Source organism: Ixodes scapularis, unplaced genomic scaffold, assembly GCF_016920785.2.
Source record: "Ixodes scapularis isolate PalLabHiFi unplaced genomic scaffold, ASM1692078v2 ptg001568l_1__unscaffolded, whole genome shotgun sequence".
NCBI classification, from domain to species: domain Eukaryota; kingdom Metazoa; phylum Arthropoda; class Arachnida; order Ixodida; family Ixodidae; genus Ixodes; species Ixodes scapularis.
In genome coordinates, this window is record NW_024610167.1 from 1,867,349 (window position 1) to 2,011,527 (window position 144,179).

At 43.8% G+C, this 144,179-nt stretch overlaps 1 protein-coding gene across 1 annotated transcript; it reads right to left on the reverse strand.

Moving 5' to 3' along the window:
* Nucleotides 1–32,455: 32,455 nt before the first annotated feature.
* On the reverse strand, nt 32,456–87,186 carry LOC120843315. The gene is made up of 3 exons (XM_042288284.1): nt 86,575–87,186; nt 82,202–82,694; nt 32,456–37,130 (listed from the first exon to the last, which is right to left on the reverse strand). The coding sequence occupies exons 1-3, from the start codon at nt 87,184–87,186 to the stop codon at nt 35,881–35,883; spliced, it is 2,355 nt and encodes a 784-aa protein (XP_042144218.1). The 3' UTR covers nt 32,456–35,880.
* Between the last annotated feature and the right edge of the window lie 56,993 nt (nt 87,187–144,179).

The following is a 144,179-nucleotide window of genomic DNA, read 5'->3' on the forward strand; positions in this document are numbered from 1 at the left end:
TTTGGAAACGACCGCAATGACAGACCAATCAGAGGTCGAGGAGAGCTTGTTCGGGCGCGTTGCATGCCGGTCGCGCCGTGATTCTTCTTTCTGCATACATGGCGTCGGTGGGGATCGTCGACGTGGACGGCGTGGTTGAAGCTCATCGTTCCCCGTAAAAGCGCTATCCTTGACTGTGAATTTTCGTCGTGTGTCGTTATGATAACTGAGAACGTACTGTTCTCTGTAATCCCCCTACTCCTGCGGCGATCTCGTGGCGGCGATCTTGTGGCGGCGCTCTCAAGACAGCAGAAACGCCTGTGCCGTCGTGTTTGTTTACTTCGACTACAGTGATGCTTTCTTAGCATCTGTGTCCTCGAACATCGCCAGGGTTTCTTTTTTGGCGCATTCCATGCGTCTGCTCAAGTAGAATATATTACTGGTGCTTAGCCTATGATGGATGCGAATTTTCACGCGTTTTCATAACCCGAGAAAGGTGATTAGTGTTAGCAATCCGGAACACTCGCAGCGTCTATCTGATCACGAAATTATATTTGTACGGTGCTGTATCGCTGCTAAGATTACATTGTCTTTTATAATCATAGAAAAAACTTGTGGCGAGATTGGTACTGTTGGCAAAGTTGTGTATTATAGTCGTGAACGTGCAAGACAGCGTATTGCATCTTTTTCTTTTTTTTTATGCGCTATGCTGTGAACGTATTTTGAAAAAAAAATAAATAAATAAAGCTTGAGGTAATAAAAGACTGTTTGTCTATTTCTTTTTTTTTGTTACGCAAGTGATTGGCAGCGCGTCCCCTTCTTTTTAGGGGCATCCCTGAAACAGCTGACAGCGGCGGAGAGCCGGTCGCCGTGCTGCCGACCCGCTGCAATTGTTGCAGTGGTTGCAGGAGTGTGCTCGCGGCGAAGAGTGGTCTTTCCGGTCACAACAGACGCAGTCGTGGGTAACCGATTCGTCTTATATGTCTGAACCAGCCTTTACACAGCTATTTCAGCTATTGTAGGCGCACAGCAGATCTTCGAGACTGTATGCCGTAACCGAAACCTCTGGTTGCTCCGTTGAGGACCTCGAGTCGGGCATGAAACCGTTCGCCATGTTTGTAAGCGTGGCTGGGTCGCTTACTATTAGCTAGGAGCAAGAGCTGAAGCTCATTTCCCATTGGCTATTGATTCGTGTGGTACATGCGGTTGCATCTGTGTACACGTCGCGCACAGTTGTCGTTGAAGTCGCAGCGGTTGCTGTCGTTCGTAGCCTCCGAACGCAGGTGTGTGAGCGGGCCTTTATTCTGAAGGCTGCATTTGAAACTAATTGGGGACATAAGAGGGCGGGAAGATACGTCCTTTTTTAGTTGTTGGCCGGTTTACAGCTTACCGCGCACAACAGCTCATCAGCACTGATCAGCGGTGGCTTATAATCAACCTCATTAATTTCGTCTGACGTTCGAGCGCTGCTCGCCTAATTGGGATTGGTTAACAGATGGCGCACGACCACATGGGCTGTGCTTCAAAATTTTTATTCTCGCCGTCTTGTACTTTTGCCTTCGGAAACCCTCGTTGCTATAAAACGTCCCTCTATTTGTGCTGCCATGTGATATATTAGAGTAGATTTGGAATAGAGCCATGATTAATAGTGCATAAGTGCAACCGTACAGATTGCTTTTCCCATTTATTGATAGCAACACCCTTAATATCTGGATGACCCAGAACTTTGCGGCGGATATATGATGCAAAAACATTTATGCGCGACACACCTTCAGAAGTTTGCCGCGGCGCCAATTCTTGATCGGTATCCAAGCGTGCGAAGGCACAGAGACTCAGCGCTTCGGCATGGAAGGAAGCTTTGATCACGCCGCAAGACCGGCGAAGCTTGTTTCGACGAGTTGTGCCTTTTTCCTTAGGCACTGCGCTTCTGTAAACATTTACAGGTGTTCTCAACAGCAAGTATCACGGCTTACACAGGGTTTTAAAGAACTTCTTTGGCGAATGACAAAGAACGAGTACAAAACGTGTCTTCAGCATGCTGCCGCCAGCCTCCACAGCGCTCCGAAAACGCGATTTTTCAGCATGCAAGATGACCGTCCGGTGGCCGCACTTGCGGTGTGGAGATGTGCGATCCAACAATCGCCATAGCGATCAGTGAGTTTATATTTAACAAAAAGTTTTTTTTTTTTATGGCAGTATGTTTCGAATTAGGCCACTGATCTCCGCTAGGGTTCTGGATGGCGCATTGAGCAAACAGGTATGAAGCCACCGGAAGTAAGCGGCTTGTCCCGGAAGTGAGCGTTTGACAGGCTTTCCCAATCTTACGAGTGGTGCTCCACACAGCGTCCAAGGCGCTTTATTTACTTTTGTTATATCAAGAGAGCCTGCTTGTTGCGCAATAACAGTTCATACAAGCCCGATAAGTCTTCTTGGAAGCCGTTTGATGAGTGAGAATTTCGAGATTCTATTTGATTAATTGTACATGCCTCAAGGTCAAATGCTTCATTCTCAAGATTCACTACTAAAGTGATTACTTAAACCCACGTAAAAAGGCAAGAAAGCGTGAATTAAAACATTAACTACACGGGCCAAGCATCGAACTTGCAGTGGCTTCACTCGCGCCCGACTTGGAGCGAAGCTCAGCGCCTTCCAGCTTCCTATAGTAGAGATCAGTGAGGTAGGCCTACACTCTAAGAAAAAATGGAGAAAAAAATGTAGCAACGGCGCTTCTTCCTCCCTTCAACTGACGCGCCCCCAAGCGGACACGAGGAAAAGAGAGGAACGAAACGTTTTTCCCCTTCTACAGGCAGACGGGAGAAAGCTTTCGCCCTCCCGACTCCTCTTCTTTTGGTTTCGTTTTCCGAGCAGGTCGCTCACGTTTTTAATAAATGCTGTTGAGTTGATTGAGCTTCAGAGGCAGCGAAGGCCGCCTGTAATTGCGTCTTCTAGTCCAAACGTGCAGAACATTTCGGTTGCATTAACGTTTGTATCACTAATGTTATCAAACGAGCAAACGAAGCCGCAAAAAAAGAGCGAAGTACCGGAGCACTGCCAGCAGCGCCACGTAGACTGGGTAAGATGGCTGTCTCCGGATTGCGGGACTCACCTGGAACTACAGTAGCGAAACCACGCGGAACTGTGTCGACGTTTTCGACGTTATGGAAATCGCAGGAACTGCGTCTAAGACAGGCAGGTTTGTGTGCCGGCTGCCTGTATTCCTTCCATGCTGAGTTCGGTTGTGGTTTCCGGTGCCGAGTGCAACCGGCGTTCAACATGGTTCTGTATTTGTGCGTGTCAGCAACATAGCAGCAACATCGTGATGGCAGTGTTGTGGGTTGTGAACAGAAGACTGGAATTATCACCTATCTGACCGTGTGTTCGCGTATCAGTGGTGTAACAACAAGTTGAGATGGCCTAAACTGTCGGGCATTGATGCCGCTGGTCGGGCAGTGATCGGAAGGGGCGGGGTGTCGCATGTTGACATTCCGTTTACATTAAGAAGTTTAATACCACTTGAGGGATTAGGTGCAATCGATGGACGTGCGGGTAGTCATGTTTGACGGCTGGTCTGAACAGTAAGGTCCTATCGTACAGTGGCCAATGTGACTGTGGTTGTCTCGTCCCCGAGAGCGATTGCGCTCTGGGGAAAGGACTGAACTGTGCGAAATCGTGACGGAAAGTACGTATATTTAAAGTGTGCGATTTTAGCATTAAAAATAATAGTAGGTAAATCGAAAAACAAAGCTCTTCTTTTATTGCTGTTTAAATATACTACGGTTCCTGGAGAAACTGCTTTCCAAGTGGCGCCCTGGGATTAGCGCTAGAAGTTGAGCTCGCCACGGCGTAGCTTCGTACACTTAACACTTGCCGCAAGTCGCGGTTTTGACTGCATTCAAGTTGATCGAAAAGCGATTTCTCAGCCCGTGAAGCATCACTTCCAGATGGGTGAATATCCGCTTTACAGAGATTAATTCAGTTGCAGCCTTGCGCGAACAGCACAAATAGTAAAACAAACACTACAATAGAAATACAGGCTACGATGGGCCGTGTGGCGAAACAAACTCATGGCTTCGAACCGCTATGGAGCGGCTTGATTTATTGGATTTCAAATAATTACGGCATGATTGAGCGTTTGCTTTTTAGTAAGAGATTCATCCCCTGAGCTATTCAAAATTCTGTCAGAGGTATGACATTGCTGCAAACAAATCAACACGCTGGAAATATTTTCTATTGCTTATTCAGTTACCGAGAATTTCGGTACGTTCAAAACGACCAGTATAAAAGACGAAAACGCAGGGCTCGGGTGTAGTGTTCGGGTTAGTGTGCCGTTGTATAAATGTTTGTATGTGCCATATATGTGTATGTGCTCAATGTATGACCACCTGACGCTTGTAGTATGCCTAATATGTGTACACTAGAAGATCCTGAAGCGCAATGGTGGCCTGAGATAGTAAAAAAAAAAACGTTGTAGAACTTGAATTGGGCAGTACCTAGCGCCACCTAGCCTAGCTACTTGCAATTACTCTGCATGACCCTGCCATCTGTTGGCAAGCGATTTAACCTTATTTCACGCTACGCGATAAACAGCGGCTTCGAGTTTGTTCTTTTGAGAGCAGCTTTTGGTTTCGGGGATTGAGTTCGCCATTCCTCCGTGATGTGTGGTTGACGAAGGAATTGTGACTCGAAGAACATCAAAGGTTAGACATAAAGTGCGCGAAGTAACTGGGTATCGGTTGTCTCCGTTTAACTTGCAGTGCTGTCGACTAGAAGACTGAGTAACTGCTTTCGAAACGCAAGTTTCTGTGCCTGTGGGGAGAATCTGGCTTTGGAAATAAACACAGTTCGCGGAAAGATCGTGTTACGCTTTCATTTGCTTCTTCTTTCGTCCCGTGCAAGAGGCGTAGCGTCCTCGTTAAGCCTTATTGAGCTCGATTTGCTCGATTCAGAGCCGCCATATTGAAATGCAGGCGACGGAGAAACTAGTTGCTCCCTTACTTCAGGGATGAAAGTTTCTCCATTTCTAAAGGAACATAGGTTTCAAGACCGATCCACCCCTAAGGTAGGACTATCGATACCATTTTTTCTAACAATGTACCGGGCGAACGACGGCCGTGCGTGCATAACATACCACGGGATGGCCCCACCGACTTCATTAGACGCTAGAGAGCCTCAAGTAAGAGTGCGTTCAACTCGAACCATCGAGAGCGTTTGCAAGCTAATGGCAGCGTTAGAGATGGCGGATTATACATGCTGTCGCGTGTAAAAGATGCCTATCCTGTCGGAACAAAAATGATACCTAAAGAAAACTGTTTAATCATCATTCGCGTAAAATCTTCAAGCATCTGTTTATAACCGGATATACTTTGAAAAACTACCCATTGCCCCATAGACACACAGCAAAATGTTGCAATTATATGGCGCCCATAATCACACGCTCCGATCTAGCAGTTGAACACACTCTTACCTGAGGCTCTTATTACATGATGGCTGGAAGCAGGCAACGAAAGGCTACCTGCTTTTGCCGCTACAAATTTTTAAATACTTTCAGCAGATATGTGTTAGAGCTCGGTAATAAATGAGGCTGATATACACAGACCACTTCCGTCCCACGGTGAGCTTCCACAGAAGTAAACAATGTTTTTCATTCATAAAAATTAGGAACCCCGAGTTAAGCGCCGTTCACTTATATGCGACCGAGTAGGACCGAGAGAGACCAGACCCATTTTTAAGCCTCTTGCGACGTCTTAGGACCGGATGCGCTGCAGCGGAGATGGTCTTAAGACGTCGTAAGAGGCTTAAAAACCGGTATGGTCTCTCTCGGTCTTGCTCAGTCGCAAAAGTGTGAACGGGTCTTTACTCGCTTATATTTCCCTACGTAAATACGACTATTAAAACATGTGCTCGACCAAAAAAGGGCCACTTTCCAAGAAGAGTATCGAACCCTTAGTTTTCCTATATAGTAGCTTCTCATTGGCTGGAACGATTATCGATGCCTTGCTTGGGAGAAAGAGAGGTGTCAATTATTGTTCCGGTGGCACCGATTACTTGAGGAACACTCGCATGAATCTTCCTCCCATTATTTTCATTTTAGGGAAAATTTCATTTTGTGGCATGTGTCGTTTATTCACTATGTTCAAAAAGTTTTGCTGCTTTTGTCGAACATGGGACTGATTTAGTAGTTGCATCGAGATTTAAACGCAATAAGGTGCTTGCCAAAGTTCTGTGTTTTTACTTTCTATCACCTTTTATTACAACACTTCCAATAACAATATTTTTGTTGCAAATAATTGTATGTGATATAATTGGAGTTAAAATAGTTTTTATGTCACTTTGAGGAACTTCGGTTTTTTTTATAGTACTTGCATCGCTTATTACAAGGTGATAAACCGGAATCCCGTGCTCTAAACGATCAAAATGGGGGGAAGGGGGGGGGGGGACACGCTACCACAGCTGTGATGAAGCACTCACGCATCTTTTTGCTGCAGATCATACTTCCGAGCATCGCCAGCAATGGCGGTGACTATGTGCTGGACGGACCACGGGACGCATCTGAACCGATTGTTTTCGAGCCAACCACGGGAAAACAGTGGCTCATGGGTGGTAGATTTCGGGTTGGGAGCATTAAAAGCCTGCCAACACTGGTCTTCAGCAACGATGCCTCCACAAAAGCCACCATCAAACGCCAGCCATTCGAGGCACGCTACCAGAGCCGTGTTGAAGCGCTCGGACATCTTTTTGCTTCAGGTTCGTTATTGGAATACTTCAGCTTGCCGTTGTTCAAGCAACTATTGTCATCTAGTGGTATCACGATCAGTGATTGGTTGTGCCATTTTCGTTGCGGGTGCTCTTGGTTTCGGGACGTCATGTCCACAAATTCGCACTGTGAAACAAATTAAATTAAATGTGTACTACAAAAGCCATGTTTTTGCTAAAAAAATTGCTACAAGCAGTTCTTTTGTAAGTTTCTCCACTGATGGTTATGTTTTGTCTGTGAATGCATGGAAATATTAGCCACTTGTGCTTTCTTGCCATCGAAAGATTCTAAGATAATGATAGGGTTTGAAGTTGAACTGCATCATTGTTTACTTTTACATTACAACAGGCATCTACAATGTTCAACTCGAAGAGCTTCCCGCAACGCCCTCCTGCATCGCACTGGGTAAGCCTTTGTGCATATTTGGCATTGAGGATACAGCACTACTTCATATCAATTCTAGACTACTCCATAAGCTAAGATTTGTACTTGGAGTGTGGTTTAGTACAAGAAAAATAGTTTTTCTCAATATGATCACCAATTTGGCTTCCTCCATTTTCAATTGTACATAAGTGGCTCAGATAAGAAAGATTGCGAAAATTTTGATTTTCAAAAAAAAAAAAAAAAGACAGAGAAAACAGGCGGAAGTCACACATTATTCGTAATTTCACAGTTCACCATTTGTATCTCTGGATTATTTTCATGGTACGTACTACACAACAAGTAATCACCTGGTGCCACCTACCTTATGTGAATGCTGAGAATGCTTGCTTTTGTATATTGATTGAAGATAATGAAGAACCTTTTTTAACGCTGAGACGGACCGGATGAGGAAGCATTTGTCGTCGTCACAAGCCAAAGTCTCACCAGCTTCCACAAATCCTTGTGATCCTATCCTAAAAGCCTGCAGTTATCTGATCGTATTGAACTCTTTCATGCAACCGCATCTGGTAACTGTACAGCCAAATGTTCGCTCGATACCGAGGGCTGCCTTTGATATAGGGAGTAGCTTGACCTGCATAGGTTATGGAAAAGCGGGTCATATATTATTCCGACCGCACAATGAAACTTGAGGTTTTCCTTTTGCAATGCTTTTTTTTTTCGTTCCTTTTCTCTGGACAATACACAAACTGATACCTATGTGGTGGTGCCATATGATTTAATGTGTCTTCTATGTTTTGTGTTTTATTTTTAATTCCTGGTACCAAACCTCCACCGAGAGTTATCTTATTGTTTGTCGAGTCACTTCGATATGCACCTCTTTTTTGTGTTTCCTTTACGACGTATCAACAAGCCAAACTTCAATTTCAGTCACCATCGATTTTTGTCCTAATTATATCGGCGAGTAGGATCACTTGTGGCACTGTTTTGGTTGTTGGAGCACCATAAAAATCCACACTGTCTCATGAGAGTTATTTCAGCTGTAGAAATTATTTTAGCGTTCAAGTGGTTCTAGACTTTTCAGGAATGGAAAAAAATGAAATCTAAATATGTCACTGAAGCCCATAACCTGTTACTATAAAACTGCCAAATTTCTTTATCAACAAACACATTAGTTTCCCACGAAATTTCAATTTAGTTGCGGGAGCCTCAGATCTACCTACACAGCGAGACAGCCATGTTTGCAAGCGTCGGTGACGACACCTGCCTCGTCCCTTTAGTGTCCCTAGTGAGTGCCAAGCGGCGAGGTGGTCCCACACGTAGATCTCTTTTATGCACTTCCAGGCGTGGATCAGCAGGCGCCCAGGTGTCCTTCGCCCCAAAGGGCTCTTTTACCCCACTTTTCCCACCGAAGTTTTGGGCAGTTGGAATATCTGCCAGAGCTTGCTCCTTCGAATTCAAGATCACTTTTGAGGGGAGACGGCAGAGAAAGGAACAGGTACAGAGCCCGAGTAACGAACATGCGTGACGTCGCTAACGTGGGTAGAGAACAACAAAAGAGAGAGTGTTCAACCTCTCAATCAGAGTCACGTGGTTTATGGACGTGCCGCCGTCGCCACAGTAGGTAAACTACGTGAGAGTTGTGTCAAGGTATCCTAGTCACCAGATAAAAACCATGAACAATACAAAAATGTATTTTTGTAATTATTGGAGTTTTAAATATTCTGAAATATTTTGTGTGTGTCCAATAACCTATGGTGAGGTCATGTAACAAATACTCTAACTTGCCTCAATTCTCTGCTCATAACCCTTTCATGTATTTTCATTTGGGTTTACAGCTCTCTAATGTCACACTGGCACCTGCAGTGCACTTACGTTTAACTCGTAATTTGCAGAAGTCGGGAGGTTTAGCTTGTCATTGCATTCTGTTCAGTACCTAATCACAATCCACATTTTTTTCCAGGTTTTATAGTTCTCCATATGGGCTCAGGAAGTTAAAGATTGCCTTCCACATGAAAGCTGGATGTGGCCCACTAATTGTTTCTCAAGAATAAAAGTATGAACATGTTCCACTTCGTACTGCAGCTTAGGTGCACTTGCTTCAAATTTCTTACAAACACGGTTTTTAATTATCTCTGGGAGGCAGTAACTTCTGAAATTAACTTGTGACAACAGGTCTGAAGAAACTCATTGGTCGCGGCGATTCCGTCTTCAAAGGTATTTTTTGAACTTCCCTTGTTCAAAGGGTTTTGTGTCATTAGTCACAAGTTCGTCTCACTGTCTAGTGCCCACCAGAGTGAAGCTGGGGCTCCTGCAATGCGCTTTAGTGTAACTCATAGTTTGCAGAAATTGGGAGGTTTATTCTGTCATCACATTCTCTTCATAACCTAACCACATTCCACATATGTTTTGTTTTCTTTTCCACATTCTGTAGCTCTTCATATGGACTTGATTGCTCTGGAAATAAGATATTGCCTTCCACATGAAATCTGGACACGGCCCACTAATTATTTCTAAAGAATAAAGGTATGAACATGTTTTACTTAGTACTTTACGGTGTGTGCACCTTGAAATTTCTAACACAGTGTTTAAGCACCTGTAAATACCTGGGATGCGCAGCTGGCGTCAACTCCTGAAAGCAACTTGGGATCATGGCGTAATCACAATCCATGGGCACCAGACATTTAATTTGAGTTGTTCCCGCATCGAAAATTATTTGGCGTGTTTCCCGTAAGTTGCGACGGCAGAAAGCTGTAACTCTCAATCACTGATCTGCACGTCATGCGTGACGACGGGAATCGTTCCCACTTTAAAAATTAACTCGCATGCTTTTCGCACCTTTCTGCACCGGCCAGAGCCTGTTGAACTGCTAGGTGCAGTGATTTAACGAAACGGACATCTCATTGATCAATAAATATGGCACTAAAACCTATATTTACTGGTCACTGAGACATTCGTTTTGTTAAGTCACTGCAGCTAGTAGTTCAACGGGTTCTGGTCGTTGCTGCAAGGTGTGGACAACACGGAAGCTAATTTTTTTTTATGTCGGAATGATTCCTGTCGTCGTGCATCACGTACAACCCAGTAATTGAGATTTACGGTTTTTTACCGTTGCAAGTTACGGACAGCACGCAAGCTAATTTTTGATGCCGGAACGATTCCCGTCGTTGCAGATCACGTGCAGCTTAGTCATTAAGAGTTACGGTTTTCTACCGTCGCAAGTTACGGACAACAGGCCAGCTAATTTTTGATGTCAGAACAGTTCCCGTATCTGTGCCTTACGTGCATGCGATTTACGGTTTTCTGCCATGCTTCTACGGGTCAAGTTACGGGCAAAAACCGTAGGGCCTCATTACTGTCACGCACGTAATACCTAGTTAATGCTCTGACTGTGACGCAGGACAACTGTAATTGTACCGGCATCAAAAATTAACTGGCAATTTATAGTAATTTGACAGGATTTTTTAATACACTGTATGAAGAAGCGTTTTCATCTGAACAAGTTTATGTGGGCCAGACCGGATGATCAGTCAGTATCAGGCTCAAGGAGCATGAACTGTCTTTTATATCCTGGCCGTTTGGTCACCTAGCCTTTTAGGTGAGCGACTGTGGGTGTGCCCCGTTGTGCGCTTACGAGGCCCAGGCCTTCGCAGCAAGACCGAATCCAACATAAACGCTCAATCAGGGAACTTCTCACCCAACTAACTACAACAACTCACCCAAGGAACTACAACCAGTCATGTGGTGTATTACCACATGACTGGAAAACTGCAAATGTTGTCCCGATTCACAAGTCTGGTCCCAAAAATCTAGTCGTTAATTACAGGCCAATCTCTCTTACGGGTGAATCTTGTAAAGTCATGGAACACGTGATTTACACCAGTCTCATGAGTCACCTTGCCCAAATTATTTTTTTTACTCCAGCTCAGCATGGCTTCCGTTCTGGTTTATCCTGCACTACTCAGTTAACTGAATTCTATCATGACTTGGCATTGTCATTCGATAGGGCAAAACAGGTCGACTGCATATTTTTAGATTTTAATAAGGCCTTTGATGTGGTTCCACATGCTCTCCTCATGTTTAAGCTTCGAAAACTAAACATTGATTCCAAAATTTTTTGTTGGATAGGTGACTACTTAAGCTACAGGAAACAGTCTGTAGTAATTAATGGGATACGGTCCCCGTCAGTCCAAGTTACATCTGATGTCCCACAGGGATCGGTACTCGGACCTCTCCTGTTTTTAATTTTCATTAATGATCTGGTCGAAAAGTTTCTTCTAAAATAAGATTATATGCCGATGATTGCGTTTTGTACGCAGATGTTTCATGAAATGCTGACGCCCTTGCTCTTCAAAGTGATTTGGACAGGATTGAAGCTTGGTGTTTTCAAAGGCGTATGTCTTTAAATATATCGAAATGTGTCTATATCAGGTTCACAAGAAAAACGAATTTCTTCCCTTCTTCATACACCATTGGTGGATTGCCCCTCATCCTTTTAAATGAAACTAAAAATTTAGGAGTTATTTTTTCTTCAAATTTAAGTTGGAATAAACATGTTGACCATATAACTGCCACGGCTAGTCGATCGCTAGGTTTCATTAAACGTAATTTTAGATTGGCCTCCTCGTCACTGAAAGAAACCTTATATTTTTCACTTGTTAGATCAGTTCTTGATTATGCGTGTACAATCGGGACCCCTATAGGTTTACCTTGGAGGAGCAGATTGAAAAAATACAGAACCGTGCTGCAAGGTTTGTTACGGGAAATTATGATTTCAGGACAAGTGTAACTGAACTGAAGTCATCGCTGGACTGGAGGCCGCTGAGGCACAGACGTCAGTGCCTTCGTCTAAAACTTCTGCATAACATCTTCCACAATAACACTGGTATATGTAAATCAACACATCTTCTAGAACCTGCTTATGTGTCTTTAAGGGTTGACAATTCAAAAAAGATCCGTCCATATAAGTGCAGAACCGATGTTTTTAAATTCCCTTTTTTTCCACGGTCTGTTGAGGATTGGAATAAGCTTAATAATGACATTGTAGAAACTTTGACGCCAGAGCTGTTCTTTCAGAAAATTTAATAAATTGTTTAAATTTTCATATGATTTAGTCTTTATAAGTGTAGTAGTGTTTTCTTCTTTTTTTCGTGTATAACGATGTATATTTTGCATGTTATTTTTGTGCCCCCCCCTACTGTAATGCTTTCTAGGCGATGTAGGTACTCTAATAAATAAATAAATAAATAAATTTCCAAAACTTCGTTTACTTCTCGACCTCGTGTTTTAAAGTTGCTTTTAAATATTGTATTCTTTAATTTTTTATATATTTTTTGAATCTTATTATTATCGCAGCTCTCCTTCAAAACATTTTTTTCTATATTTGGTCTTTAATGTTTCTTTGCATTAATTCATTTTCCTCCCCTTTTGTTAAAACAGAAGTTGAAAGTCGCGTTCGTCCTGTCATGCCCTCCCTTGTCATTTGTCTTTCGCGCTAATGTGTTTACGATGCTCATCCAGCTAGGCCACTAAGCTGTTTGTTCCCAGTGGTTTGACTACAACTCCATCAACGCACTGCGCGTCTCTTTAGGAAGCGAAATTTCAGATATCATATTTATTTTTCAATAAACTAAATACCAAAGCAGGCATTTAAAAGGTCCCAAGTTTGTATGTTTTCAAATTCTCGAGAGACTTCGTGACCCCCCTTGGGGTCTTAACCCACAATTCTGTTAACACTGCCGTACTTGTATACTCTGCCGGGCGGCTTCTAGCCTAGAGGTGCGCTCTTTCCTAAAATTGCCTTTTTTTGCCATACGATCTTTATTGAACATTTGCATCTTCTACTTTCGGTTCCTTGTCAATTCCCAATTGGTATAAAGCTTCATCACTTTATTAAACAATATGAATACAGTTTCTTTTTCACTGCTGCTGCGGAGTGACCTCAGGCAGTTTTATACATGCCCTCATACCGCTTCTATGTGTTCTCAGGTTGCTAATATGAAAATTGTACTGGACTCTAAAAAAATGGAGTCCGTAAGTAATGACGTCTGAACATGGCACTGCGCTCTGCACAAACCGTTGCTAAAGTCACTGCTGTGAACAAATTCGTTGGGGTTGGACGCAAGGTTACAATATTTCAGATAAACAATTAAATATTTTTGTGAGCATTGAGTTTTCTCAATATCAAATTATGACACATTTAATGAACTTTCAGTGTGATATACCAACAACAAAATGCTCTAATTATGCTGTACAATCGCTTCTCTTTTTTTCTTTTTGCTAGCAGACGACAGGACGAATTAGTTGGTATAGTGCTTCGTCCTGATGGAGCACGTGACTGTGTTGTATTAGAGTGCCCATGTACAACCTTGATGGCCGCTTGAGGTGCGCGAGCTAGCGCGCTGACGCCTGCCAGAGTGGCTTCGATATCGCAGTGAGAAGGGTGAAGACAAAGCGTCATTAAGAAATAATTATAAGTTACGACGACGACAGGAAGTGTAGCTCCGTTGAAGTGCAGGCCAGCATGCCTGTTCAATAGTTATGACGACACAGAGTACGGCTGTTTCAGTGCACATTTGTGAAAACGGAAGAACTAGCGAATTGTTTTTCTCATTGTGGTGGCAACAACCACGTAGGAAACACGCTGCCCCAAATCACGATCGCCTGACAACAAAATTTGCGATCTTCAAATAATCATGTTAGCATTAAGTTATTTGCCCTTTCGTTGTGGAGCACTTCATTTGGCAAACTCAAAAAGAGAGCCTGAAGCTGTTTTGATATCATGCACTAAACATATTCCTATTTAGCAAATGCTTATTTTAGTTCTTTCGCCAATGCAAGGCAATAATTTTTTTTTTTGCAGACGATTTTGATATGTGTGATAACGTTCCTGAAAGAAAATCTCGCATAGCCCACAGATAAAAAATCGTTTTTAAAATTTGTATTTTTTTTCAACTTTGCTATGTTTCTGATAAAAAAAACGATAAAATCTTAATTGTATGAGAATGATTCAAGCTATTACAGATGGCATACTTCTGTCATTGCGCATGCGTCTGCCGTCTGCTACAGACATCTCTAGACGTCCTTGTGGGTCGGAAGTTGCCGTGGAAAATATTTAAATAACTAACCGGTTCTCGTCAAACGACTGTCGAGATAAGTGCAAAATCTAGGCGTCCTGTACTGATTTTTTTTACGTTTATTTTAAACGTTCGATTTCTCAACGACCGTCTTTCTCGGAACGAAATTCAATGCCATGTGTTCCTGTATAGCCACGAACCTAGCAAAGGTTTGTTTGAAGCAGTCCGGTCATACTTACGGGGTAAAATATGACTATACTTAGGTAAACAATAGCGCGGTCAAATTTGTCCACTTTCTAGGAGATATGGTTGCTTATAACACGTATAGGTATTGTCGGCGGTGTGTTCAAAACCACCGGAGAAGAAAAGGGACGTCCGGCGCAGAGCTTAGACAAAAGCATATATTCTCTTATTTCGCGCGGTTCCCGAGGCTACGCGGTAGCCTGAGCTGGCGCGCTCACCGGCACTACGCCCGGCGCAGTGGAGCCTCGGTTGTTTAATCGGGAACTGGATTCACTAGGGTGTTTTCTACAACCCGTGTGGTTGTGGCACCTGTCGGCTCTGCTACAGAATCCCCCCCCCCCCCCCCCCTAGTGCTGTGGAGCAACCCGTGTGGTTGTGGCCCACGTCATGGTTCTTCGGGGAGCCGGTGATTTGACGGAGGCTTTTGCTTGAGTAGGTGTGACGGCTGATGGATGGTGCAGGAGCACAGGGTCCACCAGAGAAGAGTCCAAATAAGCGGGTTTCACTCGATCGAGTGTGACAACATTATGACGACCTTTGATGTTGACCGTACAAGTTTCGTCGGTGCGTGAGACGACATCGAATGGTCCGTCGTACGGGGGAATGAGAGGTGCGCGTACCGTATCCCGTCTCAAGTTACATGAGTTCACGTATGCAGATCTTCACTTATAAAAATTTGTCTTTCCGTTTGTTGTATTGGTGGGACCGCCATTAAAGAAGTTAAGAATTTTCTTATGTCTTCAAGATGTGAAGGGATGTCAGGCTGTGTGGATGGTGTGCATACTGACATCCAAATCAGAGTGGGAAAGGAAGTCAGAACCTAAGAGTGGGTATGTCACATCGGCCATGACATAAATCCATCGGAAGACGCGGCGTAATCTCAAGTCTAGGGTCACCGAGCGCATTCCTTATGTTGGAATGTTGGATCCGCTTGCCGCAACGAGGTGTGATCCGGGCTGTGGGTGTCGTCTTTCCACTAGTGTTGGAAGAAGGACGGACATTTCAGCTCCTGTGTCGACCAAGAAGCGGCGGCCTGAAATACGTTCTGTGATGAAAAACAGACGGCTTGCTCTTGGGCCTTGGTGACTTGCCGCCTTTAGTTACGGGACGGAGCGTTTCCCTGCCAGTTGCATGGTTGTTCGCACTTGCGTGCCCTGCTGCCAAATGTCTGGTAGTACCAACAGGTATATCGCCTTCTCGTCGTTGTGATGAACTGCGACGTCGAGATGATCTGCGCCTTCTTGGTTCACGCGGTCTGCTTCTCGTGCTAAGGGCCGCGACGCTTCCTGTTCGAACTTCAATGCGGGCTTCGAGGGCTCGGGTGGAGGAGCACTGGTGTGAAATGTCCGCGACGCTCGACAGGCTAGGTGTAGCGCATTCGGCGACGCGATCGGCCATATCCGCGAGGTGGTGAAGACTTAAGTCTGCAGCTGGGGTGAGGGCCATGCGCATCCGTTGGGGCAAGCGATGGCGGAACAATTCCCGTAAAATGGGATTGCTTGCGTAAGACGCTTGCTCACCCAGCAGTTGCCGCATGCAGTGAAGCAGCTGGGATGGTCAACGGTCGCCCAGCTCTTCGGTGTTTGAAACCTGCTGAAGCCGCGATGTCTCCGACTCCGTCTTCCTGGCGAGGATTGTGCGCTTGAGGTGGTCGAAAGTGTCGTCAGGAGGTGGCAGCGCCAGTATGTCGTCCAACTCATCAGCCAGTTCTGGGGGGAGGGCCGACACGACATGATAGTAGCGTGATAACTGGGTGGTGATGTGCTGCAAGTGGAACCGTGCTTCCACTTGGGAAAACCAGGCCCGTGGATTTTTCGCCCAGAAGACTGGAAGGCGGAGCTGGACAGTGGTGGTCAAGCCTGCATCGTCCGTGGAGTTGCCTGCTCTCTGGTTTATTGCAGTCGGACGTCCGGGTCACCAATGGTGTGTTCGAAAGCACCGGAGAAGAAAAGGGACGTCCGGCGCAGAGCTTAGACAAAGGCATATATTATTTTATTTCGCGCGGCTCCCGAGGCCACGCGGCAGCATGAGCTGGCGCGCTCACCGGCACTACGCCCGGCGCAGTGGAGCCTAGGTTGTTTAGTGGGGAACAACATTCACTCGGGGCTCTGCTACAGTATCTTTCAAGCTTGTGGTGACATAATGATGCAGAAAATATACGAATTACCTTGGTATTTGATGACCTCTCGATAGAGGGCGCCAGTGTGTTCTTTTGTTATAAACGGTCACGAACGGTTGCAACAGCAGTCTATCACACTTAATCTGAATTCTGTGAACCGGCTTTGAGATGTTACCTAAGAGAGCAAATTGGGCAACATGATCAAAACGGTATCTTCCCGTGACGCACCACTTACTGTACGCCACGCCAAAAAGAAAGACTGTGGTATTGAACTTTATACCCGTAATGTAGAAAAATCGGGATAGATAACGATAATTTCCACAAGACCCCGCAGTCTATTTCCCTAGAGTAGTCGGCGGGTCGATGGGCAAAAGTCGCTGGTCTCTACTTAACAACTATTTCTCCCGTCGATAGCCAAGTTGATGGAATCTCTCGTTCTGTTTTAAAGGATACTTGAAACATTCAAGCAATTAAACTTAGAGAGTATTACTGAGTAAGAACGTTACATCAGATTCCGCGCAAAAAGTTCGATTTTTTGTTTCCAACCACGAAAACAGAAATAAGCAACCGAACACGAAAACTGAATATAACAGTGCTTGCGGTGTAGATGGCATAAAAGCTGGACCTGCAGGGTCTTATAGCCTTTGGCTAGACAACTTGACTAGCCAATCGCTTAACACATATTTCTCTTAGTCTTGGGCACCAGTACATTCCCAAGTAGATGAAAAATGGCTAGAGTATCAGTAATACATAAAAGAGAAAATAAAAATTACAAAATTATACCAATCTCGGTTCTACCGCTTTTTTTTTTTTCATTATAAAACAAGTTATCAATGAACGACTTCTAAACACTTAAAAAAAACAAATCTTACATTAGAAAAACAGTGCGGCTTCCACAAGCAAAGGTCGGGGGAAATGGCTTTTCTAAGTATAAGAGATAGAATAATATCTAATTTTCAACAGCATCTGTATACAGCAGGCGTATTCATTGATTAAAAAAACGTTAGATTCGATCAAGAATGATATACTGTTGAGAAAAGTTCATAAATGTAGAATCAGAGGCACTTCGCTTAGCTTAATAAATAGTTATTTAACAAACCGGTTGAAGTATACAAATGTTAACTACTTGAAGTAATGTACGGGCGATATAAAATACGGACTCCAACAGGGCTCTGTCCTCGGCCCGTTGTTATTTTAGTGTATATTAAGGGCATAACGCATGTACCGCTTTCTGGAGAAATAATTCTATAGCTGATGACACTAATATATTTTTCTGGGAAACACCTACAGTTATTGAATACCATACCAATACGTGGCTGAGAAATGTGTCGTTATGGCTCATAGCAAACAAGCTAAACTTGAATACAAGTAATATATTTTTAGACCAGGCAATAAATGTATTGAAGAAGGAGTACTCAATCAATGTCAAGGCGAAATTATTGAGCATGTTGTTTCGCACAATTTCCTTTGTGTTTTGTTTCACGAAAACTTAAGTATGCATCCTGATGTAGATAAAGTAAGAACCAAGATCTCGCACTCAATTGGTCTTATCTGGAGAGTTAGACGTTTATTGCCACGTCGAATAAAAGAAAACAGTTATACTACGCATTGGTTCCTTCTCATTTTAACAACTGCCCGTTTATGGGGAACAACAACAAAAACAAAAATAGACAGCACATAGATCACTCTGCAAAAGCAAGTCGTACGTTTAACAAAAAATGACCGTACAGGAGCCATACTGCTCCAATTTTCAGAAAGCACCAGTTGCTTACATTTCAAAATTGATATAAAAATATCTTGAGTTATCAATAATCAAATGAAGTCCGATCCAACTGCCTTCTTTCAACATTGCGTCAGGAGGCAACAATTTTGCACTCTTCGATGTACAAACTAAGCAAAAAGTAAAAGTACACACATTCCACGGGAACCAGAAACTGTCTAAGCAAATACTTGACCTTGTAAATGAGCATCGTATTATGATGGCTCTAAATGGAGACAGCGTATCACTTCAGGCTTTAAAAGAAACATACATATGCACTTTCAGTCGTACCAGGAGTGACCGCGTTCGTCTGTTTTTCCTGTTATTTTTTGTCTTCCTGGAGTGCTTTGGTGCGTGCAGTGTCATGTTTATGCTTTTTGTCATCACATGTTGTTTATCATTTCTTACCTTTCATGCTTCACTCTTTCCTTACTCTGCCTTCGGGTGTGACACGCTGAAGATACGATGGAAAGTTTGCTTGGGGGCAGGGGGGTCGATGCTTTGTCAGGCATTCGCATTGCCTTTTGTGACAGCCCCCAGACAACTCTTGTATGTATTTTGTCTGAAAAAAAAATTGAACTGAAAAAATGAAAGTCGTTTACAACTTCCTGTAACGCCGAATTAGAGCGCAGCTCTTGACGAGGAGGAAGGGAATGTACGGAGCGGAAAAAAGGCAAGGAGCGCCGGAGGGGCTATGCCCATCCGGCGCTCCTGCTCGGACCTTCCCGCTAAATTTAGCGGGAAAATTTTCCCCTAGATTAAGCGGAAAATTTTCCCCGCTAAATTTGGCGGGGAAATGTTTCCGCTAGATCCAGCAGGAAATTTTTTTCTGCTAAATTTAGCGGGGATTTTCCCTGTAAATTTAGTGGGGACTTTTTACGCTAAATTTAGCGGGATATTTTTACGTTAAATTTTAGCGGGGAATTGTCCCCGCTAAATTTAGCAGGGGATATTTTCTCGTAAATTTAACGAGGACAATTTTCCGCTACATTTGGCGGGGATTTAGCGGAGAAAACTTTTCCGCTAGATTTAGCAGGGACAATTTTCCGCCAATTTAGGGGGGAGATTTTTCCTGTAAATTTAGTGGCGAAAATTTTCCGCTAAATCTAGCGGAGAAATTTACCCATCATGCACCGCGCGGATACGCCGACGCCGACACCGCTCAAGCCGGAAACGGACGCCTAAGAGCTGCGCTCTAAAACAAAATTTGCGAAGTCTGTGTGTTTGTGGGGCTGGGGCGGGGTTATTAAATGGTAAAAACAATGAAAACCGTTTACAACTCCCTCTAACGCCGAATTAGAGCGCAGCGCTTGAGGAGGAGGAGGGAAGGACACTGGGGGTGGGTCAAGTCACCTTGGGGGGTCACGTGACCTTGTGGGGGTCACGTCACGTGACCGTGGGGTGTCACGTGACATCGGGGGGGTCACGTTACGATGCCGGTGCCGATGACGTCATCAGTGACGTTACTGATGACGTCATCAGTGATGATGACGATGACGATGAGGATGCCGGTGACGTCATCAGTGACATCACTGATGACGTCATCAGTGATGATGAGGATGACGATGCGGATGCCGGTGACGTCATTGGAGACGTCACTAATGACGTCATCAGTGATGACGACGATGACGATGCGGATGCCGGTGACGTCATCAGGGGCGTCACATATGACGTCATTAGTGGCGATGACGTCAATGGGGGTCACGTGACCTCGAGGGGAGGGGGTCACGTGACCTTGGGAGGGGGTCTTGTTACCTTGGTAACCATCGTGACCCTTGTGAGGGTAACCCTAGTAACCCTTGTGCGGGTAACTCTTGTGACCCTCGTGAGGATAACTCTCGTGACCCTCGTGAGGGTAACTCTCATAACCCTTGTGAGGGTAACTCTCATAACCCTCGTGACCCTCATGAGGGTAACCCTTTTGAGGGCAACTAACCCTCGTAATCCTCGTTAGGGTAACCCACATGGGAGTAACCCTAGTAACCCTCACGAGGGTTACGAGGGTTACTCGCGGTTACGCCACCGCCGACGGCGACGCCGACGCCGACGGGAGGAGGGAGTCACGGGACCTCGGGGGGGGGGTGTAACGTGACTTCGGGGGGAGGGGGGGGGTCACGTAACCTCGGGGAGGGGGATTCCCGTGACGTCGAGGGAGGGGAGTCACGTGACTTCGGGGGGGGTCACGTGGCCTTGGAGGTCACGTGACCTTGGGGGTCACGTGACCTCGGAGTGACCTTGGTTACGCCGACGGCGACGCCGACGGCGACGCCGCTCAGGCCGGAAACGGGCGCCTAAGAGCTGCGCTTTAAAAGAAGTGAAGACGTCCTCTGCCCAATGCATGGGTATGTCGGGCAATGGCAGTTGCATGTGCTCCTTTATCCTGTCTAACCTGATTTGAGGTCAAAGGAGCCATATGGGCCGTGAGTCTGTTTAAAAAGCTGCGAGGGTGAGCTTCTCTGAGGTCGCGTTGTCGGCCGTATGAAACTGCCTCGCAGGGCGTGATTTGCAGCTCCCTGCGCTAACTCAATAGACCGATCTTCCAACTCGAGCTCCGCAGGCGCGCGCTTTCCGCAAGTAGTGTGTCCGCCATGCTTTCTGGCGTACCGCGTTCCTTGGCGCATAGCCCTATCGAAAATAACACTTCAGCCCTAAAGTGATGGGACCCTCTCTGCGCTTCGAACTGATTCAGCCCATAAAACCCCTCTGCCCTTCACACACCTGATCCCTTGAAACCCATTGAGCCCTTCAAACCCCTTCAGGCCTTTAGACCCTTTAGTACTTTGGCCTTTCAGGCTTATCCTCGATTTAACAGCACTCCTAAAGGCCAACCGATACAAAATAGGCAAGCGGCTTCCCCGACGTACCTATCCCGAAGGGTCACGTGATTTGTCCCACATACTCATTTAAACGATTTTGATGGGTGATGTGGTTACCGTAAAAAAGGTTTTGACACACCCCAGAGTCCTCTAAAAAAACTATGACGGGTCTTCTACACACTTTAGGATTTTTCGAAGGGTATTTCTTGCCTCTTAGAAAATTTTGACGAACACCTCAATCCCCTCAAGCATTTTTGAAGGGCACGTCAAAACATTTGATTTTTTTCTGTTTGGCCTTGTGTACGGTCTGTCAGTAGAGAGGGCTACAGTGCGCATACATCATAGTATCTTAACATTTTGGACACCATGGTTTCGTTTTCAAATATCTTGTCACGTTTGTACTTCGTTCGATTGTGTTGTTTGTGATTCCTTAGTTTGTCAGCATGTGCACAAGAGTAGTTGCAGTCGTCATGTCGCTTTAGAATTGATTATTCGCCTGCTACCACATTCGAGTCGATGACGCGGTGCTCTCACTGTGGACGTGGGAAAAATACCACACCACTACTCGAGTACTCTAGCGGGTCGGACGTCGCAATGAACTTGGAAACCAGTGAACACCTAGTTTAATGACAAAAGAACACGAATTTTCGAGGGACCTTCGGATTGGTGTAGCACCGCGGAACAGCATCGAATGTGTCGGTGGGAAAGAGACCTGGTAGTGCTCAGGCTTGTGCGTAACGTTAAATTGTCAATAAATTTAGAAAAGCTAGATCATCTTTCTTAGGGAGCGATAATTCTCTAAAAGCGGTTTTGTTTTGACTCAGCCTGTGTAACAGGGTATAGATAAACTGCAGGCAGAAGCATGCACAAAAACATGAACCGATCTACAGAAACATCATACATGTCAAGCCGTGCCCAAGCAGCAAGAATTTTGGCCATGCATTAACCAATGCCTGGCGATGATTTTTTGGCCAATGACCAAGGCGTGGTTATTCATCCGCCAATGCTTGGCCAGTGGCTGCTAGCAAGTGGCTAATGGACAATGACTAAAAAAAGGCCAGTCATCGGCCAATGGCTGGCCACTGTCTGGCCACTGGCCAAAGGACCGTTGCCAGCTATTAGCCAATGATTGGCCGGATTGGTGCTGCTTGGGTAGCGCCTCCCATCTCTCAAAAAGCAGCAACCATGCTTGGCACACAAAAAACGTTACGTGGAGGATATCAATTTTTGCGTTTTTCGCAAGTTCCGAATGCTACGTCGCCCGACAGTGGATTACTCTTATGCTGTCTTGATTGGTGTTAATCCAAAACGGTTCATTAATGCCAACCAAAATGAAGTTTTGAACTATAGACCACCAGATGATGCACGAAAGTCATTTGCTGCCTTTGTGTGGTAAGTGTTGCACATCTTAGTTTTATTACGCGGCGTTTTCATGTTTTGTATGATTAATATAAAGACCTTTTTCGAAGGGGGGGGGGGGGGGTTTAATTTCATGCGATGCATATCAAGAATGCTTGTTTTTCCTGTGATTATTCTAATCATTTGGAGAAGAATTTTGCTTAAACCGTGTGTTCAAAATAATTTATAACCACCAAAACACATCTAGCACAACGTGTTTACGGCAAAAACAAAAACGCGCGGAAATACCGATTAAGATAGACCGCTACGGAGCTTATGCACAGGGAGATTCCAACGTTCGCAACGCTTCGGTACGCTCTACTAGGTCTGGTGCCTTGTAATTTTTTTTTTATCTAGGTCACGTGTGATTAGGTGCACATAAATTACAAAGCATTCTCGAAACAATTTTAATAGGCGTTCATTTTCCTGGGGTCTCTCCGGCTATGTTTCTCATTGTTCGCAACTATTTTTGAAGCTGCTTTAGTTTTCTGAAGACATTTAATCAGGCGCCTTTTTTTCTTTGTACTGTTATTGTAGCACCCTGGCACAGAACAAATAAAGTTACTTATTCATAAACACGAGTAAACGCGCGATGTAATGTATCGTGCTAACCCGAACTTTTCCAAACTCCGGGCACGCAGCGCGCACTGACGCGACAAGAAAACTGGGTAGATTCAGGTACCAGAATGCACCGCGGCAGATTTAGCGTCCCGCAGCGCCTGGTGAAATCGCTCGAATGGATGCGCTACTCTCTTATTCACGTTAACGCAGGCAACGACGACAAAGAGATTCAGTAAAGTAAAACGAGCAGTGCTTTAAGATTCTTGCAGTAATCTTTTTTACGGTCTATGCGGCAAGTTTAGAAAACAGCCGTGGTATTATTATAATTTCTTATGCGGCAGGCGCGTTAATTCCTTTAATATTTAATTTATGTTTTGATGTAATAGCGCTGTAATAGCCCTCATACAATGCCATGACGTTGCACTAGAGCTACACGAAATGTATAAGTAAATATATATATATATATCATGGAAGTACACGCTTCGTCTTAAAAAGCGGCGACTTTCTTGGAAAGAACACGACAAACAATCGAGTACTTGTTAGCCTAGATGGCACCGTGCACACTTGCAAACTTTAAAGCCTGACTGCAGTCGCTTAAGACAAAGTGAAATTTGCATTGTACCACTAACTTTCGAGAATAATCTCTCGTGGCGCATTATAGGTTTACAACGTCAAGCGCTTGGTTTTAATGACGTCAAAACGACAAACTGCCGTACGTCGGGAAAGCAGCGCCGTGAAACCTTGGGAGAGCTTTAAGAACCAGTCAACGCATTGCGGTTTGCATTTTGTCTCGGCATTATGGTAATTACACTCGCGGTGCGAGATGCTTTAGTAGACGCATCGCAGTTCAGTGCACCAGGGGGATTTACAACCGAAAATCTATTGAGCGGCATATTTCGCCCTTTTTTTTTTTCTAACGTTGCGTTATTTAAAGTGCAACTTTGGGTCTGCTCGTTCTACGTTAAGTAGTAAGTAGTTTGGAGTCTTAACTGTGTCAGTTTTCAAGCAAAAGGCAACAGAAGTGTTGGGTTCCCGCTTTTGTGATTTAGAGGAGGGGGGGGGGGTGCCAATACAAAAAAAAAAGGAAAGCTTTTAGTGGGATCCTAAAGGAGGAGGATTTCGAGGGTATGGCCAAGAACGCTATAAGTTGCAGACATTCAACTTTGAGATTAAAGTTCTTTCCGAAATATCCCAAGCACAGTCGTTAAGTGGAATGGAATGTGGCTACCCCCCCCCCCCACGTTGCATCTTAATCACTTCAACACGGGCTAGAGTACGTAAATCTGAACATTATTTCAGTAAAGGACACGAATTAATCGACAGGTATATTGGACCTGCACCATGAAAGGCACCACTCTATCCTCTCTATAAAGATCAAGGATTTAATTTATTCTTGAGAGTACCCCTTTCATTTGATAAAATGAAAGGGGTACTGATGCTCAGCTTAGTACCATTTCAATCAGGATTGGGCATATCGGTATATGCGTTTTTCAAAATGTTATAGTTTTATTTTAGATCTACAGTTATCGATTCCAACTCTTTGGAATCAGCCGTAGTTGAAAGGATGCAGGGATAACCTCTTGAGAGCTACGTGGTTAGTCTTTATGCCGACGACATTGCAGTGTGTTCTATTCGGAACGGAGTAGCGGATATGTTGAAAAGACTAGTTGGGTGGTTTTCTTTGAAATCGAGCACGCGTGTCGGGCGGCATTTTTTTTTTATTTGTTTCAAAAAATTATTGAAAACCACCACATATTCGCAATAAACATAACTGTTTTTCTTTAAGTATTAAGGCATGTTTTCCTTCACAAATATATTGAAGCGGAGTAAGGCGAAATCGTAGGTTCAGACTGCTTGATTTTTTTATCCGGTTCTCTTGGTTGTTGCAAATAGGTAAAAACGAAAACTCAGTCATTTCTATTTTAAATATATAAGAAATGGCATACTTTTTATTAAACGAACTGGCTTTTTAATATTTTTTGCCAGAATGTATTTTTTAATGTCAAACATCGCATTTTAGGCGCTTTGTTGACATACTTGGAGCCTAGTCTTTCAATTATTTACACATTTTGCATATTAATAGACATATGTATCTACGATATATATCTGCAATCAACTTATACCGTTTCAGTTTAATTTATTGCTACAAAATATTTTAGATAATTATTCATATTTATAAATTCGTAATTCTTATTAAAATGTAACCCCTTGTTATTGCCAATCATACGTAGTCCTCCTTTTTTACCCTTGTCTCTTTTGCGGTGATAATCATGGCGTAAATTTAGCCATAATTTGAACCCGCGTAATGAAAAAATAAAGAGTTTCTTTTATATTTTTTTTGTTTTTTTTTAAATATTTTTAGGAATAGTGTTAACTTTATATACGCATATTTAAATTTCCCCTTGTTGTTCTAGCGTTTGTAGAAACACCCAAACACAGGTACATGCAACCGATCTTTGTATTAGTCAGGTCGGAAGCTATTTCCTGACATAATTCGACCCTTTTTGTTTCAAATGTTTTGTTACTTAAACTGCAACTTTGGGTCACGGCGTTGCATATTAAGTACCGAGTAGTTTGCAGTCTTACTTTGGTAAGTTTTCGAGCAAAATAAAAAATAGAAATGTTACTTTCGAAAGTAGGATTACTACGAGGATTTTAAACATTGAAATGCGAAGGCCCGGGGGGTCGGAGTGTGTTTGCAAGGGGAAGGGGTGACGATAATTAGCGGCGAAAAGGGAGGATTGGAGATAGTAGTGAAGACGTGCCCCAAGTAGGGAAATATTGTCTGCCCCTGCCCTCTGTTGTTTCAACGGCATTGGAAACGCACGTTTCTTTTTAAGGGCGGAAGGAGAGAGGGGCGGGAAATTTTAGTTACGACACTTGTGTCAGGATGCATATTTTACTTTTTTTCTAAGTTAGTATATATATATGCTTATCTCTCATCTTGTCCGCAATTTTCGCTGTTTAAAAGCAGGAGAGACCTGCAACCGGAAGACTGTGTTCCAGCTGCCACTGCAGTTCTTTGCTCGAGCTTTTTGTATTGAAAGTTGCTTGTGTCCAGTTTTATCAATGGCTTTATTTCACATATTTGATAAAGTTCCCTCGCGATGGTTGACATTAAAAATGTATTGACGCGAACGTTTTCGCTTTGCGAAAAGCACCTGTACGTGGATCTGCTACGATCGACCTTGCCCCTTCACAGCGCTTCTGCGATGAGGCATACAACATGCTTTCCCACGAATGCTTCGTTGGCCTTGTTGGAAACTCTTCCAACAAGTTGAGCTTAAGTGTGTGTCCACGGTTTTGTTTACAAGCATGGCATATGCTCACGCACATTAAGGAGGAAATTCCTGGCGGCGGAATGAACACGACATCACGGATATTTCCAGCGTATAACATAAAAAAAAAAAAAAGTTAGAGCTGAAAAGAAAGTGGGACCAACTGCACTCCGTGACAACTTTTCTTGGCAATGGAGTGGAAGGTACAGGCACGTGCTTCCTCTCCCTTTTTGAGCGCTGAATAAAGCTGTGAGCGGGCTCTCCACTCTCCGGAAACGCCAAGAAAATTTTCGCGGATTACAGAAATTTTTTAGAAATTTATGTAATATAGGACATAATGTAATCAAAATAAAGTTCAAAACCTAAATATGTTTCTTTGAGGCGCCGAAGAGGCAGCGAATACGTAATTACGATATTCTAAAACGGTAGTTGACGAGAATTTTTATTGCTCGTTTCTCTGCGCCGGGCAAAGTCAGGGTGTTAGCGGCCTTAACAACGAAGTTCTTTTTTTAACATATTGCTTTTGGCGAGCTCTTGATTCGACTACCATCTTGGCTACACTCTAAAAAAGGAGGATGTAGACGTTACACCCCTTGTCACATACATGACACCCCAAAATTCCAGTTCGGCGTACAGCGCGCTAACGTCGAACTGACTCTCCCAACTTTTCCGAGGGAGTTGGTGAGGGTGCGATATAACATGTTAAACAGCTAAAGTGTGTATGAATGTCTACAAAAAAAAAAAAAAAAAGAAACAACAACACGCAGAGGTTTTGCGCTAGAGCCAAGAAAAATCCCGATAGCTTTTTTGCAGTCAGTCGCACTTACATTAGCTATTTTAGTAAGTTGTACAACTCGGCTATCAAGCCGCTCGTGAAATTCGGTAGCGTTGGTACAACGCCGGTGCTCTTTACATTTAACTGAAGTTTTAGGATTTCGTATGTGCGACGAGGGGTGTAAGATTATACCGCCTTTTCAGAGTGTAGAATGTCGTACTTAAGTGTTCAGCTGATTTGCGTGTAAAAAATTATACACGGGGCTGTTTTAAGTGATGTTAATAATATAAATGCACTCGTGTCGAAATGCCGGCCCAAATATATCTTTGATAGGGGGACAGTTGTCAAAGGTCGGACCTAAATAACACTAAAATTCCGTCGCACCAAGCAATCGTCTTTAATTCGGGGCCTAAGCAAAACTTTAATAAACACGACAAAATTAAACTCTATTGCCATTTCTGCTAAATCATTGCCGCATTCCACTTTATCGGCTACTATTACGTAAAAGGCAGACGCCAGATGAGAGTAGCGTGATGTCTTTTTGGTGGTGTACTGTAAGCGGATTTAGGCTTCCGCTAGGGAAAACCAGGCTTGCTGTGTCTTTTTGTTTTATTTGTTAAAGGGCTGGGAGACAGACGTGGACGATGTAGGACGAGACTCCGTCATCAGAGGAGTTGCCTCCACTCTTCTCCATGATGGTCGTACATCCGGGTCACCAATTTGTGGACTGTGTGTTCGAACGCACATGAGGATAATTAGACGTCCTGCTCATAGCGTAGACAGGACACATTTATTTTTGTTGACCGGCTCCTCAGGTCATGTGATAGCGCCTGCTGTAGCGCTAAACGGTCTCGTCGCTGCACAATTCGAGTTGTTATCTTTTGTTTGGAAGCACAGTGAGCTTCCTGTGTTTTACAGGGTGTGGTTGTGACACCTCTAAATCTACAGCAAACTTACGCTCCTTCCTGAATGCAATTTATTGGAGATAGTCAAAGCAGTTTCGGGAGTAATTTATTGATCTTATTTTAATATATATGCTTCCATTATCGTACGAGATAAAGACCGCAGCTTTTATTTTAAATGCTGATTTCTAGCACAAATTGGCAACGAGGTGTCAAGCCCTGGCTCAAGCTTGTGTATTGTTTCGTTTTTTTCAGAAGCTCGGATACACAGGCTGTATCCGAGCTCCGGAAATGACGCGTAAGATGGCGGTACTTTTTTAACGAAAACTTAATAACCCGGACGGAGTACCGTTGTGTCGCTTACAACTTGATGCCAACAAGTTAACGCAGTGTCTTTGATAAGGAAGTGCGATTATAGTTTGTCTCAGTCAGTGCCCCTGAAAAATGATGTTAAAACCATTTCTCGGCGGCGATGGTGCTTAGTTTTGTAGATACGAGCGAGCACGTCAACATAAAAAAAGGAATAACCTCTGGCGTTAAGGCAAAATGTAATTTTTCAATGGTACGAACGGCAGGAATATAAAAAATACTTCCGGTGAGAGTTTGACGCTAGGAAACATATACAAGTCTGGAGACTGTACGTAAGTAAGAAAAAAAGAAGAATAGCACTAGAACTAAGAAATCGAGGTACTTTATACATCCGCTATGTATTTTGCTTTGATACAGAGAGCTGGATGTGTCTGTTTTGAAGATATAAACCTCACAATCTGCAAGAATCAATTTTGTCGAGAAAAATAACTATATTTGCCATCGTGTACTTCATTGATGAAGCAATTTATGTAAATTAAAAAGCACGATACTGTTTTACGAGAAATGTTTTGCAGCGTAGAGTGGAATTTGGTGACGCATGAGGCGAGCAATGCACGCTGGAGGGGCTCCCAGAAGAAAAGGCACATGCAAAAGCGAGCAGAGCTTCTCAAATAGCCTGAAGCTAAAGATAACTCCTTCTCTTGTGAACTTTGTATTTTTATTAACATTTCAGAAAATAATAAAAAAGCGACGTGGAGAAATGCCTAACTCAATATGGGGATCAGATGAACAGCTTGAATTCATTTTTGGCCCGTTTTTTAGAGGAAAAATGAAAGGCAACAAAGCGTAACATAACACGGATGAGTTTCGACTACGTTGAATGCCAAAGTTTTATTTTTATGCATTCATGAACTTGATATTGCCACATGGACTGCGAATATAAAATAAAGATAATAAAGCGCACTTCCTCCATCATGAATTCATCCGCCCGCGTCGATGATCGCGCATGCGTCAGTGGAAATAATTCACATGACTGACGTCAGCTTGAACGTGCAATGATGCGGCCACGTCAGAGTAATTTCGACGTTTCAGAAATTTGTTCCTACTCAATGCTTTTGCGGCGATTGATACATTTTTTTTTTTCGTTTGACTCTATTGCTTCTAAGTTTGGTTGCTGTAATTTTGTTTATCTAATCTGATGTTACAGCGGCGCCCCGTCGTTCTATCGTTTCGTTGGCGGGCAAGTCGTCGTAATAATTCTGCGAAAAAAGGCGACTTCTGAATTTTTTCGTATGCAATCTTCGTCCGTTCAAAACAAGTATGTCGTGAAAGAAACTAAAGCTTCTCAGTTTTCGAAATTCGACCCCGGCATCAAGCCTGCTTCAGAAGTAATCGGTTTTAGCCAGAATAAAGTTCACAATACCGAGAAGTCTTAAAAATTCAACCACCTCCTGTATTGATATGGTTTGCTGGAATCATACGAAAGAGGTAGAAACAATATTGGACGTCGCATTTAAAGCCGCGTGCACGGTGTTCGGAACAAAGCGCCATATTGACTATCGTCGCTGATTGCTGATTTGGCATTCGCGTGCAAGTGTCAGATAGGTGCTAAAAACGCATAAAGTGTTGAAGTTTTGTTTGAGTTGCAAGCAGGTGAATGATGAGCACTATTAAATAAATACCCGACAGCAGTATACATTCAAAGCAACATATGACTCTTTCAGAAAGAAGATATATTTGTTATTATAAAGTAAAGCTATTTCCGCTGTAGGCCTTTTATACGTTGAAAAGCAAAGACGTCAATGAATCGATTAATTCCTTTTCTGGGTACCGTATTTTTCCGGGCTATTGTCCACGGACTCCAGGGCCCGTTTGTTCGAAGCGCTAACCGCGGCTAAAGTTAGCCACAGTACCTAGGAGAGGGATTTTGAAGTCACCTGACTGGCTCGGTAGGGATGCGGGGAAACATGGCGGTGCCCCAGTGAGTGAGCGCCGCTCGCTTTGGAACTAATATGTCGTTGTAGCTGCAATATCGGGCGCGTCAGTCAACAACGAATGGTGCAGGAGGTTTTCGCTTTGCCTTGCCTCACTCTAATTGAAAAGCATGGGCGATGACATCGCCACATTCTTTATATACCGGGTGATTCAAGGAGACGGCAGGCTCTTTAAATCGACCGGAAAATTCGGTTTCTTAACCTATCGCGCTACGACGTTGTGCAGCGTTGCCCACAGATGGTGCTTTTTTTTTTTTTTGCAAAATTTGCAAAGAGCGAATTTACCTGAGGAAAAAGTAAAGAATGAAAAAGGCTTAGCTCCTATGGAAACTCAGCGACGCCACCGGTCTTCAAACAACACGGCGCCGTTTCGCACAGGACAAAAGAGATGGCGCAACGAACGCCGCCAACGAACGAGCACACGGCGCCGAGAGCCAGCGTCTTTAGCAGACAATCTTTTCGACTCAAAAGCGGAGCGCGTTCCGCGGGCGGCGACAGTCGCAAAAACAAAAACAAACGCGGTAACAGCAAGGAACTGCAGTTCCTTGTCTGCTATACTCCGTTTCAAACATAGCGTGCAACGTAGTCAAAGCTAGCGCGCCGGTTCGCACAGCCGACCGCGACTACGTTCGCTCCACAAAATAGTGCGGCCCCTGAAAAAAAAAAAAAAAGTCGAAAAGTGTACATCTTTGGAGCTAGTAACTAATAGTGGCGTTATGATTTCGAGGGAACACCAATTCTTTTTGAATAAAAAAGAAAATATAATGTAAACTACTCCAAATTATTTTCCGTTTTTGTTCGTGCGGCACTCGCACTCGCTTCGGGTTTTCGGGTTGTGCGGCTGCCCTGGCTGCCCCTGCCTCGCCGGTTTCGTGAAGATGGCGTCTTACGCGGGAAGCTTTCTTTTCCTGCTGGGATATTTTCGAAGATTCGTTGTGTGAAGATCTCGCAAAAGTGCAAGCAGGTGATCGCCAACGTGTACGCGAGTTCAAGAACGTGTTTCCCGGAGACGTCGGTCCGTGAGGTCCTGGAGACGGTCAGTAACGACACCGGAGTGTCTGGCAAGGTGGCGTCCCCGAAGCGCAGACCTCGCAACGTGAAAGTTCCGAGCACGCGGACAGTGTTGTGAACTGCCACCTGTTATTTCTGGTGTTGAAGTCGGCCTTATGGCTTCAAAGTGAAACAAGCCTTAAGAAGGAACTGTGTCGGTGATGAATCGTGCCTACGGCTCCGTCTGCTTGCGGGACCTTACAGCAGGCGGTGCCCGTGATTGCATTCCGAAGTGTCTGGGTTCTTCTGCCTGCGGGACCGTAAGTTGGTCGTGACCGTAACCATGGTCGGCTCCGTCTGCCTGAGGCACCTTAACCTTGGTCGGCTAAGTAAACGACGCACATGCCCGTGCCTGTATTCCGAGGCCCCTGCTTTCCTCGAAAAGGAAACAACCCTCGATCCTGATCTCGAGTGCCATGTGTTGTGTACGCGTCTATTGTGAATCACTCCCGGTTCATGTGGGCGCCGGCACCAGAGCACCGAGATACTGCCGTCTGGATGACTTCTTTCATACACCGGCGAGTATTCTGACTCTGAAGGAAACTTCCATGAAGTCACATCACGTGAAAGAATGCCAAGCCGTCTCAACAATGGCAGTGCGGTCCCCTAATCACAATATTCGTTATATAAAGGACCGTCCACCACACTCTCAAGGTACTCTCTGATTTTCACGCTACCATGTAAATAAACGGCTTTAAATAGAGACGCCCTGGATCTCGACCGTTCTTACGTTTTGACGAGGCCGGCGCAAGTTCGAGCGGAACACCAGCCCTAGTCTACCTTCTTATAAATAAAAATCAACAAGAAAAGAGGAATTGAAATATGCACTTCCGCAATACGCACAATCTTGCACAAAAAATCGGTCGAGGAAAAAAAAAAAAAAAAAAAAACACCTTTGCGCCCTAAGTGGATTCGAACCACCGCCACCGAGATGTCGGCATCGCCGGCATCGCCGGAGCAGCGCCTCGTACCGCTCGTCCACGAAATCTTTTTTTTTTTTTTTTTTTCTTTATTTCATGGGAAACAAAAACGGAGAGTCAGAGCACACAAAAATATCGCACTACAAAAATAGGTCCCTCATTTATCACTACAGTTCTTTCATCTGTAACAATTTGTTAAACAATGGTACCCAATCGGGCTTTGTGTCGCGACCTTCGTACACGCTGGTGACTTGTGCCACCAGTTGAATGAAATAACAATGCACAGACTTCGGGGTCTGAACGGCATTTCGCACGTCCATTCGGGATTTCCACATGCTGTATAAACTAAGGAGCATAATAAGGTCATACGGAACGGTGTCCCCTGGCGTTACGGGCAGAAAACGAATGGAATGCGGTGTAATATCTAGGCTTTTGCGCAAAGTTCGCTGCAACACATCCCAAAAAAAAATTGCGTCCCAGCAGTTGATAAAAATGTGCTCAACAGTTTCGGGCTCCTTACACAATAAGCAGTTTACAGTCCATGGAACAAAGATACCCTTCTCCTGCAACCATACCTTGGTGGGTAAAATAGAACAATGTAATTTGAAGAAGAATGTTTTGATCCTAGGAGGAATTCCCATCTTTTTTACACGACACAGCACATCTTGCCCAGGGTGATTTTTGTACAAGACTCGGTATATTGGCGTTGGGAAGAGAATATCAACAAGATCCCGTGTTAGTTTTTTCCTCGAGACAGTTGCGAGGTACTCCCGAGAAAAACGGACCGCTAGAAAATTAAAGGCGTCAACAACCTCTTTCAGGTATCCCACCAGTCTTGGTGGGTGATATTCAACGGTTGACACAACAAAATTGGGGATAAAGGATGCCAGCTGGTTTTGGATGACTTCGCGAATAAAAGGGACTTCCTGGTCTCTTAAAAAAAGAAATCGTGATACCAACTGTCTAACGAATAAGTGGGGCAGGCCCACACCCCCGTCTGCGACACTACGGAAAAGGTTTTCCCGTCGCATAGGCTCCCAAGTTGAAGTCCATATGAAAACCGCAAAGACACGGTGAAACTTTTGTATATTGTTCCTTGCACAGTGTAGAACTTGTAGCACATACCAAAGCTTGGCAATCAAAAAAACGTTGCATATAGTTGCTCTCGTAAAAATCGACAGATCTCGGTGGATCCAGCGCTTGGAGCGCTTGTCGATATCTGCTGCTACAGTTGACCAATAGGTCGTGCTGTTTCTGTGGCTCTCCAGTGGCACACCGAGGTAGTTGCATGGAGTGCAGCTCCAATGGATGTCCTCGAAAACTTCGGGCGTGCTCGCCCACGTTCCGTGCCAGAAGCCCCTGCACTTTTGCAGGTTCACCGAGGCACCCGTGGCTTTGCAGAAAGTGTGCGTCAACCGCAAGGCGTGGCTTACACTCGTTTTGTCGGTGCAGAAAAACGCAACGTCATCCGCATAAGCCAAGACTTTGGTTTCAACGCTGTGCAGGATATATCCTCGGACATTTGAACTTTGGATTATGCTCTGACACAGTGGTTCGAGGTACAAAGAAAAAAGTAAGGGGGACAGCGGGCACCCTTGCCTCACAGAAGAATGGACTGGTATACTTTCCGTCACGTTATTGTTAAGCACCAAACTCGTGTAGCAGTTGGTGTACGACATCTTAACGCCTTGTAATATTATCTTCCCAACGCCTACATGCGCCAGTATCTTGAAAAGGACATCATGCTGAACGCGGTCAAACGCTTTCTCTAAATCAATTTGCAACATTGCAACTTGGTCGCCTCTTCCAGACACACAATCTAACACACTTCGGGCCACGTGAATATTGCTCTGGATTGCTCTACCCCTTATCCCACATGTTTGATGTTCCCCGACTACTTCACAAATAATAGATTGCATTCTGTTTGCCAGTACTTTTGCGAAAATCTTGTAGTCCACATTACACAATGTTATCGGGCGGTACCCTTTCACGCAGCGTCGTTGGTTGTTGTCCATTTCTTTTGGAATAAACACCGTGTGTGCCCGTAGAAACGAAGGCGGGAGCGCGTTTGCCTTGTGGGCCTCTTGAAAAACTTCATGCAGCACGAGACAAATCTCGTTCTTGTGCACTTTATAAAACTCAGCGATTATCCCGTCGGGTCCCGGTGTTTTTCCTTGTGGGAGAGCGTCCACAGCATTTACAATTTCTTGCACACTAATCGGTTCTTCAAGGGTTTCAACACAGTCTTCACTCAGTCGCGGTAGTAACGTTATCAATTTTGCAAGACCCTTGGTATCGTCTGCGAATGCGGGACAGCTTAGCAGTGCTCGATAGTGATCAAGAAAGACGCGTTCGATCTCCTCCTTATCAGTGACGATTCTGTTTCTGTGCTCTATCTCTAGTATTTCCTTACTCAGTGCGTGTCTCTTTTCGTCTTCCAACGCCTTCTTTGTGGGTTGCTCTCCCAAGAGAAACTTTTCTGCCCTCGACCGCACGACCGCGCCCGCGTACCGTTCCTGATAAAGACTGTCAAGCTGAGCTTTTATGTACTCTATGTCTTTTGTTCCGTAGCCAGGATTTTTGCATTCCAGCTCGTATAAAAGATGCAAGTCACGCTGGAGTTGCTTTTCTTTTTCGTGCTTGTAATAATTAAGCGTGCTTGCTCTTTCGATTGCCAATTGTTTTGCGTCTTGCTTAAAGGTTTCCCACCTCGCAAAAATGTTTTCCCCGTTTTGACCTACTTTTCTAAGTAATTTTCGCGTTTCGGACACGAAAAACTCATCTTTAAGTAGCTGAGAATTTAGCTTCCAAAGTTTCCAATTGATGCGCTTATGCTTCCTCCGTTTTTGTCCAATCGTTATCGCAACCATGCAGTGATCTGTGAATAACACAGGTTCCACAGTATAAGCATTTAAAAGTTGTATTAGTTCAATAGAACAATACAACCTGTCTAGTCGGGCATGCGACGCCCGTTGAAAGTGCGTGAACTGAATGAGTTTGGTTCCTGTTTGAAAGTTGGCTACGTCTAGCAAGCCTCCCTCTTCGACTACTTCGAGCAATAGTTGTTCACTTCTATCAAGATGGGGCCTGGTCGGCGTTCGGTCATTTAAGTCGCAAACACAATTGAAGTCTCCAAGGAGTACAACTAGTCTATCACACACCAAGTATGAGCGCAAGTGATTGAAAAACTGAACTCGAGAATTCACATCGTTTGGTGCATACACACAAATCACCCGCCACTTGCATTCCTGCACCCGGAAATCACACATAACAAAGCGGCCCTGCAGGTCAACCGTCAGAGCTAGTTCGCTTAACTGAACTGACTTTTTTATAAACAAGAAACACCCCCCCGAAAGACCGGCAGCATGGCTGACACATACCTCGTATTTTCTCAAAAAAAGTGGTAAAGCGCGGTCAACCTCTTCCTCATTCTCTAGCTTTGTCTCTTGTACTGCTAAAAAGTCAATCTCCTTTTCTTCGAGTATACGGTGTAGCTGATTCTGCTTTTTCCTCGAATGAAAACCGCGTACATTTAAGCTGGCGAAGCGGAAACCGCCCATCGCTGCTTAAGGGGGTGGCTTTTCCTGGGCTTGCCGCGCAAGCGGCTTCGACACGTTTATGCGCTTACTTGCGTATGTGACCCCCGGTTCCAATTTCTTTCGCTTGACGTCACTGACACCAGTTCCCAGAGCAGAGTTTGTGTCCACTCCGTTCCCTTGACCCTCGGGAAAGGGACCTGCTTGCTTGGTTTCACCTTGGTCTCGGTCGTCCAGCTCCGAAGGTGTAGCAGCACTGCCGCAGTTACTGCCTTGCTCCATGGAAGAATCATCCCCTGTCTTCGAGGACACAGGTATGACTCCTGGGTCTTGTGGCTGGTGGTCGTTGATGGCGCCGGTCTCGCCTGGTACGGAGGGAAGACTGTTTGCAGGGCCGCCCGTGGACGCCCCCACTTCGCCGTTGGCTCCCACTACTTCGGACACGTCCATGAACTGGTCGAGATTCGATTCGGCATCCTCGTCACCGCGCCTCAGCACCGTGGCATAGGTCGCGTAGCACTCGTTGTCTTCGTGACCAAATTTGTTGCACTTGGTACATTTTGGTGCGCGGCACTGTTTCCGGATATGGCCTACTTTTTTGCACCGTAGGCAAAGCGGTGGTCTTCCAGGCACAATGACAAGGGATTGCACCCCATATACCTTGATCATATGGGGCAGGTCGGAAGAGCTGACGGCGTCGTGCAGCGTCATGCTGACTTCTCTGTTCATGGTTTCCAGGTGTTCCATTCCCGGGACTCGCCATTTCTCCCTAACGATGTTACGAACTTTACCGTAAGGCTCGAGAGCTTCCACCACACGTCTGTCTTCCAGATACGTTGGGAGCCAAAGTAGCCTTACCCTAATGTCCTTTGCGTTGGGATCCAGCACCAGACACTTCCGCCCCTTGACCGTGAGCTGTCCAATCCTTTTCATCTTTTCTGTGGCAGCCATGCTTGCGAGAGTGATCATCCATATGTGGCTCATTTGGAATTGTCCAATTGAAACCACGTCCGTCATGTCCACGATGTCCTTCAGTCCGTCTCGAAAATCCACAGCACGGTACGGTCTTCCCATCAGGTCCGCGTGCAAAAACACGGAATTCAGACACATTTTTCCATCTGGGAAACGGGGCAACACCACACGATACTCATCGCTACTGCTGGCTGCAGCGTCGATGCTTCCTCGGCCCGCGTGGGCCGATAACGCGCCGTTATCGGAGCGAATCATCGTCCGTCCGCTCTCGTCGAAAGCCGGAAGCGAACTCCGCTCGTCCACGAAATCTCGCGGAGTAACACAATTTTGTGTGTTTTTTCATGCGCACTACTTCAGTAGCTTTCCCAGCGTTGCACGCGATGTTTGAAACGGAGTATAAATACGCCGGCTCTCGGCGTCGTCTGCTCGTTCGTTGGCGGCAGTTGGCGTCGCGACCGCTTGCGCCATCTCTTGTCTCCCGTGCGAAACGGCGCCGTGTTGTTTGAAGACCGGTGGCGTCGCTGCGTTTCCATAGGAGCTAAGCCTTTTTCTATTTTTCCTCAGGTAAGTTCGCTCTTTGCAAGTTTTACAAAAAAAAAATGCACCATCTGTGGGCAACGCTGCACGAAGTCGTAGTGGGATAGGTTAAGAAACCGAATTTTCCGGTCAATTTAAAGAGCCTGCCGTCTCCTTGAATCACCCGGTAGTGTTTCGATTTTGGCCATTCCTAAGCCTAAATGAACGCGATAATTGTCGGCATGGCAACGTCTTTGGAAAGCGGATTGCCTCGACTCCATCGGCTGGGTATTGATAGCACACAAAAGCAGACAGCGTCCCAACCAACGAGCTTGGTCCTAACGGACTTTTTCTTAGAACATCCAAGCATCGCGAGGAGAACGCTGGAAGTGTAATTCTACGGTCCGCGCGCGCTGGCCTTCCTCTTATAAAAGATTCAAAGTAAAAAAATCATAATAAGGCTTTAACGAACGCGCTTGCAAGGCAAACATTTTGTTTTATACTTTTTGCTTTAGAACGGTTATTACTGCAGACGCCAGCACGTGCGGCGCGTGCAACTACAGTCGTAGCATGCACCTCGGTCCTTGGATAATGTAGAAAAAAGGTGTGTTGGGACGCTGTTTGCTTTTGTGTGCTTTTAACAATCCGCTTCCCAAAGACGTTGCCATGCCGACAATTATCGCGTTCATTTAGGCTTAGGAATGCCCAGAATCGAAACACTATCTAAAAAATGCGGCGATGTCATTGCTCATGCTTTGCGGTTTAAGTGAGGTAAGGCAAAGCGAAAGCCTCCTGCACCATTCGTTGCATTTGTTGCATGGTCAACGCATGTCTTAAAAGATTTCCCTTCAGAGAAATAATTTAATGCCTATTAAAAAAAAAAAATTACGTATATTAGATGGCATTCGAACCCCTGACACTTCGGTTGCAAACCAGACACTCTAGCAGTGCTTGACAAGGAGCGGGAGTTTTTTTTATGTTCATATGTTTGTTTGTTTCGCTGATGCGTTACAATGATAAAGGTGAAGCTTAAGCGCCCTCCAAGTTTTTTCTCAATAGTTCATAAAATCATGGTGCATATTTTTCCCCCATTCGTTCATTGAAGCTGATTGTGATTTATTGTTACTTAATTTTTTCCTCTTTCATGCGTCTTAGCATAAATCACATTTGTAACAAAGCTTGAATAGAACCCTTTCGCAAGATTGCGCTCGGCTGGTAGATGTGGAACTCTTGCACAATGGAGGACGAAAACTGCAACGCCAGAGCACACTTTATGCGTGTGGTTGTATTGGAAAAAAAAAAAAAAGACCCAGAAAGAAATGCGAACTCGGTGACGTTGCCTCTCAGACGTTGTTTGATTGGGTCGTCGGGTCCTACTCCTGGCCGTGATACGACACTCGCTATCTTATGGAATGAGTTCCACGTTCAACGATGTCAGTTGTTCCACATTAGCGCAGTGGTTTCTACCTTCTAATATTCGACAAGCGACTTTGGAAAAGGGCTTATTGGCCAAATAGCATGCCTAGGCACGATTTGGATTACTTTATACCCTTACAAAAATGAACAATGAGTTTCAATTGAGCTTCTAATGTGTTTTTATTGAGTCAAATGAAACTCATAAGAAACTCACCGTTAAATGAGTTTTATCATTACCACCTCCGTATCTATTCTTTTGAATTTACTCATTACAAATTCAAGTGAGGTTTATCGTTACCCAATCACTATCAATTCTTTTGAGTTTACTCATTACAAATTCGAGTGATGTTTATCGCTACCCAATCAACAGCAATTCTTTTGAGTTTACTCATTACACATTGAAATGACTGTTATAAAAAAAATAACAAAAAAAAATCTACTCCATACGCCATTGCACCCGAAAAAAAATGGCGCGTCGGTGCCAGTTCTGATATACAGATTTATTTCCTGTGCGTAAAAAAATAACTGTATTCACCCCCTTTTACCCTAAAGGCTTATTCACACCATTCATCTTTTAAACACGCCACAGTCTAGCGAAACCAAGATTTCGCGAAATCGGCCTGTTCACACGTGGAGTTTGACGCGCGAAACCTGTGACGTATTGACTCACGAGAATTTCGCCAAACCTTGTCATCTGCATCGGAAATACCAAGCGTTTCGCATCAAAATGATATGAAGTACGCACAGTGTGAAGAGACAGCCTGTTTTATTAATGCCACTCAATGAATTTCGTCAGGTTCGGCTCACTGGGTTTGCTAGTCCTGCCAAACCCGGGAAAAACCGCGAGATGATCTCGAAGCATTTCGGACATTTTTGCAGCGCTAATAAGGAACGTTATCCCGAGTCATCATGTTTATATACGGTGCTTGCACGGCCGCGACTGTTGACGAGTCTGCACCGCGCCCCCAATCCGTACTGCAGGCGCCGTTCACACACTTGCGACCGAGTAGGACCAAGACTCGTCGCCCGTACGCACCGCTTCTCCGCGTGTCGCTCGCCATGTTTGTTTGTTTTCTTTCGGCTTCGGCTCGGATACGGGATCGGCGAAAAACCGGACTCCTCCAAAAGCTCGCTTCTCCTCGAAGGTCAGACGTCATAGCGAAGTCGAGCGGCCATTGGCAGCGTCCGTGTTTCTCCTTCGGGTGATTGACGGGCGTCGGTGAGGTTTCAGCGAAACATTGCTCCAGAAGCGAGAAACACGCGCCACTTTTTTCGTCATGGATGAAGGAGGAATAAAACAATTAAAACAGGGACAACACAACCATATATTGTTGTGTTGTCCCTGTTTTAATTGTTTTATTCTTTCTTCATCCATGAGTTAAACCAACACGCTCTTCTACCAAGCACTTTTTCCGGAGCCGCGCCACTTTTTCGGTCGCGTTCAGCTTCCCGAAACCTAGTTTCGCTACACAAGATTTCGCCACCACGATATACGGCGCCCCTCTATCGCGATTTGGTCAGTTTCGGTTTCAGTATTGTAACTTTTACTGGTTTCGGTTTCATATTTCAAGGATCGCGTCTTCGACGCCCCATCGTTAGCGACACCAGTTCTTTGTTTTTTTCTTTTTCCGGCATGGTCGCATGGTTTCGTCAGTTTTGTGACCGTTGGAATTCGCGTTTGTGGTGCGTTGGGCCGTTAGACATGGAAATGTGCTAATTTAATCAAGTTTATCTATCTGTGAAGTTTTCTCTTGTTATGATTATGTTCAAGAAGAGCGCGGAAGACCGACGACGCGACAGAAGGAGCAACTCAGCGCAGTTGGTAAGCATACTTCTTTGTTTGCATTGTACGCGTTGAACGAGAAGTAAACATTAGGGAGTTTTAGAATAACCTCGCGGCTGCTGTGCATGCGCAGACCCAAAACAAGCTTCGGGCTCGAGCTTTGGGGCCCGTTATTTTTGGATAATAGCGTAGGTACCGCAAAAGGCGGCGCCCACGACATCTCCGTTGATGGCGTCTTCGACGCCATCGCCCGCTCGGGAACTACGTGTGTCGCACTCGGCGACCACGGTCGGTATGGTCGAAGCGTATTGAAAACGCCACGGATCGCTGGATTCACAGCTCAAAGCTATCGAGGCGCGTGTACTTACGGTCGCGGCAGACATGGAAGCATGCCTGGGTAGTGGATCGTCTGGGCTTCGTAAGTACAGTGCTAATCACACTTTTCTATAACGCGCGAGCGTGCGGCTTTCTCCGGCGTGCGCTAGACTGGTGGCATTCGCAGAAACTAAGCTAGTCACGTGGCGCAAGATGGAAGAGCCCGCTCCAGGGGTGTCCTGCCCACTCTATCAGCTTGGTAAGCGATAAAAGTAAAGTGCTTTATGACATAATTTTGTTTTTTGATGATGACATTGTTGATACGCCTTCATGCTTTAGTTTGTTTATTATTCGAACAATGATGTTTGCAAAAAGCGTTTGAGCAGCTTTCCGCGTTTGCCGCCAGCTGATAGAGATGGCAGGACACCCCTCGAGCGGGCCGTTCCATGTTGCGCCACGTGACTAGCTTAGTTTGCGCGAATGCCACCAGTCTAGCGCTCCCCGGAGAAAGCCGCACGCTCGCGCGTTATAGAGAAGTGTGATTAGCACTGTACAACAGAGCAGCTTGGCAGTGACAAAAACAAAACATGCGGCATTGAGTATAAAACAACTATAAAAATGTTACTCGACAAAAAGCTTGTTTAATTTTCAAGATGAAACGTTCTAACTTCCTAATAAAAGCTGTCGCGACATCTTGGTGGCGTTTTAAGCGCGAGATGCTTGCGTTTTGGGGGGTCCCCGGCAGAGAAACGCTATTCTAAAACTCTTCGCCACTATCCTCGCTATTTTGCCGTCCGTAACGCGCGGTAAAGTAACGCCCGATATTCTAAAACTCCCTATTTTCTCGGCACACGTTTTCTCGTTAAGCTAGTATGTTAGGACAAACTTCGGTTTCCTGACTTTATAGAATTGAACTGGGTTTACATGTGTCGGTTAGAACTTTTAGTAAAGCAGTTGTTCCTTTTCGCCCTTTTTTTTTTCTCTGTCATTTTGCAGTTGTGATGTGATCAAGTCGAGGGTCGCAGTTATTCCCAAATGAAGCAGCAGCAGTGTGTTCGCAGCTTGCGTCCCTTCGATTCATTTGAAGGCATGCCACGAAATGAATGCCCCTGTTCATACACCGTTGGATTTGGGACTGACTTTAAAATGCAGTTCGACACAGAGATTATGCGGTATGAAATGTGTGTTGAATGACCTATGCGGTTGTCACAGGTTCGTGGTTGGTGAACCCGAAACGCTCCAAGTGCCACTTCCTTCTTCTTGTCTTCCTCTTCCCATTGGTTTGAAGCTCGGCCGGCATTATACTCTGTTTCATACTTAGCGTGCAACGCTGTCAAAGCTACTGGGGGAGTGCGTGACTCCATCTACTGTTTTGTTTGCGCGAGAAGGCGTGCAAATGATCAACCAGATGAAGCCCCACTCTCGCTCCAGTAGTTTTGACAGCGTTGCACCCTAAGTATGAAAGGGAGTATAGTCTCATCCGAGCTCATGCCTTTGGCGCTCAGATAGACATGTGCAAGGATTGCAATTGACCCCCCTCCCTCTCCCCCCCCCCCCCAAATCGCCCTTAAACAAAACAAGATGACAAAAAAGAAAAAAATTTGTGACTGCGGTGTTCGAGAGAAACTGCAGACTTTTAATTACCGTGCCTGAAACTTTGCAGACATTTTAGTGTGGTTGCAGCTACCAGGGCGAGGTGGATCCAATATGAAAACTGGACCCTGATGCGACGCCTTGAGGATGCCGAAAATAATTATGGTAAGTTAGAAATTAACCCACTAGTATACTTCAGAAATATTTGGGCCGGGTGTCGATTAAAAAATTTCAACCCAGTTAATTTGTCACAAATTTTCAGGCATAATAAAAGAATGCAACTCCAGATGGTCCAAACTGGCTGAGGTAAAGCAGCCTTGCAGTGCACCAAGCTTTACACTGAACATAACTTTGTGTATTGTCCACGAGGGTGTGGCTCTTGCATTGAAGTTATATGAGTTAGTTTCTTCAATGCTAGAACTTTTAGTGTGCTAGCTGGGTAGTGTGTACTTGTTTTTCTTTATAGCACAAGCAATATCTTAATCTTGGCGGCAGGAAGTTTCGGCTAGCAGTTGACATAGTTGGACAACGGTGTGCATGCTTGGTTTCTCTGAAGCGGCCAATGAATAAAAATAACAGCATGTGCGGATTGTGCATGCACTTAATTTTTTGTTTGTTGTTCGTTTTAGACTACATGTGCTCCCAGTACAAGGGGGTGGCCCTCCAGGCGCTGACGACCAGCATGTCGTTTCTGCTGTGCTGTCGAGGGAAATTTAAAGGGTAAATATTGCAGCTGCAGTTTTTTCTATTCTGTCCCTGCTACACTTCCTGCGAATTTCTCTGCATGCTTGGTCTTTTTGTTTGCATGGTACTGTAGACTTTTGTTATCGTCTGTTGCAACTATAGAATATCACAAGCCCCTCCCACAATTTCTTTGCTCGCCATGATTGGCGGTGTCCTCTCGGCTCTCCTCCTCTCTAGTGTTTGCTTATTAAAAAGAGTGATGGGCTTAGTGGGAGGGGCTTCTGCTGTTCTAGAGTGGCAACATGTATAGCGCGACCTCAGTTAATTTAATCATTTCAAAGAGTCCTAGCGGGCACCCATGCATTTTTATGGGAAGGACTCTGCATCATGATTTGAACCGAGAAAATGACCTCACAAACGGGAAAGCACGGGCCTTCTGCTACAAAATTAACCGAACCAAACTTTGTTTTCAAGATTGGGCCCGAAAAAGGCGTCTGCTGTCTTATAAACGGCGAGTAACAGAAATCCTGTGCTAGTATCGCCACGTTGAGAAGCTAATGCTCTGACCCCATCTTGATTTTTTTAATGCTTGTTATGGCTGCTTTCACATCTGGTATTTTCACTGTTCTTTGGCCAAAAGTGAGTGGCAGGTCACCGTAGGTTTCCAGAAGAAAGCGGTCGCATATGCAGAAATTTCTGGCAAGTTCGTAGCGCAGTGGCACTTCGTCGCAACCGAGGAAAAACTGGGGTATTGTTGGTGCAAAACATTAAGCCTCATGACTAGCAGGAACTCAATCGTAGATATACTGCACCGTACGGCGTTTATTTGAGGTATACTCCACACCAAATATTAGAGGGGCACTTAGGTATCCCTTTGTGGGTTGAATGCGAAAGCATTGCCATTCCTAACGACACTTCTTTCTTTTTTCCCTCTATTGTTAGGAATGGCAATGCTTTCACATTCAATCCACGTAGGGATACCTAAGTGCTCCTCTAATACTTTGTTTACGTTACATCATACGGCGTCACACATCATGGTATGTCATGTCGTCACGTGAGGTATGGTGTCATCGAACCGGAGGACATATTTTTATGACGATCTTTCGGGCACATCAACGCCGATGCCGTCTTTTGCCGTATTGGGACAAGCTTCTTTTTGAGGGGAGAGTAATGCCGCATTCCGAAGCGGCTGAGAGAGCACAGCAGCAAGCATGCCCGGCTCTCACACAGCAGCACCGGGTCCAAATCTCAGCCGAGGAAGCACATTTTATTCTTTCTGTTATTCCTCTGTTAACATTTGGTACCACTCGGTTAACGCGGCCGGACGTCGGATTTTTTGCTCCATGGACCCCATATAATGCTTTCACGTAATAATACATTAAATTTGCCTTTTTAATGCATTTCATATAATGCATTAAAAAGGCTCATTCAGTCAGGATTGTGCCTTTTTGTGTGGTAGAGCCGCACAGCTGCCCACCTCTTTGAAAATCACTACTGAGGTACGAGGGGGCGCTAGTGATCACCAAATCAGGTTCACGCCATTCATAGCTGAAGGATCCTTTTGGGTGGACTGAAGATTTGTGTGGCATTTTCTTTCACTGATTCATTGGCGCATCTCGCCGTTGATCGCAGTCCTGCACCTCGTTAGCTCTAACGGGCAGGATGGACAGCTCGGCAGACTCGTCGGCTGAATCTTCCGCGTGTAGTTTAGCGTTGTCCTTATGCTGTTTCAAGTAGGGATGCATGTGAACAGTGCGCAAAACATATGCCTCTTGCTTACTCTTCTACTTTCATTGCTGGTCGCGGCGAAATAGCCAAGTGATGTGCGGCCATGTTTGCCCTAATATGTTTGTAAGACAGTGGATACTGTCGTAATATTCCTTTGTAAGTCACACAAAGATTGCGACAATTTTGTTATTTTAATATGAATTTCTTCTGGGGTTTTGTCATACGCAAGTTTTTATCGTAAGTTTGCTTTTCGAATTCGGCCTCTGATGTCTCGAACCTCCCAATAATTCAAACTTAGTGAATTGCATTGATTCTGAAACAGAGGCGGATCTAGACCTCCGTTTTGGGGTGGGCGGAAAATTTTTATAAGGATACTATACTCCCATTCTTTCTTGTGCAAGGGGGGTCCACTCATGTCAAATTGCCCTTCGAGAAGGGGGGAGGGAGTGGGGTCGACCTTGTTTGAGGAAGGGTGCCCCCCCCCCCCCCCCCCCCCTCTCCTCCTCTTGGATCCGCCACTGTTGTGAAAGCTGCAGTTGACACTCACCCATTCGGAGCATGGTTTTATGATCCGCATAGAACCCTATTACTGTTTTCTTCCTGTCCGTTGTGATTAAAAATACTTCTTCAAGATAGTAAACAAACACAACAAAAGTAAATAAAAATACACAGGGTCAAGAAGTGGACATAAAACACTGGCGCCAGTGTTTACCACCACTTATTGTCCATGTGTTTTTTGCGGCGCTTGTCTACGATCATGGATCAATTGGCCCGAATTGCCATATTAATTCTGCGAGGTGCTTATAAGTATTAGCTTCTATGTGTTCAAATTTGGTAAACTTCATAAGCGACAACATCTGCTCGCTTATTTCTGGTAGACCTTTTCAAAAGCCGAAATAAAAGAGTGCAATGCGTCGGCAAAAACAGTGAGCGATTGATTCTTTCAGTCTCAAGGGCAAAATGTACTTCTGTATTATGGTGCCCCTGACTATGTTATTAGTGCCACTCATTACACTATCAAGTTAGTGTGTAAATTGAGTGCCTGTGTGAGCAAAAATGTAGGAATTTTAAATGTGACTTTCCGCATTTAAGTCTGGTTCACACATACAGTGCAGCACTAACTCAGCCTTGTTGAGGCAACGAGTCACTGCTACTTCCATGTCTTGTATCGTGTGTTCTGAATGTCCTCCTTTCCTAAAGGACTGATGTCCCAGTTTGTAGTACTGATTCAGGGCTGAGGTAGTGCTGCGCTGTGAACAGGGTACCTTGCTCGGACATTGAAGTTTAGATAAGCAGGTCAACGGGTAACTGTGCATCTTTTTTCTTTATAGGTTACCAGTTTAAGGTCTCCCATGGACACGAAGGCAGTACAAGGTCTCCCATGGACACAAAGGCAGTACAAGGTCTCCCATGGACACGAAGGCAGTGTACCGCATACTCTAATTTTGCATTTTTAATAAACCAGTTATTATTCCTTCCCACAGTTTTATGCAGGCATTTTCTGAACCCTGCATGCGTATATAGGCATACATATAAGTGACACTTGCACTCACTTTCCCCTTCCCTCAAAACAACGGTTACATCCGGACTACATGTCATGCAACCTCTTGCCGTCTTCCCTCTTAGAACTCTCTACCTAGAAACCCATGCTAGGAGTATAGTTTCTAATACATTTCATTTGAAAGTCTAGATACACTGCTTCGAGCCTGTTGAAAATGAAATGTTTTTTTCTACTGCGTTGCAATTCAGGTTTTGATGGGCTATCTCATTAGGTATATTCCGACTCGTCGCAATATACCGAATGAGATGGCACGCAAAAACCTCAAGTACAACGCGGTAGAAAAAAGCATTTGATTTTCAGGAGAGACTCAAAGCAGTGTATCTTGTAAACCTCAGACTGGGGCAGGAAGAGAACACAACAGAAGGTAGTAAAAGAGGAGGCAACGTCTCAAACTCAGCTGCAAAGTTTATTTCGAACACGCTTTATATACCCCTCTTTTACTACCTTCTGTTGTGTTCTCTTCCTGCCCCAGTCTCAGGTTTACAATCATGTTCAACTTACACCAGCTCGCCTGCACTCTGACCATTTTTGCAGTGTATCTAGACTTTCAAATGAAATCTATTAGAAATTCTTATGAGGTGGCACGACAAAACCTTAATTGAAACGCGGTGCCCAATAGTTTTCGTAAACTCCTTAGGGACTGAATGCAAAAAGGCTATTGCTTTTCAACACAGACTCGAAACGGTGTCAATAGACTTTCAAATTATATTCATATAGAATACATTAGAAACTTTATGCGGTAGCACGTCGAAACTTCAATTGGGACGCGGTGGTCAATAGTTTTCGTAAACTCCTTACGGATTCGTTGCAAAACTCATTTGAATTTCTATTGAGACTCGAAAAGATACGATGAGTAGACTCCATATACTTTCAAATGAAATTCATTAAAATTTTTGTAAGGGTATGACGCTTACTCATCCTGTTTTGCGACCATTGTGGAAAAAATGGTTTTGCGGTTCATCCTTACGTTTTCAATATGTGTTATCTTTACGCGTCTTCGAAAATCAGAGGCGAGATGTTAGGCAAAATAATGGCAGGTGGTCCTTATACCTGGTGTAAATACACTGGCGCAAACATTTCTATATTCTGTTCCACAGAACGTCACTAGAACAACTCATTTGGTAAACTGCTCTAGGGCCTGCTTTGCAAAAGTGGCTCCCATCCGTACTCGAGAACCGAGCTAGAGGCGATCGCAATGCCGCCATTTCTCGCCGCTGCGGGCGCTCCGGAAACATCACGGTTGCACACATTGATCCAGGTGAAGCTGCGCGATGACCTGTGGCGCCCTCTTGGAGAGCTATTTCACAGTAGCTATTAAAACAAATTTCATGTTTTGAGTCGTCGCTAAAGGGTGGCGCTGCTATTGCACTTAGTTTTGTCTCGCTGGACGTGACCGGTCCGGGTTTCAAGGGTGAGTTCCGTTGGTTTTACACGGCGTTCAAGCTCAGCCGACGCTACGAACGAATGGAGCCAGTCCGGCAGCTGGAAAAGTGTATTGTCATGGCGCTCGTTCGTCGTCTCTGTGCGCTTGCTGTAGCCGTCCAGACTATTTATGCTCTCCGAATGCGCAGTAATCCAGTTTTGTTTGTTTGGTAACGAACAGCGAACTCACGAAGGCGACGAACGCCGTGGCATTGCACATTTTGGCGCTGATGCTATAGGCTCATCTGGACCGTAGCGTGGGCTGTCCTTAGATTTCGAACAAAGTTTATATTGGTTGTACACATATTGATAGAATAAGGAGTTTAGTACGTCGCTCTGGTACGACGTATCACGGTATTCTAGAACCACAGACAGTTCAACGTGTAGTCGATTGATGGCAAAATGATCGCATTTATTTTAGGTCTATACTTGTACCACCCATAGGCAAGCTGCTGGTGCAAAACACACGTTTGGTAATCATGCATATCATCGTCGTTTTAGCAATGCCAAATGTGCGTCTGTTGCACTATTGGAGACTTTAGCGCACCACAGAGCAATTCTCGCGCTCCAAGTCTTTATAACATTTATAAATTTTGCAGTTTTCAAGTACACCCGGATAGTCGCTTATAAAAAATACTTATAATTTTATCAACAAATATGATTATTAAAAACAATAGATCGTAATAATTTTGTTACGATAAACTTCCTATCTTATGTGCCCCTGACCGCATACAAATTCTAAGTAATAAAATTAGAGTAGCTTTATTTTTTTTTATTTTTAAAAGCGAAAAAACGTAGAAACATAGTGGATGAAGATACTTTGGCCATATTTAAGCAAAAAGTGCGAGTTATAACAGTGCCCTTTTTATTCGTACTTATTAGGTTCGGAAGAGGCTATATATAATAATAACCGTCACGATCTAATTGATAGGAATTTGTTCATTACAGTTTAATTTAATGCTATAATTGTTCACAATAAACTTTCACTATTGAAGAAAGTTACTATTAGAAGCTGAACCAATATAAGAGATTTGCGCTTTCAAAATATTACCAAAAAAGAATGCCGCAACTTTCCATATAACGACCCTTAGAAGGGTGGCGTAGCCGTTGCCATTAAGTCGTCAGTATATCAGCAACGCGTATTTGGTGGCTGTCCTGCCGAAGAATGATGCCGAGATACTGATGACGTCATTGAAATGACTACGTCACTATTCTAAACATAATTCTGGTCAGAGCTTTTAAAAATAACAAAAATATGCGAACACTATTCGGCGAATATCTGAAAAAAAATTACCACTTTGCGAAACATTTCTAACTTGGTCCAGCCCGCAATAATAATTACTGTCTATACTGCAATTCCAACAGGACTCGTAAAGCCAAGTCTTTTAAAAGTTAGACAACAAAGTTTAGCTAAATAGCAAACTGATCCCGGATAATATGTTTTCATTTATTTCTCACCGAAACTGATAAATGCCAAAGTCGTCAGCCGTGTGGTTCTCGCCTCTTTGTATATATATATATATATATATATATATATATATATATATATATATATATATAATGTGTTCAGATTAAAAGCAAACACATTTTGTTTAATATATTTTGTTGCAAGTTAGAAAAGCAGTGCAAGTTCCGCCCGATGCTCTCCACGGTGTTTCGCTCGTAGCAGAGGCAACGCCGAAAAAGCAGAGAATATGAGCCGAGTTAGTACTCCCCTCCTCTCTGGCGTTCGCTCTGCGAAGTGAAAGGTTATATGCTTCACTGTAGAGCTTTTCCTGCATTCATGTGTATCTAAAACGTTTTAAAAGAATTAATAAAGAAACTGGACTTGTTGAAGCAAAAGGATATCTTTTCAGGAACAATGTGAAGCCAAGGCCGACGTCAGAAATTGAGAAAACATACCAGCAAGCTAAATAATTAGATAAAATGGAAATTTGACCTTTTAATTCGTAAAAATAAACATGCGGTTTCATTCAGAAGCTTGTTGAGCGTATAGAAAACCTATAATTTAGTCAGTTTTAAGACGGCTTGAAGCACGTGGGAAGTACGGTGGTGTGACAAAGTTAGCACTCGTGCATCAACCGTATGACCGGACAAGAGAAAACGCGGACGATATTCTGATCATGCTGCAACTTAACCCGAGACTGCGGTATTAAATATAAATTTAAAGGTAGAACGGATAGAAAACAGAAAAAAAAGAGAAAAAAAGGAGAGCGTCTCAAGCGCAGCTAAATATTCATTCATTTCCACCTCCTTATATACCCAAAGCCAGAGGGTCGTCAACCACCGAACTTGCCCTATGCTGTGACACAACACACAAGGACATACCAAGGAGCGATCAGGACACGACAATGCGACGCTCCCTAAACGAAGAAAAGTATAACAGGTACGACAACACTTGCCAACCTCGGGTAACCATCCGCCTAAAAAAAAAAAAGAAGAGTTCATTTTTTTTTTGGGATTTCTGGCACTACACTTGCAAACAACATTAACTCGAACCTGAATCCAGAAACCATCGCCCTAAGAAAATTGAACTGGGAAGAAACCTCTTCTGATCTAATAATCTGGAACACCAACTTCGAAATATAGGCACTTTTAGGCTCATTATAAGAAGTGCAATCGCGCTTTCCCTTCAAAATAAAATAATACACGCACTCACACACACACACACACAAACTCTCTCTCACACGCACACATACCAAATTGTTTACAGTCTTAGAATATTTTGGCATTGTTCCCCAATTGCAACGATGGCTGACTAATATTGTTACCCATAGATTTTATTCGCACGATTTCCCTCACCAGTCTTTAAGTGTCATTCAATTATCTATGTATTATTTTCTTTAGTGACCACAAAGCATTGAAATTATTACTATTCTTTTTTTACTTTTCTATTTCAGAGTTGGTAGCGCTAATCATTACGTTTCTCTTGTGTTCTGTTAATGAATCGTTACCACACCTCAGACTTTGCCCTACATATGCTCCTCGGACTTTGGCCTACATTTGGTACACTACACCATTTTTGGAAAGGATCGAGTTTTCACGGTGAGGTTTCCTTCGCTCAGGCACTCCCGATTTGAAAGGGAGTTAGTCTACTCAACCTCAAAGAGAAGCTAAAAACAGGTTCCACTTCAAAGTGCTTAGCACACGCCTTCAAGTAATGCGAAATTTAATCGGAATACCGGATCACAGCAGTCCGTCTTTTCGACATGTTTCACCTTTCCTTTTTCTGCTTGGTGTTATGTTGAATGCTTTTTGATGAACTTATCTTCATACCCTGCCCATCCTAATTTCTTTCATTCATCTTGCAACAGCTAAAAGATGCAATGTATGCACGACCGGGCTAGAGCGTCAAAGATGGAAGATTTTTACAACTCCCGCTTTAAACGTTTCAGAATGGCAGCTCATTTCTCCTGTAACGGTTTTGGGTTTTTTTCTTTACATACTCCCAGCACAGGCCTTCATTAGTGTGAATTCGCTGATGCAAGAATTCTATTAGTCCATTTTCGGTTTATCCTCATTGAAGCATAGATCAGGAGCTGCTGATTGTATCAATTGCTCGAGACCGTCCGATATATTATCCCGGAAAGGGCACTCCAATAAAACAACCATATATCTCCGACGAATACATATGCCCGCTTCAAAAACTTGAATTTCATCAAACAAAGCAGACTCCAACCAGCTCAAAGAAGCATCCGCTAAAGCCGGAGCAAACTAAGGACCTAATGCACACGCGTTCCTTCTGCACAAACGTTTTTTTCTTTTTTATGCTCTACAATTGTTAACAGCGTATGATAATCAAAAATGAGGAGAAAACTCTGTAGGGAAATGTTTGATTGGGATTGAAGCTGATTCATATTAGATTTTAGCTCATTCTTCACTTCGTTATTAGTTTATTTTTCTCCGAAGAATAATATAGATCTAAAGTAATAATAATATCTAAAGACAGAACTAAATATTCATTTTCCGTGGTTGACCTTAAAATCACTGATTAACTAGTTTGAATTTCTGAAACAAAACAATATATCTTGTAGTACATATTTTAAAGCATTGTGAAGAACCTCTGAAATGTAATCATTGCAGTACATTGTGGTCAGCGACGCAGGCAATACATAGATAAGTGGATGACAGTAAAAGAGTGGTAAGGGAAACCATTCGAATAAAGTCAATCGGTAACACTACCAGTCAGGCATCGTTGCAACTGGGAGCAATGCGAAACCAGTTTTGAGTCTCTAAAAAAATTTGTATCTGCTTGGCTTTTTTATGTACTTTAAAGGGCTGTTCACACATGCAGCGGAGTGCTACAAGCATAGCGCTGACCTCTCGCTAAGCGCGTGCAGACGGGAGTGTCCACCAGGTTTGTATCCCACTGTCAAAACTGTTGCTCATGGCAAACGATAAGTAGCTTATAATACGTGAGGAACGCTACATCAGCGCTTCGCTGCACGTGTGAACCGGCCTTTAAAGTGGAAGCGCAGAGGGTTTTTTGAAGAGTGAGTCCAGAGTGTCTATTTCATAAATTTAATGTTTGAGATTGGTAGATGTGGAGGTGTCTTCCCAGTACTATCCTCATGATTTTTTTTTCTGGGGAGGAGGGGGGGGGGGGGGGAGGGTTAGTATTTGTAATGGTTCGCGGACATTGCATCAAACGCCGTTTCAAGGCCGCTTCGTCGAACGCCGTATCACCGCAAGAAGAACGTTTCATCGACCGCCGTTCCGTTGAGCGTCGCTTCGTCGAACTGCAGTATGACGTTTCATCGATTCTTTTTATCCCTAGTTTTTTTTTTTTTTTTTTGCATTTGGTATGTTATGAAAACTTGTCGGGTGCTTTCCTAGATGAGTATTTTGACTCTTGAAGACAACTCTTTCGTTTTATCGCCCAATATTTTCGGTGCTGTTGAATGTACATGAAGTTTGTGTAACTAAAGAACGACACTTCCTTTGTAGCCCCTGTCTTGTTCAGATTATCATTAATTTGCTCAAATAAAAGAAAGTATATCCATGCGTATTGTTGAACTTGTGGACCAATGCATGTTTATTCCGAGTGGATTACCCCAGCACGCCTTCAGCAGGCGCTATCGTCCTATATTCTTTCTAATCTATATATCTATTATTTTACACTTGAGTGTGAGGGTTGGTTCCTATTTCGAACAAGTTCGATCCAATTGGGCTGCATTCCTCGTACATTTCGCATTTACAGTAAAATCTGCTGACGATTCGATTATCAACGACATAAGAGTAAATCTTAATATAGAGATTGGGCTATACTCGTGCTGTTTCCCGAATCTTCATTGCGGGCTACTGGCAACCGATATGGGGCACAACATCCCAACAATGAAAGGATTATATTTGAATATTTTGATTTTTGAAAGATCCCAAAAGTACAGCATTCAGCGTTAAGTGGCAGTCAATGAAATAAACTTTCTAGAACGGCACACCAAGTCAAGTGAACCCTTTTAGTTGCTAGTAACGTCTGTGTAGATACATAGACAAATTCACCTCAGTGTGTCGTTTCAGGGCAACGAAAACGGTGGAGGAAATGAGACCCGCGTGTGTCTTACCTTGAATTATATGTTGTCTTCTAATGACGAACCACTGAATAAAAACACCCGACTGGAAAATGATTGCGCATAGCTACCGACCCACAAAATTTCTTAATACAGTTTGGGTTTTCAAGGTCAACTACGACAGTTCGAGTTAAAATAGATTGAGGGAAATCAATTCGCCAGGTAATTTAATTTGGTTTCTTTTTATTATAACTTCTAGAATAACAATGAAGAGCGCCCTATGCCTCGTTTTACCACAGTCCAAATAGCAGCCCACGCTACAACCGATGGGGCCCAAACAAGGAGCACAATAAACGCAACGTCCTGGCCATTCTTCTGTGCGTGTGCAATCCCCACACGAAACAGCGAAACGCAAAAACTGTACACGGACCCTGTAAGCTTTGCAACATTCATTGAATCATTCATCAGCTTAAAAACCAGACAAAATATACTGATTTTTGCTCACACCGAATAAAAAAGAAAACGTTCCAAAATCCAAAGTGATGAAAGTTGCAATCAGAAATCATGGAAGCAGTACACTTCGCAACAATGAGGGTATGAAATATGTCGAGTTAGTTCATTGTGGCGTAGTTGAGCTTCTGTACGCTATTTTACTCCGAATAAACCATTCGATGAAACGGTGTTCGACGAAACGGTTTCGAACAGACGGGGTTTGATGAAACGCCGTTCAATGAAAGGCTCCGCTAAAACAGCGTTCGATGTAAAGGCGTTCGATGAAACGACGTTCGATTAAACGGCTTTCGATTAAACGAAGTTGGATGATATGTCCGTTCCCAATCTGTGGTCATGTTCGGGGCAACAAGCAAAGGGCAAGTTGCGTGGTTGGGGATCTTGTGGGTGTGAGTGTGCGTTTAGCTGCGTCTGAGACCTTCCCTTTTTCCCGGTTCTCGATTTCTTCTGCTTGCAAGTTCAGGTTTTATACCCCATTCTCGGCTTAAGTTGTAACATGCCAAACATCCGCCAGCTCGCCTGTACTCTAACCTTTTTTTTTTATCGTTTTTCGTTTGCGTGTTTGCGTCCGCGACATCGCTCCTGCTGTAAGAATGGTACTTGAACGCACCTTCGCGCTTCTGGGGTGCTTCAAGTCGTCCAACATTGAACTGATATATGGGCTTTAGATAACGCTCAGCAAGTTTCAATTATGATCCCTATGTTGTTTTTTTTTCACAAAAATAGAAGAGAATTTTTTTTTTTTTACAATTTGCGAATGCTTTACTACTTATTATATTTTCTTACAATCTCTGACGTCTGGCCTAGCTGTCAGTTTGATCCTAAGAGGAGTAATTCTTTTCTCTCATACACACTCTTTCCAGGATTGTCTGCAATGCTTCGCGAAAATGCTTAATAGAAACACAAATCAGCTAATGATATTAATTTTTATGCAGTTCCCTTCAACAACTCGCATTAAAGAAAATAGAAGGCGATTACAGGATTATATATATTGTATGTGGGCAAATAAAATTGAACAACCCCCCCCCCCCCCACACACACACACTGAGTTGACCTCGTCGCAATGCGCGGTTATAGAAAACTATTTTTAGCTAGGTTTGCAACCTCTGCACCGAGAAGCCAGAAAAAAAAGGAAATACGATAAGCAGAAAGCGGTAGAAGCGTACGCGCCAGATCGCCAACGACAGGGCAGGGGATAAATCCCGGTTCGGCATCATTACTTCCTGCTCTTTTTGTGCTCCTCTGCTCTTGTATCAACGGCAACACAATATATGTTTTTTGCCTTTTTTTTTTTTTATTCTGGAGACCCGCGGACGGGCCAAACCGATACCAAGACACTGTAGCAGTAGGTTACACGCTCGGAAAATTGCGGTTCTCGGGAATTATAGGGCTTCGTATAAAATACCCTATACGTATGTCGGCAGATTTGTGGCATTATCCGTTCTGCAGAGACCTACCCACCCAAGAAAAAAAAAAAGAAAATAAAACGAAAATAGGATTGCATTCTGAAATGTTGGTAAGAAAAGGGAGGGAAATAGAAAAAAAAAAAAACTGAAAACACAATAAAAATTGTCTTCCAATTTTCTAGGAGGGAGCACAAAGCAAGAGCGTTTTGTATTAATTTTAGTTGAATCAAAATTGTTACAAAAATGTTTCTGCGCTGCAGTTTTTTGTTTTGTTTTAGTAAGCGGTAATATTTGAGCTGCCCTATGTTCCCTAAAAGCCTAAACAAATGAAAAAAAAGTTGTCGTCGTAGGCTTGAGAGTAAGCAATTCGCGTTCAAAAAACGTGGGGCTTTGTTACAACTAATTTTTGCGTATTCTCGTCCTTTTGTTTTATTGCAAAGCACGCCTCGTTTAGTTGCGCTTACCGGACGTCACACTCAAAGTGTCAGTATGGCGCAGAATTATAACAAAATTCGAAAATAAACACGCTGCATTCATACGTGTTTTAGGACACAACACATCACGCGGGAAAACCGGTCTCGTCAGGGCGACATGCATACCAAGCGACTGAAAAGAGTCAACCATTTAAAAATACACTTCGCTTTTGCGAAACTGTGCCCCCACGGATTAAAAAAATCGTGACTTATGATGTTTGGTCTTTTTTTCTGATAGGTTCGTTGGCATTCTTATCGGCTAATGCTGCAGTATTATTATGTACGAAGGGATCAGAAGACGCCCAAGAATCGACACGCCTGGCCTTTCGTAGGTTGGCGGACAATATACATACTGTCATAGCCTCCCCTATACTGGCAAAACTTGGCAGATCGCCACGAGAAGCGGCCGCTGAAATGGAAAAGGTGGAGCGGCAGACAACGGATGAGAGGAGACCCACGTGACTGGTGCCCCTCTGCGGCAAGACGCCGAAACACACTTTTCCTGAGCGAACAATTGAGTTCCGGGTCCTCGCCGCTGCAAAAGCTGTGCGCCCACATCATAATTCCCGTGAAATAGCTCTGTGATGCTCTGTGCTGCCAGATCCTCCTGCTCCAAATCTACAACCAGACACTCTATGGCTCCTTCGTCGAAATGCCAGGCTTCGTGTGTATAGAGGAGGCTGAGACACTGCTTATTTCTTTTCGCTTTCTTCTTGAAGTTTTTTGTTGTTTTTAAAATTAGGAGTTAAGGCGCTCTTAAAGGGGCACTGACACATCAAAATCGTAATTTATTTTATTATCCTAAACGATTGAAAATGATGCCGGGACGTTTCCCTCAAAATTCGAAACTTGAGAATTCAGTATTTGTGAATTAAAAAAACAATTTCCAAATGCCGAATTTGAAGTTCCCGCGCGATCCGCGCCAGCGCAGTGAGTCAAATTTTGCGGTCTCCTGCGACTCGACTTTCTTTCGGACCTACGCACCACGCTGTGAAGCAAAGCGCAGTTGCTACCGCGACCCGAAGAGAGGAGGAGATGAACAGGCGGGATAGAAAGGAGCTGGCGCGGGGAAAAACCGGTTTCCGAGGCCTCTGCAAAAGCCTCTGCTCGAGCGCCTCCAAGGGTTCCGAGGGAGAACACAAATTCAGGAAGCGACAACACACCGAAATCTGATTTTTGGTATTTCAAAAAGAAAGGCCGTAGTGCGTTCGTCATTGCATTAAAAAACATGTTTTACGATTGCCGTTATTAAATGTTATAGAAATGTCGCCTACAAAGCTTCTAAATTTCCTGATTTTTGACGTCATCGATCAAAAGAAGCAAGGAGGTTAGCGCGGGAAATATAAACGCCAAAAATTAAAAGGCGCGCGCGCGCGCGGGGAAATTTTTTTTCGATGCGGTTTTGTTTGCGTGTCTATGACTACAACTTGCATCGTTTTAGAAAATAAAAAAGAATACGACCTTTGGGGTGTCAGTGCCCCTTTAAGCGAGCATGAAACGTTCGCAAATGGTAACGCTAAACCGTTGTAAAAACGTCAGAGGTCATTTGCTTGGATAATAAATGGAATATCTACGTGGTGGATTTCGCAAGAACCTCCATCTCGCTTTACATCCAATGTACGCCGCTTCACTCTACTTCTATGTTCTCATTCCTTGGAGACACAAAATAAGTAAGCAGGAAATAAGCCGCCGAAATTGTTTTGTGTCACAAGGATGATTACTTGGGGCATTCGTCGCTTTGTCTTGTCACAAAAAAATTCTCGGCAGTTCAATTTTTTTTTATCGCCGCGTGAATTTCAAAGCTACGTAGTTCTTTCCGATACGTTATGTTCAATGGTGACATGTCGGCCTCGATAAGGTAACGAAAACTATGTAGTGGCATTTTACTTTACATTATTCAAATCAGTTCATGTATGCGTGACAATTTGCGTTTGACATAAATAGGAAAACAGTTCTCCTTGGACTCTCAAGAGGAGTCCGACCTTTCAAATTTTTTCGTTACTTCGGTATCTAAAAAAAAAAGTGAACTCGGATAAAGTTTAGCCACAGCTGCGTATTATCTCGAAACATCGAAAGCTTTAGCTAATATTTGGTTCATGAAATCAATTATTTCACCCTCACAACCAATGTTCGATATATGAATATATGTTGTTTTTTTTTGCAATAATTGCACACCTATTTTTGAGCCTTTTGCATTCATATACACCAAACATCCGTGCAAAGAGTGAAGCCGAAGAGGGACAAACGCATGTGCAGTTTTCTGAAAAATTAAAAAAAAAGCTTAATAGTACGTTTCCTTCACGCAAAAATACCAAGACATTATAGGCGAAAAAACTCGTGTTTTATTGGCTGTTTAAACTTAAGTTTTTACAATACATGACGCCGGAGTTCAGGCTTTATGACGAGGTACGCAACTTAAGCTTAGAAGGTGACAGACCCTTCCACCTTTTGTGTGCGCTTGATTTGACACTAAGTATTTATTATTTTCATTTAACATTCCTGTGCACATGCTCTAATTTATAAGTATACCACTGTTTTGTAAGCAAATTTGCCCCCAGTTGTAACCCGCTGCACACAACAATAAAGCAAAAAAAAAAACGTAACCGATTTTTCTTTCTTTATTGTTTAGATAAAAGAAGTGCGTCGTCCCTTAAGAGCAAGCTAAAGCACTTTGAAAAAATCTGAGTTACGAGCGGATTTTTATATATTTTAACTTTTGAATTAAGTTATCGCACTTCTCTTGAGCAGAAGTAAACGTAGAACGCCGCTCGTTTTCATAAATACGTGACGCGATTACCGCTGGGCATGCAGCTATCCTCTGTGCCCCCTGTTATTTGTCCAGAGTGTCATGACTTCATCGTCGGCATCCCCGAGCCACCTTAGTGGCGAGCGCCTCTCTCTCTGTTGACGTCACTTCGGATACTATGTATCTCTGCCATCGTGCGGTCCTATACTTCGTTCCCCCTTAGGTCCGAGCGCGGACGATGTTATGAGCCGAAAAGCCACTCAAACAACGCAAAAAGCGCAACGTCATGGCGCACTTTCTGCGCTCGATAAGACTAGCCGGCGGAGGAGCACACACAGATAGACGGCGAATACCAGCTAATCCTATCAACTGCAGAGAGCAGGCCATGATGTTGTGCCTCTTTCGCTGTTTGATTGGCCCTTCGGCTCATAACATCGGCCGCGCCCGGACCGAAAGTGACACGAAGTATAGTAAAATGGCAAGAAAATTTTTAGATACATAATTGTTTTCGTATTTGCATTACAAATTTTGCCGTTTGTTCGAATTCGCGGACATCTTCTGCTTCCCTTATATTCTCAGATGTTTTGGGTGTCACCATAAAAATAGGCGTGTAACATTAAGTCATGAGTGAGCGTGAACATGAAAAGGAAAACTAGAAGGCAAAAATGCTGAAAATTAAGGGCTCTTGGGGGACTTAGATATCTATGAAAAATACTTCGCTCCTCACCATTTTGAATTCCTCAATCTACAGCAAGCCTCCACTAGAACAGACGTCATTTACGCGATCGTGCCGGGCTTTACGCACTGGTATGCTGCAGCGATGCTAAACAAATCAACCTCAAAGCGTCTTTCTAATATTTGTAGGTTTTTAGCCGTTCAAATGAAAAAGAAGGCTCACATTTTCCTGGCGAGGCCTCATTTTGAAATTCATAAATTATGTAATGGCGAGTAACGTACACCAAAATGACAATCAAAAAACAATATTAAAAACCTAGTCCCTTATAGAAATATTTCTGCAATTCCGTAAGCGGCATCAGTTTCAATGTTAACTATAATATTATGACTGGGCCATTGGTTTAGTAACCTGCCAATTAATCGGTTAGTGCTTAATAAACAATTATTTTGTTGCACCAGGTAATCCGTAAAAGTTTGACGAAGCAAAAATGTGAATATTAAACGCTTTCACCATGCAGTCGGGAAGGAGTGGCCCTCATAAAGGGAAACTTTTAGGTGGACGTTTACACTAACCTAAAGTATACAGGTGAGATTTGGTACGCCAGAGAGAGTGCAGAAGGTTATACGTAGTGTGGTTACCTCAACGTCGTGCGGGTGTCCGCTCAGTGCAGCAAAGGCTACTCTAAATAGTCAAAAAAGGTCGCTCTTGGCGGAGGTAATTAACGAGCCACTTTGCCTCATGCAGCTAAGGTAAAAGTCTGTGAGTGTGTGTGTCTTTCAGCTGTTCTTAACCGCAAATCAATGCTGATTCATAATCGAAATTTTTAATTGCGAAGTTTATAACATATATAGCAAGAGCCAAACAAAGTTTTTTCTGACGCTTTGAAAATATTATGCATGGAGATGAAAGATAATGGTTAATCGAATAATTAACTAATAAACGACGGTATTTAATAGCTTTAAATATTTTAACTGACGCCCAGCCCTAATTCAAATTTTCTTTTACTATATATGCGGGAATGATATTAACAGATATTTTTACATATAAGCTTGGTTTTACAAAAAGGATTTTCGAACTTCCCTTCAAGAACGTTTTACTACACTTAAATGGTGAGCCCCTGAGAACATTGCGGAATATCACTGTCATTTCAATGCCTAAAGAAAACGAGCGGGACAGAAATGAATATCATGGATGTGAACCGAAGGGTGGGAGGAAGGGGGGGGGGGGGGGGCTATGCACATGCCAACGATATATCAGCCAGTCGTTTACCAGATGTGTCTGACAGGACATCCCTAGGATTAAGCATCCGTGATTAAGAGGCACTTGTCCGTGACTAAACTACCTAGTTTCTTTTCGGGTTCGCGTAAAGTGTACTTTCAAACTAGATCACTATTTTGTCCAGTCCTTGCCTAGACCTGAATAAAGTCTTGGGTTTACTACCAATCGATTACATCATTTAAGGTCATATGTTTACGTGTTTAACTTGGGCACTTTTAAGGAGCAGTATCTAATGGAAAGCATGCGGCTATTGTTTTCTTCGAGTATTTAAGAAAGAATGTGCGCATATACTTATTAAACATGCAGACACAGATGTTGTTTAACGTCAGCTATGTACTTAGGTTTCTTCGAGGCTGAATTTGCTAAAGCCTCTGCTTTCGATACAAAGTCTTTCCCTTCAGTATTTACAGCGCCAAAAAACAACAGGACAAAGACGAGAGTAAACAGGACGAGGCGCCTCGTCCTGTTTACTCTCGTCTTTGTCCTGTCGTTTTTTGGCGCTGTAAATACTGATTATGAACCAACTAGCCCAAATTTCTACTTTGCTGCAGTTCTTTCCCTTCATTTATTATGTGCATATGCGCGCATCTGTGATCCTGAAAAAAAGAAACAATGAGACAAAACTTGTGAAAATAAAGGTTTTTTGTGGGCGTTAGATATCAATTAAAAATACTTCGCTCCTCAGCTCTTCGATTTCCTCCGATCTACTTCAAGGTTCCGCTAGAATAGATCTCATTTACGCGCTGTTACCGGACTTTACGCACTGGGATAGTAGAGCAATTTTAAACAAATGAACCTCAGTGCGTCTTGCAATATTAGCAGCATTTCGGTCATTCAGATAAAACAAAAGATTCTCATTTCCTAGACGAGGCTTCATTTTGAAATTCATGAATTATGTCATGGCCAGTAACGTACACCAAAATGGTAATTAGAAAAAAAAAACTAGTTTCTTAGTCGAACTTTTTTTGCAATTGGGGAGGCAGCACCAGTTTGTATATTAAGTTATTAACGTTTATAATGGGGCTGGGCCATTGGTTTTAACCTGCCGATTATTCGGTTAGCGCTTCTTACGCTATTACTTCGTTGTGACGGTTAATTGATAAAACTTTGAGGAATTTAAAAAAAAGTTAAAATTAAACGCTTTCAACACGCCGACACGAAGAATTACGCCGGTATAAAGGGAAACCATTAGGTGACGTTTACCCTAACATAATCTATAGGGGGGAGATATGGAACGCCAGAGAAAGTGCAGAAGGGTAGACTTTGTCTGGTTAACTAAACACCATGGGGGTGTCCATTTAGTGCAGCAAAGGCTACTGCAAACAATCTAAGAAGGTCGCTCTTGCCGGAGAATGTGAACGAACCCCTTTGCCTCATGCGGCTAAAGTAAAAATCTGTGAGTGTGTGTGTCTTTGAACTGTTTTTAGCCGCATATTGAGGTTGATTCGTAATCAAAATTCTTAATTGCGTCGTTTCTAACATATATAGCAAGAGCCAAACAAAGTTAATTTTGACGTTTTGAAAATATTATGCATGGAGATGAAAGATACCGATTAGTTTAATAATTAGTAAATTGAAAAGGCTGTATTAAATTGGTTTAAGCAATTTAATTGATGCCCAGCCCTAATTAAAATTTCTTTACTATGTATGCGGGAATGAAATAAATAAATTTATTTTACTTATATGCTTCATTTTACACGGATGAGCTGTGAGCTTCCTCTCGAGAACATTTTACTACACCTACCTGGTGAGCCCCTGAGAGCTTTGCGGAATACCACTCTCATTTGAACGTCCAGTGAGAACGAGCATTAGAGAAATGGATATCATGGAAGTGAACCGAAGGAGGGAGGGGGGGGGGGGGGGGGGGCGGGGTGCGATGCACGAGCCAGCGATATATCACCTGGTCGTTAACCGGTGGTTTCTGACCGGACATCTGTAGAAATAGGCATCAATGATTAAGAGACAGTGGTCCGCGACTAAAGTACCGAGTTTCTTTTTGGTGTTGGTGTTAAGTGTACTTTCAACCTAGATCACTTCGTTGCGTTGTCCAGTCCTTGTCTCGGCCTCACTATAATCCAGGGTTCACTAACAAGTGATAACAACGCATAAGGTCAAATGTTTACGTTGTGCATTGGTGAACGTTTAAGGTACAGAATCTCCCGGAACACTTATGGCCATTGTTTTCATCGAGAACTTAAGATATAATGTGACCATAAATACACGTCAATTATGCATATATACACGCGTATATACACGTCACAAATGCAATTACGTATCTTCAATGCTCATTTACCAGAGCATCTGCTTTCCATCCAAAGTATTTGTCTTTATTTACATAAATATTTGTAAAATATTTCCAATTTTTTTCAACGATTCGAGTTTCAAGACAGATGTGAAGCGGCTGCCCATTATTTAAACTTAGACCAGTAATTAGTACGCAAGTGCTGGAAGTGCTAATATTCTTTTTGCATAAACTCGGTCAGTGGGAAGAGGACAGATTACCAGTAACATAGTGTCTGTGGAAATTGGGAAAATATTTTTATGTATTCATGTAAATTTATATAACATTAAAGCGCACTTTAATTCACATAGTAACTGGTTATGCCAATTTACGAAAGAATATTGTCCCTGTGGTTTGAAGTGACTTTCAAGTAAATACGTGCGGTTATTTGTGAATAGTGAAGTCAAAAGTGCAGCAAGATTAATTAGTTGATGGTATGTCATCGGTTATTTAGTTTACAATTAGCCGAAATTCTTATCATTACAATTTAGGGAGGGCCTTCAGTTCTGGACTAAAATCTGAGCACAAAAGGTTTCAATTTTTCATATAAAATAATGAATTCACACTGTGTCCTTAAGTGTTGTTGACTTTTTATATATCACGAAATTAGAGATAGAGAACAAGATATTGATTTTGTAATATATTTTGAATAAGATAATAGTATAGGGACATTCAAATGTCTTCAAATTAGTAAATTTACAGATGATATTTTAGCAAGTTTCTAAACTTTACAATAGTGTCGGTCACTTTACAAAATAATCACAATTTAAAAATTAAAAATCATGACCTCATTTCGTACTTTTTTATTCTCTGTCTACATTGTCAGCGAGATCGCTTCAAGCTTTAGCTTCTTTTATTATGATAAATAGGTCACTCTTAAGTTGATTTCGAGATAAACATCAGACATAAATAAAGATCAGCTATACTTTCTGTAGATGACACGTTTAAAAAGAAAGACGCGTTGGCTTCTCCAAAAATATACCTAATGCAATAGTATTTGAAACACTTTGCTCTTTGTGTGTTTTATCTTATTACCTGGAGCCTCGCGTGATGTCGCATAACAGTATTATACTTATTCTTTCCCCCGTTTCCACCGATCACCGGCACGTATCTCCTCGCAAGAAGTACTCTCCTACTGCTCCATGTTTTCATCAATTGCAGCCCCCAAATAGGCAAGTGTAAGTACCTTTTAGCCAATAAATTAGGCTTTTAATTGTGTAAATAATATCTATTGGTAATTTTCTTACAGAGCTGACCGCAATCTAGCACTTAGTCATCAACGTCTCGAACTGTTAATGAAACATGTTAATTTCAACAGGTTTTCGAAAAGCATGCTTTGCCTCATGTTTGATACCTGATGGGGAGAAGCTCTGCAGAAATATCTAAATATCTTATCTCTGCTGTCGTACGTGCAAACGTATGTTGGAATATTTCTATACTACTAAAACAAATAGTTTTATTTATTTGCTAATATATATAAATCAACCCTCAAGTTTCAATGGATTACCTTACACGAACTGGGTGGCTTCACGGTTAAAAAATTATACTGAGCGCCATTCTTTAACGCAATAACGCGCGTTGAAAATGGGTATAGTGTTTATTCACATACGTATACTTCCTTGGTAGATGTGTAAACATAAACACCGGAATATGCAGTGAATGTTCTACGTGGTCTTAAAGGGTTGGGAAAATAAATCGCTTCGGCAGTTTTGTAACATTTCTTTTTGTATGTTTCTGAAGGTTTCCGTGCAAAGTATGGCCTTTTAAAAAGTGGGCTTGAATAAAGTAATATTTCTTTAAACAAAATTTGGGTCTTCAACGCGCTTATACATATTTTCTTCAATGCCTTCACCTTCACTGTTAGCATAGCGCTTGATATTTGTTTTGGAATTACTGTGTCAAGTCTTTTGATAATTACCTGATCAACCCTTTCTACTTTTCCTTCTTGACCACTTCAAGTGTCCAAAACAAATCCCTTAGAAATAACATTCAAATGAAGAACATTAATGATGGACTAGATGGGATCATTGACCCATCCAATACGATCACGCTCATTATATCTCTCATTGGCTGGAGAGATGCATGGCGTGTAGAATGCGGGTTTTCTAATTGTTTCTCCCCGTCGTGGTTTTCTTTCATTCTACATACTTTTGTTTTGTATTCAGAAAAAAGTTTCTATTAAAGATTTTATATTATTTTGGCTTGTATACCAGTATTGCCTTTTCTGTTTTGAGTGCAAGCAAAAACAAAGATTTCGACCGGCATTTAATGCCTGCATTTTCTTTCACCGCTCTATGTTTCTGCAAGTTTGTTTTCATCATTTCGCTTCGGAAGGCATGCCTCCCTCATGTGTTGCATCACGGCTGGTCTTCCATTGCGAATATTGTTAAGTCTCTTTCAATTGCGCATTATGATACTTATCATCTTTCTTTTGGAACGCGAACAAGCGCAAACTAAATATGCCCAACAAGCAGTGGACGCTCAGTGTCGGCTTCCCTGTTTATTGCGCGTTTTCGCATGCCCGGCTTCAGAGACATCCAGCGATCGAAAAAGACTCGAGATGACACCGCGATGCCACCATGGGACGAAACCGTCATTGTGCTCAGGATTTGTCAACGGCTGCGGATGTTGGTTGCGCGTTCCTGGTTTTCGCTAGACGTGCTACTGACAGTGTTCATTTGTGTGTGTGGTGCACCTGAACGTTTTTTTTCCCGTTGAACTACCGTACATTTTATAACTTAACAAGCGGCATTGTGAGTACCTCAAAATATATTTTTTGCAAGAAACTAGGTTGTCCCTGTTTGGTCTCGTCGCATTTGTCTACAGAAGCTTGCGGCCAGATTTGATGAAGCATTGGTTCTTGTCGCCTTTTTGATTTACAACATGCATGTAACACTTAATGTTTTAAATTGCATTTTCGGCATAATATTCAGTCATTTTGGCGTCTAAAGAGTGGAAACGCTGGGGGTCTGAAATGCTGAAGGCTTTAAAGGGCTGAGGGGCTGAAGTGGTTGGAAGAGTTGAAGTTCTGAGGGCTCGAAGTGCAGAAGGGGTTTGAACACATGGGAGGGTCCCTAACACATCAGGAATGAAGTGTTTTTTTGTTGTTTTTTTTTCAATACGGGAGGCCGTCCAAAGCTTGCAGCCGCACCCCACGCGCCATTTATCGGCGCTAATATATTCTTATGTTGTCCACTTCGCCTATCGCTTTTCGCGGCTGGGGGAGCTGGAGAAACGCCATGTCACTGGGCGTATTTCTCGGCATGTGCCTATTTAAGCGTCTGCGATTAAAAACCAAGCGCTTCTTGGTCCCGTTTCCGAAAAGTCAACCCTACCAGAGCCGCGCCAGCGTCCCCGTAACTTAACAGCCGGTCGCAGCGGTGCGATGGATCGACGGTGCCGGGTTCAGTGGGTCGTGTTCTTAGAAAACCAGGCGCTTTGCATCTTGCCGCTCGACAAACTCTTTACCTAGAAATGCTTTAGCGGAAGTTGAACGCTGGTAAAATCATTAGGGAGCATGATAACAGTTAGAAAAAATGGACATGGGAAGCTTTTTGCAATCCTTTCGTGTCAGAGAACACATAGTCCTCTATTTGGTAAATATTGAACGGGTTTGCACTAAGAAGGGTTTTGTAGAGTCGAGGTGGCTTCAAAGACTGTAATGTGTATTACCAGCGGAGGTGACCGAAGCTTTGGCCAGGCTAGACCCCATAGCAGCTGATAATGACCTCATAGCAGCTGACCACGATTTAATCAAAAAGCAAAAGGCGACAACCTGGACTTCCTAATTTGGCACGACTTCACATACGCGCATGATTAGGACGTCTAGGTTGTCGCCCGAGGCTTTTTGATAAAAGTTTCAAGAGAAAAAAAGATACGCGGCGAGAGTTACCTGGACTTTGAATAAAAGCTGAAACGATAATTTTTTTTTGTTGGCTTTGTGGTTTTGATTTGTATGAGGACAGCGAAAACGTGTTAGAGCAAAAAGCGGTATCACCGTTTTTTTTTTTCTTTTTTTGCTCCTGATCTGAGAGGATTAGAGCAATGAATATAAGATAGAGCAGAGGTAGAGTCGGTGCAAAAGACTATGTATTACGCAGATAAGTATTGCTTTAGGCACTGGTTGAAATGTAGGAAAGAAGCGGATGCTTTGACCGAAACAACAAATATGCAGGTCTGGCACGTTCTTGCACAGAAGTGCCGAAAAAATAACTGACAGCGACGCATCAACCAAAGAAGGCTCAGATTCTGATGAAAAAAGGCGCAAAAATAAGGCGTTTGAGGAGCAAAAAAAACATTATGCTACTGATGTAAAATGCTCAAACATGTGGCTTCAGTTTGCCGCGTTCCTAAGGTATCGCTACTTAACTTGTGTTTGAACGAAGCAGATGACTCTCTTCGGCCGCACTTTTGTGACGTGGAGGTCAACGGTAAATTTTAAAGGTGTTTAAGTGATATCGGAGTCACATACAACCTAGTACACTCCTCGCTAGTAATGCAAGGAAAGTTTACACTTGAGTGTGTCTGGATTGGTCAGGCCTTGGAAAATTTGTCGGTTAGCCAGCTTCTAGCAAAAGTAAAACTATGGACATTTTGGTTTGGTGAAAACCGAAGCAGCCGTTTCTGACGGGGTTTTGCCAAACTGTCCATAGATTCTATCGAATAGAAGGGCAAAGCAATTGCGTGAATCGGGTAAAACGATCGACATGAATTCTGTTCTAGGCGTAACGTGCTCGATGACAAAGACGAACAGCGCAAATCCGGTTACGCTTTCAATGGAAGTGGTAGTGAACTCGACAGCTGGCCAGACGACTGACGTGCCTGAAAACGCGGCCAAGGAAGGATCCGACATGACGACGATGAATTCGCTCCAGAGCACACAATTTTGAGCGCTAGCATACGTCTAGGAGCTTAAGCTTATCGCCGAACAGTCTATATATCCGAAGCAAGTGAGGTGTCGAGGTAGCGTCGAAAACAATTCGGGCCCAATACATTTTTCTGCAGGAGCATCAATATTCTTTACCGTAGCTTCAAGGACCAAGCAGGAAGAGAAGTGGGCAGAATTTTCCTTTCATCACTGTACCGGTAGGCACCACTCGAGCTTGCTCATAAAGAGGAGTGGTTGAGGCTCCAAGGAATCACAAAAACTAAGAGCAGGCTTTTGTAATAATATTATTGGCCGGGCTGCTTTAAGGACGCCGCGAAATTCGTTCGCGCCTGTAATACCTGCCAAGGAACGGGGCGTCCAAATGAGCGAAGGAAGGCGCCCCTCACATTAGTGCCGATAATCTCGGAACCATTAAAAAAGCTACTGATTGATGAAGTGGGTTTGCAACCTACCACCAAGTCAGGGTTTGGGTACCTCCTAACTATGCAATACCCTACAAGCAAGTTTTCCGAAGCCGTTCCCATGAAGTGGCAGACATCGGTTGAGGTAGGAGATAATTTGCTAACCATATTTTCTCGGCTCAGGTTTTCAAATAAAATTCAGAGCTACCTTGGAACTGATTACAGTAGTGGTTCAACAACAAGTTCTAATTTAGGTATGTGTCCCTATGATTGTTCACACTATTGTAAACCACCCGCAAAAAAAATAAATAAAAAAAAACAGAGTAGAGATTCCATTCAGAAATGAAACGCTCTCTCAAGGCCCTGTACCACGGGCAGAAGAAAGACTGGGACTTAACTTTGCCCGCCATGCTTTTTGCCCGGTGAACAGTAGCTCATGAATCAACTGGATTCGCATTAACTGAACTTGTCTCTATGGCGCAACTCACGTTCTCCTCTGCGGTTGGTGCTCGAGGGCAGTTAATGTGAAGCCGAGAACCCAACCGTAGAGTAGTACGTGCTTACTGTACTAAATCGTCTTTGCAAGACGCGAGATACAGCTTAGGAAAACGCGGAGAGAGTTGAGGCAGGATGTAAAAAGCACTGACAAAACCAGCCTGCTCCGGTCGTTCAAGGAAGGCGAGAAAGTGATAAACTTGCAGTCATCAAAGGCTATTGAGTTGAACTTGCAATGAGAAGGGCCGGCAAAGGTCCAGCAAAAGCTAGCAGACGCAAACTATGTTGTAAAACTTCCAGGTGGCAGGTAAAACGTCCGCATATAGCACTACAACGTTTTGAACCCGTATGTGAAAAGACTGCATGTAGTCAGGATGGCACTAAAAAAGCCACAGAAAATTATATCTCGAATCTCTGAACTGGGAAAAAACGCTAAAATAATGACAGTGCCGGAGGTTGTGGAAGCCTGTCATCGACAGTGGAAGCACTGTCGATGAAAAAAAAAAATCACACAAGATCAGCTTGAAGGTCAAGCTGCCCTAATTAGCGAATACCAGAGTCTGTTTTCTACTATTCCCGAAAGGACTAGTATGGTCCATCATGAGATCGAAGTGACGACTCTGTCAAAGATTCAATATAAAGACCTGTCGTGTTTAAGCCCTTCAAACAAAGTTCTTGAAGGAATCCGTAGAACGAATTCTAAATCTTCAGTTGATTGAAGGGTTTGAGAGAGATTTTGTGTCTCCTATGATTTTGGTAGAGGCACCAGGCAAAAGATCGCGTCCTTGTGTGGACTACCGGAAATCAAACTCTGTCACGGCAACGAATCTTTACGCGATTGTATACATCGAAGCTAGCATTGAGAAAATAGGTCAAGCTAAATTTATCGCAATCATTGACCTCGTTGGAGGTTATTGTTAAGTGCCACTTACCAAAACCTACAGCAACCTTGGATTGCATTCGGTGTTCTAGGACGCTTGTTCTAATCTTTTGTTTGAGAAACGCACCGTATGCATTTTCAAGATTGATGAATCAGGTCTTGGCCGGTAGAGGATATTTCGCTTTGCTATGCCTAAATGACGTCGCCATTTTTTCGGACTCGTCGGAATATCACGTTCAGCATATGGGGCAATTTTTTGTGCCTGCAAGCCGAAGGATTAGCAATCAATGCAAAAACGTTCGAATTGCTCCGACTGGTTGTACCCTATCTGGAGCACGTAGTTGGCCAAGGCATGAGACGTCCACAATAACTGAAGGGGTGGGCTATTGAAACGAATTCTTTGCCACAAACGCAAAAAAGATATGATGTCTTTAATCGGATTAGTAAACTACAATAACAAGTACAATCCCCCGTTCTCAAAGAAGTTCAGTCCACTGGCTGATGCACTTAAGCAGAAAGAAATTGTTAATATCGTCTTGGACAATCATACGATTCAAGCTTTTCAGACTATTAATTGCAGTTTGGAGACTAGCCCATATTGGCCAGTCCCGACTACACAAGACCCGTCTTAATGCAATGCAGTGCCACCAAAAAGGGGCTCGGCGTAGTGCTTAGCCGAGAAAACGTAGAGAGAGAAGCGCATCCTATTTTTATATAAACAGGAAGCTGACTGCAAGAGAGTAAAGGCAACGCACTATAAAAAAAATGCTTGTCTTGATAACGCAATTAATGAAAATGAGCAAGCGAACTGGACAAAAATGTCGAAAATAATCTCTGGAGAAGGGGATTAAAACGGACAAGCAGAAGCACAAATCTCCAGATACAGCTAGGTACCTGGTGCGCGACAAAAAATCCGCCTGGTCCTCTAATCGAACCAGAGACCTCTCCATTGCAAATGGAGCACTCTGCCAACAAAGCTAATCAGGGGTTTGATGTCAGTAGAACAAAGCGGTTTTATAAGTTGGCACTAGTATAACACCGAAAAGGGTGAATGGCCTGCATTGTTAAGGTTATGATGATAATGTAATGTAAATGCAAATGTGCGAGCGAGCTGGACAAAAACGACGTTAATAATCCCTGCAGAAGGAAAACAAGGACACACAGAAATATCCAGCACAGCTAGGCGGCTTGTCCGCGATCGCGAAAACCCGCCTGGTTTTGTTATCAAACCAGGGACCTCTTAATTTCTAGTGGAGCCCTCCATCAACTGAGCTAACCCGGAGGCAGACGTCAGTAGATCAAACGGGTTTTATCTGCTGCCACCAGTCTGTCACGAACAAGTTGGTCGAGTGCTCCACTGAATATGGAGAGGTACCTTGTTCGATACCAGGACACGGCAGATTTCCTCGGTTGCGCACCAGTCACCTAGCTGTATTTGGAGATTTGTGTTTGTCCTTCGTCCCCATGTTACCCTTCTTGAATAAACCTGAGTCTGGGACAGAAATAAACATAAAAGTCGAAGGAACAGAAAGGGACAGGACGACGTCTTAAGTTACCGTTCTCCAAAAAGCGTTTCCGTCATTCTTGTCCAGCTCACTAACATCTTTGCATTTAATATCATAATCGTCAGGAAATTAAAACTGCATAGGTGTTGATCCTTGTTGGTATTAAACTGGTGGCAGCTAATCTAACCCGTTTGCTCTACTGACGTCTAACGTCTGGTTAGCTCAGTTACTAGAGTGTTTTATGGGCAATGGAGAGCTTCCTTGTTTGATAGCAGGACCAGACGATTTTTTTCGGCCGGGTATCAGTCACCTAGCTGTTTAGAGATTTTGGCTTGCGCTCTGTCCTCCATGTTTCCCTTCCCCAGGAAGTACAGTCGTCATTCTTGTCCAGCTCGCTTGCACATTTGCTTTAAATTACATTATTATTATGATCTTAAAAACATAGGCCGTTCAGCCTTGTTGGAGTTAGACTGGTGGCAGCTCATAAAACCTGTTTGCTTTATTTACAAGTAACTACTAGTTAGCTCTGTTGGCAGAGCGCTCCCCGTGCAATGGAGAGGTCCCTGTTTCGAAACCAGGGCGAGGCAGATTTTTCGGTAACGCACAAGTCACCTAGTTTTGTTTAGAGATTTGCATTTGTCCTTTGTCCTCCATGTTTCTCTTTACCAGGAAATATTTTCGTCATTCTTGTCCAGCTCGCTTGCATCTTCGCATTTTACTAGATAATCATCATAATCTTAAAAATGCAGGCCGTTCACCCTTGTTGGAGTTAGCCTGCTGGAAGCTGATAAATTCCGTTTGCTCTTCGGACGTCTGACTCCTCTTTACTTCAGTTGGTAGTGCGCTCCACTTGCAATGGAGAGGCCCCTGGTTCAATACCAAGACCAGTCGGATTTTTTGTTGTGCACCAGTCACCTTGTGGTTTGGTTTGACAAAAAGCTTCGTAACTACTTGTTTGGTTCTAAGTTTATTTTACTTAGTGATCATCGAGCACCAACGTGGCTTCAAAAGCTCAACACCTGTCTCCTGAAAATGGTCGTTTATTACACTTGATTTTGACCCTCCAAGAAATAATCGTTTTGGTTAGACACAAAAAAGAAATCCGAGCGCACTAATTTCTACGCAGCGCGGTTTTCTGTTTTGTTTAGCTTATCTACATATTTGTAAATACATCATGATTCCAATCATTATTCCATTAACTCCACAAATAGCGGAAAATGAAGTTTCAGAAAATACTTCTGGTAACGTTTGAAAGCTTTTCTTCGGAAGGTTAGAAACTAGACAAGGTGGTAATGCTGCCGGTGAGTGGAGGGGTCGTTTTGGGCGCCTCCTCAGTTTTCGTGGTGCTCGGTGGTTGTTGGGCTCATTTTTCCCCTTAGATGCACAATTGACCTTGGGGCTCAAAACTCATAAAACAGAAAGTTGGAGCCGAAGTTCACGAAGCGCACCGATAGGACTATCACGAAAATGACTTCGCGCTTTTGTCACTGGGGTCCAATCAACGCGCTCCGCGAACTTTCGGCTCTAACTTTGTGTTTCACGCGCTTAAAACCCCTGCTGTCGCCACAACAACCTTTCACCGACGGCGGATGTGAGAGCCGCAGATGTTCCTCGACCCTGGTGGTTCGGGCTGATGGTAATAAGGACTGCCGTCGCAGCTCGGCCTTCCGCTTTTGGGCAGCACAATTAACTCAGCAGGGTAGTCACGCGCGCTGGGATTCTTGCAGTGACGCTTCTGTGCCCTGCGGATGCGAACTTCCCACCATTCGGATCTACACAAACGGACGTCATTCTCGATGCAAATTTCGCAGAGATTAGTTGTGCCTGCGTGTGGAACTTCCAACCTTTGCATCCACGCATGCTGGAGTTGTGGTCGCTACGAACTTTCTACGTACCCAAGGTGGTGGTCTCCGCAAGCGACAACTTTTTGTCGGGTGGCGTCCGTCCTGGTTCGACGTTTTAACACTTCCAAGGTCTGCTCGAACCGAACTTTCGTTTTTTGTGCGGTTTTTCCAAAAAGGGTGAGAAGTTGTTAAGTTTTTTACTTTGTTCACATCGCCTCTTGGTTATCGCGGATGAGGGAGCTAGAGAACCACCCATGTCACGGCGGTGTACCTCTCAATTGGTGCACAAAGACCACTTTCAAAATAACTTGACGATTAATAGAAGGTCAGAACCCCACACGATGGCAGAATAACTGATATCGTCGAACGTGGCAGTCATTTAATAGGGTGGTGAACGTCGGACCGTGGCCGACGATGGGAGCCAACCAGCCAATCAAACATAGTCAAAATTGCAACGCCTCTCCGGTAACCGCCTTTTTCGTGGGCTAGTTTTTGCCTTCTAATTCAACCAAATATTTGAAGTGTGCACAGAAGTTGCGGTTTTAGTCCGCCATTCTGCAGGGATTCCACAACTTCCAACAGAGGGCAGCATTCCGAAAGGGGTCTCTCTGTGTAGCTGCGATGACATCGAAGCGCTTCTTCTTGGTCCGGCTCCTGAAGAATAAACGCTACCATAGCCACGCCAGCGTCTCCAAGTCGTCTATTCCCCGCCGGAACGAAACAGTGCTAGCAGGTCTTTTCTAGCCAGTCTCCAAAGCCAGTGGGGCTCTGGCGCCATCACGTGACGTCGTTGCTAACGTTGGTTAGTCCAAACCAGCCCAAGGTCAGCGCATGTACCAGGGCACTGATGCTCACGCATTAAAAAAAGAAACCTAAATTTTGGAATGAGTGGATATTTACTTTGTTGTCTTTTTAGACCTTTCCGTTGCTTCTTAGCGTTCATCCACTTAGGGGTGCATACGCTTGTATTGCACCTTGACACATGGATGATTGGACGGTAGAATGCCCCCTTCATGGTTGCGTCTTGGTGGCGCTGCCGACGCTTGCAGGCGGCGAGAAATAACAGAAGGACGCAGGCGATGGCGGCCGCTGCAGCGTGCGTTTTATCATAACGTCTCACGGCCATTGCAGATGGCAGTAGCGTGCGTTTAAGAGCAGGCCATGTCGTACCTTAACGCTCGTCTGCCCGCACAACTAGCAAGCGGTGTTAGACGGCAGAGTTAATGCAGCAGACGTCGCGGCAGGGAGCCTTTATGATTGCGGACTTGTTCGGCCGAGAATTCAAACCAATCTCATAGTAACGTGAGGAGCATGACTCTTGACATCCACTTTTATTTGCACCGCGGCGTAAGAATTGCGCGAAAGAAAGTTATATTCAGTAAAAATTTAATTCATGAAATAGGTGCTCCATTTCAGCACTTTATCTAATTTCAGTGCACTTTTAAGCATACCTTGAGGTATTCAGTGAACACAATTGCAAATGACACAGAGTGCTAAATTCAGTTTCAGGGAATTTTAATATTAAAATATTGTATCAGTCAATCAACACTTCACTAAGTGTAAAGTATGGCGGCTCGTTGTTCTGACACGTAATGCCCTTTGGGCATCTTTTTTGAGGAAAAGATAGCCACGTTCATCGGTTACGCAAAACAAGAAAAACGAAGCTGCCTTATTTTGAATGTGCACTACCTCTGAAATAATCCATCGCTAACACTTTAAAAAATCATAATGTTTTTTTGACAAGTTATCGACTTAAGAGGCCTACTTGAAGGCAAGTTTTCTATTATATCTTCGCTCGCGCCACACACTTGATGTGCCGTTGAAAAAAACATTTATAGTTATACCCGTTGATAAACGTAAACATCATACAACGCAGGTAACTAATTTTTTTTCTGACCTCTCAATTTTATAAGATGCTTTATATTCAAGCTATGCCGCATTTAATGCTAAGTATCATTTTAGCAGACAGCTTGCGCATAAAGAAATATACAACTTATGTCACATTTGCTTAATATAAAACGAAAACAACATTTATACATAAACCTATTAGACGATGTGACATTTTGCCTGAACCAACTAGTTTCTTCCTGACCTGCTCTTCTTTCCTGCACAAATAATACCAACAACCGCAATGAAAAATTTAATTCTAAATATCTATTGAGCCATAGCATGTTTATGCATTTTAAATCTGGGTGAACTTAGTTCTATATGTTTATGAGTTTGCGTTGTTTTAGTTGTTATCAAGTTCGTACCAAACTACTGTTTTTAATTCTATGAAACAACCATCAAGTGTAATATATTTTTCCCAAAATGCCCAAAACTGCAATTCAATCCGTTTTTTTTTTTTTGCAAAATATTTTTTAAGCACGTCAGGTGTTAATATTTCTTCTGGAAAAGCTTTCAATGTTTAAGTCTAAGAAGAACGATAGGAGTTTAAGAAGGAAACTAAAAAGGCAAAACTACTTCTGTGCATAATTCATGCGGAATGTATGAGCCCTTACAAAAAATTTATATCTGGCCAGATCTGAAGATTTCAGATATGGCCATATCAAAAATTGGCCACATATAACCTGATATAGTATATCTGTCAGATATAGCCTCATAACGCCGGATATAGCTCGATATCCCTGGCTAGGTATGGAAATCCCAGATCTGGCTAAGTGAGGAAATTCCAGATCTGGACAGGCATTTCAAAAAGACACAAGCCTGAAATCAGCACTTTATATCTTTTTATTGTCTACAATTCTCCCATCTGCCCCGGCCCGCACTCGAGGAGTTAAGGTTTTGACCAATTCCATGATTACAAAGTTTCGAGTGTAATTCGTAGTCACCTTGAACAAGCGTCTTATAGGGCTGAAGTACCTGTCATATCACTTTTAAGTTTTCTCGTCAATGGCAGCGTTTATGATACTGTGCATTCTGTCCAACCTACAACCAAGTTGAGCAGCCGAAATCTCTTACCATATTATCATTCTCGTGATTGTTGTTTTAGCAGGAATTACTTAAAAGACGAGAAATCACAACAACCAAAACCGGGATTTAGCTCGAATTTACGGGAGCTGTTTATGAGATTTTTAGCGTTTCTAACTTAAAATCAGCGTCTTTGAAGCTGTACGAGAATGATAATAATCTAAGAGATATGTCTGCAGCTCATCCAGGTTGAAGGTTGGACGGAATGCACAGCACTGACATTGGCGGGACATTTTAGAAGTAGTATGGAAAATATTTGGGTTCAGCACAGCACGTGTTCAGGGTGACTCTGAATTACACTCAAATTTGTGTAACCATAGAATTGGTCGAAATTTTCGATCACTAGGTAACTGATGAAACACTGTCCCCATTCTTCCTCGAGTACGTGCAGAGGCGCTTGGGTGATTTAGCAACTTGTCTATTCGAGCGTGATGTTACCACTTTGAAATAATTAAGCTACATTGAAATGCTCGTGAAAAACAGCACAAATAATCTCAAACTTAAGCTTGTCAAAGCTTAAGTTTGAGATTATTTGTGCTAATATTTAGCTCGCGAACAATGAGTCGTTCAGAGTTTGATGACAAATAATTTTTTTTACTTTTTTTTACTTTTTGATATATTGAAAACCGGCCACCAGATAAGTCTTTATATACGCCCGATAAATCTGTATATACGTCATATCAGGCTGTATATATGCCAGATAAGTCTGTATATACGCCTGATATGTCTGTATATACGCCATATCAGGGTGCATATACGCCAGATAAGTCTGTATATATGCCAGATAAGTCTGTATATACGCCGTATATAATCATATAATGTTTGATATGGCCAGATATGGCCCAGATATAAGATTTCCATACGGGAGCGAATTGAACGAGTCGGAAGGCAGCGGAATAAAACAAGGTATATAATTAATTCATACAGTCGTTATCTTTACCAGAATGCTAGAGACCCCGCGTTTTTTAAAGACAGTTATTTGTGCTTCATGGAGAGGCCAACAAAGTTCCTCTCACTTGATATATACTATTTCTACATTCGGTCTTGGGGTTCGGCGGCTTTGAGCCATTTGTGAGGAAAACTGAAATAGTCTAAAGATCTCTGGGCAGGTTTATAATCCGTTCGTCTTTTATCCCCCTAACGACGAATATCCGCTTATACCAAAGCGCCTCTTGCAATTTTTTTTTTTTTTTTTTTTTGGGGGGGCGATTTTTTTTTGCAAACTGCTGTTTTGTTACATAAGCAGTTGTTAAATAATACGTTTTTTTTTTGTTATTCTTTTTACCAAAATAAAATTATAAAGTTTTTTTTTCCGAAGTGGTGGCGTAAGCATATTTTTTCTATATTGTAAGCTAAATATAAAATCCATCATAGTGAATTATCTAGAAAAACCAAAACCTAAAATCTTGGACTGCGCGCTTTAGTTTAGTTCCAGATTTTAACGACACGTGGCTATCGGCTTTAACTTGAAGTTTAAATCGCGGATTCCCGCGTAGAACTCTACCTCATACTCCTCTTCCACGCCTGCCTCCCCTCGCCGTTCCACACTCTCTCCCCTTCGCTTCCTCCGGTCTTCAGCGCGTTTATGGATTGTGTCTGTATTTGGGAGACGCTCAGCGCGAGAAACACAAACTAAACAAAGGACCGCTCATGCCTGTTAGCAGAAGCCGACATAGTGTCGAAAAGAAGAAAAAAAAAAGGTACAAGGTAAGAGAATATCCAAGCAGCTCAACAAATGTATGCTTAATTCTAGTGCGAAAACGCAGCATATAATAAAACCGTTTAGATAACCAGTCATCGATTAGATTCAATCGTACGAAGTACTCTTTATTGCGTGCAACGTCCACGCTTGCATCGGTGACTTCGAGTCGCACTTCCTCGCCGATGCTCCTTTTTAATGTATTTTTATCAGTAATGTAAGCCACGCTCATTCCTTGCCTTCTATCTAGTAGATATAAAACAATAATACGAATAAAATGAAAGACTGGGTATCATCCAGTGGCCAAATAGATCAGAACATCGCATACGGAAAAATCGTGAATACTGAGGAATATAAGACACAACGGATATAAATACCGGGTGTTCAATTTTAATTCCAACAGATTTATTAAAAAAAAGAAAAAAACATTCGTAAAATATGCACAAATACGGTTTGTGCAGGAGAGTTATTCGGCCAGGGGACGTTATGCTGGTGAATAATATTTGCGATAAGTCGACTAATTCATTGAAATTCTTTTGTTAACTTTTTAATTGGTAAATATAGACATATGGTTTCAATTAAAAACTCAGCGTCATCGAGATCCACTAAATCAACTGGTTTTAGAACGACTTGAAGCTCGTAGGAAAGTCGGGTGCGTAGCAACGTTACCACTCATGCAGCAAGCGCAAAGCTCGCAGTGGCAAGCCGCGGATGATTTGATTCCCAGCGCGTTCCACTACTGGTAGCTTTGCGCTGCTGCAGATGGGACAACTTTGGTGCGTTCCCGATTTTCCTACGAGCTACAAGTCGTTCTAAAAAGAGTTGTAATAGTGGTTCTCGGTGACGCTCAGTACGTTTCTAATTTGATCGATATGTCTATGTTCACTAATTAAAAGCTAATTAACGAATTCGAATTAGCTGAGTTATCACAAAGATTAGTCATTCATATAATGTCCCGTTGACCGTAGAACTTACCTGCACAAACCGTATAAGTGCATATTTTAGGAATGTTTTTTTTTTTATTAAATCAGTTCGAATTGAAATAGAATATATATATATATATATATAAAACTGAGAAGAAAAAAACCCTTAGTGAAAACAGCAACAACGGACGATTTAATCTTCGACGTTTCGGCCGGAGTCCGGCCTTCGTCAGGAAGAACTTTTACAGATGAACGCGGGTGGTATTTATACAATGCTACGGTCGAGTCCAAATTTCGGAGGGGTGACGGTTGAAGCTTTCGAGAGCGGGAAGCGTAGGGCAGTTCTTATCCGGGTGAAGAAGCTTGACGGTCGGTGCCAAGTTTCAAGGACGGCGGGATGACGGTTGTAGCTTCTTGAGAGGGGGCGCAGGGTGACTTTGCGTCCGGGCCGGCAGCGGTGACCTATATAGACGATAGCGTACAATAGACGAAAGTTACAAACGCAAACTAAAGTGCTGTCTCAAAAAAAAAAAAAAAAAAAAAAAAAGGCGGCACGGTCATTTGTGTGCATGCAGGCATGCATGAGTCAAACCTGGAAGGGAACAATGTTAAACCTAGAAGTAAAAAGAAATACAATAGATATCAGAACCTGGAAATAAAAGAAAAGTTGATGGTCCAGTTCCGGCCCCAAACACAGTACCACTGTTAACAACAAATCTACAAAAAAACAAAAAAAAATGTTTTTGGATTGCTGTTGCTATTCGTCTGTTAGCATTTTAATCGATGCCAGAGTACCGGGGCTTTCATTTATTCCTTGTTTAATAGTGTTAAATCGGTAAATTAGGTAGGATTCACGCTGTTCACGTTCGCGATTTGATTTAAATCCAGATTCTTGGAGCGTCACTGACAATTTATCAAAAGAATGTTTTGGGAGAGCGAGATGTTTGGATAAAGGCAGTGCCGGAAGATTTATGGCGTGAGATTTGTGATTATTAAAGCGCAGTCTAAATGCCGTTCTAGTCTGCCCTATGTATTGCATTTTGCATACCGTACACTCGAATAAGTAAATGACATTCGACGAGGCACATGTTAAGTTCCCTTTAATTTTGATCGAGAACTGCGAGTGCGTGCTGCTGGCCGTGCTTCTGTGCTGCATCTGTTTACAGATTAGACATCCTGGGTGCCTGCAAGGCCTACATTCGTTAGGTGGTGGCGATGAATTTATCCGAGAGTTTACTAGCGCGTCTTTGAGGTTACGCGATCGTCTGTGGACTACCCCCGGGGCGGATGGAAACGCGCGTTTAAGGCGCTCGCTTTGTTCGAGAATGTTATAATGTCGTCTCAAGACATTATTTACATTAGGATGGTTTATGCTATAAGTTAGACATAGATTTGTGCGTTGTGTGGCGCTTTGCGTGGGGCGCGGGCTGATGAGGTCTGCGCGGTTCAGTTGTTTGGCTTTTCTGATTGCATCGTCGATTATACGGGGTGGATACTTTTGTTTCTCTAGCACTGACTTTAAATTTTGACTGCTCGCATCAAAATCTGTCTCTTTTGAACAAATTCATTTGAAACGATGAGCTTGGCTATAGGGAATGCTGTTCTTGCAATGGTGTGGGTGGTCGCTTTGATAATGAAGGTATTGCTGCCGATCTGTTGGTTTACGGTACAGGCTCGTGGCGAGTTTACTTTCGTCTATCTTAACGTTGACGTCTAGGAAGTTTATTTCGGTTTGAGAGTACGAATGTGTAAAGCGGATGCTCGGATGAGCAGCATTGTATCGACCTATGAAGTCCACCAGCTCCTCCTCAGTGTGCGACCATACAATAAATATATCATCTATAAACCTTTTGTATATTAGCGGCTTTACGGGACATTCAGAAAGGAACTGAGATTCTAATTTGCCCATGAATATGTTGGCATAGTTCGGGGCCATTTTGGTGCCCATCGCGGTTCCGCTAACCTGCCTAAAGTATTTATTGTTAAATTCGAAGGTGTTTAGTTCTAAGACAAGCCTCGCTAGAGTAGCGACGACGTGTCCATCTGGGGTATCCGGTTGTTTGTGGAGTTCGTACATGTCAATTAAAGAGAGTATTCCATCATCATGTGGAATATTCGTATACAGCGATGACACATCGAGTGTAACGAGATATGATTCTTTTGGTATGCATAAATTTGATATTTCTCTTAAGAAGTGAGTTGTGTCTTTAATGTACGAATCAAGAATTGTAGGTATATGTTTAATTAAACTGTCTACATATCCTGATATGGGTTCGGTTACTGTACCTATTCCGGATATGATTGGACGCCCTGGGTTACCAGGTTTGTGAATCTTAGGGAGCATGTAGAAGCGGCCCGGAGAAGGCTGTACCGGTTTCATTAATTTATGTTCGTTAGCAGTTATTCTGCCCTCGTCTAGGAGATCCTTAAGAACCGAGGTCACAATCTGAGTGTGGTGCACCGTAGGGTCATCCGCGAGAGGTTCATAAAACTTTGAGTCATTTAGTTGGCGGTTTCCTTCTCGGATGTATTCAGAAGTGCTAAGAATCACAATTGCTCCTCCTATATCGGCTGGTTTTATTGCTATGTCTGTCCTATTGCTCAGGGTTTTTAAGCTAGCCCGTTCGGATTTAGTGAGGTTATCCCGTCTTCCCGCCTGCCTGCGATATTCCCGCATTATGTCTTTTTGCACAGCGGCTATGTATAAGTCAAGACAATCATCACGGTTAGCTTTTGGCGTCCAGTCGCTCGTTGCACGCTGCTGAGAGGTGTTAGAGCTAGAAGTTTTGTCCAAGAAGTATTCCCGCAATCTTAAATTTCGAGCAAAGTTGTCGAGGTCGCGTAGTAATTGAAATTCGTCAACAAAACCTGTGGCGGGACAGAAATTTAATCCCCTCGAAAGGAGTCTTTCCTCTTCTGCTGATATAGTCACGCCAGATAGATTAACAATTGTAGTGCCACAAGGGGCACGAGTGCTTGACCTATCGTCTGTTATGCTAATGGCCGGTTGAGTATGTTCGTTATAGTTAAATGATGTCGTGAGCTGAGGTAAAACAGGGTTAGGAACCTTATCGCGCTGTAGCTTACGTAGCTTGATTGTTGCGAGGTCATGGTGTTTCTTTTTATCAAATTCAGATAGGGCGCTAATTTCGGATGTCGATAAGGGGCCATTTGAACGGAGAAGTGTAGCGGTCGCGGTCATTAACTGTTTCACTTGTTTGTCACTATGCTGAATCGCTATTTGGACCAGTTTAAGGGAACCTTCAAGGAGAACTTGTTGCCATTCCGATCGGTCATGTTGGTCGAGGTTTGTGCAGGCGGGAGGAAGGGAAAGCGACATGCCCTTCGGGGTAATGCCTGCGTTAAGGTACACTAGCAAGGTTGATTTATGGAGTTCGTGCCTAATGCGTTTATCTGAGAGCTTTCGTACTTTAAGAAAAGTGGTACTGTAGTTTGGAGTGGAGGAACTGGACTCACCGAACTGTCGTCATTCGTCTTTCTTCGGGTACGGGGAGCTCTCCACGGCGGGCTTTCGCAGGTTGTAGCGCTGTCTTGGGGTACTTCTCGGCTGCTGCGGGCGTTGCATTGGTGCCACACTCTCGGCAGGTGTCGGGTACTCATCGACGTAGTTGACGCTCTCGCTGGCTGCCGGGCACGGTGCTCGCGGGGTCCGCACAGGGGCAGCTGGGCTCTCGATGCTCTTGCTGGCTGCCGGGCACGGTGCTCCCGCGATCCCCACAGGGGCAGCTGGGCTCTCTGGACTGGCGTTGTGGGACCTGGGACTCTCGGGGCGCCTGGGTTCCTCTGATGGTGCTCTCCTGGTGCAGTTGGCGCTGGCGGTGGTGGGGATCTCCGATGACCACCCTGGCGACGTCGTACTTGCTCCACGTTGCAAGGTAGACTTCAGGTTTGCCGCGAGGAGGGCGACTCCCGTGAAGCTCGGGTGCAGCCCGTCAGCCGCCAGGACTCGAAGAGGCGGCAGCGACGTGAAGTCGTGGTCCAGGAAGGTCACCTTGCCTGGTTTCCTGCAGTAGCCCTTGACAGTGTTGTTGAACTTCCGGGCTTCGGTGTTGAACCAGTGGACGAAGCGGTGGTTCGACTGATCCAGGCGTCGATTGGTGTGCCGAGGCAACACGAGGGACACAATAAGCCTGTGGAGCTCCGGACGTGCTCGCAGCGTGTTGTTGACCAGGCGACAGCACCGTCGTAGCGTCTCGTCGGTGCCGTATCGTTCCAGCTCGGTCGTCCCTACGTGAAAGACGAGCGTCTTGACAGAACGTGGGAGGTTGGCGAGCTCCTTCTCGATGTCGAAGGTGGATGCGCCACGGATGGTGATGAAGGCGGGTGCGGCTCTATCGTAGGGGTCGAAGTGCTGGTGGAGATATCGGGTCTGCGAGTTCCCGATGACAGCGGAGGTCGGCAGGTGCTTGGGGTACATCCGTGTTAGCTGCTCCACCTTGGGTGCGCCGGGGGCCGGTCTGGAAACAACGGGCATGGTGGCGGGAGGCCGAAGGCGTGGGTATAAAACTGAGAAGAAAAAAACCCTTAGTGAAAACAGCAACAACGGACGATTTAATCTTCGACGTTTCGGCCGGAGTCCGGCCTTCGTCAGGAAGAACTTTTACAGATGAACGCGGGTGGTATTTATACAATGCTACGGTCGAGTCCAAATTTCGGAGGGGTGACGGTTGAAGCTTTCGAGAGAGGGAAGCGTAGGGCAGTTCTTATCCGGGTGAAGAAGCTTGACGGTCGGTGCCAAGTTTCAAGGACGGCGGGATGACGGTTGTAGCTTCTTGAGAGGGGGCGCAGGGTGACTTTGCGTCCGGGCCGGCAGCGGTGACCTATATAGACGATAGCGTACAATAGACGAAAGTTACAAACGCAAACTAAAGTGCTGTCTCAAAAAAAAAAAAAAAAGGCGGCACGGTCACTTGTGTGCATGCAGGCATGCATGAGTCAAACCTGGAAGGGAACAATGTTAAACCTAGAAGTAAAAAGAAATACAATAGATATCAGAACCTGGAAATAAAAGAAAAGTTGATGGTCCAGTTCCGGCCCCAAACACAGTACCACTGTTAACAACAAATCTACAAAAAAACAAAAAAAATGTTTTTGGATTGCTGTTGCTATTCGTCTGTTAGCATTTTAATCGATGCCAGAGTACCGGGGCTTTCATTTATTCCTTGTTTAATAGTGTTAAATCGGTAAATTAGGCAGGATTCACGCTGTTCACGTTCGCGATTTGATTTAAATCCAGATTCTAGGAGCGTCACTGACAATTTATCAAAAGAATGTTTTGGGAGAGCGAAATGTTTGGATAAAGGCAGTGCCGGAAGATTTATGGCGTGAGATTTGTGATTATTAAAGCGCAGTCTAAATGCCGTTCTAGTCTGCCCTATGTATTGCATTTTGCATACCGTACACTCGAATAAGTAAATGACATTCGACGAGGCACATATTAAGTTCCCTTTAACTTTGATCGAGAACTGCGAGTGCGTGCTGCTGGCCGTGCTTCTGTGCTGCATCTGTTTACAGATTAGACATCCTGGGTGCCTGCAAGGCCTACATTCGTTAGGTGGTGGCGATGAATTTATCCGAGAGTTTACTAGCGCGTCTTTGAGGTTACGCGATCGTCTGTGGACTACCCCCGGGGCGGATGGAAACGCGCGTTTAAGGCGCTCGCTTTGTTCGAGAATGTTATAATGTCGTCTCAAGACATTATTTACATTAGGATGGTTTATGCTATAAGTTAGACATAGATTTGTGCGTTGTGTGGCGCTTTGCGTGGGGCGCGGGCTGATGAGGTCTGCGCGGTTCAGTTGTTTGGCTTTTCTGATTGCATCGTCGATTATACGGGGTGGATACTTTTGTTTCTCTAGCACTGACTTTAAATTTTGACTGCTCGCATCAAAATCTGTCTCTTTTGAACAAATTCGTTTGAAACGATGAGCTTGGCTATAGGGAATGCTGTTCTTGCAATGGTGTGGGTGGTCGCTTTGATAATGAAGGTATTGCTGCCGATCTGTTGGTTTACGGTACAGGCTCGTGGCGAGTTTACTTTCGTCTATCTTAACGTTGACGTCTAGGAAGTTTATTTCGGTTTGAGAGTACGAATGTGTAAAGCGGATGCTCGGATGAGCAGCATTGTATCGACCTATGAAGTCCACCAGCTCCTCCTCAGTGTGCGACCATACAATAAATATATCATCTATAAACCTTTTGTATATTAGCGGCTTTACGGGACATTCAGAAAGGAACTGAGATTCTAATTTGCCCATGAATATGTTGGCATAGTTCGGGGCCATTTTGGTGCCCATCGCGGTTCCGCTAACCTGCCTAAAGTATTTATTGTTAAATTCGAAGGTGTTTAGTTCTAAGACAAGCCTCGCTAGAGTAGCGACGACGTGTCCATCTGGGGTATCCGGTTGTTTGTGGAGTTCGTACATGTCAATTAAAGAGAGTATTCCATCATCATGTGGAATATTCGTATACAGCGATGACACATCGAGTGTAACGAGATATGATTCTTTTGGTATGCATAAATTTGATATTTCTCTTAAGAAGTGAGTTGTGTCTTTAATGTACGAATCAAGAATTGTAGGTATATGTTTAATTAAACTGTCTACATATCCTGATATGGGTTCGGTTACTGTACCTATTCCGGATATGATTGGACGCCCTGGGTTACCAGGTTTGTGAATCTTAGGGAGCATGTAGAAGCGGCCCGGAGAAGGCTGTACCGGTTTCATTAATTTATGTTCGTTAGCAGTTATTCTGCCCTCGTCTAGGAGATCCTTAAGAACCGAGGTCACAATCTGAGTGTGGTGCACCGTAGGGTCATCCGCGAGAGGTTCATAAAACTTTGAGTCATTTAGTTGGCGGTTTCCTTCTCGGATGTATTCAGAAGTGCTAAGAATCACAATTGCTCCTCCTTTATCGGCTGGTTTTATTGCTATGTCTGTCCTATTGCTCAGGGTTTTTAAGCTAGCCCGTTCGGATTTAGTGAGGTTATCCCGTCTTCCCGCCTGCCTGCGATATTCCCGCATTATGTCTTTTTGCACAGCGGCTATGTATAAGTCAAGACAATCATCACGGTTAGCTTTTGGCGTCCAGTCGCTCGTTGCACGCTGCTGAGAGGTGTTAGAGCTAGAAGTTTTGTCCAAGAAGTATTCCCGCAATCTTAAATTTCGAGCAAAGTTGTCGAGGTCGCGTAATAATTGAAATTCGTCAACAAAACCTGTGGCGGGACAGAAATTTAATCCCCTCGAAAGGAGTCTTTCCTCTTCTGCTGATATAGTCACGCCAGATAGATTAACAATTGTAGTGCCACAAGGGGCACGAGTGCTTGACCTATCGTCTGTTATGCTAATGGCCGGTTGAGTATGTTCGTTATAGTTAAATGATGTCGTGAGCTGAGGTAAAACAGGGTTAGGAACCTTATCGCGCTGTAGCTTACGTAGCTTGATTGTTGCGAGGTCATGGTGTTTCTTTTTATCAAATTCAGATAGGGCGCTAATTTCGGATGTCGATAAGGGGCCATTTGAACGGAGAAGTGTAGCGGTCGCGGTCATTAACTGTTTCACTTGTTTGTCACTATGCTGAATCGCTAATTGGACCAGTTTAAGGGAACCTTCAAGGAGAACTTGTTGCCATTCCGATCGGTCATGTTGGTCGAGGTTTGTGCAGGCGGGAGGAAGGGAAAGCGACATGCCCTTCGGGGTAATGCCTGCGTTAAGGTACACTAGCAAGGTTGATTTATGGAGTTCGTGCCTAATGCGTTTATCTGAGAGCTTTCGTACTTTAAGAAAAGTGGTACTGTAGTTTGGAGTGGAGGAACTGGACTCACCGAACTGTCGTCATTCGTCTTTCTTCGGGTGCGGGGAGCTCTCCACGGCGGGCTTTCGCAGGTTGTAGCGCTGTCTTGGGGTACTTCTCGGCCGCTGCGGGCGTTGCATTGGTGCCACACTCTCGGCAGGTGTCGGGTACTCATCGACGTAGTTGACGCTCTCGCTGGCTGCCGGGCACGGTGCTCGCGGGGTCCGCACAGGGGCAGCTGGGCTCTCGATGCTCTCGCTGGCTGCCGGGCACGGTGCTCCCGCGATCCCCACAGGGGCAGCTGGGCTCTCTGGACTGGCGTTGTGGGACCTGGGACTCTCGGGGCGCCTGGGTTCCTCTGATGGGGCTCTCCTGGTGCAGTTGGCGCTGGCGGCGGTGGGGATCTCCGATGACCACCCTGGCGACGTCGTACTTGCTCCACGTTGCAAGGTAGACTTCAGGTTTGCCGCGAGGAGGGCGACTCCCGTGAAGCTCGGGTGCAGCCCGTCAGCCGCCAGGACTCGAAGAGGCGGCAGCGACGTGAAGTCGTGGTCCAGGAAGGTCACCTTGCCTGGTTTCCTGCAGTAGCCCTTGACAGTGTTGTTGAACTTCCGGGCTTCGGTGTTGAACCAGTGGACGAAGCGGTGGTTCGACTGATCCAGGCGTCGATTGGTGTGCCGAGGCAACACGAGGGACACAATAAGCCTGTGGAGCTCCGGACGTGCTCGCAGCGTGTTGTTGACCAGGCGACAGCACCGTCGTAGCGTCTCGTCGGTGCCGTATCGTTCCAGCTCGGTCGTCCCTACGTGAAAGACGAGCGTCTTGACAGAACGTGGGAGGTTGGCGAGCTCCTTCTCGATGTCGAAGGTGGATGCGCCATGGATGGTGATGAAGGCGGGTGCGGCTCTATCGTAGGGGTCGAAGTGCTGGTGGAGATATCGGGTCTGCGAGTTCCCGATGACAGCGGAGGTCGGCAGGTGCTTGGGGTACATCCGTGTTAGCTGCTCCACCTTGGGTGCGCCGGGGGCCGGTCTGGAAACAACGGGCATGGTGGCGGGAGGCCGAAGGCGTGGGTATAAAACTGAGAAGAAAAAAACCCTTAGTGAAAACAGCAACAACGGACGATTTAATCTTCGACGTTTCGGCCGGAGTCCGGCCTTCGTCAGGAAGAACTTTTACAGATGAACGCGGGTGGTATTTATACAATGCTACGGTCGAGTCCAAATTTCGGAGGGGTGACGGTTGAAGCTTTCGAGAGAGGGAAGCGTAGGGCAGTTCTTATCCGGGTGAAGAAGCTTGACGGTCGGTGCCAAGTTTCAAGGACGGCGGGATGACGGTTGTAGCTTCTTGAGAGGGGGCGCAGGGTGACTTTGCGTCCGGGCCGGCAGCGGTGACCTATATAGACGATAGCGTACAATAGACGAAAGTTACAAACGCAAACTAAAGTGCTGTCTCAAAAAAAAAAAAAAAAAAAAAAAAAGGCGGCACGGTCACTTGTGTGCATGCAGGCATGCATGAGTCAAACCTGGAAGGGAACAATGTTAAACCTAGAAGTAAAAAGAAATACAATAGATATCAGAACCTGGAAATAAAAGAAAAGTTGATGGTCCAGTTCCGGCCCCAAACACAGTACCACTGTTAACAACAAATCTACAAAAAAACAAAAAAAATGTTTTTGGATTGCTGTTGCTATTCGTCTGTTAGCATTTTAATCGATGCCAGAGTACCGGGGCTTTCATTTATTCCTTGTTTAATAGTGTTAAATCGGTAAATTAGGTAGGATTCACGCTGTTCACGTTCGCGATTTGATTTAAATCCAGATTCTAGGAGCGTCACTGACAATTTATCAAAAGAATGTTTTGGGAGAGCGAGATGTTTGGATAAAGGCAGTGCCGGAAGATTTATGGCGTGAGATTTGTGATTATTAAAGCGCAGTCTAAATGCCGTTCTAGTCTGCCCTATGTATTGCATTTTGCATACCGTACACTCGAATAAGTAAATGACATTCGACGAGGCACATGTTAAGTTCCCTTTAATTTTGATCGAGAACTGCGAGTGCGTGCTGCTGGCCGTGCTTCTGTGCTGCATCTGTTTACAGATTAGACATCCTGGGTGCCTGCAAGGCCTACATTCGTTAGGTGGTGGCGATTTTATCGCCACCACCTAACGAATGTTGCGGGGACACTCATGCAGGTCCCCGCAACTTGGTATAGGTCTGTTTGGGCTTGCCCAAAAAGACCTATACCAAGTTTTGCAGGAATAAAGCACCGCTACACTGGATGCGTGTGTGTATCGATATCATAGTTGTTTTAGCTTGACTTTTCATATGTAATGTTCGAACTACTTCCTTTTTACTTATGTTTTTCCTCGTTTAAACGTTTAGATAATTAATTCAAATAATAAAGATTGTATATCAAAGAAACCTATAACAACTCAGTACAACCATTCGCGCGGAAGGTTTGCCTGGATCTTAAGTGCGTCTCACATAAATATTAAGATTGTGTTCTTGGTTAGTGCCGTCGTGATGTCTCAGAAATGAAGCCTAATCGATGTCGTTTCTGGTAGTAGAAATAAAAACTTGAGGAGCTTTCAACGATTAACTAATGCCAGCTAAGGTATCCTAAAAAAATACTAACGGTAGATTTTTGAGGCGAACAGTACGCGAAAAGCAATCATACGTGGCGTCTCAAAACTGCCTCGTGCTTACTCGATGACGTCAGACCTAGCGTTGCAGAAGCGGGTTGTTTACTCCTAAGTAATTACTCGCGCTGTCCTCCTCGATCGGTGGGTAACGTCGCATCAAATCGAGTAAATATGTCACGTGATCTGTTCGCCGTCTGCTCGCCTTCTGCTTTCTACGCCCACAGCCGTCGAAGCTCGCTTGCTCCGTTGAGTTTGGTGGCACCCATTCGAAATGACAAAGAATGAGGTGCAGCCATTTCTGTGTGATTATCGCGAATTTCTGTTTTCAACGCACGCATTACGTCCAGACTGTGCACCTTCCGCAGGAACGTATATCTGTTTTCGTTATCAGAGATCAGAGTAATAAGTTATCAGATTATCAGAGTAATAAGAAGATAACGCTTGTAAAACAGTGAACGCTTCGAATATTTCATGTAAATGACCAGTCAGCAACCCCACCCCGTCCCCCTCCCCAAGAATTATAGTAGTTTGGACGTTTTTCTGTGATTTTGTAATCATGTTCGGATAAGTGAACGCTACTTATATATTACTGTTGCGAAAGCCCCCTTCGCTGTACCGCTACACCATGTGAAGCAATTCCCGCAAATCGGCGTAAATTGCGATGCGCGAAACGTACCTTTAGGGCACCTGGACTAGACTTATAACGATTCTTCTGATTGATACAGACATATTTTGGATGTCTACCTGAAAGGATTAAGTAATTTTGATCTCAATATACAGCCCAAAAGCAGGAAAGTGATCAAAACGAGCTGGTGGAGCCACCTAAAAAACACAGCATCCTAACTGACAAAAAAAAAAAAAAAAAGCTTCGAGTGCTTTCTGAATAACGGTTTATAGTTGTGCGTGTTGGTAGATACTTGTAAATATACCAGCTTGAGCTTGAGAATAATACTTGAGCGCGAAGAAAGAAAGGACAGGAGATGATAAACTACTGACTACCAACGATGCTTTAGTTCAAACCTCTTCCTTGCGCGTTTGCTTTTTCATTCAGAGGCCAACGTAGAGCACGATAAACGTATTAAATAGGTAAACCTAAATCACTAATCCAAATTACTACTGATATTTACCGTTATCAAAAATTATACTAAAAATAACACAAAAATGCCTAAAAAATATTTATTTTTAACTAACCCGCCTAAGCTCGTGTTGTTGTTTTACGGGGCGTGACATTTCGTAGGTATTTCCTCTCTTTTTCGTGAACGGTGATAGACGGGGTGCTCCCGCAATCTTCCGCCTGTTCCTCAATCGCCTCGCGTGCATGAGGATAGTTGTTACTGGCAAGAGCTGTTGTGGTGTTATCACGACAGAGCCCGCGAGCGTGCAGCATCTCTGAAGGGCACAGCGGCAGATCATGCCAGTGCAAGTGCAGCTTTTAACACCACAACCATCATTGCCAATAACAACAATCCTCATGCACGCGAGATGCTCAACGCACACGCTATCGAGCAAAAGAAATCGTCTGCTATTTTCCGCCATCGCCGCTCTATTCTTTTTCACGCATCCCAAAGCGAAGCCAATCCGCGTAGCATTTTGGTGTATCCAGGTAATTATTCCGGCCGTCGAAAAGTCTAGTCGCGGACGTTTTACTCCTGATGTCACGTGGTATTACCCTTTGACGTAGGACACAGGTTAATCGAATAAGATTTGGAACATTGCCATAGTTCAGCGTCGTAGGAGGGGGAGGAAAAAACTTTATTGAAGCCAAAATGGGACACGGTTCGATTGGAGACCCCAGTCCAGCGCCTGGTGTTTTCTGCCGCCATCCTCTCCCTCTCCACCAGGTCGCGATGGTCTTGAGCAGATGAACCGAGCAGCGGAGCTTCCCGTGTTTCGTAACTGGAAAAACATCTCCCTAACAGGCATATTCATGACCTATAATACCAGCAAGCAGAGGCTATGCTCTAAAAATATATCATGCGAATCTGCTTAACCGGAGAAAAATAATAATCTCCAGATGAAATTCGGCTAATGGCAAGGTCAAGACGACGTATCTGGCCTGAGCCACTTTCTTGGACGAGACGGTAGCGCATGACATTTCTTGTGCTTTTTCAAAACCCAAGCTTAATTTTTATGTGATTTTTCTGCTTTCCTTATTGTTTGTCGAGCTCCTTCAGTGGAGCGCATACATTGGCTCCAAAGTATTTTCTTAGAACGTTATAATTTTACACGACATTGTGTCACATGCCGTAATAGTGTCATGGGGAAACGTGTCTTCAAGTGGCCAAATGTCAAAGGCAGTCCTTGTCACGTGGTTTCTGATGTACGCTTTTTTCGTGAGTTACATGCTTTTCAGAATCACCTTCCGAGCAAAAAACTGATTCTTCATAAAAATGTGCAGTTAAAGGCCATCTGCGTTCAAAACCAAAATGACCTACCAAATGCCCTTAAGTGACACGAGCATTTATCACAGCCGACATATTACGTCGAAGTGAAGCAGCGTTTTTAATTAAAACCGATTTTAAAGTTGTGACCAACCGCTCTTTAACTAGCGGCAATCGGCTTGGCGTTTATTCAAGCAACACTGGGTGACGCGTACAGCAGCAACCCGTGACGTCATGTCGCGGTGATGCTGCAGTTGATTCGGCACGTTGTACCACTTGCTGGAGCACGTGCACGGTGACGTTACGTCGCGGCCGTACAGCTGATGATCAGTTTACTGAGTGCTGCCAAAGCGGCGGTTTGTGCTAGAAAGGCCGAAATAAAAGCTACACGTCAACTGCGTTATTTTTATTTTTTTTACAAAGTTTTGGTATGTGTGCGATGCCTTAATCGTAACTACAACATACAGTGTAGATTTGATTTTCATTCTTAAATATGTACGTAAATCATAAAATATATCAGTGTTTTACACCACCCTAAAGTCCGTGCGTGGGTACCGTGTCGCGGTTGAATCGCAAAATAAATCGTTGCGATTGTTGTTGCTCTAATCTTTTAATCCAACTATAGTCCGTTTTATTGTACGATAGACTGCAGAGCACGTTACGAGTCATCTAACTCCCTCCAATGCCATGCGAGTGTCACGTGAACCCTTGAAGAGACTTACCGAAGTCGTCTGACGCGTTGATAGCGCAGCATTGGCTGGAACGGCTGGTACCATCCACTGCCATCCATTGTAACTTGAAACGGAGCTAATCTGCACCATTTTCTGGAAAACATACGGTCTCGGTAGAGAAGTGTGACCAGCAGTATAATACTGAGATTGCACTGTTTTCGAGGCACAATACCGCGCTGTCTTTTAGTGGCTACAGTTATAGCAGGATAATAAATGTTCGTCATTACCTGTCTGTTCAAACTTAACAGACGAGGAGTAATGCACAAATCACATGCATAGGATATGTTGGTTTGAGAGGAAATGAAACTGCGCGAAGGCCACAGGGACAAGAGGAAGGTACAGATATGCCGAATCCTGTTTCAATTACAGTCGTCGCTCACCAATTTGCCGAACAATAGCCTCGCCACAGTATGTAAGAATGCAAAAAAGTCAATTACTTGGTATTATTAAACATATAATTTCGCAAGTGCATATCAGTATTCGTCATCACTCTAATCAATCACATCCCGCCACTGTCCGATGTCGAAGAGGTTGTAAAACATTGTGCGATATTGATCCAGAAAGCTACCAGCGAATATCACCTATTAGACGCGAGGTCGTTCCGTATATCTCTCTTCTTCGAAATGCATTTTTTTTTTTGCGACCTTCATACGGCGGGTTGTCACTTGAAAGCCGGATTTATGGCCATACTAATTTTTACAAATATGTGGAAATATGCTTGTAAGTTACTACTGAAACTCGAATAATAAAGAAGGAGATCGCAGTGAACACTTAGAGTTAAGAACTAAGTGGGACACGTCAGGAGGAAGAAGACACGAAAAAAACAGGCCACATATGTGCCGTTTCTGACGAAGCTGTCCCAAAGTCGATGTGCGTGAATAATTATTTTCACGTGTCACCCTCCTTCGTGTCCAATGATAAGTTATGGTGATACTTTACATGCTCGCCTGCGCACTCACTCGTAATATAGTTACTAAGAAATCCTACATGTTCATAATAAATTTCAGATTTATTAATTTTTATAACAGGTATATATTTTTTTATTTCTTTCTTTTAGATGTAATAATACTAAATCTGAAAGTGGGTCACTGGATCGCTGTTTTTTGCAGATAAAATGTAACTGTAAAATCATTGCCACTTCAGTGTGCTGTGTCGAGTGCCAGACGTTTATAGTGATATTTAGCATATTTGACTTACTATGTCTACGCGTCACCACCGCGCTTTTTGATTCAGCTTAACTTGCCCTGTATAAACGGCCTTAAATGACAACATGAAGTTGCTCTTTTTGTTTGCTACAAAACTATGCTTTTTAATGGCACTTGACACACGTTACTCAAGCGCAACCGCCCAGTCTCGGTGGACATCTGTTCCGTTAAGTTAAAAATAGAAATTTGAAAAAGAAATACCATCTTGTATTTTCAATACCTTCAGGCCAGTAGAAACAAAACACAAATCGCCACGGTTGTACACTCAGTAAATTTGTGATAATTAGTCTGGTGAAGAAACAAAAATACGTTGTTGTTTTTTGTCCCCTTAAAGCTCCGACGTACGACAACGCCTTTCCGTAGGGAAGATAATCCTCTTAGCGCTCCCCTCTCCTGAATTGCGAGTGGAGTCAAGCTGGAGCTAGGTAAAAGGTTGTGAAGAAGTGAGAAAGGAAGAGGCGGGCTAAACTGGAAAGCGCGAAGAATAAATCGGCCTTAAACATTTGATCGTAGGGAGCAATTTTATCGAGAGAAGTTAAGCATTAGTAAGTACTGTAAGGGTGTTCTATTTTTCATGTGCTTGGCTTACCCCTAGCGCATGCAAAACAGATGCATATCTTGATTGGAGTTTACTCTCCTTTCATGAAGTGACATTATAAGCACGCGTCTTACTTGGGATTATGTGTATTAGGTTTGGTGTTACAAGTACACGCACACTCTTCATTGTGCAAAACCGCAGTGCGAAGTGGCCAGGAGTCGTTCAGTACAAGAGTCACTATGAGTTATTACGTTATGAGATATTGGAACTCGGTGTTAAGGCTACAAAAATATGAAACTAAATTAACCATTAAACTATACATGTGACTGAGATCATTTCAACTAGTTTTACGCATACATTATGAGCAGCAAATAAGCCCGCAGTAGGTGACTAATTGCTGCATATATTAAGCAACCACAAATTCAGAAAATTTAATATTATGTGACACAACGTATACCGAGGTGCCACTGTAGTCTAGTGGTGTCTGGCCTGGAACCACGCTGAAAGGTCAATTGCACTTGGCACTTTAACCTTGAGGTAGAGTTTTCATAATTATTAAAATAAAATCTGCAATAATAGCATATTTTGTACGAGGAAATAGGGATGAATCGGAATAAATATTTGACCAAAATCCTTACGTTAATTCAATACACTAGGATGTGTAATATTTTTTACCATACTTCAACGATGGTTTTAACGTATGAATGGGCTGCCTTTTCTTATACCTAAAGCACTGTTTGTGAGCGACGGGGGTGGAAGATGGCGGGGTGGAGGCCACGTGACAGGTAGTCGGCCGAGGTGACAGAGCGTCCTGCGCGAGGCTGGGCCGGGCAGGAACGATGAAGCCGTTCTGCCTGGTCTGACCCATAGCTATCCTTGGACCGGTCCACCAGCGAGGTTTTGACCAAGACCGGGGGGAACGGTGATCCCTGGACATACCGGCCTGTGCCATGATAATGGCAGAGTGGTTCCGCAACGAGACTTTGGCTATGATAACCCGAAGCAGCTATACTTCGTTTCAGCTTCGCCCCGAGCGCGGCCGATGTTATGAGCAGAAGGGCCAATCAAACAGCGCAAAAAGCGAAACGTCATGGCGTGCTTTCTGCAGTTGATAGGACCAGCCGGTATTCGCCGTGTCTCTGTGCGCGCTCTTCCGCCGGTTAGTCCTAACAAGAGCAGAGAGCACGCCATGACGCTGCGCTTTTTGCGCTCTTTGATTGGATTGGCCCTTCGGCTCATTACATCGGCCGCGCTCGGACCGAAGCTGAAACGAAGTATAGCCTACGCAGCGCTGGGTCGCTAAACTCGTGAAACTCAAAGTTGTGGCCAAATTTAACGGAGCGCACCGATTGGCCTATCACGATGATGACTTTGCGCTTTTTTCGCCGACGTCCAATCGCCGCGCTCCCCGAACTTCCCGCTCAAACTTTGTGTTTCACGAGTTTAGGGCCCCTGGAGTGGAAAGACCGTTCCCCTTGCCTGGACGAGGGCTACACCTTCGAACTCTGAACGACGGGCGACAACCAGGGTCGGCGGGCCCTGAGTGCCGGCTCTCGAGGACGGTAAACCACGAAGTACAGTAAACCCACTCGATGTCTTCTCGTTGTGCTGTGTCACTCCCTGGGAGACGAGCGAAGTACAGACCGATTTAGCGGCGATTATTATTCGCGACTCGAATTCACTATGGGTGGCCGCACTCATTTTTTTTAATGGCGGCTTTAGTGAGGGTCGGAGATGCCTGCTGGTATTCCAATTTCTGAGCCTGTGTAGTGTGCTGGTTCCACTGAGCGCCACAAAATATTCCTGCTTATACGAGGAAGCTAGTGTGTTATGAGCGAAGGTCAACACTTTACCCTTAAAAAACAAACGGTGTTTAGCCTAGTATTTAAGCCAAGGGGCCCGTTTTAATTCTCGAACAAGCAGCTAACCTGTATTTTGGATTTGATTTCTTGGTGTAGGTGCTAATTTTTAATTTTTTCATAACTAAAAATGTGTTTCATGTCCTAGTTATTGAGGTAAAGAAGCTGTTCGCAGAAAATTTATTTTTGACATACGTCTTCGATCTAGGCACTTCAATATATTTTTGGGAGTTCAATGTCCCTTTAAGGACAGCGACTTTCATATACCTTAGAGTTGACATAGAATATTGTGTTTGTTGGAAAATCAGTGCTAATATTTGTGTGGTCCTGCTGCCTTTTTCTAGCTCAAATAATTGTCACGTGAAATAATGAGCTGCGGGCATTTTTATTTAGTTGAGGGTATTTTGATGGTTAATTACACTAACATTACTCCCATCACAAGAATAACAGAATCAATCCTCATTTTTACAAAATATCGCCACAAGCGATTAGTTTAGAATATGTTAACAAAACGTATAAATTAAGAAACGCTAAAAATATGCTAAATAGACAACAAAAATTGGGCCTTTCTGGAAAGACTATTATGGTTAAATGACGTATTTTTGTAATCTTGGCGTCCATTGGGGGCCTATATGGCTGCAATATTTATTAATAATAAGAATGCAATGAATACATTTTAATACGCAGTTTATCAAGCTCTAATATAATTTGTCGGTTATGATCTAATTTCAAGCGCGCGAGCAGCTATTGCCACAAGTGTGCACATTATCATCACTGTTGCCAATTGGCGTATTTTTAATTAACAAGTTTTAAAATAAAAGTCTAAATTTTTCTAGGCAATCGGAGAGATCAATTTTAAATTCTATTATTCTGGGCATAGCATCTGATGCTATCAAATTCCGAACTTTTGACAATCGGCAAAACTTCCAAAGTCGCTGCCAATCCTTCCAGGCAAAATGCTAATATATATATATATGACAGCATTGGAGTTCCTTTAAGTTTTATGCTCCGTAGTTTTACCGATTTCAGCCTTTCCAGTTTGAAGGAACGCCTATACCCACTTGCAAGTCTGCTCACTGCAGCAGGTTTCTTTGACAAGAGGTGGAACAATAATGAGTTTTAGTATCCGTATACTACCGAACGCAAGCTCTGTGTGTTTGCGTTAGCGTTGCGTGTTGCACACAACGCGTGCGCGAAGACCGATATTACGGTCTTGGATGGAAGCATGGCGACGACGCGCATGCGCAGCGTGGAGAATGCAACTCTAAAGCAAACAGAGAGCGGTTGCGTTTGCTTCTATACGCAATAATAGAACTCTCTAATAAGGTACAATCCTATACCGGCAGCCGCACTACGTTGGGACAGTGAAAAGTGTTGTATGCATTCGGAAACGACATTTCGCGAGCCATGATCGCGAGTAGTTCCGCCGTGCCCGCTGAGCAGGAGAACCGGGGGACACTCACTAGAGCGCTTCCCTTTTCCGCCGCGGGAGGGCGAGCAACGAGCTGGAGACGCGGATGGAGCGAGAATATCACAAAAATATATTACACGTTGAAGGCTATTGTATACCTCGAATTGCACTCACAACAAAACAGAAAAAATCTTTACGACGTGACATTGCTGGAAGTCTGATTTAATGATAAAATTTATTTATTGCAGCTGCATTTTTTTTCTATGGGCTCACATAATGAACGTGTGCGACGTTTATGATACAATTGGTTAGAAAACACCAAATGAGGGCCATAAGGAGCCTAATTTTGTACTCATTCGGTCTTCTGCCATACATTATACAAGTTTTTTTTTTTTTTTTTATTTAAGTCTTTTCTGGAATTCGGCAAAGCACCCTTTTGTCGACTACATTACCGTGAGCTTTCATGATTCCAAAATACGCTGCCCAATTTAAAAGTCTGAATCAAATACTTCACGTTTTACTGATTTGTACCCTGTATGAAAAAGTCATTCTGCGTCAGTACTCAATTGCATCTTCAGTAGCTTTTGAAACAAATGTATTTCGGCCCACACTGCTTAAGTTCGGCATTGCTCATAAGATGCCTCTGTACTTTGCGCTGAATAAGTTTACACCAAATACAATTTCTAACAATTTTACACAAACTCAAAAAAAGAAAATTTGTCTCCACTGCTGCAATTACTTTATCGTATAGTATAAAAACCTTTCCAAAAATAAATGCGCATGTTTGATTTCCGGAAATCAAATCTCGCAAATATGGATGAGATGATAACTGGCCTCCAATACAAGACATAGCGCGCGTTGGATGACAGAAGATTCAGCAATACATAAAACATGCGCGTCTTCAAAATAAAACTTAGTGGTCAGTTTGTACTTTGTATTTGTTCATGATTTGCTTTAAATCAATAATAAAACTTTTGACTCATATTTTTGGCTATCTAAAAACTTTCTTTTGTGAAACGCATTTCATGCTGCTGATCTCCCCAAAAACAGCGACATTTGGAAGTGATAAATAGTTTAAGATGCGCCAAAATGCATGTTTTATTACGATAAGCTTCCCAGTTTTGTAGTCAAGCTTGATAGAAATCAGATAAAATAAACTTTTTTCTGTAAAGGCTCTCTATAAAGTTGTTCGCAGTCTACAACCGAAAATTGACTGAAGTTTTATCATGCAACTTATTTTTATAATTAAAAAAGCGAAATCTTTATATTGAAAGAAAACAATTATCGTCTACGTACGTTGAATACACAGATTTCCAATGGCTTAAAGACGAGGAACAACACATTTAATTAAACAATCCTCGTAAACAAATAGATAAAAAAAACATAATTACAAAGTTTTTTTTTTTTTTGTCGCAAACAAGATTCGGGCAGTGAAATCCTTGCATAACTAATCCCGAAGCACAAGCACAATCTTGCCAAAACAGTTTTTTTTTTCAATTGTTTGCGCGATAATCTAATTACTCGGCTGTATTGTCCTTCTACTCCACAGCTGCACCTTCTTTCCTCCTTCATTCACGCTCTGCTTAACCTCACCTAACGAATAGAGCAAAAGGTGTTCCTGCTTGTTAGGTTATCCATGCTTACTTAGCCCTCTTTCCATGAACCGTTCACTCGCTTTGAGCTAGGTTGGCTGGCCACATTGCTCAGACTCGCTCTCTTTTCTCTCCGCGCTACAGGGAAACATGCTCTGCTGAGTTTCTCTTCGGACAATAAGCCGCTTTTGACCCGCTTCTGCACGCGCGCAGAGGAAGGCAGGAGGGAGTCGAGATGGGGCCTGAGCGCCCGTACAAATATGTCCACGCGAGATTGAACCCAATAATGCTGGCAGGCAGCGTCCTTTACCCGTCTGTTGTTTGCGTAGGCCCTTCCGATTGCATCCTCCATGTGCGGCCTTTGTGATTTCTATTGACTGTTTTGTGGGTGCTCGGATGCCGCTTCTTCTTGTTTTTCATGATGAGAGGGGGGGGGGGGGGGAGTAGTTGCCAGAGGACTGATATAGAGTTGTTGTAATTATATTATAAACGTCGATAGAGGATATCGCATAGAAGGAAAGCAGTTGCACAAAAAACAATTGTTAGGTTTATGTAATTCGTCTCATATAGGAAAAGCGTTGGCTGCGCTGCACATCAAATATGGGATCACTGAACAAAGCAACCTTGCTGCGAATCTCGTTTTCATGCTTCGTGTACAACGCTGCCAAAGCGACATAAGCTAGGCTGATTGTGAGTTTAGGATTTGTTCTGCGCTCACTCTCGTGCGAATGAGGCGTTTAATGAAGCCATGGCGTCATGCCAGAAGCTTTGGCGGTATCGTACATTAACTATACAACCGGTTAAAGTGTAGGATATTGCGAATTTGACTCCAGACGCGGCCGGTGACACGACCAATGCCGTGGAATATTTTGCAATCACACATACTTTGACGAAAAGAATCTGTGGAGAAAGGAATTCATCTCCAGCTTGCTTGCACATTTGCATTAATTGTATGATCATAATAACACACTGTTTACCGTTATACAAAAAAAAAGTAATTTTTAAACCCGTTGAAATAATTATGCAGCGAAACCTGAGGGCTCACGACTGAGGTGGTGTGTCACCTGTGGGATCTAGCTTTTGACGTTTCTTGAAGGGCAACTCCGCTTCATTTTTGATATTTAGAAAACTATGTATCCCTCTTCAGTATCATATAGGAAGACCCCATGTCAAATATTACGATCTAAATCCGCCTACATACTTAATAAACAGGCCAGCAAACCTTCAAGTGAGCCAAGTCGCCGAAATCTGCCAACTCTAGCGTGCGACGTTAGGCGCAATCGTCAGCGCAGTCAATGCGACGGAGTTTGAGCGGCTAACGTTGAGCCACTACGTCAGAGGCATGACTACGTCATTTTCACGTTTTGTTTGTTTTTACTTCACAGAGCGAAATTGAACGATGACGTCACGAGTTTCTCCTCCCGGTGTTGGCTGAACGGCGTCCACGTGATCACCGTAACGCGGATGCGCTAATTTACGCTGCCCTGCGCTTATCGGTCTGTTTCTCCGCTCCTCTTCTCCTCTTTCGTCTTCTCCCCTTCCCCCTCTCTCCCGGGCCATCACCGTTCACGCCATGCGAAGCGGCTCGCGTCGCGCGTCTTGTCCCTCGCTCCCCCCCCCCCCCCCGAACGTCACAAGACCACGTGGTTCGACGTGACGTGCCATAACTCTGATGACACGAGACCAATGTTGCCTGACGCAACCAAAGTTTCGGTTTCGGTATCAGCTGATGTTTAAATTACGATTACACAAATAATATTCCACATTTCGCGAATCCGAAGACGTAGAGCTGTTTAGTAGTGCTTCGTGAAACGGAATCACATGTAAGCCTAAATGTTTCGGAATTGGGCGGAGTAGCCCTTTAATGTTGCACTATTTAATGCCCTCAAGAAAAGGTTTTACTTTAAGGAAAGTTTTAGTTGTAGTATTGCTAGTATAGATTAAATATTAAGTTCATCCAGGCAAACAGTGTTATAGATGCAGCGAAAGTTCTCCCGTTTCAAGTCACCCAACATTTGCCTCACTGTAGGTAAGTTTTATTACATTCCTCAGTTGAAGAACTTTGTAGTATTTCCTCTTCTACATTGTTTTCGTTCATTCCAGTCTCGCGTTTCGTAAGCGCGAAGCATTAAACATGACTGCAATTTAGTACTTACCTACATCTAGTCTAAGAAGAAATAACTACCCGCATAGTCAAAATGGCGTTTTCAAGCCTTTGGCTGCACTTGGCTTTTAGCCAACACAAACGACCGAGCCCTCAAGCCGCTGATAAATTACCATTTTTGTGCAGGTGATGGCGGGAGAGGGGGGGACACACTATCCAAACAGATATTAGGGCGAGCACTAATACATGACATCAGTTGCTTGCATAACAAGTAAAAAATGATGAAGCCTGCCCTTTTTTTTTTATTTCATAATCCTTCCAGCTCTTCCAAGATCGTGTGTTGTGTAATACCCGTAAACTGGTGGAAACAATATTTTCAATGAGCGCGATCAGTTCTTCTGCAAGCATGTCTTTACTGCTGATAGTAACACCGATCTATTCTACGCTGAAATGCTACTGAAATTAAAAAAATGTATGTTTTGCCGTATTATATTATCAGCTTTTTATATAAAAAACATACTCTAGTGGTATATCAATCGCATTGAGCTCTGAGACTGAGAACCAACAGGACAGGTGACAGCTACATACAATTTCGTAAATGTTTCAGGACAGGCGACAGTTATATACAATTTCGGAAATGTTTACCCTGTCTTTTCTCAATCTCCCAATTTTTACAGAAATTCTCTCTTACCAGCGCGTCTAGGACCGCACATTTTCTGGAACATACTTGATAAATGTTTATAGTTTGTGATGCTTGCTCACCAGGCAACTTATTAGCTTAAGCATTAGGTTGAAGACAGATGAGTGATGTCAATTCTGCATTCAACTACAGACAGCGCTGTGGAACGCGACAATATTTGTAGAACCACTCCGCATGCACAGATTGACTTGTCGCAAAACGTACATTCCAAAAGGTTGTTAGCGCGAGCGAGGCATCTCCGCTTTCCTTGAGTTTTTTTTTCAGTATTGATGAATTGTCTCCATTCGGGGCACTAACCGAGGCGGTAAGTTTTGGTATCCACTAGTATTCTTTCAAAGTAAAATGCAAAAAAGCGCCGAGGTCTTGTTAACGCTAACAACGTCGAGCACAGTACGTAGTAGCGGGGTACAAAATGTAAATTGATGACCGATTGTATTTTGCTTTGAAACGCATTCGGTATTACTAAGCTTAAGTATAGATATTCGAACTAGAATCGATACAGAAACAGTTTATGTAGCACCACCATATTATATTTTGCTGATGCGATTGAACAAAAAAATGGTTGGAATAAGTATGCTTTGCATTACTGTTGACAGCGTCCTGCTGCCCGTCCAAGCTGTGTTATTAAGCTCCAGTTATACAAATAGGTAACTGCAGAGACTTTCAATATAATTCAAACGCAACGTGTTGAACCATTCAAACTTGATGCGATGCCACAGAACAAGTACGAAGCCACAGCAAGTTGCCTTGTGAAATGCTTAATTTTGATGACAGACACTTGATTCCAAAATGCAGAGTGTTCTTCAAAAAAAAAACAAAAAAACAGTACAGGTTTTTTTTTTACGATAAATATTAACTAACTATTAACACAGGTTCATTCACTGACCAAATGCAGCGCTAGAGGTCCGAACCAAATGCCAAAGTTTCAGCTCGAATCGGTATCTTATTCAAACGTTGTGAATAAAAAAAAAATCGATGGGAAAATGCAGACAACGGAACTCTCAAATACATGAAGCGTTTTAGCCGCAGAAGCAAAACAAAAATGTCAAAAATTGCCCCAATTTTCATTGATAGTTTCAAATAATCACATAAGTTTTCTGTGAGATATCGGTTCAGGCTAAAAATTTGCCATCTGCTTTGGAACTCTAGCGCTATCTTTGAGCGGAAAATAACGTTCAGCAGCACGCAGTAAAATTTTGTGGTAAAAAGAACCCTGTAAGTTTTGGGGGGATGACTCTTTACATAGCAATATGGTATTAGCTTTTTGACGTAGCATTACAGAGTAGGACTAGGTATGTAGCACAGTACCCAAGAGGTGCTTTAAAAAACTTGGTAGCCATTTTTGTATGACTGCTTGTAGCGCAGCGCATCTCTTGTCGAGTTTGTTGCTGATGATGATTATATTTAGCTCACAAAACTACGCAATTTCCTCTCATAGAGGTCAATGCGCGCCAGATGTAAACTTCGTTAGGTTGACTTTCTAAACAGCCAGTCGTGTTGATCTCCCGGCTGCACTTAGCGCTTGAAGTCTGCAATTGAGTAGTGGCATCGAGAGCTGATCAGCAGCCTGTTGGTGCTATCCTCTTGGGGTGTCTACTGTTGTAAGTTTCAGACTATCAAGCGAGGAAACAACTCCAGAAATCCAGCGCTGTCTCAAGCCTGGACTACGTGCCTATGGTGACCACACTCTGTCCCGCTGCAAACGGACGGTTGCCTGGCTCGTGCAGAGGGACTCTGAATGCATGGGTAGCCAAAATCAGTCTGGGACCAAATGCAGTAGCCAAATAGCAGTTCAGGTGAGTATTTTCTATAGTCTGCCGAGGTACTGCAGAAGCGGAACTTTAGCAACAGTGTAACTTTGCAACACAATGAAGCGAGGGATGTGAACAACGTACGCCACGCTTCCGTTTCCGCAGTTGTCAGAGGCTATTCATATTATTAATATTGGCTACTGTTTATTTTTTCAAGACTTCTATAAAGAATATCTCTCTCATTCCCGGCACACCAATTAGTGGCACGTATAGGTCATGATATAAAATAAATATTATTGTTGATTTCTCAATTAGCGTTGTTTGTTTACAGCGCGACATTGTGAATTGCATTCATGATCAGTAATGTAAAATTTACCTAATTGGTATCTAGTATGCAGTTCCAGTTACTAGCACGAAATACATGTGAGGTAGGAATTTATATACATTTTTTTTATTAGAAGAGCACTGTGATGGGTGATCCACCACGAAGAGAAGGAAGAAAAGAGATGCGCGAGGAATGGCGCGGTTTTTGGGAGAGAGCTCGAGAAGGGCACGAGCACAGCTCGGACTCGGAAGGCGAAGCTGCGAACAGCTGTTCGGACCTCGGTAGACGTCACCAGGCGTCAGGGGCCCGACTCTGTCCCCGCCTCCTCTCGTGGTCAAGGCGCCGGCCTGCCTGAGGCCGACTGGACTACCTGAGGCACTGAAGACTACCCCAGCGACCGGGTTCACCAGCATCTCCGGGAACGAGACGCTCCGGGCTAACAACTGCCGCCGAGCCCATCAACGACGGGCCCTCCACCATCCTCCCTCGGCGCTACCACTCCATGTGACCAGGAAAGAAAACTGTGAGACAACCCGTACAATGATATTCTGTAAATAGCCGCAGTGTAAATATTTGGTTTTTCTTTTCTTCTGATGTCTATGTCACAACAGTGAAATATTTCCTAACGCATCCTGTGTCTTCCGTACTTCTATTAAGACCCTAAACACACGAACCACGTACCATCACAATCGGCGTCCGCCTCAGGACGGAGGACACATTGGATCGTTCGGAAATAATCATTAAGCTATGGATCTCAAAGAAATTATAGAGCTAGGCAAGCAGCTAGGCCTACAAGGTGTTGAATTTAAAGAATGGGCGGACGAGAAAGTCGCTTACGAACGCGAAGAGAAGGCGCGTGAGAGGGAGGAAAGGGCTGCGGATAGAGTAGCAAACCGAGAGAAGGCTGAAGTGGAAGAGCGAACATTACAGTTACGCATAAGGCTAGCTGAGACGGGAGCGACAGCTACTGCCGAGATCACAACAGAGGGCAGCAATAACGGAAGAACAAACTCCAGTCACCTTTGTCCCCGGAAATTTATTCCTCCATACGATGAAAGGCGAGACGATTTAGACGCCTACTCTAAGCGTTTTGAATGCATTGCTAAGGGCGAAGACTGGCCAGAACCTAAATGGGCTACCGCTCTAAGCATGTGCCTGACGGGAGAGGCGTTGAAAGTCTACGGCAGACTATCGCCTCGGAATTCTATGAGTTATGAAGCGACCAAGCGCGCTCTCCTGGAGAGATTCCGTTTTACAACTGATGGGTATCGAGAGAAGTTTAGGAAATCGAAACCCGAAGAAGGGGAGACTGCCAGCCAGTACACTGCCCGGCTTCAAGGATACTTCGATAGGTGGATGGAGGTGGGGGAGACACCCTCAACATACGAAGCGCTGAGAGATAAGATCCTGGCAGAACAGTTCTTATCTCAGTGTCACACAAAACTTACTATATTTTTGAAAGAAAGAAACTGCCAGACGCTAGCATCAATGGTTGAGGCCGCCGATCGATTTCTTGAGGCGCAACAACAAAAGAACATCTCCTCCTTTAGAGACGATGCAAGAGCCACGTCAACTCATAGACCTAACCTCGATGCGCCGGCGTTCGCGAAACCTAAATGTTTCCTGTGTGGCAAGCTCGGTCACAAAGCACGAGAGTGCAGAAGTAGTTTCCGGCAAAAAATTCCATCCTGTTCGTTTTGCCAAGGAGAAGGGCATGATGTAAAAGACTGCCCCAAGAAACAAAAAAATCCACGAATCCTGTGTATGGTGGAGCCAGAATCAGTAGAAAGCACGCAAACTCCACCTGGAAACTTTGTAGAGGGATCAGGTCTTGGATCCACAAAGGATTGCGAGGCAGGGCTAGTTAACGTGGTTCACGAGAACCACGAGGTATTCGACGTATATAACATGCCCGTCTTACGGGGGTTACTTAATCAACAGCCAGTCAGCGTGCTACGTGACACTGGTAGCAATACAGTGATGGTTCGACGCGACTTGGTGAAAGATTCTTGTCTCACGGGAAAGACAGGAAAGGTTTTTCTCGTAGATGGCACATCATTGCAGCTGCCGGAGGCAAAAATAATGCTGCGTTCTCCATACTTTGTTGGGGAATTGATCGTGAAGTGCATGGATACACCTCTCTATGATGTGATTGTAGGGAATATTCAGGGTGCACGAGGAGTCGATGAGCCGGACTTCGAATGGAAAAACAAAACAGTCCAACAGGCCTCACAAGAACCTGAAAAGGAAGATGCCTCGATAGGCACTGCAGCAACGACTGACGTGTCAGCTGCAAATAAACTGAAGCCCTCGAACAAAAAGGGCACATCTAAGGAAATGAAAAGGCAGGAGGTCACCACCGAAGTCCTAAAGGAATATCAGCGATGCGATCGCACGTTGGAGAGTTGTCGGAACAAAATCGGAGAGATACACCACGCCAAGGATGGATCAACATACAGCTTTTATGTCTTTAAAGGAGTACTATGCCGACGTTATGAACAGAAAGGAGGTAAGGTGTTTAAGCAAGTAGTCGTCCCAGCCGCCCTGAGAACGTACGTCATGGAGGTAGCACACGACAGCGTAATGGCTGGCCACCAGGGAATGAAGCGTACCACTGACAGGGTACTAGAGGCCTTCTATTGGCCAGGAGTCCAGGCCGACATTAAAAGATACGTGAAATCATGTGATGCATGTCAGTGGGCCACTCCTAAGGGAACGGTCAAGAGGGCGCCCCTCGGCCGAATGCCAATCATTAATACTCCATTTGAAAGGGTGGCTATTGACTTGATAGGTCCGCTTCCTACGAGCTCCGAAAAAAAGAACCGCTACATTCTAACTATGGTAGATTTCGCGACGAGATACCCTGATGCGGTAGCGCTACCATCCTGTGACTCTCACACAGTAGCGGAAGGCCTATTGGAGATCTTTTCGCGCGTGGGCCTCCCCAGACAAATTTTGTCTGATCGTGGGACGAGCTTCACATCGGGGCTCATGCGGGAGCTCACTCGAATGATGTCCGTCCAACAGCTGCTGACGACTCCGTACCACCCCATTTGTAACGGTTTAGTGGAGAGGTACAACTGTACTTTGAAGCAGATGTTGTGCAAGATGTGCCAGGAGAAGCTCCGATCATGGGATAAGTATCTCGCCCCACTCCTGTTTGCCTATCTAAAAGTCCCCCAGGCGAGCCTAGGTTTCTCTCCATTTGAATTGATCTATGGGAGGCATGTTCGGGGACCATTGACGATATTAAAAGAGATCTGGACGGATGAGGAGCTAGGACGAGATCTTAAAACAACATACTCTTATGTTTTGGACCTGCGGGATCGCCTTGAAGAAACCACAGAACTGGCACATCAGAGCTTGGCAGCCGCCAGCAAACACCAGAAGAAGATGTACGACAAAAAGGCAGGAAGACGACTTTTAAAAGTAGGAGATAGTGCACTGCTGTTTGTACCGGCCGAGAAGAACAAGCTGCTTGTGCACTGGAAGGGTCCCTACAAAGTAGTAGGAAAAATAAACGAAGTCGACTACGTCATAGATTTAGGCCATACTACGAAGGTATTTCATATTAATATGTTAAAAAAGTATGAGGAGCGAGAGAGGGATACCGAGGTTAACAATCAGGCGTGCTCAATAATAGCTATCGAGGAGGGGGAAGCGGAGCAAGGCATACCGTGTATGGACGTCAGGCCTTCCCAGGGAATCGATGATGTGGTGGTGGCCGAAGACCTCAGCGAGAGAAACAAAATGGACGTCAAGAGCGTTCTACAAAAATTTGACGAGATATTTACCGAGGTGCCTGGACGAACAGAACTGTTGGAGTGCAAGCTTGAGTTGACGACAAGTGATCCTATCCAGACTCCACAATATCCAATCCCCTTCGCAACGAGGGAGACGATAGAAGACGAAGTGGCACAAATGTTGGCGCTGCAAGTGATTGAGCAATCAACGTCACCATATCGTTCTCCTCTAGTCCTAGTGAAGAAGCAAGACAAGTCACATCGCGTCTGCATTGACTTTCGACGTCTAAACGACGTACTCATTCCGGATGCCGAACCCATTCCGCGGATAGAGGACGTGTTCGCGGAAGTTGGGAAAAAGAAATATTTCTCGAAGCTAGACTTGTCAAAAGGGTACTGGCAGATTCCCCTCGCCAGCGATTCAAAAGAAAAAACAGCATTTTCTACCGAGAGTGGTTTGTATCACTTCAAATACATGCCTTTTGGGATTAAGACTGCATCTGCCGTCTTTACGCGACTAATGAGGAAGGTACTCACAGGTATCAAAGGGGTACAACATTACATCGACGACATTCTAATCGCCACTGAAACTTGGGATGAACATCTCAAAGTGCTCGAACAAGTTCTTCGGCGAATTAGCGAACCAGGACTGACTGTTAAACCGACCAAATGCCAACTGGGAATGAGAGAAATCACGTTTCTAGGTCACAAATTGGGGCATGGTGTGTTAGCTCCGCTACCGGAGACCCTACAAAACATAGTAGGCTCTAAGCGACCTACGACAAAGAAACAGGTGAGATCCTTTTTAGGACTGACGGGTTATTATCGGCAGTTTGTTCCGAATTATGCGGAGAGAGCTCTTCCTTTAGTTGAGCTCACGAAGAAAAGGGAACCCATCAAGGTGCGTTGGACTAGTAGGCACGAAGAAGCTTTTCGAGAATTGCAGCGAGCTCTCTCGGTAGGACCGCTTCTCCGGGCGCCGGACTTGACGAAAGTGTTTGTGCTTAGGACAGACGCGTCAGATAGCTGTCTTGGTGCGGTGTTGATGCAGGAGTACGCGTCGTACCTACATCCAGTTGCGTATGCCAGTAGGGGCTTGATGCCCCGCGAGAAAAATTACCCTACCATTGAGAGAGAGGCCCTAGCGTTAGTTTGGGCAATCCAAAAGTTTCAGGTTTACCTATACGGGCGAGAATTTATAGTCCAAACGGATCATCAGCCGCTGGAACGTCTACATAAGATGAAAACAGCAAACAGTAGAATTACGAGATGGAGTTTGCTTCTACAAGAATACCGATTCCGGGTACACTATATAAAGGGAGTAGAGAATGTAGGGGCTGATTATTTGAGCCGGGTGTGACATGAGCTGAAGACCCTTACGGGGCACGTGGTTGTCAATATTTGTATGGTGCGTGTGTTTGAATGAGGGTGTGACATTGTAATTAGGACTGCAAACAAAGTTTTGTTCGAACTGCGGCGGAACGTGTAAATGGAACTTCGGGATCTACCCATGTGAAGTGGTTTTTTTCTTTTTGTACTTCAAACAAAGACAAAGACAGAGAAAAAAAAACTTTGGTGGGGGGTCATTGTGATGGGTGATCCACCACAAAGAGAAGGAAGAAAAGAGATGCGCGAGGAATGGCGCGGTTTTTGGGAGAGAGCTCGAGAAGGGCACGAGCACAGCTCGGACTCGGAAGGCGAAGCTGCGAACAGCTGTTCGGACCTCGGTAGACGTGACCAGGCGTCACGGGCCCGACTCTGTCCCCGCCTCCTCTCGTGGTCAAGGCGCCGGCCTGCCTGAGGCCGACTGGACTACCTGAGGCACTGAAGACTACCCCAGCGACCGGGTTCACCAACATCTCCGGGAACGAGACGCTCCGGGCTAACAACTGCCGCCGAGCCCATCAACGACGGGCCCTCCACCATCCTCCCTCGGCGCTACCACTCCATGTGACCAGGAAAGAAAACTGTGAGACAACCCGTACAATGATATTCTGTAAATAGCCGCAGTGTAAATATTTGGTTTTTCTTTTCTTCTGATGTCTATGTCACAACAGTGAAATATTTCCTAACGCATCCTGTGTCTTCCGTACTTCTATTAAGACCCTAAACACACGAACCACGTACCATCACAGCACCTAGATACATTTTCATTTCTCTAGAAATTATCTGAATATCTAAATACGATCGCCGTCGTCGTCGGTGTAGCTTGTGCTAATGAACCGAACTCGAGAACTTACGTTCTTCATTGAGCTGGTAACCCTTAACCTGTTCATGTCTGTTCGCCCTGAAGTAATATAAAAAAACAGTTAAATAGCAACAAGCTCTTAGAAATTTTACACTGGCGATGACGGTCAAAACCAAAGCGGATTCAAAGGGAGCACTACAGGCCCAAGCAGCATGCAAGGCAGAAAATTCTACCCAACGCTTCTATGGTTGTAGGACATTCGATCCCGACAAGGAATACTGGACTGTTTTATAGTATAAAGTTTGAAGCTTCTCTTGATATCACTTAAAGTTATGGTTGACGTGGACAATAACTTATTGATCATTTCAATTTGTCCCGATACATTCAAGCTGTTCTACTCCCCAGTCGAACAACTAAGCTTCTCGAATACACCGCAAATGAAACCAGTTAATGGCTTCAACTTCAAATACATTTTAACGCTCAAAACACAAGACCTAAAGACAAATATCAGACACCACAGTGCTCTGTGGTGTCTAATTTTCATCTTTGTGCCCCTGCGTTTTGAGCGCTAAAATGTATTCAAAGTTGCAAAATCAACCAGCCCAACAGTCTACTCTACTGAAGACCTTAAAAACACACTTCGCGCCTAAGAAGTTCAAGGACTTCAAACGGGTAAATCTCTTTTCGGCTCGTCAGGAAGAAATGATTCGGTCAAATATTTCACTACAAGAGGCTACAATCGTCACCAAATTCAATTATGAATCTGAAGCCGATGCCCGAAGTTCCTTGCTTTAGACGGAATTCATCATCAGTCTTTGTGACAGATGCGCCGCTGCAGACTTTGCGCTCGAAAGCGACCAAACTATTGATGTCGCGCTTCCTTTGGAAAAATACTATCTCACTGCCGCATGAGAGTCGCGACGCTTAAACCACGGACATCACGCTGGGCTCCTTTTCGAAAGGGTTAAGCAGTCTACTTCCGCACCTGTCAAGTTATTTTGATGCGGCAACACCAACCACTTAGAGAGCGCTGGCCGTTACCGAACTGAACTACGCAACATCTTTGATAAGCGTGGCCAAAAAGCAACGGTATGCCGATCAATAGACACCCAGAAGACAGCTGGCATTCATAAGGAAAAGGTGAAACTGACCAGCAATGTCTTTGTCACTCAATAGCGAGTTTTGGAATTTATCACATGAACTATTCAAGAAACACCCGTGAAATTTCAAATTGACACAGCTTCAAAGCTAACAATCCTTGACTCCAAGGAATGTCAGAGGATTGGATACTCTGCCTTGAACTTCTCTGATTTATTCAGAAAAGGTATCACGCTAAATCCGGGTTGTTTTTCTTAACGTCACACTTTGAGAAGCTCGAATCGTTGGTGACTAACAAGTGGCACTCCAAACTTCTTGAAAATACTTGGATGAACAAGCTGTCGACCGACCTCAACAAAATGTTAGTTCGATCTGTGAAACTAGAAGATAAAAACCTCGCTCTAGAGAATACTGGCAAGGTTTCCCACCTTGTTCACTGATGACTTGGGTTGTTCTACACTAATTTAAAATGTTATCTCGAGTACAAATCTGACGTAGATCCAAAGTTCTTTAAGTATCGTCCAATACCTTTCACTACGCGAGAAACGGTTAAAAAGAAACTCGGAGAACCGAGTCATGAATAAAGTTGCAAGGCGCAATTCCATTTTTTTTCAGATTTGGATAGATTAGTTTTGGTATGCAGTAGCTTCAGTGTCACCGTGAACCCACAACTTGACATTGGCCAGTACCCGCTGCCATGTCCAGAAGAAGTCTTCACCAAGCTCAACAAAGGCAACAAGTTTACGAAACATGATTAGTCAGAGGTATACCTTCAGTTGAAGTTCCATGAGAATGCAAGGACAGGAATGATGATCAGCACACACTAAGGCCTACTTCAATCCAACCAAATGTCGCTTAGAGTCGCCGGCGCCCCAGCAGTTTTCCAGCGCACGATGAACCAGGTGACTGCTGGATTGAAGGGTGTACTTGCTACCTCTACGGCATCATTTTCACTGGAAGCAAAAGTGATTAGCACTTCCTGAACCTTTAACAAGCTCTTCAGCTTCTGCGAAAGCACGGTTTAACCTTTCAAAATGCGCATTTCTTCAAAAAAGATGCAATACATGAAACAACTTGTTTGTGACGGCGGTTTTACAACTTCTACAAAAACATTGTGGACAATTTTAAATATCTCCAGTCACATAAACATCACCAGCTAAAATTTCCGCTTGGCATGATGCAGCATCACGGCAAGTTTCTTATAAACCTGACTGCAAGATGCACTCTGCTAAACAAGCTATTGCGAAAAGACACAACCTGGCAATGGAGTTCTGAGTGCGTAAATGCGTTCAAAAACATCAAACCAGAGCTGGCGCCTGCGGACGCTCTAGATTATGAAGCTTCCTCAGCAGCCAGCTCTTGCTTGATGTTGTAGGGTCGAAATGGTTTAAACTCTGGACTACTTTGACCCTGAACTGCCCATATATCTTGCGGCAGATGAATCGTCTGAATAGGTGGACGCAGTGATTTAACATAATATTGATGAAAAAGAACCCCCATCTCTTATGCCTTCAAGACTTTCCACTAAATCTGACATGCATGTGCGCAAGGTGAAAAGAAAGGACTTGCCATAATATATAGGGCCCCGAAGTGTCACCAGCAGCTTTAGGGGCGCAAGGTGGTGTTTTCGTTTTTTGAAGACCACAACCTTGCCTTGCGTTACATAAACATCTTTCGTTAAACGAAAGGAATTCCTGCTACAAACGCAATTACACTGGAACGTTGTGTGCTCACCCTCATAAACTCCACCTTCACCATTGAGCACGTGCCAGCAGAGAAGTTTGGAAACTTTGATGGCGTTGCGCTACGCATAAGGTCAATAAGATGGCTTCAATAGAGGAACGGATAGCTGAGTTTTTATAATGAGTTGTACTACACCAGATATCTTGGCGCTTTATTCCGAAACATTCATGAAGCTTCCAGTGAAGAAAATGGCATCATCCAGAGCAACAGTGTGGGACGGTGTTGTCTCTCGGGTACAACCACACTTTAATAAAGGCCGGCCTGAAAAGGTGACAGACTCCTTCCTCGCGCCATTTAACAGACACCGGTCAAAAATCTCCTAGACTTCAAGAGAGATCCAGGCAACCACCGTCAGATTGCACGTCTACAAAATTCATTCACTCATTACACGCGCACAAGAGTAGCAGTAATATTGGCGACTGATCACCCCAGTCCTCCCCCAGCGATTACAACTCTGCAAGGTAACATCTGACCGCCCGATTGGTGCCGTACCATCGCTCACCGGAAACCCATCCCTCAAGTTTACCCCTGGAACCAACTTGGGTGCATCCCACGTCCTGCCAGGATCTATAACACAGGAGCCACGTCGGTAAAAGCTTCACTTCTAGAGCGATCCAGGCAACCATTATTAGATCGCACGTCTACAGAGTCCATTCTGTCATTACAGGTACGTCACAGTTGCATATCAGAATGTATCCTTTTCGTGGTACTTGGATTGCTTTAGAACGGTCTTTGTGTATTTTGGTAACTTTGCTTCAATGGGTGACCAGCAGCCAACAACGACAAAAGAGCTGGCTAAACTTTCCTCCGGCCTATGCATTAAAATCAACACGAACACTTGTGAAGTTAGATATGTGAAAGTGTCAAATGAAGCAATGCAAGAACTTGTTGGCATGAAAGTGTCGAATGAAAGAAAGAAAGCGAAATTCGCTGGTATGAAGAAATCGATGCATTCATAAACGAAAATTGCGAAAAACGATCATTAAAATGAGGAAGGAGTTAACTCAGGGAAGAGTGAGCAACAGGAAATTCGTAAAGTATGTGATAACATTTAAGGTCAGCGTCACGAAACCAGAAAGGAACTAATAGAGCTGAAACCGTACAGCAGGCGTAACAACTAGAAATAAAAGGCGTGCCTCAGTTGCCAGATGAATCACTTGAGAGTGGGCATGGAAGCATTCCAGCTATGAAGTACTTGAACTTTTTTATCTTCGTATTGCAGTTCATGAGCGAGCTCGGACGCGGGACCCAACCTGATCGGCAGCATGACGACAACTTTGCTGCTTTCCAAGTGCTAGTCAGTGTTCCACCCGTCGACACGTGTACCCCTGCTGCGGTGTCATCCACCGACGTGAACTGCCCCTGCATCGAAGGACTCAACCGATCACCAACATCATCTACGGCATCGACACCACCTGTGCCGCCTATAAGAGCAGACTTCGACGCGCTGCTCGCCAGTGGGCATGGAAGCTTTCCAGCTGTGAAGTACTTGAACTTTTTCATCTTCGTATTTCAGTTCCTGAGCGAGCTCGGACGCGGGTCCCAACCTGATCGGCAGCATGACGACAACTTTGCTGCTTTCCAAGTGCCAGTCAGTGTTCCACCCGTCGACACCTGTACCCCTGCTGCGGTGTCATCCACCGACGTGAACTGCCCCTGCATCGAAGGACTCAGCCGATCACCAACATCATCTACGGCATCGACACCACCTGTGCCGCCTATAAGAGCCGACTTCGCCGCGCTGCTCGCCAGTGGGCATGGAAGCTTTCCAGCTATGAAGTACTCTAACTTTTTCATCTTCGTATTGCAGGTTAGTAAACAGAGATCCTGTCATTGTTTCCGTTCTAATAATATTTGCCTTTTTAAGCTTCCATGCCCTGAAGCCTGCAATGAATCATTTAGAGTGTTGTTACTCCTTTTGTGCGGTGACATAAAGAGAAATCCAGGCCTTATGTCAAAGGTTGAGGTTGAATTTGTGCAAGATCTCAATAACAATGTCCTAAAACTCGAGAGTATATTAACCTCACTTCAACAAGAAGAACTCGAACTCAAGGCAAAGCTAAAACAAACCGATGAAACGCTCTTAGCGGTTTCCGAACAGAATACTCTCCTAACTAACGAACTGAGAGAAAGACTAAAACAAACCGATGAGTCTCTTCGTAACGGTTACAGGACAGAACGCTCAGTTAAATATCGACGTAGCTTCAATAAAGTTGAAGGAGAGGGACGCTGCCACAAGTGAAGAGCCTCAGTTATCGGCCGCTCTACGTGATCTATATAATCTAAAAACGCGCTGTGATGATGTGGAGGGCAGGTCCCGTAGATCAGATCTGTTATTCTTCGGTCTCCCTGATAAAGATAAGGAAACTTGGAACGAGTCCGAAGGTTTGGTCGTCAAACTGTGCTTGGAAAAACTCTGCATTCGTGTTGACCCAATCAGAATCGAAAGAGCGCATCGTTTGGGCTCCTTCAACGAACGAAAGTGTCGCCCGATTATTGTTAAGTTCTCTTCATTTAAAGAAAAAGAAAGTATTATGTCATCGGCATACAAACTAAAAAACTCGCCTTTTGCCATCAGTGAGGATTTCCCGATAATCGTCCGACTCGCGCGCCGCAAACTGCTTGAATTTGCCCGATCAAAGGGTTTGCCCTTTAGACTTCGTCACGACAAGCTGTTGATGGGTGACAAGTGCTTTATATTTGACACGGTGCAGAGTTTGGTTCGAGAAAAAGAAACAGGCGTCTACGCCGCTTCCCTTCCTCGCCGCGCCCCCATCAGGTTCTGTCGACCAGAGTCAAACGCAACTGTGATGTGCCCGTTGAGCATTCTGTACTGTTCACTAACATTAGAAGTTCCATACCTAAAAGGGAAGATGTGCACTCTTTGATTGATACATGCAACGCGGGCTTTGTTTTTCTTACTGGAACATGGTTAAACCCCGATATCGCTGACTCAGAACTGTTTCCTCCACATTTTGGTTTTCATGTTTACCGAACTGACCGGGTCGGAAAGAGAGGGGGCGGTGTTCTTTTTGCTGTGAGTAAGCGTATCCGATCAAGGCTTATCTCGGTAGAAACAAGCCTGGAAATCGTCTGGGTATGCCTTACCTCTAAGCCAAGTATTATAATGGGTGTATGTTACAGGCCGCCAGATAGTGGTAGGGATTTCATTACTGAGCTTCATAAGTGTCTCTTTCAGCTTACATCCCTTTTTCCTGGTGCCACCCTTGTTCTTCTTGGAGACTTTAATTGCCCTGACATTGATTGGACTGCCCTCTCCTCCGGCAGTGCCTTTTCCCATGCTTTCGTAGACCTTTGCCTTGACTTTGATTTTTCCAACGTTATCACTCAACCTACCAGAACTACCAAAATCTGCAGCAATGTGCTGGACTTGTGCCTAACGCAAGAGCCAGACCTTATCAGTAATCTTACATACTTACCCAGCATTAGTGACCATCTTGTTATCGAATTAACACTCTCCCTTAACACTCCTCACAAATCACATTATACTAAATTCATTCGGAATTACGTGGCTGCCGACTATAGCTCTATCAGCTCGCAACTGGAACACTTCTACGACACGTTCTTTCACGGTTTTGAGGAAAGATCTGTCAACGCTAACTGGACGCTGTACAAAGATAAACTAGTTCAACCTATTGAGCCTTTCATACCACTCACTCGTGTCATCTCCGATAACAATCCGTGGTATATCAAAACCATTCATAAGCACTCCAACAAAAAGAAAAGGCTTTATAGACAGGCTAAGTGTTGCGACACACTGGAAGCCTGGAACAAATACCACGATTGTGCAACGGGATACGAAACAGATATAAATGAAGCGAAAACTAAATTCTATACTCGGGACCTCTCCAACATTTTGGTTAACAAGCCAAAGAAATTTTGGAAGATTATTAATCCTTCTAAGTCGTCTCCCTTGCAATTCACTGACAACAGTGGGCATAATCTTTCCGATCACCAAAGTGCTCTTTCACTTAATAACTTATTTAGTTCTGTCTTTACAGAAGAATACCTGAGTAATATTCCTGTCCCACGTCAGTCATTGCACACTCCTATGGGGCCCATCACTTTTGACTATGCCGGCGTCCTGAAAGCAATTGCAAACTTGAAGCTGTCTTCCAGCTCAGGGGATGACCAAATCAATTCGAAGGTTCTAATAAACACGAAATACATTTCTGCAGCTTTTCTTTGTGACATATTTTCCCAGTCAATTAAACTTTCTGAAATTCCAAGGGATTGGAAAACTGAAAACGTAACCCCTGTGTTCAAATCTGGTGACCGCCACCTAATTACAAACTATCGGCCCATCTCCCTAAGTAGCGTATCATCTAAGCTCATGGAACACGTACTTCACTCCAATATAATCAATTATTTAGAAGATAGCAACCTCCTTTTTAATCACCAACATGGTTTTCGGAAAGCGTACTCTTGCGAAACCCAACTAACAGCGTTTCTTCATGGCATTCACGCAGGTTTTAATACCAACATTCAGACTGACGCCATTTTTCTCGACTTTTCTAAAGCGTTTGATAGGGTCCCTCATCAACGTCTTAAAATAAAACTTAACGAATTTAAGATCCATCCCACTATCGTAAATTGGATATCCAAATTCTTGACTAACCGCACCCAGAACACCACCATTAATAACTATAAATCCCCTTCGTGCCCGGTAACCTCAGGCGTCCCTTAGGGTAGTGTACTCGGGCCCTTACTCTTTTTAATCTACATCAATGATATTCATGAGCATATCTCCTTATCAGTTCGGTTATTTGCAGACGACTGCGTAATTTACAGGCCCATTCTTTCGCTCGACGATCACCATACCTTGCAAACAGATATTTCAGAAGTCATTCAATGGTGCAATAAACGGCAGATGACTCTCAATTTCGACAAATGTAAATCCCTCTCCTTTTCTCTTCGTGCTCTTCAACCTTTTTCTTGCCATTTTGACGCGTCCCCCGTCACCGTTTGCAGTTCATATAAATATCTCGGTATTCATTTAACATCTGACCTTTCATGGACGTCTCACATCAGTAATATAGTAGCTAGCGCAAACCGGACCCTCGGTTTTTTGCGCCGAAACCTGAAACCCGAAACACCAGAGATAAAACAATTAGCATACTGAACTTTGGTTCGGTCTAAGCTTGAATTCGCTTCTTCTGTGTGGTGCCCTTCGCAATCTTACCTATCTAACAAACTTGAATCCATCCAAAACAGGGCTCTTCGTTTTATTTTTTTCTGATTACTCACCATTCACGAGCATATCTGGATTGCGCGAAGCAGCTAATCTTCACACGCTTTCATTGAGGCGCCGAGTGTTCCGTCTCTCTCTCCTTCACCTAATCTTTCACTATAACATGCGTCTTCGTAAATCTCTGCTTTTACCCCCGTGGCAGATTTTCCCCCGCTTTGATTACTCCTGCAAGCTGCGGCCCATTTTTTCGTCAACTACTTCATACAGTAATTCAACTTTACCTTTGGCAATAAACGATTGGAACATACTACCAAATGATATTGTTACCATAACTGACACACATATATTTGCCGCCTCTGTAACCACTTTCATCTCTTCACTATCCGACTAGTTCCCTCTTCTATTGTGTTAAAATTGTGTGCGGAAGTGTTCGATTAAGGAAAATAATAACGAATATACCACTCCCTTGTGTAATGCCCGTAAGGGCCTTCAAGGATAATAAATGATGATGATGATGATGATGAAGCCTTTTACACAAATTGGCGAGACCCTACGGATGGAAATTAGAACGCAAGATCTAGACACCATAAATCGGCTACCCACCAGAGATAAAACAAAACCAAATATTGTCATCAAGTTTTTTGCGAGGTGGCTTCGTGACACGGTGCTTCAGGCGGCTAAAAACCGGAAAATGAGCACAAGTGACCTCGGTCTTACGCTAAATGGCCCAGAGTTCATAAACGAGCACCTTTGCCATTAAAACAAAATACTGCTTGGAAAGGCAATTCAGACTAAGCGAGAGAATAACTGGAAATTTGTGTGGGTGTCCCAGGGAAAAATCTTGATGCGAAGAAGCGAACTCACAAAAGTGACACAGATAACTGGGGAGGAAGACTTTGCTAATATTGTGTAGCTGTTCTACAAACCCTCGCTTGTTGATTTGTGTGTTTATTCTGTTTGATTTAAATTGATATGTTTTTTATTGCATCCGTTAATAAATTGTACTCGAGCAAAATAGTGCTTTCCGTGCTACACTTTAGCCTATGAAGTATTCATAAAAATATAGATCTCCTCCTTGCCTTCCTTTCGCTTCACTCGTTTACGTTTGATATTATAGCAATGACAGAATCTTGCCTAATTAACAACGAGCATGTTAATGTCCCCGGTTACGTAATGGCGTCTCTATCTAGAACTGCTAAATATAGAGGTGGCGGCGTAGCACTGTTTAAAAGAACCGCCTTGTCATTCATTGACAGCCTTTGATTTAATGTTCTTGTGAATCCATAGAGGCTTAATTTGTGGAATTGAATTGTTGCGTTGAAATGGAGGTGGTGTATAGGCCACAGGATTAATGTTTATCGTCTTTTTGAAAACAAATGGGTAATATATTCATAACGTTTATGGTTAACAATGAAAGTCATATTATATGCGGGGATTTTAATGTAGACATTTTCAGAAACGTGCACTTCGACTATAGTTATCGTGTTCAGTTGTTCAACTTTAGAAACGTTATTTATGGGCCAACTAGAGTGACCCCTATTTCATCAAATCTCATTAATCATGTTCTTACAAATATAGATACCGAAGCTGCTGACGTTTACGAGTATAACATGGCTGATAATTGCCTCATGTTCGTACCTGTTCCAACAATCGATAACGCTTGTGATTAACAACATCGTCAACGAGCTCGGAACATCAATTGCAACGCTTGCGCCATACGTTAGTGGGAATAGATTTTATTTTTATTTCACAATACTGCCAGCCCTGTTAAGGGCCAAAGCAGGAGTGGATAATACAAAAACAAAGAATGTACACTGCGTTCTGTACATCGCACACGTACAGAACGCAGTGTACTTTATTTAATGGAGATGCAAACTCACAATTTAGTAAGTTTGCAGATGTGAGTAGGAATCCGATTAAAGATTCCACAGACGAGTTGAAATCGCGACGTTACTTCGATCCGATCGGCCCTTGGATGGCCCAGTGCATTCTTAGTGCACTGAAGGAAAAAAAACAGTTGGCAGTAAACGTTGAAACTGCACCAACACAGCATCTTTTATCATAGATAATAAATACATTATCGTAACTTCCCAGTGTGACTGAAAAGAAAGCGTAAAACTTTCAGCCTTTCCACTCTGTTGAAGAACGAAGACCACCTAAGCTGTACCATGGTGGGAATAAAGTAGTGGCCCTCGGCAAGCCAGAGTGGAAAGGCTGGAAGGGTTGCCGCGATCTATGCGACGGCGACAAGCAGAAAACCGAAAACACAACACTCAGTACAGCTACCGCCATTTATGAGCGAAGGCAGCAGCCAGAGTGTTGTGTCGACATATGTTTGGTACCGGACACGACCCTGGGGAACCTAGACCTTAACAGCTCCGCTGTAGTATTCCGTAACCTTATCGCTAGTAACTGTCACGACTTGAAGAAAATACGGAATGAAGAAAACATTAAAAAAGAATTCTGCAGTAACCTTCTTGCTAGTAACTGCGACGACTCAAAGAAAATGTGGAAAGCCATCAACAGCGTCATAAAACAGGAATGGAAGACACAAACCACCCCAGAAAGGATTGATAACAGCACTGTTAAATACTTCACTCACTTATTTACCAACATTGGACCACACCTTGCGAATGACATTATCTCCAATAGCACGTCAACGCTTCTACAGCCCGTCTTTATCTCGAATACCTATGTATTCGAGGATACAACACTTACAGAAATCGCATGCATCATTATGATCATGTCCATAAATAAATCACATGGAAGTAATGAAATCCAAATTAAAATGAAAAATTTTAATACTGATATACTGGATATTCCACTATATATATGTTTAACCACTCGTGGATAACCGGAATATATCCGGACACGTTGAAAATGGCTGAAGTGTGCCCAATATTTAAGGGTAGGAATGATGATGCCAACGAACCTGAAAATTACAGGCCAATCATATTTCTGAATGGTATAGAAACAGTATTTCAAAAACTTGTAGTCAAACGCTTATTTGCATTCATAGAAAAAAAAATACAAATTATAACCCCGCTCCAACAAGTTGTTGGATCTAACAATTTTACATCAGGTGCTGTTCTAAGACTTAGTCAAGCAATAAACGACTCACTTCACGACAACAATATTACTCTCCGCGTTCTCCTCAATACATAAAAAAGCTTTTGAGACGGCCAATCATTCCATTCTACTTAACAAATTGGAGAGATACGAGTTTAGGGGCTTATCATGAAGCTTTCTCAAAAACTATTTAAATTCTCGCTTTTAACATGTCTCCTTGTCGAATGGTGAAAAAAATATTAGGCCAATAACAACAGGGATTCCACAGGGATCAGTGCTGGCTCCTGTCCTATTTTCATTATATGTCAATGATCTCTCACATTTCCTCATTAACTCCCATATGATAATGTACGCACAATATACCGCCATCTACTACAGAAATAATTCTTTGGATAACATTATTAGTGTAATCAATGAAGAACTAAATATTGTCCAGGATGGGTGCAACTATAATATGTTGAAGCTGAATATAAAAAAAACGAAATGTGTTATATTCCACTCAAACAATTAACAAATACAATATGCCAACTGCAAATTGTATATTCCAAACTCTAATATAGAATAACTATACACATTTAAAAAACTGGGAGTAATATTCGGCCCACATTAACATTCGGAACAATACATCGCCTATATGTGTCAAAAACAGTCATATGCTTGCTACATTCTGCTAAGGCATGACAGTGCTTTGACTCTTCCATCTTAAAACGTATTTGAATTCTCGATGTTCCATTGCCATTTGACATACTCTACAGAATCATGGAGTAGAACCTTTGACACGTATCTCACGCCCATTATTGTTTTACAAAAGAGGGCGATTCGAATTATAACCTACTTGCTCTATAAACAGGCATCGAACATTTCACTTAATCACCTCATCAATTTTACACTTCCTAAATTCGTAAAGGATAAAATTGCCACGCTGTTTTGATAAAATAGTAACCACGAACGCCCATTTTCTATAACTATACTTCTTGAAGATATCCGTCAAACAACGGCACATTTTTCTGGGCAGTTTAACTTTCCACAATTTTACAATTATTAGTGCAAAAAGCAAATTCGATTATGTGCGACAAGAATCTTATACGCTTTATCGAACGACCTTAAAAATTCACATAATTTTAGCAAAGCACTGAGGCACTATTTCCTCTTATCCACTTGGATCATCTTTCATACTTATTATCGTTTTTTGGTGTTAGTATGCTAGAGTAGCTTCTAATATTGTAGAAACAAGATAAGGAGTATTTTTGTTGCTTTCTAATGACATAAGCCGGTCGCTTTGTCTTCTTATGATATTTTGTTCATGAGCCCAAACTAGCCTAGCGGCTGTGAGTTCATATGCTTTTTCCAATGCTTTGTATACATTTTAGATCAATAAAATTTCATTGAATTTAATGGACCATTCTGGATGGTTTTATTCTATAAAATTCTCGAACCGTAGTCCAACTCAATATCCAACAAAGAGGCATGAATCTTTTTAATATAGGACATTTTCGACAAACCAAGCTGAATATGCTGGTACTGTTATATGTCTTATGGCTACACTTAGAAGGAGACATTGAGTTGCACACATAGAGTGCGAGTGTTGCAGCAGCGTTTTTTTTTTTGCATCAAGCCACAAGATCCTCTTGATAGATAGGACTTTTCAGGACGACCATGGCACCGAGTCACGCTGATATTGGAGAGGCCAATCGGCAGAGCTATCTGATCGTCATGGATGTTTTTGGCAAAAACAGAGGTTGTTAAAATGAAGTGGACAAAAGCGGCTAATACTATCGACGCGTCGGAGGAGATTTCCTCTCGTAATTTTCTTTCAGAACGTTTGGTCAGCGACAATGGGCAGAGCTAATACGTTCGGAATTCAAGACAAAATAGGTCAAAGTCAGCCTTACTCATTTATAAATTGCGGCGTATTATTCCAAGTCACACGGACAGACCGGGAATTTCGTTAAAACGTTAGAAAAACAGCTTTTCGACGTTTCTTCAGAGGGGACATGAAAGCAACCATCCGATACTTCTTGCTGATCAGATCGCCCCTCCAGTCACGACGAAAGAACCTTCATTATCAACACCTCACTAGAAAAACACTGCCGGACGGTTTTTGACTTGTTGAAGGCCCAGAGGCTTCGGTCCCAATAAAACTAGTAAATCCCTGAATGATCACTGCGGGTACACCTTTATACGTAAAAGTTCATTATAGGTAATTTTTGTAATTTTCTTAATAATACCAGAAAAGCACATGCAAAACTTAACTCCCCTACGATAAATTACCGGAAACATATTTATGATTCCTAGGGAGAAATACTACAACATTAAGGAACCATTCTTTTACCAAATTACAACAAACAAACCTAGTTATAAGTTTTTATTTACTTGAGCTAACATAACAACGCTGTACCCTATTAGCGTTTTTATAACTAGCCGCATTCCCTCTCTAAAATGAACATCGTTCCGTCTGAGATTGTGTTATAGTAGAGCTACAAATATTTTTGAATGACAACTGGACAAAATAACAAAGATAAATATTAAATTTTTATAGAGGATACACTAAATATTCAACAAGACGTTTCTTTGAGAATCTTGAAATTTCGAGAGAAGTTGGTACTGACGCGATTGTAAGTATAAGCGAGAGTACATTAATTGATGACTGATTTAAACCATTACAAAGTAGAGTTGTGCATTTCTTATATCTAATTATTTAAATTGTCTCGTTTTGTAAATTGTTGGTTACGCATGATACTGCTGTTGATTATTAACGATTGTATAGAATCTATCTTTCTGGTTTATTTAAGATATAACTTTGCGTCTTAATTTTTATTTAGTCTAGGTCAAGCGTTCCTTCAAAGCACGACCGGACAGTTTTTTAAAAAAACATCTATGCTAATGTATGTTTGCAAACATATATATTATCAATGATTTTAGGGAAATATACTTTGCTCTTGGTAATACAATTTCTTTCTCAATATTCTATACATTCCTTCTAACGCGCTTCCCTCCCGTGTGCCCTAAGAAGTGCACCTAGGGGCGAATTCTTACAGTTAGGAAGATGAGTTTCCTTATTCTCGAAACAAAGAAAGTCGGTGTCGGTGAAAAATAAATTATTACTAATTTTGTTGTTTTTGGAATACCACTGACATTATTAATTCAAATCTTCCCACAAAAACATATTGAAACAATTATTGGAGATAAATTTAAAGTTAAACGATCACTAATATAATTGAAAAAATAGTTTTGCTTAATACTGAATAATACTATGATGAAACTGAATATAGTTTACGCTTCTTTAACTCCGAAAGCGAATACTAATCAGTCATTCTTGTATTCCGCATAATTCGCCGCTAGCAACAACTAGTGAAACCAAGGAGGCTGACAGTGTTTTTCGGAAGCAAACAGCGAACTCATTTCCCTTTAGTAATGTGGGTACACAAGCTGAACTTACCAAAGAGGGTCGGCAAATGTTTGCTGAAAAAGGCATGGTGTTCCACCTCCTCTCATCTGGGTGAACAATGCGTTCACGGTCTTTTACCCCCCTTCTGCTTTGAAACAACACGTCAGGCGTGAATGGCTTCTTGTTTATTGCGCTTCGTCTCGGATCTTGACAGAAGCGTGCTTCAACAAGCGTTCCCTTAGCAACTGCTTTAATTAAGCGATGCTATGGGTGCGTACGCCTGGTCGCTTTTGTGGTTGACTTGCTGTCTCTTTGACTTCAGTGGCTTTACTATTTGCGAAGTTTGCAGGCGCGTCCTGGAGATTGCCGTGCTTCGGGATATTTGCATGAATAACGGGCTGGATTTTGCTCCTGCAGGAGCATACTTGTCTCTGCTCGCACTTCTTGCCTCGTTCACGGGCAAGGTGACTGTTCTTCTGTTTTTTTTTTAATTATGCAGATTCAAAATGAGGCTGCTTGGCCAGATTGAAAAAAAGCTGACACTTAGGAGTCTATTAACAATCTGAATGTTACGTAAAGGACAACGTAGCATTCGTATAAAAGTATTGTACGCTGTTTCATGCCGGTTATCAAAGGGTAATATCCAAAGTTATTTTCCTCTCCTACCTTCCCTCCCTCCTTGGATGTTAAACTAAAGCCTAACCAAGTTGCAATATCTAGATCAAGTACTCATGAAGTGGTGCAACAAGCGGTTATCTTTGTTACAAATAGTTGTAGAAACATCGCTTCTCGATGCTGTTGAGTATTTTGATTTCGTTCGCACTGTTGTATTTAAAACAATAAGTGAATCGTACATTTATGTTTGGGTCCACATATAGCCGTTCATAAAAGCGGAATTTTCTAAAACAGTGATCTAAAAAAATAATATTTAATGTAAACCGTACAGTGTTCTTACTTTTCCCTCACACTCTGGGGATTTGGACCTTGAAAATTAAATAAATGCGTAAGCGGTCTCCATCAAAGCAGAACCATATTGTACATGCTCTTTGTATTTCTTTAGAACGTAACGAGATTCGTTCTTGGCAATCATATCACTACCGAGTAAGGTGAATTGATTTATTGATTTAACGAGCTCATAATGCTTCCTGTTTGACTCGTGCTCTCAAACAATTCTTTGCCCCAACTCGACTCTTTGACGTCCAACACAAGAGTGGCGCTACTGTTCGCATTGTGCACGCTTTAATGCTTCGCCTTTCCCGAAAATAAGTTCTGCGGGCGCGCTGTGCCCACCCCTGGTGCGGGCGGGCTTGTTTGCAAACGCCGTCTTTGTTCTCTGCGACTTACGATGCACGTACTTCAAGGATTGAAAACTACACTTCTTAAACTTTTAAACTCTCACTTACGATGATTTTAGGAGAACTTTGTTATCAAGGCAGGTGACGTCTTGACATCATCTGGTGAAAAGTGTCAGTGTAATAAATTATTCAAAAATTCTTATATTAAAATATATATTGTGGCAGCCGAGGGTGAAAGACGAGGCAGACGGCACGTGACAGGCGGTCGGCGGAGAAGTCACGAGGTGCGTGAGACAGTGCGTGCTAAGGGAGGCTGGACCAGGCCAGAAACGATGGATCCCGGCTGCCTGGCCTGGTCCATGGCGAACCCCGGAGCGGACCAGCAGCGAGGTTCGGAGACGGACCGGAGGAATTGACGAGCTATGGATATCCTGACCTGGGCTATGACGATCCCGAGGTGTTTCCGCAGCGAGACTCGGGCTCTGATAACCCTGGACAGCTAGCCTACCCAGCGCTGTCTTGGAAAGGACGATCCGCAGGCCTGCACACGAACTCCGACTGCGAGCTCTGATCGACGGGCGACAGCAAGGGTCGGCGGGCCCGGGCTGCCGGCTCTCGATCGATGTTCAACCGTGAGGTACAGTAAACCCATTCGCTGTCTTCTAGTTGTGTTATGTCACTCCCTGGGTGACGAGCGAAACGCATACCGATCGGGCGGCGTTTATTAGAAGAGCAACCTCCAAAAAGAACCCCACATTAAAATGCCGCCCAACGTGGGGCCCGTTTGGCATGCCTCTGCTTCTAGTCGTCTCCAGGGAGTCCCACGGATTCGTTGAGCGGGTTGTTCACTAACGCTAACGATGCCCGTTCAGAAAAGTTATGTTGGAATTTTGGCGACTTGACTCAAAGCAGAGCTCAGCAGTGTCTCTTTGAATCGAGTGCATAAAGGGCTCGAAGGATGAGGTTGCGGACGCGCTTTCTCGGGTACCCTAGAATAGTGGTTGGCAAGAGGTGATGCAAGCGGGGTGAAGACGAGGGGCACGGTAAGAATGTAAGAAGGTCGTCTTTGGAGGCAGAGGAAAGGCACGGCATGTTCGCTGGAAGGCAGAATAACGACTGGCAGGAGGGGAGACAGCCATGACTCATTGCGGATTTAGGCTTCAGGCTTGGGGTGATGTGGTAGGCAAGTAAGCACTGGTCGAGGCCCCGGGCGCACATAGGTTTTAGTCAGTGTGTGTCGGACAGATTGCGAGAATGGCAGTCGACACCGGGAACACTGGCGGACGAGATTGTCAGCGGGTTCGGAAAAATTGTGGGGATAGCCGTTGACACCGGGAACACTGGCAGGTGAGTTAATGACCATTATGATTAGTTAGTGCTGGGCCAAGACAGCTAGTTGCTTCGCGTCATTCAAACAATCGACGAAGGGCAGAGAGACGGCTCTCCCTTCAGGAAGGTCGTCCCTATAGAAAACTGCAGAGTCGACTTAAAGGATGATTTTGCGACTTCACTCTGGCCGGTCGTGGCAGTGACAGCAAAACATTTGATAAGTTATGTCGCGTCACGACCTGGTCGGGGATCAGGCGGTAGATGTTTCGGTGGCGTGTAGCTGTCTAGCTTGCCTTTAGGCGTGAATGGTTAAAGCGGGCTTGCTCACTGAGCTGCCGTCCCGTCCGAGGATCGATCAGTCACTAGAGCTCGTATGCACGTGGACGGAACCGGACACTGACGCTTTCATCGAGTAGCACATGGTATACGCAGTCAATCACGGAACGCGGGTATGGTATATGGCCATCCCGCCACAGGCTTTGAATCACTTCGCTTGGGCAAAAGATGGACTATGTTACGCCATCGTCACCTGTTCTGAAGAAAACTCACGCTTTGAGCAACGCAGCTACTGGTTTTGCTGCATCGCTTGCTCCGAAATGAGAAGGGCACCCGAGATATAAAGACGCGAGCGTCGTCTCTTACTTCTAGGCTTACTCGGCGAGATACAAGCGAAAAGGCTTGCCTGGTTCACATCGCTGACTTAAACGGATACTGCCGTCGTTGCGATGGGGAAGACGTGTAACATGAGGTTGCGGTAGGACACAAGAACTCCCCTGTTTTTGGCGACCCAGGAGCGAGCTCTGGAATGCGGACTCGCCGAGTTAGCCGCATGGTACACGAACCCGTCGGCAAGCGATTTGGCAGTGGAAGCTATGGCTACCGCCACACTGTGCGGCAGACTATTTGTTTGTTGTGTGTTGTTTAACACTTTGTTCTACGCAGAATAGCTTCTTGGAAAGACGGCCATAGGCGGCGTAACCCAGGAAGCCCTCCGGGATGAAACACGGGCCCATTCGTTTTCCCAAGTGCTCAGGCTGGCTGGCAGTTCTTCGGCTTGACAAACGGTTCCGGCGGGCAGTTCTAAGCCCGCTGCAACCTCTAAGCGGAACGGGGCGGGTCCGTCCGCGGCGGGCGAACCAGCCTAGAGAAAGCCCCCTGCTGCATCGCGGTGAGTGGGACAGCAAGCGACGGACAGGTCGGCATTGTCTGCCGGCTTCGCTAGAAGAGCTAGCTGATGCTGGCAGCAAGTAAAACCGACGCCGAAGGTCCCACCACCACCTACGCCGCTTTCAGACGTTGCAACGTGGCCACTCCTGCAACAGCCACAGCGGCCGCCTCTTCGACATCTCACAGGGCGCCGACCAGAGTGTCCACCTGTCCCCCCGTGCCTCAACGTGGAAGAACTCCTCCCTGAGGCCCATGAAGTCCCCCGATATCCGGGCCTTCAGTGAGGGGGGTAGAGAGGTGGGCTCCGAGGGTGAAAGACGATTCAGAGGGCACGTGACAGGGGGTCGGCGGAGAAGTAACGACCTGGCGCGAGACAGTGCGTGCTGAGCGAGGCTGGAGCTGGGAAGAAACGATGGAGTCGGGCTTCCTGGACTGGCATATGGCGAACCCCGGAACGGTGCACCAGCGAGGTTTGAAGACGCACCGGTGGAAAGGGCGAGCCCTGGCCATCTGGCCCAGGCTACGACGATCTCGGGGTGGTTCCGCAGCGAAACTCGGGCTGTAATAGCCCTGGACAGCCAGCTTACGCAGCGCTGGCGTGGGAAGGACCATCCGCAGGTCTGGATACGAACTCCGACTGCGAGCTCTGAATGACGGGCGTCAACAAGGGTCGGCGGGCCCGGACTGCCGGCTCTCGATCGTCGGGCAACCGGGAGGTACAGTAAACCCATTCGCTGTATTCTCGCTGTGTTATGTCACTCCCTGGTTGACGAGCGGAGCGCATACCGATCGAGCGGCGTTTATTAGTAGAGCGTCCTCCAAAAAGAACCCCATAATCTATACATAACTTCACTACGAGATGTAAGTCATTTAAATTTTTTGTTTAATAGGAACCCGGTGATTGATTTTGTAGTCTCCATGCTTTCAGGACCTAAAGGAGCAATATAACAATTAGGATAATAATGTTTGTAATCTTAATAATATAAGGAAATACACAACAGAATTAGTATTTATAGAAATTTCGTTAATATAAATAAATAAGTTTTGATAGCTTATCCCAATACATGCACCCTACATTTTGATCGGTAACAAAAGCGTTCATACTTGTTTCTTAATTAATTTTCTAATTTATTTCTTTATATCTTTATTTACTTATCTCTTTATTTATTTATGCATACTGCTGGCCCTTGGACCGTGGGAAGGAGGAACAACATATAACAAAATAATACAGTTCATAACTCCAATAAAGCTTTGAGCAATACCATATTTACAAAATTGGATACAACACGCGCCCGAATCACCTATGAAAAAGAAAGTAAACCAAATACACGCAAAAAGTGATATTTACTTTAACAATAACAACATGCTGATCACTATAATCACCAATATTTGAAGGCACGCGCCGTGTATGTTGGAACTGATAACAAAGAACACAGTATAAAAAGATAAACTACAATAAAACGTTCAAAGGATCACCCACAATATTCATATATTTAACTTCAGAGACAGTGAGCCAAGAGAAAATAACACCGAAGCGATATGCTTGCGTTTTAAACACAAATTTATCTCAGCGTCCAGGTTTCAATTTTGTTAGGTTTCCCGCTTAATAAAGGCTGATACAAATGTTATTTGCCTGATATGACATCTGATCAAGTTTCGGAACCTGACGGGATTGTCAATAAAATAACATCGGTTCAGGCTTATTCAAAACTAATTCCCTTGAATGCTATTTGCTATTAATGCGTTCACGTCATGCATGCGCCGTCCAAAAAACCCTCTTCTGAGGTCCAGCGTTCGAGCGAGCAAGCACAAGCTCTCATTCAAGTAATTCATCCTACCGCAGTTCTTCCTTATGCAAAGCCCAAAAATAATGGGCAATATAAGACGCAAGGTTAAAGGTGGTTCCTTTATGAAAATTGATTTCATTGCTTACTTTCTTTTCGAAGTATTACGGGAGTCGTTATTCCCTCGGGTCGTACCATAGCTGTCAAAATTACGCGATCATTTTCCTTTAAAGTTAAGGATTACAAAGGCAGCACTTTCATCGCCAAGACTACCGGGACATCGTATGAAACTTGTTTTTAGCGTTTACCCATCTTGCAGCTAACGAAAGTTGATAACGCCGAAAAGCTTTGAAGTAGGTAATTTCCTTCCGCTTACTTCATGTAGATGCGCGAAGTGCACTTAATGAGTGCGTACTGTCCCCTTGAATTGGAGGAAATATGGTCCTACCGTTTGATAAGTACGCTTAGGTCGTAGAAAATTTACATTTACGAAAACACTTCTTGAAGAAATGAAAAGGGGCTTAGTGGCGATGTAAACGATTGCCCTACGCTATCGTGTCTTCCACTGACATATGCATTCCACAGGTTAAGGTGTGCTAACGAGGTATATTGCCATGACCACTATTTCTATGCTTTACTCTAAGGTTGACCGGAGCGGATGCTACGATCCGTAGGATATCAAGAAGCACCAAAATTGAATCATCACGGCGCTGATCACTTTTGTGGGTTTTCTGCCATCAAATAAATCAATCAAACACGAAAAATAGGGCCCAGGATCTTGGTGCAGTCTTTTGGCATGATTGATTTAGTCGGTGATAAGAAACCCTAAGAGGCGATGAGCACGTTGTGATGTTCTTTCGTCGCCGCTGGAATGGATTCATCGGATCGTGGAATTGACTACGGAGGGAATTAAAGCACTGTATCACAAGGTGCTAATTATGCGCGAAACATGCAGTGCAGAGATCAAATAACTTAATCTTGTAGTACGATACTCTGCAGCGTCCACGACTCAAGCATTGGCACCGCAAGAGTACTGCATCAGACAATGGATATCTGCACGGCTGCTTCCACTTAATAACACCAGCGAAACAACGGTAACGAATCACTCATGCTTTCAGACCACTCCTTGCGAGGAAAAAATCAGTACGCAGCACATTTTTGCTATACATATTCGTTATAATAACAAAGAACGAGAATGGGCCGAGCTGGAGGTGACTCCGATCACTCACAGGTAAAAAGTTGACTCACGTTCAAGGTGCATTCGCCGTGGACAGACAAGGGAACAGAGTTGCGATCGTAAATGACGCTGCGGCTTTATCATCCACGAGGTTTCATGGCTGATAGAAGGCTCATACATCATCCTTGTTACTCTATTTTTCACAGCGCTAACAAGCCGCAGGACGACGGATGCCCAAGTCACTCTGTCGTTAAGCATAATTGTAGAGATATTGGGAATAGGCGCGTGTGGGTGTCTCCACCAAGCACATGTAAATATCCTCAGGCGTGCTTTTTGAGACAAATGTATTTTATCTAACCCGAAATAAAAATGTGTGGCAGTGTCGAGCCTTGTTGACGCAATTCCATTAAGAATGGATAACTAAGATGCCTGGTGGCTGGTTGAAACGCGTGTCGATTCCTTATTACCTGAACTGCCATAGTTTTGAACTGTTGCTTATGAATATTTCAAATGTTAAGTTTAATCAAATATATGGTGTTTTCTTTTCGTACATTATACTCTGCTGACAAAGTCATTCTGCGCAGGAACATAAAAGTGCTACAAAATATGCTTTATTCAAGAAAAATAGGAATCCCCCCATATAGTGCACAGGTGTAAATTTCTGAATTCGGGTGAACGTCTGGCGGCTTCTAGTTTATAGTCTGTACATAATTTGACACGTAATTTTTTGTCTTGGAATGTTATATGGGAGAGTGTCTTATGTTAAGAAAAAAGAAAGAGGCATTGTCAAAAACACATAAAAGAAAATTAGAACAATGTGATCTAGTAAACAAAAAAAGCTTAAAACGACTCAATCGGTCTTCAACCTAAAAATAACAGTTCCTTGGGGTCCAAATTGTTTAGAAATTGAAGCCCTTAAAAAAACCCAAAATATTCAATGTAGAGCCTAACTTTACCTTCTTTGGCTACAGTCTGTGTATCTTGTTCCCAATTATCCAAACAAGTGCCGGCGTTGGGCTTCACTTATATTTTTTGGCGCTCGTGTGGAAACGGTGGGTCTAAGTGTCCAAACAAGTGCCATTACTAGGCTTAAGTGGGGGTTATTCTGTTCAAATGTGGCATCATTGATTCAAGTCTGGCACTTGGGCAATTACGTTGCAGTCATAGAAAAAACATAAAAACGCAAAAAAAAAGTTCTCGGGAATTCGGAGCAAAACCGTATTAGGCACAAGTTAGGCCCCGATGATTGTCAAGCATGTGCCAAATTAGGAGCTTCTCTTGCATTCTTCCGGCTCACACCCGGCTAAAATTATTTTTCCTTATTGGAAAACTCAGATAGATCCACATTTTAACCTACCAGAGACAAAACCAAATGAACCAAGTGTTACCACGTTATAGACACGTTTAGCGATATATGACGGTCATCCTAAAAACGTTAACCCAAAATCGCTCACTCATGTTGCGGCGAAATTTTCTTTTTTTTTTAATTTCGTTGAAAATATTGAGTTAGTTGAGACGTTCTTGTGAGCGCCATTTTACGTGCATGCAATATTATTAGATCCCTAGCAATCGCACGTCGAAATACGGAAGATTACTAGGTGGATCCTTGGAGAATGCTTGAGCATGACCCTTGGGATAAGCCACACACGTCCCACTCCTTAGTGAAAGGCAAACGCTAACTCCTTCACTTTTTGGTTTTGAATTTCTATTTTGGCACTCTCTTTTGATTCCATTATCTTTTCCTGCCTCTTTTTGGCTTCGTTGCGTGGTCAGTGTTAGCGCGTGTCAAACATGAACGTGTGTGGCGTTCCCTAAGGGTTATGCTAGCGCATTCCCTAAAGATCGACCAAAGGATCTTTCTTTAGTTGTCCCCGGCTTCTGTCACACGCAGAACCACGGCTTTTTGCACCATCTTACGCCGCACATAGGCCAGCAGAGTTAGGCGCTTCTTCCTCTCTCCTGTCTCCGTTCGCCCGCCTTGCACGCGTAGCAGCGTCATCCGCTGTCTGACGCTGCTTTCGCTGTTCTCCAGTTTCCCGCGCGCGCGCTGGCTTCCGCGGCGCGGCGTCCCTTTCTAATGCATTTGATCTTCACTGCCTCCCTTCTTTCCACGCGGCGAGCTTCCCTTTCCAATGTTTTGTCCGTAGACAGACACTGTCCTCTTTTGCCTGTCAAGTAAGTGCTAATGCTAACGTATTAAAAAAAATGTCTCAACTAACGCTACTCATACGTCAGCTATTTATGTCGTCCCTATCTAACCAACAAACTGCCGGTTCACATAAAATTACATGCAGAAAAGGTAATAATTGGCGAACCGTCTCTTGTAGTGTGGTTGGTTTCGCTCATGGGAGGAAATTTAAGATACAAGGCTTTTCAGCATAATGACTTGGCTCTACAGTTAGCAACCTCCTTCCAGTTAGATGTCAATCTTACTCCAAAAGTTGGCAAACTTAAAGTATTTAGCGTCAGCGGGTGTTCGCATTTTGTTGACTCGGCCACTCTTAGAAATATGGTGAATCTACTATCTCGTAAAGCACTTAGGTGAACAAACTGCAACAGTAATAAAATATTAAGAATTTATATTGACCCAAAAAGGCTTCCTGTGTTGTGGCTACGATTATGCCATAAGCTCATGATCATTGCAACAACGCAAACACGATTCTAGTTCTAAACATAATTCATCCTCGTCATGCAACTAGCTCCTCCGCAGATTGCAGGAGTTGGCTTTTCCGAAAATTGGGTTGTGTGTATGTTTCTACAGCCTAGAGCTTAATCTGCCTGAACGGGCGACGAGTCTCCCAGCTGTAGATGAGAAATTTAGCCAGTGCAGTAGAACCGCTAGCCTGGGGTCTTTGAGGTGCATCACGCAGTAGTGATACACGACAGCACACCGGTACGATTCTCATCTAGATCGAGACGGGCAGGGGTGGTGATTGAACCCATGGCTTTTCCAAGTGCTTAGTAGATGTTATTAGAATGCAATTAAATGCAAAGGTGAAAGCGAGCTGGACAAGAACGACGAAATTAATCCCTGGAGAAGGGGAACAAGAGGGACAAAGGACAAACATAAATCTCCAAACACCAGTCACCTAGCTGTGTTTGGAGATTTATGTTTGTCCTTTGTCCCTCTTGTTCCCCTTCTCCAGGGATTAATTTCTTCGTTTTTCGTAGTATATGTGCCAGATTTTTTTCGAAAGTACAAAATAACAGTCGGTATGCATGACATCTCGTTGCTAAACTAACGACTTTTCGGTGCTGCGCGGCTTGGTCTAAGAAGACAAGTTAAAGGAAACAAAAATATATATTTATTTATTCACAAAAAGAACAGGATTTCAACTTTGTTGAATAATCATTCACAAAACTGGAAACAAAAGAAACGAACAACCTTCCTTCTCTACCTTAAGATCTGGTATATTCTTAACGCACGCACTGAGAATAGAAATCAGTTGCTGTCTTACAAAATGACAGCCTTGCTCAGTTCATTCGAATCCTCACTTTAATTTTGTTTTTCCACCTAACTTTGCTTAAGTAAATTATTATTTTCCTAATCACTTCGGCTAACCGCATGCTTTCTACCTCCTCTTTGCTTTGTAAACATCACCCAAGTTAATTCAAATCTTTATTTTAACGCCATTTTTAATTTACAGTGTCAACTTTGATTGAGAGGGGATGGCGGGGAGGGGTTCTGCATACCAAGGTAAACCGCATTTTTTTGGTCGTTTGCGTGTACTCGCCGAAATTCTGTAAACACGAGTATACAATTATTCGAAACAAACGGGAAAATAACAAGCCTCGTTCTACATTTCTCTCGCTCTCAGTTAGTATTGTCACATGACTTATTTGTTTACTCACACTCAAAGCTCTTGAGAGAGCCAATGATTGAAACCTACTGGGAGAGCTTGACGAATGACGAATTAGAAAATACGTTTATTTGTAACAAATATTTCGCATGTTAACGCTTACTGAGCATCACATTTCAATTGTTTGCGCCTCGATCAATGCCGCTGCAGGTACGTTTTTACGTTGTTCAGATGACTACACATTTTCAGCCTTCTCAACTGCCAAGCTATCTTCAAAATGCAGGATGTGTTTGTTATGAGATGAATTTGTTTTCGGAAAATAAGATACACTAATATCCCAGTGTGAGCGCAGAAAGCGAAAACATCTTTTCAAGCCACCGCTCTTTGCATGGTTTCCTATACACCTTTGCAGAAACAGCTCGCTGGCCGCCGCCATTTTGCGACTCGAGTGACCCCTATCAGCCAAAACTGTCTGCCACCCGCCTGAGCTGTGGATACCCGGTCAGAGCGACTCCCCACCTGAATTGTGTGTTCGGAGTTCGCCGGCTTTCCTTGAAAGTGTTTCCTCTATTTGCCTGTTCAGGATGCTTGCGTGTTTTTGTAATCTTCCACTGTGAGAACCAGGGAATACCAGGGCTCGTAGCCTGCTGGACCTTCGCAGGAAACGAACGAGGAGAGTGAGCGAAGAAAGCGAATGTAAAGCAGCCCGCGACGCGGGCCGTTCGATTGTCTTCGAGGATTATTTCCGTTGAGATAATCTCCGAAAAGCCTTCCCGGATATGTTTCCGGTCTTGGCGAGAAGTAGCTGACAGGGTCCGGGGTATGGGAACTGAATAGACACGTTCGTTCATTTGCTTTAGTGCGTGTAAAAATGATCACTTTCAAAAAGTACACCAAGACAAGCCGGATTCCGTCCGATCGTCGTGAAGTGACTATCGTCGACAATTGTATATTGGATATGCTGTGTTATTTGAGACCTTTCTAAAATCCTGTTCGGATAACGCGGCACCGTGGGGTACGTACAATATATGTTGTTCGATTGATGAGACTCGTTGAATTTCATAAAGTGAGGGGGCAATGCCCATGCAGTTCGGCTATCCTCTGGTGTGATCAAATATGTTAGGCAGTTAAGATCTTTGTAGTTTGACACAGTTGAGCGTATGGTGCCGTTAAAAAGATCAGTATAAAATGAAACAAACATCCCAGTTGCATTTGTTCTGTCCCGCACGGACTCGTCGAAAATAGCTTTCATTTGTTTGTTTTTGTTCCCCAAAATAGTTCAACGCTTTCTTAATAATTTTGATAAATTCTCTTCACCATACAACACAAAACAAAAACTAAAGCGAGGCGATTTTGCCGCTACCCAGCGTTCAAAATTACTTCTACGCAGGCTGCCAGAGCCTACTGACGAGAAAACCCACAGTTCAGCGCAGTCGGGCAACACTGACGTACACTCTCAAAACCAGGGATGCGCGCTGGAAATCGCTTCATCGAGGCTGCCGCTGGAAGGGTCTATAAGAAGGGCTGCAAAGTTGACCACCAAGAATTTGCCGCGTTGGTGTTCAAAGGTCCTATTTGTGGCATATTTATGCCTTAAGAAAGAAACCATTATTTTAGAAAGCCTCACTACTGCGCACGACTCTAATCCCTCGTTCGAAGAGTGTTATATCGCAGGTGAGTGATGTCAGTGAATCCACCTTGATGCTCCGTCAACAATACAAGCACTCAAACTCAGCCTAGCTCAAGCTGGTAAACAGACTTAATATCCGACTATTGTAGGCCGGACAGAGCATCCGACAGTCGCGCAATTTCGCGTCGCCGGAGGCGTGGTCTATGTAGAAGAAATCAAAGAGAAATTGATGTATATGTGATTTCTATCGGATCTGAAACGAACTAATTTGGAGTAGACCACAATACTTCAGGAAAACAAACACGCGTCCACAGGTCTAGTGTTTTGTATCTATATCTGGTGATATGTTGAAATTGAAGCGGAAGCATCTACCACCTCTTTCCACCTTTTCTGAGCAAACGACGGACAAGAGGTGACCACCTCTACTGTGTTCGCTCTGCTGAACTGGAACTGAACTGAACTGGTTCTGTTTTCCAAGGCCGACTTCTAACCGGCAATCGACGTGTTTCTAAATGTCTTCGTGTCACCAACATTGCAGAAACATCGCGATGGCAATGTTATGTGTTGTGAACCGAAGACCGGAATTATGGCCGATGAGGCTGTGTTTTCGCATATCAGTGGTCTAAAAACAATATGACATGTCGCAAACTGCCGGGCATTGATGCCGCTGGTCGGGCCGTGATTGGAGGGGTTACAGGTTGACATTCCGCTTTACATTAAAGAGTTCAATACCGCTTAATAGATTAAGGTGCAATCGATCAAAGTGAGGATAGTAATGTTGGAAAGCTGGTCTGGCCAATGTGACTGTCATTTTTGATGTCTTAATGTCTCCTCCCCGAAACAGAGTGCCCTTTGGGGAAAGAAGTCAAAATTCTGGAAATATGACGGAAAGTACGTATATTTACAGTTTGGAATTTTGGCATTAAGGACAAAAAGTAGGTTAAATTGACAAAAAACAAACTATACGTTATTTCGGTGTTTAAATATACTACGATTCCAGGAAAATCTCTCCTCCATGTGCTGCGCTGGCATGAGCGCTAGACGTGCTGGATGGCACCTTGACATAGCTCCGTACACTGAACACCTGCCGCATGTTGCGGCTTCGACTGCATAAAAGTTGATCTCTAAGCGATTTCTCTGCTCGTAAAGCTTCGGTTCCACGTGAGTGAATACCCCATCTACAGTGATTATTGCAAGACGACAATTGCAGCCGCGCGCGAACGTCAAAATTATAAAAAAAATACTGCAGTATAAATACTGGCTACGACGTGCCTTGTGGTGAAGCAAACACATGGTTTGGAACCGCAGTCAAGCGGCTTGATTTAATGGTTTCCAAATAGTTATGGCGTGAGTGTTTACTTTTTACTAAGAGATTCATTCCCTGAGCCGTTTAAAAAGCTCACAGAGGTACGACATTGCTGGAAAAATCGACATGCTGCTAATTTCTTTTATTGCGTAGGTGCTCACCGACAAAATCCGCACATTGAAAAGGAACAGTATAAAAGGCGGAAACGCAGAGCACAGATTTAGTGATCGGTTTACTGTGCTGTTGCATTGATGTTTTTATGTGCCTTGTACGTGTGTGCGCTAGATGTATATATTCACCTGATACTTCACCACCAATACGCTTCGGGCCCGAAAGGACAAAAGCATACTAGTTGCGAGAGCAAATAATTTTTTTTCACTATCGCATGAATGGGGCGGTACCTTGTGCCACCAAGCCTAGCTACTTGCAATTGTTCTGCTTGATTCTGCCATCTAGTGGCAAGTCATTTACTTTTTTTTCCATGCTTCACCACAATTCCTTGTTACCGTTCAACAATGAGTCAAGTAGGTTGGTTCGAATTTTGCTTTTTTGAGAGCGGCTTTTGGTTTCGCGAATGATTTACCACTCCTTCGTGATATGCGGTTGACGAAGGAATTGCGACTCGAGGAGTAGCAAAAGGTAAGATGTAAAGTGCGCGAAGTAACTGCGCATCGGCTGTCTCCCTTTAGTATCGCAGTGCTGAGATGGAGTGACTGCTTTCGAAACGCAAGTTCCTTTACCTGCGGGGGAAGCTCGCTTCGGAAATAAATACAGTTCGCGGAAAGCTCGTGTTCCGCTTTTATTTGCTGCTCCGATCGGCCTGTAGCATACGCGTAGCGTCCTCGTTAAGCCTCACTGAGCTCGATTCGGTCGATTCGGGTCCGCCATAAAGGGATGCAGACGACGGAGGAACTTTGCTCTCCGGCTTTCAGGGACAAAAGTTTCTACCTTCCTGAAGGAACATATGTGTCAAGAACGTTCCTCCCTGTAGGAAGGACTATATATGCCCTTTTTCTAAGAGTGTAGTGTTCTTGGATCGCGGCTCCTTGTGGTAACTTTGGTAATCCCGAGGTGAGAATGTTTATCATACCTGCGAAGCTATTTCTCGACTTCTGTACTCTTTTGTGACGCAATACGCTCGCTGCGCTCTCGGTTGGTACGCTATAATCTGTCCCGTGCTGTGAAAAAAACGTCAAGCCTCAGATCACACTTTCCGGAATGTAGTTCCCACTTATGTGCTTGATAAGGCTCGCTTGTTGCAATAAATTACGGCAATTTAGAACAGGATGAAATATGTCCTCTTCCTGTCCTTGTCCTTGCTGTTTTATACTTTCAAGTTTTTATTCGTTTCCACTTTTGATGAATAATGACTAAGAATGTCTTTTACTTGCATTCCTTTCCATTTTTTACCTACGGATTGTGTTTGCTTTATACTGCAAAGACCGTTGCGTAATGTTTTTTGTCACAGTCTAGAGTGAGAATTTTCGCATAAAAAGCAGCCTATCAGCACATTCTATGTATTACAAAAAGTTTATATCACGGAATGTCTCCGCATTTTTAAACTAAACACGAACAAGAGCTCCTTTATAGTTGGCTATAAGCATACTATAGCAACGTTGCGTAAATAATGCTTCCTGCATTTCTGTTCCTAAACAATAGGTTGCCGTCAGTCGTGCAATTAATTGCTTATATTAATCTTCCGTGCTGACTGTCACATTTTTTTAACAAAATATGTTTCAAAAGAGAATAAACGTAGCGCAAGAGGATACACTTCAGGAGGAGCGTCTACTAGTGAAAACGTAAATACAAAATACGAGAGGTATTGTTCTTCACTTCGCTTTTCTAAGTTATATTTTTTTGAGTCGCGGCGCGAAATGAATCAGTCTTCGCGTCGCAGTTCGGTGCGTTAAATGGATTTAAAATCCCGGTGCAAGTTTGCGAGAAACTTTCCTTAGGTTGTATTTTTTTTTTTAATTCTTTGGATCATTATAGTGTTTTTCTTTTATTTTATCCCACGATCTCAACTTTATAGACCCCTTTCAAAATACTGCCCTCTGTGGGCAGCTCTGGAATCCCTGCACAATGGCAGACTAAAACCTCAACTTCGCAGGACATTGAAAAAAAAGCACAAAGTGAAAGGGATGAGATCAGTGACGTTGTAGTTTCGACGCTCTTTGTTTGGCTTACCGGCTTGTAGTGTTGGCCCCGCTTCAACGTTTGCTAACTTATGGAATGCCTTACACGTTCCTCAATGCAGTTGTTCCGCTGTTGTGCAGTTGATTCGACCTTCTAATAAACGGCACGTGACTTTCGAAATGTGTGTAAACTTCTTTCTGTAGAAACAGAATATTATGGCGGTCTTCTAAAACAATGAACAGGGGTTGTGTAAAAATAAATTTTAAATTAAATATGCATTTGTGCTCTGAGAATTCGCAATCAAATTATGGTTGTACAGAGCAACTACCCTCTTAAGAAAAACAGGGCTTGACATTTATTAATGAAGCTTTTTAAGTCATGATTTGTTCTTGAATGTTTTACCGACTAATACCACAATCCTATATCAGTGATGAGATTATAAGATGTCCAAGGCTCTGCACACACTACATTTCTTAAGTTGTCAGGAACTAAGATTACTTGCAACATTGAAAGAGTAAGAGAGGTTGTGATAAAAAATATCAATGCTTAGTCCAACACCCACTAAACCCACGAGCATGGGCCACTAGACTTAGCTTTTGTTTCGTGTGCAACAATCTAGAAACATGTTGCTCGTAATCGTTTCCCCATTTTGTGGTGAAAGAAATATGCTGCGTTCTAAGAAGGAGGCATAGGTACATGGATAGATACTTTTGTTGAGTGCCTGCCAACAGCCCAGTGGCCTCGGCAGCAGTACACAGTCAAGAAGTTATAGACACATACAATAAATATAAACGAAAATTCCTTCGTCAACTAAATTATATATATATGTTTGTTGCTGTCGTGTTATAGGCCGGATGAACTGGAAATTAGGACAGAATTTGGCTTAACACTTAGATGTCCACCGGGACAGGACACGAAACCTCAACGCCACCAACCGCCGCACGCAATCAGCAGACCCAAGCACAACTTAGTCCAGAAAATGTATGTCTCTTCTAATTATATCAAGCATTGGCTCCATACTGAGGTCAACATGGAAAAAAAAATAGTTTTAAAGACGACACGGCAGCCGACATGCCTATTATTGAAAAGTCGCATGAAGTTGCGTTGGGCACCTTGAACTATGTTTCTCTGCGACATCGCGGTAGAGTTCAATACCATATATGCGAGCTCAAGACGTAATCTTACGATTGCACGACATGGGCTTGACAAAAATTCAAAGGGACAAAATTTTCTCGTTATTCACTATATTTCACCCAGAGGGCGCAAGCCCTGACCAACAACCTGAAAATTTGGCAGGCAGAAATTCGAGCCGGAATATACACAAACATTCAAGATCACGCACATGAAGTTATAGCCGTATCTGTCCAGCAAACTGCATAGTCAAAAACTATACCCTCTCTTGCTAATAATGAGCATTACAACCGTCTTTTCTAGGTTTAATTGTATTCTATTTATCTTACATCATTGCTCAACGGAGCGAACGTCATTTGTCATATGAATACAGTTCTTCCGATTTTCAAACTTACGGAACATATTTAAATCATCTGCAAATATTGTATACTTTTTTGTTACTAATTCAGGACGCTAGATCAATAACAAACGCTAAAAACAATAGCTCTTCCAGATTACAACGTCGGGGCACGCTTGATGAAGAAGCAAATGTCTCGGATACAGTAAAAGTCTGTTGCAACTCAAGAAGGTAGGGCGAGGGTAAGAGGGGCTGGGGAGGAGGAAGCAGACGGAACGCTGAAGGGAGAAGAAGGTTCCCCCTTTCTTCTCCAGCGTTCCGTGTGCTCTCTCCTCCCCGGCTTGTCTTACCCTCGGCCTACCTTCTTGAGTTGCTACGGATTGTAATAAGCTTAGCGTTATTTAACCGACTGCCCACGTAGCCCCCACACCACGCTTTCTACACTTGCACAAAGCGTGTTTCCTTGTACACTTGTATACCCACCCTATCATAGTCTCAAAAGAGACTGATAGTATTTTGAAATAAAAAGAAAACAAAACAAGGCGCATATTCATTTTTTTTTTTAATTTTGACGACAAATATTTGGCAGTCAACCTCATCGAATGTCATGGTCATGCCAACATAAATAAACGCATGGGGAGCCTTTATAAATTATAAAAATTAATAAATAAATAATTACTCGGGACCTCACTCGTCACTGAGCCTTCGGGGGCGACTTCTCGCCCGCAATTAGTTTCTTTTTTTTTTTTTTTTTTTTTTTTGCTGCAACATTTTGGAACGGGGACATCTTGCAATATGGCGAAAAAACAATTATAAAAGTGTCTCCACTCAAGTGCATATTGACGGACGTCGATGTGCCACTACTGCTAACCATGTCACTTCTTTGTTTCGCTTTACGTCCGATTACACCCGACGCTACGATGCGATGCAACCAATCAAACAGCCCCAAAATTGTATTATCACAACGGCTATTTTCCCATTGTTTTTGTTTTTTATCACTCCCTAAAACACTCACTCCTAGTAAAGGATCCGTGAACCGGTCCTGTTTTGGTGAGTGACTGCTTTAGCCAGTAAAAGACAACCACAAAAAACTACAGCCGTCACGATGCACTCTAGGTGCTCCGTAATTGTCACCATTGAAATTTAGCGTGGGCTGGGATCCGACTAAAAGTAAAAAAGAGGGTAGCTCAAAACTGTTTTCTTTTATTTCTTTATCAGAATGTGCCTCAATGCCACTCCCACAACACAATGAATAGCCAATCACTGCTACGTAGGAACTCATGGTGAAAGGCGCAAAAAACAACGGACGCAAGAGCGAAAACACACAAACAGGTGTGTCCGTTGCTTTTGCGCCTTTCACCACGATTTCCTACACAACTAGCATAACTTTGTACCATTCTTTCAGTACTGCAACTGCGCTTGTTTATTTGCAGCTTTGTTAATGAAACGGGAGTAAGAAATTCTCCGTTGAGTAACGCCTAATCTTAAAAAAAAACGTAATCGCTAAGACAGCCAAGGTGTGTTTCGTTTTTGTCTGTGTGTGTGTATGTGCGTGTGCGTGCATGTGCATGTGTGTGTGCGTGCGTGTGTATGTGTGTGTGTATCTGTCTCTGTGTGCGTTTGAATTGCGGCATTTGAGTTTAGGCAAAAGAAGAAGACCACATCGAAAACTGTAGTGGTAGCTTTCCGCGAGACAAAAGTCCCAAGGAAGCCGCTCTCAAGAAATTCTGGGTGACGGACCGTGTTCCGAGCTAATGGCGCGTACGAAACCGCTGCACACAAAACGTGGGCCTAATACAAAAGGAGCAAAAATGAACAAGTAATGACGAGGCTTCAAAATATAACGCAGTGCAACTCAAGGACGGACTAAACAGTTATTTCCTGTAAAGAAATGCTTTTGCTTGGGAACCCAGCGCGGTAAAACATACTCGATCCCCAATGCTAAATAAATATCCTGTAGAAATGAGCTCTCGCTTATTTTTTTTAGAAATGTTGTTTAAACGCTTACATAAATAATATGTGTATATTTCTTACGCTAACAATTGTTGACATTTTTCGCACAGAGCTTATCGGCTTTGCATCTACAAATACACGCACCGACCTGCGTTGATAGGACATTTTTGACCAATCCGATTTATTTTTGGTTTTCGGCATAACTTGGAGCGAGAAGAATTCGTTTTCTTGCAAAATTGTCTCTGCTTACTCATAGCAATTTAGGACACAAGAAACATTCTAATAAACACTAAGTGCTACGGTTAGCGGCAGAAATCTCGGGTGTGACTCACGCCTTCGAAACTAAGAAAGCAACACAGAGCAGCTTACTTGAGATTCATTGGGTGACCAATCTCTGGAGACAGTAGCCATCCGTGAATTTCGATGGCTGTATGGAGGTGTTGCTAAAGTAAGGCTTTATATCGCAAATCGCTGATTCTCAAGGAACATATAGAGTTCAAGAGGGCCCTAATTTAAGTTTGGAGAGTCTGTTATCTGTGCTATATCTTTTTGGCCGTGCATGCGAAAGCAGGTGTTTGGAGAGTGGCGTCCCCACGGATCCCGAGCCCCGCAGGGGGCGCCTGCACCTTAGGTGCTAGGTGCTTGGTGAGTAGCGTCACCACGGACCCCAGTCACGTGGACCACTATACCCGCACGCAGGGGGCACCTACTTTAGTCGGTGCCGAACAATGTGGGTTCGCCCACCCACGTCTGGCTGTGCGTAGCTTAGCCCGTGTCCGGGGAAAAGGGGACCCTGGTGGTTGAGCTGAGCCCGGGGTATGTCTAGACCCTTCGGGGCCCCCCGGGCAAGGCAATACACCGCATCGACACCTGCTTCTCGTAGGCGGGTGTCCTGGCTTGGCCCGACCAGGATGATCGAGTCAGTCGCTTCTTCTACCCTCTTCCTTCCTTCTTTCACTTTTCCTTCCACCTCCTTCTCTTTTCTTCTACACTCTCTTCCTTCGTTTTTCACCTTCTTAGGCGGCAAGGGCCAATTTTGAGTGGAAACAGGTCCTGTCCCTGAAACCACAGTAGTGTAAAGTGCCCGGGCAGCACTGGTAGTGTAATTGTGTCAGCCAAGCCCTTCTTGCTATGGCACATTACTTACCCCCTTGTTGGGCTCCGTGGTGGGCGGTGCACCCGGGCACTGAACTTCCCTTCCAATCTATATGGGTTCCAAAGAAACAAACACTCATCGGGCCCTGAAAAAGGTCCGCACCGAAGTAAAAGACCATCCTGCACAGCGTATTGAATTTTTAAAGTTCCCAAAGTTTCTT

Bases quoted from the DNA above. Each gene is read 5' to 3' on its own strand.
- LOC120843315 (XM_042288284.1), bottom strand. From the start codon at position 87,186: ATGCCCGTTGTTTCCAGACCGGCCCCCGGCGCACCCAAGGTGGAGCAG. The intron at 82,695-86,574 runs GCAAGTACGACG...TATCTCCACCAG, and splicing joins AGTCTACCTTGCAACGTGGA to CACTTCGACCCCTACGATAG. The intron at 37,131-82,201 runs GTACGACGTCGC...TTACTCCGCGAG, and splicing joins TACCTTGCAACGTGGAGCAA to ATTTCGTGGACGAGCGGAGT.